Source organism: Candoia aspera, chromosome 2, assembly GCF_035149785.1.
Source record: "Candoia aspera isolate rCanAsp1 chromosome 2, rCanAsp1.hap2, whole genome shotgun sequence".
NCBI classification, from domain to species: Eukaryota; Metazoa; Chordata; class Lepidosauria; order Squamata; family Boidae; genus Candoia; species Candoia aspera.
The window spans coordinates 209193257-209337435 of record NC_086154.1 but is presented as its reverse complement, the minus strand read 5'-3'; the positions used below and the strand labels follow the sequence as shown (position 1 = coordinate 209337435).

Genomic DNA, 144179 nt, shown 5'->3' with positions numbered 1-144179 from the left:
TTTTAAAAAGGAAATGAAAATATAATTTATATAAATATACTTATCTTGTATTAATCAATGAAAACAGAAACCAATGATTTGTATTGTATTAATATTAATAAAGTTTTATAGAATTTCATTTATGTCTACAATATATAGGTATGCGAAATATTTTTTTATTTTTTTTAATCAACCAACAAACAGATATTGTTCTCAAATAGCCGAGATGATCTAACTATGCTTTTACTACAAGAGTTTTTGTTATATTCTTTTCAGCCTAGAGCTATTTAACTAGATAACATTGAATCTGAATGTTTTTGTAAAGCATTTATCCTGGTGGGATAGATGGGATAGATCAATATATAGAAGAAAAAGTAATATTTTAGGCCAGGTTTCTCATATTCTAATTTTATTTATAATTTGAGGTTGCTGTTAATAATTAGTTTTATAAAATAATGAATTTGTTACATTCTTTGGTAATACAATGGCCAAGAAAATAAGGCTGCAGCTGACAGAAGACTATTACAAACAGCAGATGGCTCTATTTTCAAATAAATTTCTGCATGAACTCAGAACAGTGCAATCTTGAGTATACCTATTCAAGAATGAGTCTCAATGAATTCTCATTTAATTCATTTTATGTCAATTTCAGTGTCTTTATAGTTTGGCTGCTGAAAGATTTTTTGCAAAGCAATGAGCTTTCTTATTTGCAAAAAGATTGCTTTTTAGATGTACAGTTTAAGCAGATGTTAGTGATACACTGAAGACCCAGGTCTTCTTAATATAGAATACAGTCTCCACACAGTATCAAAGGGATACAATTTTGAGTATAGAAATATCCAATCCCAACCATGTTTATGGAAAAGAAAGGTGCAAACTTTTTATTTGACATAACATATATGGGACAGCCCTCACTGCTCTCACAGTTGTCTTCACAAGCATGATTATAGGTTGTGAACTTCTGCTATGTTCAGGAACTTCTGAAGAGGTTGAATGCATCTAGGTGTATTTCCTCCAGAACTGATTATGTGCCATCAAGTAGTTATTGACTACTTGCAGTTACATGGGCGTAACTACACAGTAACTTCTCCAGGATCATCTGTCTCCAACCAGGCCTTTCAGATTTCCTTACAAGGCATCCATCGCTACTAGGGTTCCAGAGGGAACCTGATGTTGCTCTTGAAGGTTTGGCACACAGTCTAGCCAAAGCCTTAGTCACTGCTTGGAATGACAGGGCTTGGATCACATCATGCCCATGTGGCCTCTCTCTTCCTGTAAATCCTGGGTCTCCCCTCAGTTTATGAAGGTGCTTAGGGCGATGAAGTAGAGGAGGAGATCTAAGAGCACCTGTAGAGTCAGGGAGATGACCTTGAGGGAAATAGGCAAGAGCCACTATATAAGCAAAGAGGGCTGAAGCATTCCTTAAGTCCTGGGAAACAAGATAATATTCAGAAGAGACACAGAGAAGCTCCTCCCTAATTCACTGGGGTGTAAGAGAGAAGAAAGGTAAAGCACAATCAGGTTTGCAAGATTATGATATTATAATCTAGTTCCAGACTTCTTGTGGAGTCTGCTTCCTGATCTTGTCTACTATGAACAGCTGACAACTCTACTGGAGAGTGAATCCGACTGAACACAATCTAGAGTCCATATTAAGGCCTACCTTGTAGTGATAAAGGCAACAAAATGTCATTACTTTCTCATTGTTTCCACAGGTGACCAGGTCTCTTCCTGGGAAGTTCGGGTTGGAGCTCCACTTGCAAAAACATAATGAGGAATATACTAGGCATCTTGTGGATAAAGTCACTCCAATTCAAATTGGACTCTGGCCTTGGTTCAAGTCCCATGGAATTGTCTAGAGTGCATCTTAGCTTGGTTATCTGGGCTGCACCTAGACCTTATCATATGTCATCTCCCAGGTAGCCTTAGCCAGCCAGGAGGGATATGGATCTAAAACCAAGGTGTCTGAGTTTACAGTCCTGAGAATGCATTCCTAGACCTGACCATTTGGAACAACTTTTGTTGTTGCTGAAGGCGGTTGCCTTGCAGCTTCAGAGTGTTTTGGATGAAGCAGACTATCTGGACCCCTTCCAGCCAGGTTTCAGTTCTGGGTATGGGACTGAAGTGGCATTGGTTGTACTTCTGAATGACCTTTGGAGGGAGCAGGATAGGGGTAGTGTGCCCTTAATCTCTCAATGGCCTTCTATGACCTTGATCATGATATACTTTCTGGACCAGCTCTGGGGATTAGGATTTGGGCACAGTATTATGCTGGTTGTCCTCCTTTTCCAGGGTCAGTTCCAGTCAATGATGATGGAGGGGAGAGGCCTATGGCCGCTCTTATGTGCGGTGCCTCAGGGCTTGTCTCTTTCCCCACTTCCGTTTAACATTTACATGAAGCTGGTTGGTAAGGTCTTTTGACAGTTCAAGGTGAGTTATCAATATGCTGATGATACTTAACGGTATATCCCATACAGCCAGCCAAGTGATGCTGTGGAAGCTCTGTCTCAATGCCTGGATGCTGTCGGAGTATGAATGGGGAAGAAGAAGCATCAGCTCAGCCCTAGCAAGACGGAATGGCTTTGGGGGTTAGGGCTTCCTGGATCGGATGATTTTCCATCCTCAGCTCTAGATGGTGTTGCACTACCCCATACAGAACTGGTGTACAGTTTGGAGGTCCTCCTGGACTCCCAGCCCCTGGTTGGGAGGCCTTTGCACAGCTTTGTGTTGTCCCCAACTGCACCCCTACCTGGATCAGAAAGCACTGTGCATGGTCACTCATGCTTTGGTAACCCCCCAAGTGGATTACTGCAATGCACTCTACATGGGGCTGTCCATTTGGAAACTTTGGTTGGCCCAGAATGAAACGATGTGTGCAATTATGGGTCTGTCTCACTATACCCATGTTATACCATTGCTCTATAAACTGACTGGCTCCAAAATTCCTTCTGGGTGCAGTTCAAGGTGCTGGTTACTACCTATAAACCTCTACATGGCATGAGGCCAGGGTATTTGAGGGACCACTTCATACCTATAGTTTCCTGTTCCATTAGATGGGGCAATCTCTGGGTCCCGTCAATCAGGGATTGTCATCTAGCAGGACTCAGTGCCTTCCATAGCTGCACCTTCCCTGTGGAACAAATGCCATAATGCTTGTACTTGTGTCTGTGAAAGAAGAGTCACACCCTTTACTGTAAAATACATTGTTCCTTTTTTTTTTTGCTATACATAAATAATGCCAACAGGCATGTATCTATAAGTGGGAAGGGGGATGGTTGAACTGCTAATTTTTATACAGGGTGGCTTTTTTTTTTTTTTGTGCGCAGTGAGCTCCTAGCTGCTGAGGAGCCCCCGAGGAGTTTCTTGCAGAACGGAATCCTCTTCGCACCCCGTTCCTGCGCGCGTCTCTGCGCGCAAGCTTAACGGGCTGTCCTTGGATTGGGAGGACAATGAAATGTCCCTTTGCTTCACGACCTTGGACCGCGGGCACCTGTTTGCTAGGCAGGACAGGGAATCTGCAGGCGTGGAGTCACTTCCCACAAGCTCATCTTTGTGTTGCCTGGGCAGGAGCTTCGCCGCTCCAGGTCTGCCGAGGGCAGCTGCTGCCAACCACCTTCGCGCGTTGCTGGCCGGGCCGCCTGGGTGGCTGAACGGCGCTTGCAGCGAACGCCCGGGAAGGAGCGATTCTGAGGCACAAAGGCAGCAGGAGGCGCTGCTTGGCGTTTCTTCGGCAACCCCCCACCTCCTCCGCCCCCTGTCCCGAAAAGCGGGAGGCAGAAGAACTCGGTGGGACGGAGCAGCTCAGCAGTCTTGTCTTCGGAGCTTCCGCGGCATTTCGACTAGGGCAAACTTGAGGCACTTCGCGGTCGTTCGCGCAGGCGGACCAGAACGAGCCAGGGTGCCTTCCAAGCAAATGCGGTAGGAAAGAGGGAAAATAAGTCCGCGGGGACGGTGGAAGATCCTCCAGGAGAGACCCCATTCGCCGCACCAGCAGCTCAGCTTAGAAGGTGAGGAACGTCGGAGGCGGGAAAGACAGGTGCCTTTCGAGGATGCCATTTGTCGATGACTTTTTCGGGCGGGGAGAGAGGCTGAGGCGCTGAGGACTTCGCAGTGGGGAGGTGGCGATTTAGTTTGCCCCATTAAGAGTTCGTAAAGTCATTGGATGCGGGGAAAAAAAAGATAACTCAGAGAGAGAGCACTTCAGAAACGAAGGATTTACCCACCACCTTGATGCGTGGCCAAACGGGTACTTGCGCACGTTACAGAGCTTAAAACTGTTCAGGCGACTGCGGAACACTCCGGGTATGTGTGGCGGTCGGGACGGTGGCGCAGGCTGCACACGCGAAGGCTCTGTAAGATGAATGGGCGGAGGGAAGGGTTCAGAAAAGACTTTCGATGACTAACCTTCCCCTCCCCGCGTTCATGTTTTCTGAATAAGACTGATTTGCTGTGTGTTGCATGGTGTGTTGATGGGGAGTCACACCTGTGCCTTTGTTGTGTAAAGTTGCAATTTTCCAACTGGAAAACTGAAATTGTTGTCTTTTGGCATTACGTTTTTGTAGGCAAGATGGAGCAGTGGAGGACACCTTTGCAAGTCCAAAGTGCCCATATGTTTCATCTACTGAAGCAGGTTTTGCCTAAAAAAGTTGGTCCCATAAATAAGCCCAAATAATAGTGTGACACCCGTTCAGCTACCCTTGGTTAACTTGCCCACATTTTAGCAATTCATCTATGCGTTTCCAGTTTTCACTATCTCCTTAAGAGAGTTCTCTGTTCTTAATATAACTTTGTTTTGAGAGAAAAAAAGTAGTACCTTTCCTTCTATCCCCCCCTTCAGAAGTTCATTCAAGTTTTTCTTCCATTCAGTAAGAATTTTACCTTCCAGAAAAGGTGGACAGCACCCCTTGTTTTGTTAATAATATGGCACTTGACTAGTTTATGCAGTGTTTTTTCATCATTTGACCATGAAATTTAAGCTAAAGTGTGCCATGCTCACCAATCTGATTTATGATCATGTTTTAAGTATCTCTTTCACTGCTTAGAACATGTGAAGTAACTCTAAAAGACAATGTTCTGAACATGCAAAGAGTGTAATTTCTTACTGGGTGATAATACACGGTCTTGTATACAAAGCTGCCTCTTTGTGATCAGTATGGGCAATAGAAATATCAACAGGGATACACTGACTGACAGAATGTCTTGTTTTAGAAATTAAATTCTGGCTGTCTGTAATTTGATTCTCCCAACAAGGGCTTGGCATGAGCTTGGCATGCTCACTAGTCTTTAAACACTTGACCATTATCAATAAACCAGTTAATTAGAATTGATGGTTTGACATTCCACAGCACTTTCCCATCCTGCCCTAAAACAGAATCTTTTGTAGGTCTCTGATTTACACAGTTATCAAAAGCCTCTGACGTTGTTTACTTGTCTCAGACACGATTAAGCCCTCCAGTATTTATTAGAGTTGTAATGCCTTCTACTCTGCACCATTCAGGTACAAGGAATATTGGCAGAAGTGTAACAACAAAATGTTTAGAGAAATCTCTGTAGTGATTGAAACAGGCAGGTAAAATCTGAGTGATCTCAAAAGGTTCAGAATATTGACTAACTGTTGGTTGGGTGGGAGAAATGGCAGAGACAGAATACAAAAAACCTTGGCTAGAAATTCAGTTCACAGTGTAACATTTTGTTGCAGCTCTGATAGCTATAGCTAATACCATGTACAGGATAAGTAAATAACAGTTCTCAAGAATTGTATTCAAAATGGATATAATGAAATACTCTCTGATTCACCTTTATGACTGGTGCATGTACAAAAAGACTGGCAAAGCAGAGAGGATGCATCTTGCTTTCTTTAATTGTGATGTTAGGATGACATCAGTTACGAATTACAGTGGACTACTGCAAGATAGTTTCTTGACTTTTTTAGAGAGGAGGAGGACCAATGATCCCACCAGAGTGATGGCAGGATTGTTTTTGCCCTAGCAAGTGAATGAGATGATAATGAGGCCTTCATGAGCATACAGGAATTCACAGAAAGAAAAAATAATAAAACAGAAGCAATCCTTTTATTTTCTTTGATATGGTAATTCATGCTAATGATATGCAACATTGTTTTCATATTTCATTGATTAAATGTTTCATTCATTTATCTGAACAAAAGTCCTTTGTTGAAGCTCAGAGTATTTTACAAGTTAAACACAGGTAGTAAACTTTGAAGTCAATGAAACTGTCTTCCAAATATCAAGGTTTAGGGTAGCAGACATATCCATAAACTTAAGCTATGAGATTTTATTAGTGGTTGATTAGTTTGGGATGACTCTATCATATAATGGAATTCTTAAAAGGGATACCAAAAAGACATATTCATTGACTTGTCTGATCCTGACTGTCAGTTTTATTCCTTTTTTCTGAGACCCTTTAAGAAGTATTACTTGGCTCTGCTATGACCTGTGATAGTCTTGATTTTACTGCTGCTGTTTAATTGTTAATGGATTTGATGTATGCTGTGTTTTGATTTTTTCTTATGGTTGAGCTTATTTTTTGGCATATTTTTAACTTTTATTGCACTTGTCAGATGAACAAACAGGATATAGAAATTTTAAACTGTATCAATTGTGTTCAGGTATATAAAATTGTCTCTAGTTGGATATCCTTTAAGCAGACATGATTTATCAATTTTCCAACTCACTTTCCTTCTATGTTTGAATTGTATGGTTGCTGGTTTTATCTGTTTTCATATTTGTAATTTTTCCATCATTTACTTACTCCTTTGTGTTCTGTATTTTTAACATATACAGTGTTCAGAGAATCAAGATATTGGGAGGTTAACAAATATATGAAATAGATAAAATACAATTTCATCCTATCAGAATTACCAAGGTTGCTTATTTCATCAATATCAGTTAAGCTAGACACAAGGCTAAGGTAGCACTTTGAGAGTAAGCATTTAGCAGTTGGGAAGCTTAATAACAAATCTGTAAAAGTGGAAGTGTAAAGTTTTCTAACTAGCTAAGCCACTGTTTTCTACTTCAAAAAATGTACCCCATTGACTGAGCTCTGTATGTAATGCAAGACTGAAACTGAAAGCTGGCTTCAGACTTCATTTTTCTTTGTAAACATTCCTGAATGCCCAGTAACACTATTCAAAATGAGAGCATACATAATTAACAATGTGTGTTCTTCAGATGTGCATGCAGTATGGGATGTAAGGAAATGGGTTTAGCAAAACAGTAAAATGAGTAACTAGCATGCTGCTGAACAGTTTATTTACATTTTTCAGGGCCAAGTTAAGAATGCCAGTCAACTCCACTGCAGAACCTTAATAACTGAGTGATGAATATATTATGGGGCATATTTTCTCATTGTGCAAATTTAAAACTATGTGCACTTTTCAGCATGTATTCCAGCTTGTTCATGTAAATTAATATTTGATTTTGCATTTTTATTACATGCTAAATATTAGCATTACTTGATATCGTGGGATGCTCTTTAAATGGAAAAGGCAATTTAGCTAACAAAACTATCTTCTTATTTGGTAATCTCATTTGTAGAATGAAGATTAATCAGACTGGCATTAAATTTAGTCTCCAATTTACTGAATTATATCTGTGTTGGAAATGAGCACTCTTAGTTATTCACTGCTTTGTAATTAGGCTATGAATGAATGAATGAATGAATGAATGAATGAATGAATGAATGAATTGTGGTGCTCTTTGTTTCAACATGTTAGATAAGAAAAAGAAAATACCCCTATGTACAATGGAACAGGCAATAAAACTTATAGGAAGAATAAACGTTCATTACATTTTTCTATTTCAGTGCATATAATGTTATAGGAAAAAAGCTACTTCATGTTGATCAACATTAGAAATGACTTTAAACCCCTTAATATGAAAAAGGTTGTTGTAGGATTATTTTATGGGTAGATGAACATTTAATGTGCCAGCTATATGACTTTCTCAGTTTCATTAAAATAGTTTGAACTTAAATAGGAGACCTGTAGTATATTATTTAAAAAAAAAACACCAGTAAGACTATATAAATTGGTTAAAATTATTTCACAGGATAGCAAGAACAACATAGCAAACTAAGATGTGGTGGAACAGTTTCGAGAAAAATAAAAGAAATCTTCTAACAACTCCAGAAATCTATAAGGCTTGACACCAAGTGTAAATGAATTGTCCTGTCCTGAAATTATTCAGACAGGGAATTGTAGTCAACTAGACCAAGGTCGGTATATTTATACCAAGAGTAGTCAAAGTCTAATACAGTATTTCTCAACCTTGGCAACTTTAAGCTGTATGGACTTCAACTCCCAGAATTCCCTAGCCAGCAAGACAAGGCTGGCTGGGAAATTCTGGGTGTTGAAGTCCATACAGCTTAAAGTTGCCAAGGTTGAGAAACACTGGTCTAATGCATGCTTCAGATATACTGTATGCATATACACAAGGCCAGTAATCTAGAGGTTCAAATTCTAAGTAAGCAAACCAAGTCAGAGTTTGAAGCATTAGGACATGATGTCAAGCAGATATTGTTTTTAACAGCTTGTTCTTTTATGTAGGAAATAGGATTAACTCATCTTTATTAATTGATAACGATGCTCAAGTATCATTGGTTGTAATTAACTGCCAGGATAGTATGATTCCAAAGTAGTCTGGTGCTCCTGCACAGTCCTGTTATTTGGTCTTCGATGTGAGGGGGATATCATTCACACAAGCTTGGATCTACAAACTGGGTTACAGGATATAAAGACCAGAAGGATAAGCACTGTCCTCCAGACTACCTTTTAGGGCCTAATTCCTTAAGTGAAAGGAATGATATCCTTACTCAGATGATGCAGAGAAATTGAGTTGGTATATCAGTTTTACTGATAGCACACCACTCCAAATGTCCTAAAGAGCATCCTAGTCTCTCTTCCTCCAACCCTTACCAGATACAATAAAATGTATTTATTACTTGCATGGTACCAGAAGTTAATCCTGAGTATCTTAATTTGTAATTTTATCTTAATTCTTTATGAGTGAGTGCATTTATAAGGAACTTAATGCTTCATTAAACTGAACTAGATTTTTTTTTCATTTTTCACAAAATGAATATATTGAATGATATAAGCTATTTCTGAAGGGAAGATCACAAAAATTATCTTTAATGTGGTTTATAGCTCCTATAGTTAAAATACCAACAATACCAAGCAATGGGTAATTCAAGTGAAGTTCTGCAGGCCTTGGACAAATCCACTCCTGAATTTAACCTGAGTTACAAAATATGCTGATAAACATGTTGTATGCATAATACAACAGAAGTAATAGACTTTGAGCTCATAAGAGCACATAGTACTTAATAACTTCCTACATAATAGTAACTTGATTTTAATATATCATCTAGATGTCAAGGTTCAAATTCCTATCTTTTAGCTGTTATGAAATATTTTGAGTATTTTGGGCAAGACCAGCCATACTATTAGGTAAAAGGAGTGGTCGTCTTAGGCAGCAGATGCTGGGAAACACTAAGTGCTCTTCCTGTGTCTCAGTGTTGCCTTCAGATGTGTGCAAGGAAGGAAAGATTGTCAATGGGGAAAAGAGTTTCAACTAGCTTTAGTACATGGAATTTGTTTATTTGTTTCACTGCAATTATATTCTACCCAACCAGTATAGGCTCTGGACAGTTCATCTTGTTAATTCCCCTGAAATGTACGTCTTTGTTTTGCTTCAGACAGCAAAATATAATGGGATGCTTCTGTATATAGTTATAAATATTCTAAATCTAACCTATTCCAGGTATTTTATACACATGCCAGTGTGCACACACACCCATCCTTAAGAAACCTGTCTTTCCCTCCTCAAAATCCACATCTATAAGCAATTTACACAAAGACACACAAACATATTGCAATCTTTTCACAAACTATATGCTCAGCTGCAAGCATATCTCAACAATCTATTGGTTGAAAGGCAGTACAAAATATTTTACCTAAATAAAGATTGCCCCCTTTTGCTTTTATTTTTTTCAACAATATCCTGTAAGGAAGATCACAGGATGAAGTCAGTTCCAGTTTGCTTATTTATTTTTATTCTTATTTGGTCTTCTAATACGATGGGGTTCACATATGTTGAGCTCTTCCATTCAGCAGCCAGGACAACTGGTTATTCTGAGCAACACTGAAGAAAGTATGAATTCAGTAATCTTTAGGGAGAACTGCTCTGTGGGAAACCCTTAGATACATCACATTGGAATTGCTACTCTTGTATTTTAAAATGTATTTAGTTTCTATTGTATTTGAAATAGATTTCATTATATTAAACTATAGTGCGATATTAATTCCTTGGAAATAATCCTGAACTAAAAAAATAGTATAATAAGACTGTTACATAACTAAAAATAAGTAACACACAACTTTTGATTCTGATATAATAGACAGTATAAGAAACTGTTTTACTTCTTAATCAGTTTAATAGTTCTGCAACTCTGGAAAGCTGGTAGTTTAAATGAAAAAATCTTTTCCATTTTAAACCTTACGTAACAATAATGATAACAACACTGTTCATGTGACAGCTAGACAAAGAAGCCATTGTGCATGTCTAACTGGAGTTTCAGTCTGCTTAAATTCAAGGAAAACTTGGCAGAATCAAGGTTAGAAAATATCTGGGATTATTCTCTTTTCCTTCCAAACAGCTACAACTTTCAACTAGAAGCTACTTGGCTTTAAGTTCTTACAGTTCTTTGTAATAATTGCTTTGTTTTACGAATATACAAGTAGAGCATTTTGGAAATTAGAATCAAAGAACATTCTAAAATTGACAACGTATTTCTAGAGAACAACTTGTGTGATCATTGGCCTCCCTTAAAGCTACACCTCCAATCCCAGTTAGAAACTTTTGCTTCTCTCATTTCCACTTCTATTTCATACTCCAAAATGATTTTTTCCCCACATACACACCTGCCAAACCACAATTTTTTCCATTTTTCCTTGCATTCAAATAGCCCATTTAAGGGACGATCTATGGCCATTAAAAAAGACATCAGTTGCAGATAAAACCAGGTAATTGTAGGTCAGCTTTAATTAGATCACTTATTCTAAGATAACAGATGAAGATCATATGTCATAAGTAGAGGCAATAAATTATATTTTAATGTTATGACTTTCATTTGAATGTTTTAATTTGATACTGTCTTCACTGGCTAATATTTTAAACCAGGCAACAAAGATTTATTAATCTGGAAGCAAAAATACTACACTGTAAGGCATTATTGAATAGTACTTTCTTTATCCTATCAGAGCATCTAGTCTTAGAGTAATTTAGTTAAATCACCCTCCTTTTTAATTTTGCATTTTATATAATGACTTCAATAGAGCCTTGGACAGTATCCTTGAGACTATTTCTCCAAGTTCTGAGACAGGAAGGAAGTTAACCAATATCAGATTCTCCTCATTTCTTCTTAGGAGTATCTCCTCTATTCTGGGTACTAAATCTGCAGCCTTGCCATTGAACATGGATGACAATAAAATGGCATACTGTACTATACCTGAGCACAACATAGACACCTAGAAGGTATAGAAAAGGGTTAGTGGTAATACTTGGCCCTTTAATACCGCACTGTTTATCTCAAAACATCTTCCATTTGAGGCAGATTCTTTGTATCAGAAACAGGATGCTCTGCTATCTTCTTATGGTCTCATATAAAAGGAATGTTTGCTAACAGACATGCCTAGAATTGCCTTCTTTTTGAATATTAGATGTTGCAACAGTTGTTAAAGTGGAAAAACAAAAGGGGTAGGTTTTCTTTTCACACATGTCAATGTAATTGTTTTAAATTATTTATCTTGTTTCTTTAGTTAGCTCTCATTAAAATGCTTTATCAACTGATTGATCCAATAACCTGCTTGGAATCTGATGATAGCATGGTATATACATTTTGTAATAAAGAAGCAAAATTTACTTATACAAGAAACTTGACCTCATCAAAATATTATAGAGAAATTTAAGAATTTATTTTGCATATTATTTATATCAGGAAACAATATACAATGTGCATTTAGAAATATATTGATTAGATGCATTGATTTTATGAGTATATATAAGAATAGAAATGTATGTCTGAGTCTTATGGTTAGAATTTATGTGATTTCTATTACTATGCTGACTAAAAGATATACCAGTAAAATTGTGAGTAAATTTATTGCTTGCAGTTTTCTCATAATAGTAATAATAATAAAAATAACACAACTCAAGAAACTTAAAGCAAAGCAAAGGTGGCTCCAGGCTGGTTAGAATGCTCTCTGGAACAATTCAGCATCTTCCTAAATTCAGCTAGGGGTAGTGCCAGCCTGATCTACACAGGGAAAGTTTTCCATAGAGAAATGTATACATTTTTGTACAAAATGTATATTTAGATAGATAGATAGATAGATAGATAGATAGATAAAATTATTAGCAAGTTTTAACCCTATTCTGCTTCTGCATTAATCTGTGAATTAAAAACATGAAATAAAAATACAATTTATTTTGAATAAACATTTTACTATCTGCGGGTTAAACCGCTGAGCTGCCGATCGGAAGGTCGGCGGTTCGAAACCGCGCGGCGGGGTGAGCTCCCGTTGCTCGTCCCAGCTCCTGCTCACCAAGCAGTTCGAAAACATGCAAATGTGAGTAGATTAATTGGTACCGCTTCGGCGGGAAGGTAACGGCGTTCCGTGAGTCATGCTGGCCACATGACCCGGAAGTGTCCTATGGACAACGCCGGCTCCAAGGCTTTGAAACGGAGATGAGCACCGCCCCCTAGAGTCGGACACGACTGGACTTTACGTCAAGGGAAACCTTTACCTTTACCTATCATTCTTAAGGCTTCTCCTAGCCTGTTAACTGTGTTAACAGTTTGGCTAACTTCACTTTTCATTACAATTGCCATAAAATATAATAACAATTCTATAACAAATAAACTATCATAACATATAATTATGAAATATTATAATTTTAATATTTCGATCTAGAAATAATGTATCATCCCAATAATAAGAAACTATTTTAGGCTAACAACATACTTAAAAACATACTTAAAAAAAAAGATCTCCAATAATTCAATAGAACCCATAGGAATTTTTCTTCTTCAAGAAATAATCACTGTAAAACATGACGTTCTGATTATGTTTAGCACTGGTTAAGGAACAAGCTGAAGAAATAGTTAACAGTTCGACGCCTAGTCCAGAAATGGAGTCTGTCTACGCTAAGAGTACAATACATTCTTTCCACCAACTAGATCAGGAAAAGTGACAACACAGCTGAATAGGTTAGGTGAATAAAGGCTAGACAGACTGTTACTATTTGTAGGAAGCAATTTTGACAAGAAGCAGCTTTATTTAAATACAAAAATAATTCTTTGGGATTTTCAGTCATACCAGACATGGTGGGTGGGAAAGGGAGTAAAAGACCATATGCTGTACAAAAATACTTTGTAAATTATGCTTGGAAGTTTTGCTTGAACTCTTAGTGAAGAACATCTTAAACTGCAGTGCAATATTTTAGCAGATTTTAGTTATCTTTTTTTTCTCTCCAAAGAAGGTATCTTCATCAAATAATCAATATTAGTATATTTTAAAATAATATTGAAACAAAATTTAGGATTTTGTAAAGTAGCACAGAGTAGCTAAAGAAATATGATTCAAACATAAACAAGACAGTTATTTTCCAGTTTTACTAATGCTGTTTCCCGAATAAAGCACTTTAATATATGACATTTGTACCATACATCATAAAACTATTATTGGATCAGAAAATTCATCTATACCTGCTATTTTGATTTTGTGCATTGATACACACACAGTTGTTCAAAAAGAGAGGTTGGCATTGTTTTTCCTTCTACGATGTGTATCTGGTGTCCTACCAACACCTTGCAAATATAGCTACATCTAGCTCTGAATCTGAGTGCTGACTTCATTCATTTTCTCCTTCCATATATTTAATAGTAAGAGTGAGACCACAATTCATACAAAGGTTCTAATCACAACTATATAAGCAATTAGTATCTGTGTACAATTCTTGTGATAAAAAATTAATCTATTATCCGGACCTCCCCACCCCCTTGATTCTACTTTCACCACCAAACTCTTTAATAATTGCAACCCCGTTCTGTTCTCCCCAAGGTTGAAAGCAAAACTATTTGACAAGGGGGTGAAGCTAATTGCTTGTAGAGGGGTTTGATGATGATAGACAGTTATAGTTAGTCTCTCCTTCAGGCAAAGGATGCTGGCAAGATCTTTTATCATCAGGAATCATGGATGGACCAAAGCCCCTTGTCAAGCATCCTGTTTCCTAGGATGCTTCTGGTAAGGCCACATGTAGGACAAGATGGCAGGAGTTCTCAACTCTACCTGTAGGGTATAAGAACAACTGTGAGGGCTACTGTGAGAAAATGTGTCCCAAATGAATTTATGTATATTTTAGAAATCAAAATGTAGTTGGTGCATTGCCATGTATTTTTATGGATGAATATGAACTGGTGAATTGTTGATAGGAAGTTATTTTGAATTGTGCATTCCTATAGAAATTTTAAGGAAAAGGCAGGTGAAAAAATGGACAGTTAGAAGTAATAGAAGAATGTTAGTGATTTCAAATAAGGAGAAGAAAGAGTAATCACTGAGATTCAGATAGAAAGGGAGAAATGCTTATTTTTAACTAGCTGTATAAATTTTCAAAGCTTTTATTTCCTAAGAATTGTTTATTGCTTCTGTATTTTGTTTTCTTGATGATTATTTGTTTCATTTAACATTATCATTCTAATGTTGTAATTTTTCAAATAGTTGTACACTATTTAACTAAACTAAATAAAGTTTCTTAAATTTTTATTTGCCTTTATTTAAAAACTATTTTAAAAAAAAGAAAGGAATTTGATTATTTTTATGGCTTCTAGTGGTTATTAAGTATGTATTAAATAAAGAAAGTAAGGAATCATGTGACTTTGCAGGAAGACTTTCTGTTTTGTGATTTCATTTTCAGACTTGCAGAATAAATCTGCAGTAATGACAGGAAACATGCAAGCAGCTATGGCCAGCCTAGAGATTAGTGAATTTAATCTTTTACCTGGAGCTTATTTTGGCTAAATTGGAAGTAACTAGCGGAGGGCTGCTGGCTATATAAACTCACAAGTCACTTGCTTGCTCTTAATGCAGTGCTTAAGGACAGATTCATGCATATATTTTTTTATATGATAGATTTGGATTAAAATGAATCAAAATTGATTTTCCAGTTCAGTATGATAAGTCTGGTTCAAACTGGTTAGTGTTCTGTCTAGATAGCTAAGCATGCCCTGTGGTTCAAATCTGAAATTGAAATACTTGGTCAATCCATAGCTGCCCAGTGATGGAAGAGGTTTACTATGTAACTAAACTTGTCTGCATTGTTTTCAACTGATTTCTATCATATCAAAAATAATGTTTGTATCAGCCCTAACCTCTGTCAGAGAGATCCTATTCAATTTGTTCGGGAGCTGTTTCACTGAATGCTGCTGGATAAAGTATTTCCTTTCTTCCTGCATATGCCCATACACTCTAGACTTAGAGAAGCCTGTTTGGGTGCCAGGGAGAGAAGTAGAAAAAAAATCTGTTTGTGCAGCAGTGAATGTAGTTTTTGCTCTTAAAGATATTCACACTGAAGTTCTTAGGGATTTATTCTGTCGTAAGCATACTTAGGATTCTTTTCCAAAGGAGAGGAACGAGTACAAAGCACACTGATAGTTCAGTCCTCTACGTCTATTTACTAATAAGCTCCACTAAGTTGTAGCCATTACTGACTTAGCTCCTGGAAAATGCTTCTGTTTGTATAATTTGGATAGCTTACTTTGTAAAAATGGAAAAAAAATATTTATTTATTCTAGTATTTCTATAACATAACTCAGTAAGAATTTTCCCTACAATTCTGAAAGAGCATTTTCATAATTTGGTATCATGGATGGGTATGTTTGTTTTAACTCATACCTTATTTTTAAAGTAATGAAATAGTTCAGCTGATTTTTATCAGCAAAATTCTGATACCCAGTTCTTAAGGTAGAGAATGAAAGAGTGTTAACCAGAGAGATACCGTGTTCAGATAATTTTTTATATAAGGAACTCATTCAGTGCAAGCAAGGAAATTGTTCCTGTTGAAAATGTACATTTGTTTGACCCTTTGGGGGATTTTCCCCCCACATATTATTTTCTATTCTCCTTTGCCTTCTTTACATGCAGCTTAAAAATACATTGGATGAATCACCATTTTTAATTGTTTCAATAATGTTGAAAAAATATACGTTCATACAGTTTTGCTGTGTGAATTTAATTCCCCTGAAAAACATATCAGCAGGCAGAATTTACCAGCGTCTAAGGAGTTTGGTATGTAATCTCACTGTTTAGCCCAGTTTTATAAGAAAGCTTTATGGCTACTTTAATCCATGCCACATGCAGATGACCTGAGCAAACCCAACAGCAAGACAGAAGCCTTGTTGTATATACAGTGAACAGTTGCTCAAAATCTGATGCACCAGCTGTGGTTTGACCAGTTTGGAAGTTATGGGAAACTTGATCTTTTAATCTTTATTTCAGCAGACAGATTATAAATAACAACTGTTTCCAAAATGTACCTGTCAGTTAGACTGAACACAAAATTTGAATAAAGGACTTCATTTGAATGTGAATATTTTAAAAGATATTTAGGAAAAGTTCATAAAGTAGAGGCATGTTTTCCCCATCATTTTATTTGTCCTCTTCTTTATCGGTTTGCATACCATAAATAATAACAAAACTAAAAACGAACATGACTTGGTTGAAATTATGGCATATTTTCCCCACTGATTTCTCTGGATTCTATCTGATATAGCTGAGCTGTAATGTACTTAGATAAAACATTGATGTTGGCTTCTGAAAATAAAAGATTAGGATAATCAGCAACAAAAAGTACCAGTTAACCAGTGTATATAAGTATTTCATAAGAGACAAATTTTAAAAACTAACAGAAGATACTGTGAGAGAAAAACTATTAATATCAGTTGGATATACAGTCTACTTATGTAGTATTCCCCTAATTTTTTGGCACAGAGTTTAACACTCCAGTAAATCACTATAAAGTCCTTCATAATTCATGTTGCAATTGAGGTGTAGAACTTTCTCTCTGAATTTTTACTGTGGACAGCACGTAAGTTTAATAAAGTGCCTCATTAAGTTAATATATTACTAAAATTTTGTTTATTCAATGCAGTATCTCAGTAGTTCATTAAGTAGTATTAGAAATAATAATCATTTTTGTAAAAATAAATAAAAACTCTTGGTGTAGAAGGCCCTTACCATCTACTTTCAAAAGGAGAATATAGTCAGATTTAACATATACGACAAATATTCTGTAAGGACCACTGTCTGAAGATTGAAATCTCTTTTTGCTTATGGTTAAAAAAAATACACTCATCATTACTGCTCACAGCAAGAAATTAACTTCTGAATGCCCTGTCAGAAGGTTTCAGGTAATCTAAAACTAGAATCAATTAGCATATTTTAATAGGAGCAATTATCTTGGAACTATATTAATTACCAAAAAAAAAGAGAGAGAGATTTTTGATTGTTACATTTTCTAAGGCAGTTCCTTTAATAATGTTCCAGGTTCTTTCCAAAGCAGATTTTGTTCTGCTTTAAAGAAAATAATTTTGCTGATTTAATGACATTGGATTTTGTATTTATAAAAAGGGCATAAAGAAGAAGTACAGTGATATGAATAACAACTGAATTCTTTTATGAAAAATCAGCTTTTCATTATCAACGTGTTTATATGCCTAATATAAAGGATTGCTTATTACCAGTAAACTAGTGCATATAGTTGATGTGCAACCATTCAAAGTGCTGGTTTTAATCTATAAAGCCCTTCATGATTTGGCAACTAGTTATTTGCAGGACTGCATCACTCCATGGGAGTTTGCCTGACCAATATGAACCTGCTGGGAAAAGATGCTGGTTGCACCTCATTTTTGGGAGGACAAGGGGGCCGAAGCTTGGAAGTGTCTTCTGTTGCAGGGCCAGCTCTCTGGAATGGCCTCCCATTGCACACTGACACTGTTTGCCTTCGGGAAGAAGTTGATGATGGAACTGTGCTGGAGAATATTTGGATATGATGCCACTTAAATGTTGCTAGTGGGTTGAGATTTTGGGGGTATTTTGTATTATTATATGTCTTGTTTTTATTTTTTTGCAAGCTGCCAAGAATCAGTATAGGTAGAAATTTGATAAATGAATAAATAGTGTTTCCTATTTCTACCACTTAATGTAAAGTCTATGTTATGAGCACTGATGGTGAGCAGGAGGGGGCCGCTATCCAGGGGGGAAAACACATGCGTAGTAGCGAGGATTTGAGCTGTCATTCAAAGAGACACAGAACAGACCCGCCTTGACTTTTGGGGTTTATCTGTATGGGTTTTCTCACACTTCTTCAGTTTGTTAGGATTTTCTGTCTAATGTAGCAGTAATAAAACACTAGAGACTTATTCCTCATCTCAGCGTGGTTCCTGCTTGTTAGGACAGTCTATTACATAAGATAAAGTTGGCGGTGTTGCTGCTGTACCAGCCTCCCTGCTGCGTAGCAACCTCCCTGCCCGAGCTGCTGGAGGCCATCTTGGGGTTGGCAGTGGAGTTCCCCAGGCTTATGGTTCTGGGGGACTTCAATCTGCCATCCCTGGGACATGCCTCGGAGATGGCCCGGGAGTTCATGGCTACCATGGCAGCCATGGGCCTGTCCCAGATTATCCGGGACCCGACTCGAGACAGTGGTCACACCCCGGACTTAGTTTTCTTGTCAGAGCAGTGGCAATGTGATCTGAGGGGAGAGTTAGATCTGTCCCCATTGTCATGGTCAGACCACACCCTTGTGACCCTGAGATTTTATTGTGCCACCCCGCTCCGCAGGGAGGCTGGACCCATTCGATTGGTCCACCCCTGGCGACTGATGGACCCAGTAGGGTTTCAGAGGGAGCTGGGGGTTATTCCTGAGGGCCTGCTGCACGGTCCAGTGGAGGTCCTGGCCACGGCCTGGAATAGGGCCGCGGCCGGGGCCTTGGACAGGATCGCGCCTGTGCGTCCTCTCTTGCCTTGCTTGACCCATCACTCCCCGTGGTTTACGGAGGAGTTGAGGGTTTTGAAGAGGGTTAAGAGACGTCTGGAGCGTCGCTGGAGGAAGATGAAGACTGAATCTGACCGAACACAAGCTAGAGCCGCTATTAAGGCCTACCTTGTGGCGGTAAGAGTGGTAAAACATGAATATTTCTCTGCTCTTATTGCATCCGCAGAATGCCATCTGATGGCCTTGTTTAAGATGGCTTGATCTCTTCTGGGTCAGGTAGATCCAGGGACCCACCTACAAGGCCGTTCGGAAGAGTTTTCACAGCATCTGAAGGATAAAATCACTCAGATTCATTCTAAGTTGGACTCTAAGTGTGAAGCGGAGTCTGGGGAGATGCCAGGGGAATGTACTTACCCTGTTATCTGGGAACAGTTTGATCCTTTTGGGCCTGAGGAAGTGGACAGGATTCTCCAGACTGTGAATGCAACCACATGTCAGCTTGACTCATGCCCTTCCTGGCTGATAAAATCAGCCCGGGAAGTGACTTGTGGTTGGGTCCAGGCGATGGTTAATGCATCCTTGAGGGAGGGGGTGTTTCTGGCTGCCTTTAAGGAGGCGCTGGTATACCCCCTCCTCAAGAAGCCATCCTTGGACCCTACTATACTGGGCAATTTTTGCCCTGTCTCCCACCTTCCCTTTTTGGGAAAGATGGTTGAGAAAGTGGTTGCGTTGCAGCTCCAGAGAATTCTGGAGGAAACGGACTATCTGGACCCCTTTCAGTCAGGTTTCAGGCCAGGATATGGGACGGAGACTGCATTCGTAGCACTTATGGATGATCTCTGGCTGGAGCAGGATGGAGGGAGTGCATCCATCCTGGCTCTCTTGGACCTCTCAGTGGCTTTTGATACCGTTGACCATGGTATCCTTCTGGGGTGGCTCAGGGGGTTGGGGGTGGGTGGGGTAGTTTTGCGCTGGTTCACCTCCTTCCTCCAGGGCCATTCCCAATTGGTGGTGATAGGAGAGGAGAGATCCTCCTTTGTGGGGTGCCGCAGGGTTTGGTACTCTCTCCTCTCCTATTTAACATCTACATGAAACTGCTGGATGAGATCATCCGTCACCATGGGATGAGATATCATCAATATGCTGATAATACCCAGTTATATATCTCCATCCCGGGTGAAGTAAGTGATGTGGTCTCCACCCTTTCCAGGTGCCTGGGGGCTGTGGGGGCCTGGATGGGGAACAACAGGCTTCAACTGAACCCTGGTAAGACAGAGTGGCTATGGATTGATGGCTCCTCGGGTTCCAGGAAGTTGTCATCTTTGGTTCTGGATGGGGTGGCACTGCCCCATTCAGAACCAGTGCAGAACCTGGGGGTCCTCCTGGACTTGCAACTCCTGCTCAAAGAACAGGTGGCAGTCATGGCCAGGAGGGCCTTTGGACATCTTCGGGTGGCGCGCCAGCTACATCCATTCCTGGACTGAGATGCCCTCCGAACAGTCACTCATGCCCTTGTCATCTCCCATATAGACTACTGCAATGCGCTTTACATTGGGCTACCCTTGAGAAGTATTCGAAAGCTTCAGCTGGTCCAGAATGTGGCTGCGTGGATGGTTATTGGGGCTGTAAAATCAGCCCATGTGACACCACTGTTACGTGAGCTGCATTGGGTACCAGTTTGCTTCCGGGTCCAATTCAAGGTGTTGGTTATCACCTTTAAAGCCCTACATGGCATGGGACCAGGGTACCTGAGGGACCGTCTCGTCCCCATAACATCGACCCATCCCACCCGGTCAGGCAGGGAGGGCATGCTACGGACCCCATCAGCAAAGGAATTTCATCTAGTGGGGTCCAGGAGGCGAGCCTTCCCTGCAGTGGCGCATCATCTTTGGAACATCTTTCCCCCGGAGTTGAGACAGATTTCCTCACTCTCGGACTTCCAGAAGAAACTTAAGACCTGGTTCTGCCACCTTGCTTGGGAGGGGAAGAGAGATAGCTCCACCTGGGGATGGCTGGCACCATAGTACCCCTTAGTGATCCATCTCCACTTGGATTTCATGTTTGCTTTTATGTATATTTTAATGTAATTTTTATCTGGCTATGTTTTAATGCTAATTATTGTAAACTGCCCAGAGTCCCCCATTGGGGGGGAGAGGTGGTGATATTAAATAAATAAATAAATAAATAAATAAATAAATAAATAAAGTCTGCTACCTAATGTCTCCTTCAAAAATCAATTCCTGATGAGTTCATGGACATGTCCATATAGGGATTTTTTTTTTTTTGGCAGCAGTACAGAAGTGGTTGTCATGTCTTCTTCAGAGGTGTGTGTTTTTTTCATTCCCACTCAAGCCTACTGTGGCAGAGTGCTGGAAAGCATTTGGCCCAAGAGATCAGAAAAAACACACACCAGGCATTTCTATAAAAATAAATGTATTTACAGAAAGCACAAAAACATATTTACAAGCTTGTGCATTCACATGCGCTCAGAGAGGACTGGGAGGAAGGCAGATAGAAAGGAAACTGAAACTAGTAACAAGCCCAGGCAAGCTGCCCTCCAGGCAAATCAGGAGCTTTACCTTATATGGTCATGCCTTTTCACACCCAAAACTAAGGATACTTAAGTTTGACCTGTTCACCCTGCCAGAGTGATTTGTTACCATAGTAACCTTAATGGCTTGGTCCTTGCAAAAACAAAGAAATACCAAGTCATGTCTTCTTCAGAATTCTTTCAGATTCCCACTCAAGCCTACAGCTGTAGTATTTCCTGGTAGTGTCCCATCCAAGCATTAATTAGTTTAGTATTATATTTAGTTTTACAAAATAGCCACAATTAAATAAGTACTGCCAACTAGCTGAGCTAAACTAGTGTAGCATTTTTTAAAAAAATGATTGCCTTTTGAGCCCTTCTGTATATTTCTAACGTGCAGTGAATTATACAGAAGTGTTAAGTCAAGTAAGAGAATAAGAAACTTGCCCAAATAATGAAACTTGGTATGATCTTGTAAATCTAGAAGCAAAAAATATATAATGTATAATAGATACATAATTGAGAATGGTATCATTCAAGATTGCCTCTGTGTGATTGCTGTGGAGGGCATCCAGAGTCCTCCATTGTGTGGAATGCCCCAGGACTCACTACTCCCTGGAGTCATGAAAAGTCAGGAGGTCCTGGGGGAGTTCATCTGCCACCATGAGGTCTGGTATATCAGTATGATCATAGTCAGGTATACATCTGAGCTCCGGGCCAAATCGGTGATGGCCTGGAAGTGTTGGCCTGGAAGTGTTGGCCTACTATCTGGAGGCTCTAGGGTCTGGATGGGGTAGAACACATTCAGACTGTCTATAAAACAAAGGGGGTTTGGGTTGGTGAGTCAAATTATTCCAGGGAAATTTAATTTAATTTTTATTTTTATCCCACCTTTATTATTTTTATAAATAACTCAAGGTGGTGAACATACCTAATACTCCTTCCTCCTCCTGTTTTCCCCACAACAACAACCCTGTGAGGTTAGTTGGGCTGAGAGAGGGGGACTGGCCCAAAGTCACCCAGCCAGCTTTCATGCCTAAAGTGGGACTAGAACTCACGGCCCCCTGGTTTCTAGCCCGTTGCCTCGACCACTAGACCAAACTGGCTCTATCTTGACTCTGAATAGGGTTGTACTTCCCTATTCAGAGGTTATCTGTAATTTGGGCATGTTCTTGTTCTCCCAGCACTTACTTGATCAGCAGGGAGCAGTAGGACCTTTGTATATTTATCTCTTAACTGCCAGTTATGGCCATTCCTAGATTGGGAGGAATCCTGCTCATAGTCATGTATTAGTCACTTTACTCTGGGATTCCTTTAATGCCCCCTATATGTGGGGCTGTTCTTAGAAAGCTACAGCTGGTAAAAAAAATTGGCAGCATGGGTAGTGATAGATATATCCTGATATACATGAGTAAATCCATTGCTTTGGGAGCTTTATTGGTTGCAATTTGGCTTCTGGGTATAATTCAAGATGTTGCTTGTCATCTTTAAGGCCCTATGTGGCTTTGAACTTTTATTTTATTTTTTTAGGAACTGTGTTCTTCCATTTTCATTTGCCCGCACTATCCTATCTACTAGGGTCAACTCTGTCCAGGTCTTGTCTATATGAGATTGTCATCTGATAGGACCTTGAGAGCAACAATTTTGATGACTGCTCCAATACTTTACAATTCCCTTTCCATGGAGATCTGGTCTGCTGCTTCTCTCCTGGGCTTCAGGAGAGCAGTTAAGACCTGGTTGTTCCATCGTGTACAGGAGGTGGGTTTATGTTCCATTTTAAGGGGGTTATTTTTATTTTATGCTGATCTTGATAGTTAGTTGCCAAGAACCTTTGGGAATAATCATTGGGGACTGTTAGCAGCCCAGAGCCTTTGGGTAGCTGTCAACTTAAAATTGAGAAATATCATTTCTGAAATGGCCATGAAGGCTTGATTCGTACATTGGAGCACTGACATAAAAAAGGGTTAATACTGTAAATGTAGAATGGGAAAAATTATGGTAGAAGGCTGAAAATGCAGTAGTTCAGACATGCTTGTGATTATTCTATTTCTGCTTTGTCCCCAGCAACAGTAAGCTTGAAGCAGGACCTTTCAAGTGTGAAGATACTTTCAGTGAATGCCTAGATTGGTCTAATGTATTATTTGTATTTTCTCTGACCTAATTACGGCAAACAGACTGACCTGTGGTTGAACATTTTTCAAATATGAGCTTCTGGTTGCTATGTATAGTGCCATGGTCAGTTTAATGAGAGCAAGAATTGAGCCTTACTAATAAGAATTCTTTCTTCTGCATCATGTAAGTTTTCCAACAACAGACAGGTTTTTTAATCACCATACCTGGAGTTTAGAGACTGTGACCATTTTTTTTTACTTTGTCGTTGTATCATCCAATCATTATCTGATCAAGCTGGACCAAGATAATACCTCTAATTCTGCAGACATGGAAAACCAACTGCAACAAACTAACCTAACCATATTCTGATAGCCACATTTGCCTACCTGTAAGGCTGGCAGGCACGAAAAATAGGATACCCCGTATAGTAATGTTTTGCTGATTATACATTGCTAAAGATAACTTTTGGGACAAATAGGTCTATGTGTAGGATATTTTAAATTATTAGTATGGATCATGCTTTTCTTTATTTTATCATATTCTGAGTCTTTAAATTTTTGCTCTGGCACTATCTGTCTTAACAATTGGGGTATCTTTCACATTTTATATAATTCAAGAATTCTGCAGATAATTTACACTTTCTTTTGATGGTTATGTTACAGACTTTTGATTCATGTGGTTGACTGATGGACTGGATAATAAATCCCTGAATGAATCAGATTAAAGAGAAGGTGCCAATCTGGAATCATTGAATGTTAAATGGGCAATATTCCTAAACATTGCTGTTTTCTTGTTTCTCATGCAGGGAAGTACCTCCTCAATTCAAACTTATTGTATCTTCATGAAACTAGCAAATTTTGATTTTTTAAAAAAAGGTTGCTCATCCAATTCACCTGTTTCTTTTATATCCTTCCTGTCATAATTAATGTCAGTACAGGTTGCCCTCGCTTAACAATCACTCATTCAGCGACCATTTGAAATTACAATGGCACTGAATGAGGACACTTACAACCGGTCCTCATAATTGTGTCCATAGCAGTGTCCCCATGGTCACGTGATTGCAATTTGGGTGCGTGGCAATTACGAAGGTAACAGCATTCCGTGGTCATGTGATCACCATCTGCGACCTTCACTGCCAGCTTCTAACAAGCAAAGTCAGTGGGGAAGCTAGCAGAGGTCACAAATGGTGATCACATGCTGTTGCACCTAATGACCTTGTGGGATTCGCTTAATGATGGCAACTTGAACTGCCACAACTGCCATTGTAAGTCGGTGCAGCCATGTGACATCACAGGTTATGACCTGCTGCTTAGCGACAGAGTTGCTGGTCCCAATTACTGTCGTTAAGCAAGGACTACCTGTATTTCTTGATTGTTCTGAAGTGTCTTCATTACATTAATTTAATATTGAGTTATTCTACCATTCAACAGTAAACTGGCTAGGGCCTGAACAGTAGTCACTAGGTGTCTTTATTATATAATATCACCAGCATATTAAATGCATGTCTTCTTTATAGAGTATATTCTCAATGCTGTATTTTTGAAATATATAAAATATTTGATGCATTTATCAAACAGTCTTTATTTTCTTAATATATGATTTTCTCTTTATTCTCTTAATATATGATTTTAAAATGGGTGCCTAAATAGTAAGAGTTAAATATAACTTCTATATTTTATTGCTGATATGACCACTTTAGCAGTGCTAATCAGTTGTACTGATTTTCTGTTTTGATTTTTCTCAATAATTAAGCAAAAGAACGAGGATGCAATCAAGCTTTACACTAGGGGGTTCATGCAAATAGGTCAAACTTTTTTACATTGATTTTTTTTGTTGTTAAATATATTCAGAAGGAAATCTATTGACATTTTAAAAAAGGAAATACAATTACCTTCTTAATAAGGGAAATCACTGCTTGTTGGAAATCAAAATGCATAGACTTTTTGACATAACTGACTCGCTATCACAAAATTATATACTTTTAATATTTTGATGCTGATCAGGGGAATCTACAAAATCTAGACATGCTTAAAGATAAAAGCATGCATGGCTGAGGAATATATCCCTTCCCTTGTTACCTTTGTTCTATACCATTAAGTTGTTGTTTTCATGAGATGGCTTTTAATACTGGAAGTGAGTATTTTTCTGCAGGCAAGAATAATTCCTTTTGCTCCCTTAAATTAAATCACCAAGGTTTGCATTCTGGTCATTAAAATAATTCTGCTATGAACACATACATGTACATATCATTATATTTAGATTGGTTTTCAGATACTGCCACATTCAGACATAATTTCAGACCATGGTTTGTTGTCATATGTGAATTTACACAGTGAATAAATAATGTTTTGTGAGAAACTGCAAAATCAGGCAGTCAATATCAAGGACAATTTATGTCTGAATTCACAAATTACAGTTATGATATTTACTTTAAATTTCTGCACATCTGGATGGGAATAAATTCATGAAATTTAAGTACTAAGAAATTGAAAACAATTTTTCGGAAGTGGTTTGCCATTGCCTCCTTCCTAGGGCTGACAGAAAGTGACTGGGCCAAGGTCACCCATCTGGCTTTGTGCCTAAGGCAGGACTGGAACTCATGGTCTCTGGCCTGATGCCTTAACTGATGGAGTTTTTAAAGGTTAATAAAAGAACTCCAAGCAGCAAACAGCCATCTTGCAGAGTAGAATTGTGAACCAAAAAAGGAACTTGCACATTAAGCTTAATTACATTCAGAAATAAATTCAGTCTTTACACTGTAGTTAGATGAAGAAAAAATAGAGATAGCTTACTTTTATTCAGTAGATCTGGATACAAGTAGATTCATAGTAGAAATACTTAATCATCACTGGTTCTTTGTAGACACTTTCTATGTGGAATTGAAAAGGTGAGGAGCTGCATTCTGCAGCCCCCCTGCTTGCATGTCTGCCTATGAGGTAATGGAGATTGTTAATCCCCAAGCCCAAGAAGAAGGAGGAAGTGGAAATCAGGTGACCCACGTGACATCCCACAAGCACAATAGAGATGTGATTTGCTAGAGCAACCCCCTTATGCTTATATGATGATGCTGAGTTGATCCCTGATAATTCCAACATTAACCACTACACCAAACGGGTTCTCTATCTGACCTTAGCACTAGGCTGTTTAACTATATTATATTTAACTATAACTCTGAAGCCAGCAGATCTGGGATGAGCTGACTATCACTTCCCAAAATTTCTGGAATTTAGCTAAAGGGTGAAATTTTGATTAGGAAAAGCAGATTAAGGACTATGCAGTTGATATAGTTTGTTCCTGTAAATAAAAAATGTTATATGTAATCTCAGTAAAAGTAGTTTTAGCTTTTCTGTGGAGTTGATTTCTGGTCTGGTCTGACCTATTGGGGTTGACAATATGTCACATTGAAATTGCTAGGTCATTTCATAAAGTGCAGACAGGCAGTAAAAGATATAATGTTAAGTTTTGAACTCTTACATGTCACTAAAACAGGTGTCCTTGCCAAACCAACATACACTTTAGGTAGAAGATGGGGCTAAAATTTAATGCATCTGTTTGATACCTGAGCATGGGAGGTTGTGCTACACCATTCACAATCACTTTTTGCTTTCTATTCTTTCTATTCTTTCCTTAAGATGCTGTGTGAGGGCTGGCGTTAGTTGTTTACCCCAACGTTTATGCCTTTATAATAGCTTGTATAGTACATGGCCATAATATTAACAATCCTTTTTTCTCTGTTTCTCTTTACAGGCATTTGCGTTGAAAAGATGGTTCTTTATTTGGACACCTTTGTTCATTTCACACTCATGCTTTTGAACCATTGGATAGTTTCAAGTATCTCTCTAAATCTTGAGGATCCAAATGTGTGTAGCCACTGGGAAAGGTAATATTACTATTAATAAATAGTCATGACATTCTGTTAGTATGGTTATTTTAATTATTTTTATAGAAAATGTGTGATACATGCATAATAGCAAGCCATGGGTCATATTATGAAATGACTTTATTGAAAAAAATATAAAACCAAGCCACGTGTGAGTATATATGTGTATGTATTTATATGAATGACATATAATGAAACTACTAAAACAAGATATAAATGTATAAAGTATGCAAACACTTATATAGTAAAAATTATAAATAACATAAAGCATAATCTATTTTAATCTATTTAAATTGCTGGGGGATGTATATTCAGTATATAAGCCTTATTAGAAGCCCCTGAGTCGCTATTGTGAAGCTTTTAAAATCTACTGAAACTTTGCTTAAATACCAGAAATCATCTCCCTAATTCACTGAAGTATAAGAAGGAGAAAAAAAAGATTCTGCTTTTATAACCAATCTCAATAAAAGTAGTTTTAGCTTTCCTGTGGAGTTGATTTCTGGTCTGGTCTGACCTATTGGGGCTGACAATATGTCACATGGACAACGTTTTCTTGTTCCATATTTATTTTTTAAGCATATTTGCTTTTTAGAGCAGTAACTAGTACATTTTGATTTTGCAATTGGCTTGTCCTGGGAGACTTGGAGTGAGTTCTGACAGTGATCCAGCTTTGAATATGCAAACCATAAAATGTGCCCCACAAGCAGGAGCTGTCGGGACTCACTCAAAACTTTGCTTGATCAAGCCAGGAAGTTATGACCCAATAGTTTAAGTACCTAACATAAGTACTTTACCTCACATGCCTTAGTGATTATTTAGAAGAATACCAGCCTTGCAAAATAACAACAACAGTAACAAAGATCAATGGCACAATGGAAGATACAGTTGTTGGTCAATGTTGATAGACTGGGAGAGGCTAACATCAAGAGAGGAATCTTTCAAGGAGACTCACTGTCATCATTACTGTTTGTCATTGCATTGATTCCTCTGTCAACAATACTGAACAAGTCAGGCCATAGCTATCAAACATCAAAAACATCTGCCAGGTTATCCCACCTGCTTTACATGGACTATCTGAAGCTGTATGAAAAAACACCATCTGAATTGAAATTGCTGCTCAATACTGTCCCAATACAGCCAAGATATAGCATTGGAGCTTGGACTGGACAAATGTGCCACCCTTACCATGAACAGGGGAAAAATAGTGAAAACTCAAGATGCCCTATGGAAATAACATCAAGAGTCTGGATGAAGAAGATCACTACAAATACCTGGGGATCCTTCAGGCTGACAACATCAAGCACACTGAAATCAAGAGGAAGGTTAGTAGTGAATACATCAGAAGAGTGAAGAAGATCTTAAAGTCCAAACTCAGTCGTGGAAATACCATCAAGGCAATTAACACCTGGACAATTCCAGTCATTAGGTATAGAGCTGGAATAGTGGACTAGACTCAAGCTGAACTAGAAGCCCTGGATAGGAAGACCAGAAAAACAATTACAGTGAATCATGCCCTTCATCCATGCAGCGACATTGACAGACTCTACTTACCAAGGTGCATACGTGGGCTTGGAATGTTGCAAGTACAGCAGACAGTTGAAGAAGAAAAAAGGGCATTGGAAGAATATCTGAAGGACAGTGAAGAAAATGCACTGAAGCTAGTACGCCATGAAGGCTTACTGAATACCAAAGAGACCAAACTGGCTATAAGAAAGACCAAATGACAAATAGAAAAGAGACATGGCAAGGCAAAGTATTTGTCAGGGTATACTCCATATAGTATATTTCTGTCTGTGTGCATGGAGCACAGCTAGGCTGCTTGTCATATCAGCTCAGCGCCTACACCTGTAGGGTGTGGCATGACACAGCACAATGCATGTATAAAGAACAGCGCACCATGGATGTTGGTTGCTGGGGTGTTGGAGTGCTGGGGTGTTGGAGTAGTGGTTGTAAGGTCTGTAGATTGATTGTAATATATCGCACAGTAAAGTCTGTATAGTGTTTTTTCTACGACAGACTGTGGACTGTTTATTTGTTTGTGCATCGCTCACGGAATGCCACGACGCGTTGTATGCGCAAACCCCTACAGTATTACATGGCCATTACATAAAAAAAAATAGCAGGCAAAGCAGATAAGAACAAGACCTGGCTAAAAGCAGGAAAGTTGAAGAAAGAGGCAGAGGGCCTAATTCTGGCTGCACAAGACCAAGCCTTAAGAACAAATGCATATAAAGCCAGAATTGAGAAGACAGCAACAGAGAGCAAATGCCATCTCTGCAGAGAAGCTGAAAAAACTGTGGACCACCTAGTTAGCTGCTGCAAGAAGATCACACAGACTGATTACAAACAACGGCATGACAAAGTATCAACAAAGGTACACTGGAATATCTGCAAGAGGTACCACTTGCCTACAAACAAAAACTGGTGGAACCACAAAATAGACAAAATAATAGAAAATGAAGAAGCTAAAGTGCTCTGGGACTTTAGAATTCAAACAGACAAGCACCTGCCATACAACACCCCAGAGTTAACAATTGTTGATAAGAAAGACAGAAAAGTCTGGATAGTGGACATTGCAATACCTGGAGACAGCAAAAGAGAAGAGAAAGAACTGGAGAAAATCACAAAATACAAAGACCTACAAATAGAAGTAGAACGACTGTGGCAAAAGAAAGCAAAGACAGTACCAACAGTAATAGGTGCCTTGGGTGCAATTCCAAAACATCTGGAGCAACACTTGAACACCATCAGCATTGACAAAATCACCATCAGTCAATTGCAAAAGGCAATTGGAACAGCTTAACATTCCGTGACGATATCTTTAATATTATTAAACAACATCTGACTATCCCAAGTCCTAGGGAAGGAATGATAGGTGGACAAAAATGTCAAATCCAGTCTAAACATCTGGCTGACTGTGTGACCAACCATAATAATAATAGCCACCATTTCACTCTATGTCTATAAAGTAATAAATAATATTATTTAATAGTATTCAATAATGTAAAATTAAACCAAACATTCCCTATAATAATGAATAATATTTGTTGTTTGTACTTTTGATCTGATCTATAACTTTTAAATTCTCTGAGGATGTCCTTGAGCTCATAAATGGGAGAAGCAGAATCAGCAGAATGTGTCATCTTCTTTTTCTTTTATAAACCATTCTAACACAATCTGCTTGAAAGAAAAGAAATAAAAAACTGAAACTGCCTAGTGGTTATTTCTAAATATAGTAACCTTACATCTGACTTCCCATATTCAAGGGTGGAATAATGTAAAAAACCACAGTGGAATTGGAATACATAGTTGGCAACACAAGTAAATTATTTTATATGAACTTCATTGCTGCTTGTATCTTCAGCAGTCTCATTAAATACTTATCATTATATTATGTGTATAGAAATAATTTTGTATCTGAATAAAACAAGCAGAATTCCAAGCTAAAAGCTGCAATCTGAATCCTATTCAAGTGTCTGAGACCTTCATTTGTCTCTTTGACATGGAATGGGCTGCACTTTCTTGGATTGTCTTTATACTGTTGCGATATATAGTGAGTAGGCTCTTGTTAGATTTGTAAGAAATCCTATTGTGTATTTTAAAAAAATCTTTTAAAGACTAAATTGTTTAGATAAGCTTGAAAAGATAAAGACGCACTTGCATTAAGCTTGCCTCATGTTGACAATATGCAGTTTCTTGGCAGCAACATGGAAGCGGTTTGCCAGTGCCTTCTTCTGGGCTGGGTTTTCAATTTTCCAGTCTAATATATAGCACTGGAATTTCCTGGCAGTCTTTCATCCAAGTACTAACAGGGTATGACACTGCTCCAATTTGCAGGAATCAGCAAGGTTGGCAACTTTGGCATAAAATGCCAAAGTTTTGGAAAGTAGAAGTATAAGTTTATTTCTTAAATTTTACACTCTACATATCGAACTTACCCTTTAGTTACATGAATTTTTTGTTTTCATAATAACTGTATAGGTACCTGTCATCCAACTACAGCTTTACATATTCCATATTCATACATTTTAAGTCACATTGTTAGTTGTACAAAGTGACCTAATGATTGATCACATTTCTAAGGTATGCGGAAGATGCCAGCCACTGGGTGAAGCTATTAGGAAAATTCTGGATGCAAATGACAGGTAGGATAGGAAACCTTACCTAACAGTAATGTTTTTGTGACTAAAATTAGATGCTTTGTTTCTACCAGGGCCTTCTGACATACCAAAATACTTTTTATAGAAAAACTCAGATCAGAAAGAACAACAAAAAAGTGTACCATTCATTCATAGCTTATGGAACCTACACTGTAATTATGAAAAAAAGAGGAACTGATTAAAAATACCCTTGGATTAAGAATATGAAAAGACCTCTGCTGAATTAGATAAAAAGCCTACATGGCCCAACTTTCTGTTCCCAAATGGCTAAACAGTTGACACTTGGAAGCCCAGAAGTAATACACATTCACAAAAGATACTCATGTTACTGAGCATCTAGTGTCCATTTGTATTTTTAAAAAGTGTAATTATTTTGCTTTTCAGCACTAATGTCTCGAAACCTTTATTTCCGTCCTATTGAACTTTCTTCAGTTAGTCACTCTAACAAAGTGCATGTTTAATAATGTTATTATTTTTTCTATGCAGTTATTCTGTTACAGTGCAAGAATCCTATCCCCATCCTTTTGATCAGATTTACTACACCAGCTGTACAGACATACTGAACTGGTTTAAGTGTACACGACACAGGTGATTTTTTAGTAACTCTGTTTTGATTACCCTTTTAATGTGATGTTTTGTAAGTACTTGATAGTTGCTACATATTAACAACAGTAACACCTTACTAGAATTTGCAAAATCAGATGATATGGATGCCACTGATATTTACATATAGGTATATTCTCTTGAATTTTAAAATGTATTACTAGATTAAAGAAGACTGTATTATTTGTGAAGGTCTTCTTTTCCTATAAAAAGATAATTACAGTAGAATGGATATAATATTACTATTTGAGAATAGAAATTATCAAGTCGTTCTGTAGTATAACTACCCTGTATTTAATGGCCCTCCTTGTATGGGGCAGAACTGAAAATATGGCTTCAGCTATGCATGCATTTATTTATCAATCCTTTTTGAACAAGACAGAATTTGTTTTTATTGTTGAATCATTTTGAGTTTTAAAAAGTTTGGAGTCCGTAAATTTTGTGACACATTGGAGAGGTGTACTTTGTTTCTGCTATCCTTTCCTTGTCTGACAATGGTTTTCCGCACCTAAAAATTAAGCATTGGTTTGAATGTGTACCAATTCATTAGTTAAAGTATTTAGTAACAGATGCAGATCATAAATCCATATAGAGTAAGATGCAGTTCTTCAGTATTTGTGACGGATCTTGACAAAGTATCTCCATTTGCAGGTAATGGAGTTTGCAGGTAATGTTTATCTTTGTAAGGGATGTGCCTGATTTATAGAACAATCCACATTATCCTTAAATAACTATAGCTGGGTCTTTTGAAACAGTCGTTCACAAATTTTATATATCCATGTTTTGACAGAATCAGCTACCGAACTGCCTATAGGCATGGAGAAAAGACTATGTACAGACGGAAATCTCAGTGCTGCCCCGGGTTTTATGAAAGCAGGGAAATGTGCATTCGTAAGTAAAGTTATTTGCACAAGAATATGCAGCTCTTGATAGTATCTTAATGAGAATGCTAATGAGCATTCTCTGAGAAACGAAGTGTCCCTTAGAAAAGCAGTGGAACTAGCATGGTGGTTACAGGTATGGGATGTTTCTGTGCCACGAACTGATGTGGGGTCTTAGTGAACACGGTAGTTACCAGTCTGCTCTGTACTTTCTCACTGTTTCACAGCCTGCATTAAAACAACCCTGCTGGTCAATCAGCAACATACATTTGCATGATGCTAAAATGTCCTTTGTCTCTGCCATTGCTTCCCTTTTTAAAAGAATGGCTTTTCCTGTTTTATCGTCCCATAGTTGCAGCTGGCAACTCCAGTTGGAAAACTATCCAAACAGCTCTTGTTAAAAAGAGTTTAAAAAAGAAGGTTCAAACTGAGGTTAGAATTATTTACATTAACATACAGCCTAGACATTGAGAAATGGCTTGTTAGCAATTGTAGATTAACATATAATTAATTAAAAGGATATTGATATATACAGAAACACCCCAGCAGCTCTTTCACATGCCTTCGAGTTTTGGTGCACACAGTTAAATTGTGCCTCTATAGAACTTGGTTATTTGTTGCATGTACAGATTTGTCTCTAACCTGGAAGAGAAAATTAATGTGTAAATTTTCAGAGACCTTTGAAATGGGCAAGTCATACTTTTTAAAAAAGAGATAAATTCTTTGCTGTCAAAAATACTTATATTTCCTATCCCATGTATCTGGCCTGGGATAAAGTATGGAATTGCAGTGATACCCTTCTACAGTTCAAAATATATATTATACATGTATTCAGTTACCTCTGTTATTTTTACTTGTCTGCAACATTTTAAAGCACCCATGAAATTTGGTTGCTTTAAGGTGTTGCACACAGCTGTCACATTCGTGGTCCTGCACACACTGAATCACTTTCTGAGATCAAATCCAAAACACTGCATTGCCCTATATTTTTCACATTATTCTGGAAAATTATAGCTATTAATTCTTTTCACTTCCCCCAAGTAGGTAGTTAAAACTTTCAACATTCTTGTTTTTCATTGTCACCACAGAAGGGGGCTCTGCAGTTGCTCGAAGAGCAGGTGGCAGTTGTGGCCAGAAGGGCCTTTGCACAACTTCGTGTTGTGTGCCAGTTGCGCCCTTTCCTGGATCAAGATGCCCTCCGAACAGTCACTCATGCCCTGGTCATCTCCCATATAGACTACTGCAATGCACTCTACATGGGGCTACCCTTGAAGAGTATCCAGAAGCTTCAGCTGGTCCAGAATGTGGCCATGCGGGCAGTTATGGGTGCCCCAAGATGGGCACACGTGACACCACTGCTGTGCGAGCTGCACTGGATGCCAGTTTGCTTCTGGGTCCAATTCAAGCTGTTGGTTATGACCTTTAAAACCCTACATGGCATGGGGCCAGGCTACCTGAGGGACCATCTCATCCCCATAGCATCAACCCGTCCCACTCGGTCATGCAGAGAGGGCATGCTACGGACCTCATTGGTAAGGGAATTCCACTTGGCGGGGTCCAGAAGGCCTTCTCTGCAGTGGTGCCCACCCTTTGGAACATTCTGCCCCCCGAGGTGAGGCAGGCCCCTTCGCTCCCGGCATTCTGGAAGGATTTGAAGACCTGGTTCTGCAGCTTCGCCTGGGATGGGAAGGGCAATAGCTCTTCCTGGGGGTGGCTGGTGTCGTAGAGTCCTCCTTACTGAATGAAATCTGTGCCACTTGGATTTTATATTTATTTTATTTTTATTATGTTGGTTGTTTGCACTGTAATTTATGTGTTTGATGGTTTTAAATTGTCAATTTTCTTGTAAACCACCCAGAGTCCCCCTTTTGGGGGAGATGGGCAGTGATGGAAATTTGAACAATAAATGAATGAATGAATGAATGAATGTAGGCCAGAGGCTGTTTTACCATATCACACTATTACCTGGTTTACACTGGACATTGCTTCCTTCCAAATTATTCAAACGTCTTCCACTATTAATGTTTGTGTCAAGGACAGAGTATGTTTCATTTTGATTTTTCCAGCTATGGATTGGACCAAGATACTCATTTTCCCTTTCAGAAAGGAAGGAAAGGTGATTTTCAGTTGTTTTCCTCTCTTCTGCAGCCCCCAGGGCTAATTCTCCCATTGTTCTATTCTTGTTCTACTGAATTGCTCAATTCGTGCAGATTTTGGGATTTGAAACAGATTTCAGAAGAGAGAATTGGCAAGAATGACTGTTCATGTAGTAGAAAAAAATGCATTGCCTTAGAAAATTCCTGAGGTAAGCAGGCAGATTCTGGCACAAACCCAACATAATGTATATTTCTTTTGATGTTGATGTTTTACTGTAAAAATGTTTTGATTTGTTTTTAACATGAACAGGAGTGCATTGTTTTCATCTTGCTCCACAGCATTACTTTAAGTGTACTTATATGGAAAAGCTAAATAAATAAATTAAAAAAAAAGACTATGACTGCTACTCCTGTTAGAGTTTGGAAGTAGCCAATGTGGAAGTACAGAATTTGATTTATGTTTAATTTGGAACACTTCTAAAAGAACAGACAGTTTCCTAAGACTTGTACCTAAAATTACACATATATTGATATTTTTAAATGGAGACAGAAAATGAACTAAGGTTTAAGCCTTTTCTTCAATATTACAATTCCAGCAAATATTCATTCACTTTTAGGATCCTTATTTTTACCTTATACTAGAGAACACTGTACTGTATCTTGAAGAAATAGACCTGGATTGCTTTTGCCCAACTAGACCTTCTTATGAGGTGTTTTGACAACTTGCACTCCATTTGTCCTGACTTCAGCATTTCAGAAGTTTATTTCACCTTTTGTGGCTTAAATCGCTTCTCTGCATTTTTTCCCCTTCAAAGCAAAGTACCAATGCTAATGTGTGCATAATTCTGACTGACAGCTCCAGTTGGCAGTTTTGACTTCTTGTCTAGCATCTCTGGTGCCAGAATTAGAAGAGCCACTGATTATTTCTTCAGCTGTCAGTCAGTCAAGGGGATACTACTATAAGATTAAAAATGGACAGTGTCTTTCTTAAGCAACTGAGAACAAAATGAATGAATGAATGAATAAATGTTCTTTATTTTAGTCATAGATCAGCATAGCAACTGAGGACAAAACTGTGCTCTCTTCTTATACAGGAAAAATTACTTAGATTCCACAAACATTAGCTGTGAAAAGGGTATGATAGAAAATTATTATTCTCAGAGACCAATTTCTATAACGGTCCCATCTGCTTGTATTTTTGAAATAATAATTAAAAAATCACTTTATTTCCTGGGTACACATGGGATTTTTATTGCTGGCCTCTTGCTTTTCCACTGTTTCACATGGCCTGAAGTGACTCCACAGTTCAACCTTTTTTAACCTACTATCCTTCAGATATGTTGGGATTTTGTAGGATCACAGCTTTTGAGGAATTCTGGAGTCTAATACATTGGGAGAACACCATAGTTTGTTACTCGACATTTGATATTATAGGGAAGGAGTTATGAATAATGAATGTATGAATAATACATTTTCCAAGGAAATTAAAATTCTTTTCCTGTTCCTATCCTTCTTCATGGACACATATTATTGAGGGTAAGGGAGATGCACAGGCAGTACCGAAGTATCTGAAAATTCCTAGAGTGAAAATGGAGATGATTATAATGATTCTATCCTTTTCCTTCCAATGCATGTCTCCTTTGATTCACATAAATTTTGAACTCAAATAGGAATGAGGAACTTCTGCATTGTGGGCCTCATTCCCTCCCCCACTCCTAAAACACCCCTACCCCTTTTTCTTAGTTTCCTTCCTGTTCCCTGCAACATTTCTAATGCTTCCCAGGCTCCATACTTCATCCAATTTTATATTTGCACATTGTTTTATTTATTTATTTTAAAATGAGAATCTAGTATGAGAAAAAAAATTAGCTTCAAGCAAAATCTTTCTTTTTTATATATAATTTTTATTAAGAATTGTGATTATAATAGTAAAATCTAATAGAAACTAAAAGAAAGAAAAAGAATAGAAAGGAGTAAAAAGTGCAAGAAAAGGAAAAGAAAAAGACAAGACAAAGAAAAATAAGGATATAATAAAGAAAAAAGAAATATATAAAGAAGTGACTTCCAACCTTCATCACAAGTATAAACAAATTTAGTGACTCTTCACCCCCTGTAAGGTTACAAACATTTATCTCTTCATCCCATATCCCATCTCTTATCTATAAACAACTTGGTAAAACATCTTCTTTTCAGTCCTGGTGTCAGCAGAAAGTCCATAAAGGGATTTCAGAAGTAACAACATATCTTGCTTTAATATTGATCAAATAAGCCAATTTTATATTCCTTCCTTTTACTTCTAACAGTCTTAATCTTTAGTTCATTCAAATATTGGCATAGGATTTGATTTCTCTTCATTTCTTCTTTGTCCCATCACACAGAGTTCTTCAAGGCTTTAACATGTGTCTTTTGTAAATTCAGTAGGAAAAACATTATTCAGGTCACTCTCTTGGTTTGTCATTTGTATTTCCCTTTTAAATTTTAAAACCTCAGCTAGTTTCTTTTGTAGATCAAGTGAAACATCTTTTTCTAAATCATTTTCTTGGCCTGCCAGTTGTAAATCCACTTTTGATACCATCTCTATCTTGTCAGATAAAATTTGTTCTACATCTGTCATTTCTTCAATAACATCTTTTGGACATAGTCTATCCATAGAAGCAGACACCGTTACTGACATAGTTGATATTGTAGCTATTACTTTCTGATTCCATTTTTCAAAAGTCTCCTTCAGTATTTTTAATATTATAACATTTTGCATCATTTTATTGGCTTGCATATCTTTCCTCTACCTAAAATCTTTAGTCCCCTCTAGTATCCAGTTTTTGAAATCATGAAATTGCTTATCTGTGTTGTGTCTTGTAAAAACCAAAACAGAATCTATTTCCCACAAGAAGCTGTTTGTTCTTTATAATTAAGTCCAAAATCATATTGTAAAAGTTTCAATATTCCAGTTTTATCTGGACCCTTAGTCCATTTTATAACTTTCTAAAATCAAAATCTTTTTTAGCTTTTTGCTGTTTATTTCAAATTCTTTAAATTCTTAAGCTTATGATTAAAATTTTCTTTCATTCAGGATTGAAGGCAGACACCTGGCATTTTCAAACTTGTCATTCTGAAGATCTCTAACAGCTTAGAAGTAGTCAACAAGCAATTTCCAAAAGTGAGGTTGGCCAACTTAGTGTCCTTTAAAAGTCTCTGCTGCAGTTGCGAGCAAGATGCTGATCCTGTTGTCTCCTGGTGCTCAAACACACAGAAAACCACTATCCTGTGGCCTCCTTGCGAGAAGTAGCCATCTGGAGTACATGTGGGCGATCTCCCATCCTCTCCTATCTGGAGAGATTCCAAGGAGCCAATCTACTCACTGGTTCCTTGGTCTTTGCCACAGTCATTGGCTCTGCCCCCCCCCCCCCCCCAGAAGCCAAGCAAAATCTTTATTTCCAAAAAATGCTTTTGGGTCCTGCATATATTCTATCCTGTTCTTAGAAAGTAAATATGGCAATGTGTTGCAGTGCAGTCCTATTTTGAAAGCACAGAAAACTGTAATAATGGAAAGAATCTTGGGACGTTAGACAGTAAATCAGTGAGCAATCTTATGGATATTTTCATTTAGCCGTGTCTTACATGGCAGCCATTTTATGCGTGTCCTTGCTTCCAAAATACCACTGTACCACTGATCCCCCTCAAATTATGGAACTTGTTCTAGAATAGTTTATCTTATAATAGGAAAGAACCACAAATGCTGATTTTTTTTACTCTGCACATTGTCAGATATTATTAACCTATGGAGATTAGGCATCTGTCTGAAACAAGAGAGACAAATATGTATTATTGAACAATACCGGCTAGTTAGAAGTTGTTGTTTTTTTTTACTATAATTTCAAATTTAGCAAATAGGTTAGTGGCCTCATGCTATATTTTCTTAAGACTCTAGACATGACTCTTTAAAGAAGACTAGCATCTTCCTAACATATTTTACATTTAGTCTCAAAATGTGTTGGCAGCTTATGATAAAAACACATCCTTTTATCTTCATAAAATTTTCTTTGCAATCCAACCTCAACATAAATATCCTTAGGGTTGCTTCTGATCTGTGACTTATCCCTTAGCAGCTGTGCTGTTTTTAAATGCTTCCTAGGGCATGCAGACCTAAATTTAACTTAATTTACTTAAGTTATTACAACTACAATCTCAGACTCCCATGGTGTTAGAAACATTATTAATTTATATGTGCATTATTTCACAAAAATGATCAAATGAAAGAGGTGATAATAAAAATAGAAAAGAGGAGGCAAGAAGCTGTTTGCATTGGCTCTTTGCAGACATTGACCTAACATTATCTGAAACACAACCATTTTCGTAAGTTCCTATTCAAGACTATTTACCAGGGAATTGTCTTTTGTATACAGTATATATTTTACATGAATTTAGCAGGACATAAAATATGGAAAAGATGGAAGGAGACGTTTCTAACCTTTGGATGCGTTTTTATCTTAGGAATGGTAATCTTTAAAGTAATGATTATGAATTCAGTACTAGGCAATGGTTAAAAAGATCTGTACTAATGATGTTTAGTAAATATGAATTTTAGATTTTAAAGAAATCTTCCCATAGGAAATGGTAATATTAGTTAATACCACTGTTCCTTATTTATTCATCACTGGAATCATTACTGGGTTAAAATATTTCGTTCCTTGTCTGTTTTTGTTTTGTTACCTCAAAATCCAACATAGAATTGGTTATCATGTTTGTCTTCCTGACAGCTGAATTTGAAGGAAAAAAAAGCAAACTGATAAAGACTAGAACAATTAGTAAATAAATGTGTACAGATGGGTGATAGAATAATGAATTTTTTTTCTCATATAATTTTTATTAAGAATTTTTAAAAGAAGATTTAAAAACTAGCAAGAACTAATATAAAAGAAAGGAAAGAAAGAAAGAAAGATAGATAGATAGAAAGGAAATAAGAAAACAGAAAAAGTCAAAAGTGCAAAAAGAAAGAATGAAAAGAAATAGGAAGAAGTAGCTTTCAATTTTGTTTACAGCAATTATAAGTACAAAATATAATGAAATATAGAAGACAATTCCCCCAAAATGAATAAGCTAGTCTCTTATTTTTAAGAGGAAACTGGAAATGGCTAGGTTGCTACTTGTCCCTGCACCTTCAATGTTTTTATTATTTCTGATTTTATATTATCTGTTTCACTCACCCTGTTTCTTTGACAGCTCACTGTGCTGATAAATGCATTCATGGCCGTTGCATTGCTCCAAACACCTGTCAGTGTGAGCCTGGTTGGGGTGGGCCCAACTGTTCAAGTGGTAAGTCTGCATCTGCTACTGTCAGTCTTCTACTCCGTCTGTTCTGTTGCTCTTCTTTGCAAGGAGATTGAAACCCTGCCGGGCTACAATTCTTCAGTATTTGAGATATCACTCCAAAGGTATAGAACTCTTCATATGTGATTCAGTCTTTCTTGTTTTCAATTTATTAAATACCAAAATTGCTTTTTTATATAGTATATTTTTTAGCAAATTAAATGGAGAGAGTATCTGAATCACAGAAAAAAAAAGTTTGAAAAAATAAATTCTTAAATAATTTGAAGTCTTCCATTTTGGAAATATCTCCTATCAAAAATCTAACAGAATATCAGCAAGCAATGAACGTAAATCTAATTTCCTGGCTTTTGAGAAACACGCCCAGGTTTCAGACTTTTTGCTAGAAGCTATTTTTGTATAGCTAGACCCCAATGTAAAGGTTGTCAGATTAATATGGCAATAAATTGTCCAGTTGTTTTATTTTACTTTGTAAGTTTTAAGGAATCAGCAGGTTTGAAGAGAAGGGGGCTACTGGTTATTAATTCAGGCCTTATCAAGGTGTACCAGTTGTTAACACAGTCCTTACTAAGGTGGAATTTGCCACATGACTAATATTTTCTTATCCTTAAAGGAAGACCAGCCTGGTGAGGTGTAAAAGGTGTTGTTTGGTGTAGTGGTTAAAGGCACCAGGTTAGAAACCAGGAGACTGTGAGTTCAAGTCTCACCTTAGGCACAAAGCCAGCTGGGTGACCTATGGCCAGTCACTCTCAGCCCTAGGAAGAAGGCAATGGCAAGCTACTTCCAAAATCTTGCCAAGAAAACTGCAGGGACTTATCAAGGCAATTGCCAAGAGTCAACACTGTCTTGAAGGCACATACATAAAAGGTGCTGAAACTAGGAGCAGGGAGTTCAAGTTTTCTCTTAGGCATGAAAACCAGCTGGGTGACTTTGGGCCAGCCATTCTCTCTCAGCCCTAGGAAGAAGGCAATGGCAAGCTACTTCCAAAATCTTGCCAAGAAAACTGCAGGGACTTATCAAGGCAATCGCCAAGAGTCAACACTGTCTTGAAGGCACATACACAAAAGGTGCTGGAACTAGGAGCAGGGAGTTCAAGTTTTCTCTTAGGCATGAAAACCAGCTGGGTGACTTTGGGCCAGCCATTCTTTCTCAGCCCTAGCAAGAAAGTACTGGCAAACTTCCAAAATGTTGCCAATGTGGTCAAGAAATCTTCATGGACCTGTCCATATAGTCATCAGGAGTCAAGATTGTCTCAAAGGATAGTAACAATAACAACATCCTTAAAGGAAGTAACCCTAAGACACCAGAAAACATTACCTCAATTAAACAATGTGCTAGATTGTCCTGTTCAGACTATGAGGCGACCAGACAGGATTAATGTCAAAACAATTCTTTATTGAGACAACTATTTACAAATATAAGTCCTTGTGATTAATGTGGTAGGCTGCTTCTGATCAAGACCATCCAGGTAACAATGGAAGACTAGGCAAGGTTGCAGGATCACAGTGTGGCAGAACCGCAGGGCAGGATTCGCTGACTGGAACTGTAGAACTAGATGAATCTAGGGCATGTGGTAAAACTGGAACTGCAGAAGAGTGTCCATGATCTGAAACACCACCTGAACTGGAACAACATGTGGAGGCTAGGCGAGACTGAACTGGAGCCACTGGGCAAGGCTTGGCTCTGGAGGCAAGGCTGGATGGAACTGAATATTCCCAGATAGACTGGGTACTGGGAGCAAGACCACACTGGGCTGGAGACTTGAAACAAGGCTGAGAACTAAAAACAGGACTGGACTGAAGATCCTGGGCTAGGTTGGAAGCTTGGTGCATGACTGGGCTGGACTGGAGACTCTGGACTAGATTGAGAGCTTGAAACACAACTGGACTGGGGTGGAGACTCTTGACTAGGCTGGGAGCTTGAAAAATGCCTAGGTTTCAGACTTAGACTGGACTGCAGATCCTGAACAAGGTTGAGAACCCAGAGCACAACAAGATATGTCTGAAGTTCCTGAACAATGCTGATCAATCGAAGCACGACTAGACTGGCTGGAAGCATGATGCATGACTGGGCTGGACTGGAGACTCTGGACTAGACTGAGAGCTTGGAACACAACTAGTCTGGACTGGAGGCTTTTGACTAGGCTGGGAGCTTGAAACATGACTGGACTGGACTGGAGACTCTTGACTAGGCTGGGAGCTTGAAACACAACTAGACTGGACTGCAGATCCTGAACAAGGTTGAGAACCCAGAGCACAACAAGATATGTCTGAACTTCCTGAACAATCAAAGCACGACTAGACTGGACTGGAGATTCTGGACAAGGTGGGAAGCTGGAAGCATGATAAAACTGGACTGGAGATCTTGGGCAAGGCTGGGAGCTTGGAGCATGATGAAACTGGGCTGGAGATCCTGGGCAAGGCTGGAAGCTGGGAGTGCGCCTGGAACATGCAGAATGGCAGTGACGAGGTCCAAAACTGGACTTGAGGCCGAGGTTGCTGGATTCGTCAGGGAGAAGATCCTCTGTGGTAGTGTGTGCAGGATACAGGTCCTCTACGATAGGAAACGCAGGTGCTGATTCCCCTTCCGCTACAGACGAGGTTTTCAACGCAGGTAAGGACTCTTCTGCTGGGGCTGTGAGCATGAAGGATTGGTTGTCTCCAGCAGCTTGCTCTTCGCGTGTCTGCCTTTTATGCTGATCTCTTGCGTGCCTATTCCCTTCTGCAGCCAATCGGGCTGCCTTCTCCTTCACACGCTTTTCTGCATGCCTTTCGTGCGCACTGATGGGAGGATTCAAATCCTCCGAAGACTGGCCAATCAGCGTCTGCAACTTCTCCCGCGCTGCTGAGTCACTTCTGGGTTTTGCTTTCCCAGTTTCTGCCTGGTAAATTTCTGTTTCCCCTTCCGACTCAGAAAGAGTTTTGTTTTCTGAGTCAGAAGCTGGCTGAAACCTCATATAGATAAAGTAGAACAAATTGAGATTAAACCCAGATAAGTCAGTGATATTATTGGTCAGTTGAAAGAGACTCTGTGATTAAAATAGTTCTGAAAGTAATTGTACTCCTCTTGGAAAATCAGGTTTGAAACTTGAAAGTATGCTTGATTGTCCATGAATTTGCATATATCAAAATATATTAAAGAGTGTTTAGTATGTTGATTGCAACTATTCCTCAGCCAATCTCACCTGCTAACAGTTACCCATGCTTTGGTTCATCAAGACCAGACTACTTCAAAATGTTCTGTATGGGGCAATTTTTCGAAGATAATCCTGAAAAGTTTATTTGATGCAGCTTGTGGTGTAATGAGCTGCTAACTGATAGATAGTGATAGAACAATATAATTTTTACACTAAAAGATCTGCCTAATTGTCTTCTCTGCTCAATTTTCTTTATGTTTAAAGCTGTAAATGTCTTAGGACAGCCTTTCCTAATATGTATGCCCTTCAGCTATGTGGATTTCCAGTCCCAGAATAACCATGCTGGCTGGGGATTCTGGGAGTGGAAGTCCTTTCATCAGAAGCACACCCAAGACTAGGAATGGCTGATTCAAGCCTGGCTTTAAGAAACTGTCTCATTATGAAACTCGTAGGCCCCTTTAAAGATGTCCTTGCCCACTGCTGTTCATTTGTTAGGCACATAAAAAGGCTATCTTTCCTGTATCACTCTTGTTTTAAGAGTATTTTTATCATTGGGTTATTGTTATTGTTATTGTAGTTTGTTTCCATTGTGTTTTTAATAAATTCATCTTGTATTTATTTTTCAGTGTTATTGATTGTTAATGCTATTAACAACTAAAACCCTAATGACAAAAAGCATGATATATTGCAGTTGGCTCTAAAGAGTTGTATATGTCAGTAAGAATGATGTGGAAGCCATGTAACTATTTGAATGGTACATTTTTATTTCCCATGCAAAAAACCTTATGTTTGCAGCTTTTTCCTCTTATAATGCATTATAATTGAGGTATATCTTTTGGAAAATGAAATCATATTTTTGTTGTTTGCATGTTTCCTTATGGTTAATACTGTATATGAGAGCTAAAATGCTCCGGATGAACTTGCCTCTGTTGACAAATTGGTTAGTAGATTAGTAATTCTTTTGCTATTTTATCCTTTACCATATGTGGGACTCAGGCTACTGGTGATCAGTTTAATACTGTATAAGGTTTCTCCCTTAAACTATATATAATGAGTAATGCGACTTTGGGTTAATTTCAGCCATATTACGTATTAGGAGACAATTCTAGACACTTTTGAGTCATAAAAATTATCCCCAGGGGCACAGTCCTAAAGTATGCTTTTAGGATAGAGTGTAATGGGTGTTATTTCAACAATGCTGTTAAAGTAAATACTATACAACAGTGTTAAACTTTGAGGTAGTGATTATTTTATCTGTATTGGCTGCAAAAAGTTTCAAGCAGAAAATAAAAGCAGTTTCTGATTATCATTTCATTGTATACCTTTCCTGGGGACATTGTACAATTCTTTTCAGTATTTTTATTAGTGAAGTCATGGCTTAATTACTGAATTCAGCAGAAATTCAGCAAATAAGCATATGTAGTCTAAAACTAAAAATGCATTATCCTCTGACTCTGTCTGGAGACTGATTTTTTATATACTTCCTCTGTCCTTCATTTATGCTGTATTTAAAGCTCATTTTTTCTGCTCCTACCTTTCCTTTCCATTTCCCCTTGATGCCAGTTTCATCAGGTTCAGCAGTGCAAACGTTGTCTATTTGTACAACAGATGTTATGTGAAAGACCCCTTGTTGCTGATTCCTAAGCTGAGAAACCCCCGGGATGTTAGTGATCCCTTATAAAAGTTTTTGCATACTAATTGCAACTGACTTGAAGTGCTAAAAATTATTTTTTCAAAAATTATTCTTGCAGGGCACATCAGGATAGAAAAGAGTGCTTTGTTCTGATGTTGTTAAAGCAGGATTTTGCAAGCAAGAGGCCTAGGGTGTCTGGCATACATCCATTTAACACAGCAGACAAAAGGAGAAATGAGAGGTTGCTTTTATTGCATTGTATTGCTGCAAATTTTATTTTCTATAGTCATTCCAAAATGAAAGGACATATTTAGCTTGCATAATTTTATAACACTTCAGTTTGTTACTGCCCACGTTATAAGATATGTATGATTTCCTTTATCACACAGTTTTTCTTGCAAAGTAGTACAGGATATCTCACTCAAAAAACAAATGAGAGATAATGAGAGGAAGTGCTGGGAGCTCTCTCTGAATATCTGGAATTTATTCTTATTGTAGACAGAATGTGCAAACTATTCTGCTGATTAAAAAATAAGAAAAAGATATGTCAAAATCTGCAAACAAAGCAGGACTGAACTTAATCACACTACTTGTTCTAACACATAAGTAACATAACCTAATTTGAAATGAAATTATTTCCTTCCTTGCTGTTACACTTTTTCATCAATAGTTTTCTTTGTTTATAAATTCAGATATATTCCTATCATTAAAATGATTCAAAACCAGCTGGTGTCATAGCTTTTTTCAAATTGAATCTATCTACCTACCTACCTACCTACCTACCTACCTACCTACCTACTTACCTATCATAAAATACCATTATTATTCAATATCAAATCACTACAACTAAATGTTATATCCACTGATATTATTCCAGAGAGGAATCTACCAATGGAATGAAGTATCTGTGTTGTCCACATAACAGGACTTTTTACTCCTGCAGGTAGGACGTATACAGGCTGGTAGAAGGAAACAATAAACAAAATATGATTTTAAAATATCCCTTTTGTTTTCTTTACATCCTCTTTCTGTTATGCATAGCTCATCCATTTTATAAATTGATTTTAACTAAGAATACATTTTTCTGAGTAAGAGTATTAAGTCAGTTTTTAATTCTGTTACCTTTTTGTAAGTCAGAGTTAGAGTCAAAATCATGAAATGTAATCATGCCTCTTAATACTTTCAATTTTACTAAAAAGGTCATCAGTACTATAGGATTCCTTTCCTTGAACCACTTTCTTGATCTAACACTGCAATTCTATGCAATTAATCAGACAAGAATCTCACTGAATTCAGCGGATCTTGCTCAGAAAAAAATTCTAGCTAAATCATCCTTTCATTTCATATTAAGTGTGTACGGATAAAAGTGTCTGTACAAAGTGGCAGATGTACTCAATTCATTGAAAGAATTTTGGAGACAGTGGAGTCACAGTAGCAACTGAAAGGAGCATTACTTTGTCCTCTTAGAAAGAGGCTGTGAATGTTCCAACATAACAGAAAGAAGTGAGTAAAGGGCAGACGAGGGGGCAAGGGTTAGAAACTTGTGTCTGGTGTGTAATTTAATATGTAATGGTAGGATGACTTAACTTTGAACTTAGTATTGTGAGACTGATTAGATTGGGGTCAATCCCTTATTGGGTTTTCAAACTAAAAAAAATGCAGCTGCAATAAACTGCTGGTTTGTTGTAAATAGCAGCAGTCTTTTTCCCCTTGTAGGGCAAATGACAACTGCTGGAGTTTGTTGCTATTTAAGTTTGCTAAAAAATTTGGACTGATCCAAAATTTATTTATTAGTTTCCTATCCTATCATAAAATATTTTATTCAGCAGCCCAAGGTGGTATATGTAGGGACTTATTTCTTTTATTATCAAATGTAAAAGTATGAAAATGTGACATGAACAATATAAAATTTATATTTCAACATGAATTCCTGGGTTGAGTAGAGGAAATAATGTGATAGATTGCATTTAGTTTGTACACTTCCTCTATATCCACTGTCCTCCATGTCCAAGAGATATTTAAAAAATTCTCCTTAATGTCAAAGCTAGGTTTAGTGTTGCACATTAACTTGGGAAACGTAGATACATTGTAGTTTACAAATTACAGTCCCTTTCAATGTTTTGATTATTAATGGACAAATATTTATTTTATAACGAGTAAAATGTAAGTCCAAAAAAAGACTCTGATGATTCCTTTGCATGATGTCTTACAAATTTTACTTACTTGCTAAGGTAATGGAGATAAAAATGTTCAGGGCTCCTTAGAAATTAGCAAATAATGTTGTAATAGTTAAAGCTCAGCAGTTAGATTACAGTTGCATAGGAAGCCAAAGCAAGATGGAATACTCCTTACCATACTCCTTACCATACAACTCCCTGGATTTTTGCATGAAATCTATTTCATTGCACATACTGTTGCTCCTTTCTGTCCTCTTGAAGTTCCCCATGCCATCCTGAAATTATCCTGTGGAAAATGCAATAAATTGTTGCATTATTATCATTATTGTTATCACTTTACAGGAAAACTAATGTACCATAGTTTAAAAATGTATTCAGTTATTAATAAATACTTATACTAAGGCCTAAGAGAAATACAAAAAAAATCAGATTGCAGTAAAAATATTATGTCTTCTCCCAGGCCCACAGCTCATCCATTCCAACAGATGCAACTTTAACATTCCGAAGAGTTTTAGGTACTTTTGCCAGCAAGAACAGTCTTTTTTACCTGGAGTCAGAGACTTACGTCCCAGACCAGGTAAAGATTAGCCAGCAGCATTACATGAATAGATCTTACACAACTAGGCTACTCCAGAGCTTGCTCCAGCTGCTTTCTATTGCATGTACAGTAACAGATGATACCGAACACTGAATTTTTCATCAATGCTGCTGATGGGGTACCTTCAGGACAGCTAAAGGCACATAGATTTTTTTCTCCAAATACCTTGCTGATGCTTCCCAGGATCTGCCATCAGAGTGAACTACTTCACTCCACTGAATGGTGGGGATAGCACTGGTAGTGTCATTCTTCCTTTCATAATGGCTTCAGGCCTACTCTAATGTAACACTAACGTTTTGTTTTTGTTTCCAAAAGACCAAGTGATGTGTCATACTTTCCTAACTTCTCAAGTAACTTTTGATTTTTTTTTCCTTGTCCCTCCTTTTCTGCTCTTTCTAAGATCAGCCACTATTTCACTGTATTTTGCCTTTCATGTTGTTTCTAAACAGAGCTCTTTTATACCCTACCCTGGGGGTACGCTCCAACTGGCCCCAAACATTCAGTGTGTCACATTGCTTTGTTTTGTAATAATTAGTCATAGAATCAGTGAACATTTGTTTTAATGATTTTGGTAGGCTCATATTGCAAGTTTGAACATTCTTTCAAACAAATAATTAAGAAAAAAATCAGAATGTATCTTGCCCCAAAAAGTAGCATGGTAAAAATAGGTTATTTTATGCTTCTTAAGAACTTTCTGCTTTTCTTTGGCCCATCAAAAAATAAAAGATGTTTCTAATGCCTGAAACGTTTTTTTATGAAAATCTGTTTATGAAAACAGATAAAAGGGATGCTCTGCTACTGAAAACAAATATTAATATAAAAGAATATACATCTGCATATTCAGCAAAGCAGCTGACATTCATATTCTGACATGGAATCAAGTTATTAAAACTTTATTACCTGTATATAATAGATGAATATCATTTGAGCTGAGCAGAAATCAAGTAGAAGCCATCCCTTGGAATTTGGATGTCATCTTACAACTTACATTAAAAGAAAGATTCCTAAAGTAGTTGGAACATTGACTGATGTGTCAATATCAGAATTTATGGGGAAAAATAGCCACAATGAAAGCGATTGTGTGATAATGATAATCTTAATAAATGTGATTAGAAATTCTCTGTCCAACAGCAGAATTAGTATAGGATTATTATTCTTTATTGAAAGAGAGGCAGTCCATCCAGACTTCAGGGTGCTAAAGCATACTAGTTTTCACATGTCTGACAGCTAAGGTCAGACTATTGTAGTTAAAAGCTTAAGTTAACTGCGTGTTAACTTTATGATGAAGTCATCGTTTACACTTAGCAATAAGTCTGATCCTTTTTATGTAAGACCATAAGAAGAATCTGGCTATCTCAGGCCCACAGCTCATCCATTCCAACATTCTGAGTTACATTCTGAGTTTGTGTTCCTAAACACAAACAAGACAGCAACAAAATGGAAGCAGCTTTTAAAAGGGAAGGGTCATTAAGACTAGTAGTGACTGATAACTAGATCTTTATGCATTTAATTTGTCCAGTCTCCTCTTAAAAAAATTTAATGGCCATCACCATATATGATGCAGAGCATTCTACATTTCAATTGTGATTTTTTTCTGATTCTCCCTGTATTTTGATTTCAGTGAATAGTCTGAATTTTAACTCTGGGAAAGGAAAAATACTTCTCTCCACATTTTTTTATATCATGATTTTTTTGCATCTTTGTTGTGCTTTTCCTTTCCACTTTAAGCTAACATTTTATTTATTTGTTTTACGGTTTTTTAATACTACCTTCTCTGTTTCTGGACAATCTACCTGATAAAACATAAAACTTAAAACCATTCCAACATAATCAATCCCCAACCCAGTAAACCTAGTTAGCGTTGACTTTCCATGTGGCAGAGCTGCTCTATTCCTTAATCATTTGGGTTTCTTTCTTTTTTTTGCATGTTTTTTAGCTGTACAATATCCTTTTTTAGGCATGGTAATCAGAACTGTACACAAAACTTCAAGGGCAATTTCACCATAGATTTATACAGACTATAAATACCATTATATTGCCTTTTTAATTTTTCATTTCCTTCCTAATAATTCTAAGCATGGAAAGATGGTGGATGGTGTCACTGGGAGTGCTTTATCTTCCACTGCCCTCTGATTCACACTGTTTATGCAACCTTTCCTTATATACTTTAGCACCCTCTATTCTCCCACTGATTCTCTAGTTAGATGGGCAGGTACCTTTAACAGTATTTTTAAGGTCTTGAAAAGTTTATCTTAAAAATAAAACAAAAGCATACTAGTAGACACTAGTAGTCTGACCACCTCCTCTCTTCTCTTTTTGAAGGCAGATGCTACAAAAAGCAGAAGCAAACCATTATTTTTCTCAGTAGGCTATGCTGGCTTCATTCTTCTTAAAAATTCAAGTGGCAGTACCTATATAGATGAATTCCTTGCTTTAAATTTTCATCCTGTTCAGTTATAGTTGTCTATCCAGAACTATGGCTGTTGGAGATATATGCATGTAATGTCTAGTCTGAACATTGATTTCATTTTTAATTTCAGTTAACATCAATTATAATAAATCAGTATTAAAACATTGATTATGCCTTTCTTAATGCAACTTACATCTAAAGAACTTTGAACACTTGTGCTTCTGAAATCCTTGGCATCTTAAGAGATAAAAAAAATTAAAAACTGTAGGTGAAAATCTTTAAACTAGTTTCATTGAATAAGGGGAAACTAGAACTACTGGGGGGGGGAACTATATGGCATTGTTTTACGTTTCAGACTTGATAATTCAGGCTAACAGTTCATTCAGTATAGTGAAGTCCACAGAAAGCTTGTATGTGTGTATATTTAGCTAAAGAGAGAATATGTTCCTTCTTTTTTTTATTTGGCAACGGGCTAGAAACCAGGAGACTGAGGGTTCTAGTCCCACCTTAGGCATGAAAGCCGGCTGGGTGACCTTGGGCCAGTCGCTCACTCTCAGCCCCACTCACCTCACAGGGTTGTTGTTGTGGGGAAAATAGGAGGAGGAAGGAGCATTAGGTATGTTTGCCGCCCTGAGTTATTTATAAAAATAATAAAAGGCAAGATAGAAAATAAAAATAAATAAAATAAAAATAAATAAAAATAAATAAAAATAATAATGCAATTATCAGTGAATTAACAATTTAATTCAAGCACTAGACATCCTAATATGCAGACTGTCAGCACAGACATGAAATCTAAAAAAATGTTATGAAAATTAACTTTTAAGGAAATTGATGCACAATGGGGAAACAACATGTTTCTTTTAGGGAACAAGTGTATGAATAGTGAGGAAGGAAAAAGAGAGGCAAAATTAAAAGTATTAGGTTGCTGGTTTTGATAAAGAATCTGTGGAATGAATTGAATGGAGAATAAATCATATGGATGGACAAAGAGAGAAAATGAGGCACAGATAGGGGAACTAATGCATAGAAGGAAGAGTTTTGGGTGAGCCTGACCCTCCTAGGAGGTAGTAGGTGTGGGGTTCACTTACAGGGTGGTTGTGAGGAATATGCTAGTCATCTGATGGATAAAACTGCTAGGATTTACTCTGCATTGGACTTCAGCCATGAAGCAGGGCCAGTGGCAGCTATAGGGGCTAGGTCTTACATGATCGTCTGGAAAGAGTTTGATCCTGTTGGGCCTGAGGAAGTAGACAGGGTTCTTGCAGCTGTTAGTTCAACCACCTCTGTATTAGATCCATGTTCCTCCTGGATGGTTAAGGCTGCCCAGGAGGGACGTGTGATTGGGTTTGGGTGGTGGTTATTTCCTCTTTGAGGAAGGGGGTAGTCCGGCCGGCTCTTAGGAGACAGTGGTGTGCCTGCCCTCTGGAATATTCTCCAGGGCTTTTGCAAGGCCCTAAAGACCTGGTTCAGTGCCCGGGCCTGGGACCCAAGTGTGTGAAGGGTCCCTTCACCTGGCCATGTTAATGATTAATGATAGTTGTGTTTTTCTCAGCTGCTATTTGTTTTAATTTTTGCAATTGTCATTATCATTGTTTTATTTTTATTTTAATACTGTTCACTGCCTAGAGTCAATAATCCATCTCAATAAATATGGATGGCTATATAAATTAATTAAATAAATAAATTGTCACGGTTTTCTCAGTTACATATTTTCATGGCCCTTTCAAAGGAGGAGGAGGAGTTGGAAGAGGAGTTGGTGATCAGTCAGAACAAAAAGTCTGGCAAGACCAATTCTGAGATATTGGTTGATACTTCTTCTGATCCTATAGTCTTAAAATGGAAGCAGGAATACGGTCACCAAGTGTGCAAAAGCACCACCACCTCTGAGCTGAACATTGGCAAGCAGAGAGAGACATGCAAAATTGCTTGCCAGAACATCTTGCAAATAGTGGTTTGTTACTCCTGAGTAGGCTGGTGCTCTTAAGTAAATCAGCAGCGATACCCCATCTGAGCAGAACGAGCTACTATGCTGGGGTAGAAGACAAACCTTCTGAATTAAAAGTCCTTATCTAGCTTTATTTATATACTAGAATGCCTATTAACAGCCTGTGAATCCTGAATTTTGCTCTTAGAATTTGGATACTTTGACCTTAACTAGACCTATAACAGCCCCTTGCTGATGATTCTTTAAACCTTTCTACAAATACTGTAATCATTTGTCTCAAGCCCCAGGCTGGACTATGACCTTGTCTTTGTCTGTTAAATTTTGGTGTTAATGCCATGTGTGAAACCATAAACTTGTACTATTCCTTAATCCCAGAAATGGTAGATACTCTCTCAGCTTCTCAGCCTTCCTTCCTCTCAAATACATAATATAAGAATATATCATAAAAAAGAGTTAAGTCAGGACACATGTGAGTCTGTTGCCAGCAACAGTGTTAAAAATAGTGCACATTAATCTCCTTTAAAAGAGAATATCTTGCTTTTACTGAATTCAGGCAAATGAACAAACTTTATTGTATTAGGACTACCACATTTTAAAAATCTGGATAATAGCAGCAAGGAATGAGGGTTACCCTGTATCTCTTTGCTGCCATCAAATGAACAAACAGATTTTTGCAGATCAGATTTGTTAGCTCTACACTGGATTCTAAAACTTGAAGAATTTCAAAAGGTGTTTAAAGATCCAGGCTCCTGATAATAGCACAACTCTAATTTCCTGGTATATAGTATTAGTGAAGATGTTTGATAAAGATAAAATGTAAGAATATAGGAAACTGCTTTATGAAAAGTAAAGTCATTGTCTGTAGCAGGAGTCAGCAGTCCATTTTTGACATCCTGATACCATTACGCAATTTTACATTAAACGTCTGAAAACTTGCAAGATCACACTTGAAATCATTGAAATCTTGCAAGTTCTGATATAAAATGATTGAATCTCACAAGATCCTATAAAATCTCAGTATATTTTCACGTGAGTCTTGATTTTAGATTTTTTTTTAAAAAAAACTCCAGTTGGATCCCTAGTTCCCACATATATTGAACAGTTTATCTGTAGTCTATATTGACTGATGTAGCTTTCTAGGATGTCAAATACACTCTTTCCTAACACTATGCCCAGGATTGAATGTGGGATCTTCTGAATGCAAAGCATGTACTCAGGAACTGAGCTGATATTTCTTGTTAAGTCTCCAGGCGTGACAGATAACAAAACAGAAACAAAACAAAACTCCATGTCTTTTTACTTTTAGAGCACATGTTTATTATGGAAATTTTCAGACACAATCTTCATGCTTCCCTGCAGTGTCATTTACCATCAAGAATGTTTGTAAAGGTCTTGTAAAGTTCCATACTGCCAATTATTTTTCTCACAGGATCTGGCAGATGCAGAAGAGAGTAGAAACAGTACTTTTTGGCACAATTTCTGTGGGATATTCACACGAGGTACAAACTCTGCCAGATTCTCAGAGAAGCATTTCGTTTTTAATCAACCACTGAAAGACTGAACTCAACCAAAGCAGACAATTGCATTTTCTCAACCCAAGAGAAGAATAATCAGGGAATCAAAGACAAAAATAAACTGGCAGTTGGCTCATTTTTGTTACTGAAGTCATATCAAAACATCAGCTGAATATTAGGCCATTTTTTGGACCTATCCTGGGTTTGAGAAATATGCCCCATGAATTCTGAAATTGGTGTTTCATGCCATGTTACAGTAGACATTATTCTGGAATAATTCTTTACCTTTCTTGAGGAAGGTAAAACAATAATTCATTTGGTTATTGTTGACTGGTCTTCCTCAGGGTTTAATCTTCATGTTCTTTTATATTTACATGGAATTAGAAGGATAGACTGTCTAATGAGACAGATATGCTTCTTGTGTGGGAATATTTAGGCCATGGTTTCTCAACCAGGGTTCCGCGAGAGGTCACTAGGGTTCCCTATATACATATAGTGTTGTGGCCTATATGTGCCTAAATGTGCAGGGGTTCCCTGAGGCCTGAAAAATATCATAAGGGTTCCTCCAGGGTCAAAAGGTTGAAAAAGGCTGATTTAGCCTGTTTTAGATGGCATAGTATTTGTCCTGTATTTGGGGACATTTCTGGATTTAACCATGCACCTGGATACTCAATAATTGTTGAATTCCTTTAGTATTTTATTCATTTAAGAATTTATATGCCACTTTTTAAAACAAAAGTTTTCCCACAGTTGCTTGTATATTTTAATTATATCTATGTTGGATATGGTACAGTATGCTTTCTATATGAAGCTAGACTTATTTCAAGAGTTCTTGTAAGAATTATTTACAAGAATTCTTGTAAAATGCAAATGGCCCAAAATGAGGCAGGATTTCAGATTTGCTTCCAGATCTAGCCATAAAATCACAGAATCAAGCCCTGTTCAGTGCAAAAATCTAAATGAATATTTCCCTAATATATATCTCCACTTGAATATATTGATTGAAGGGAACTGAAATAGGAATCAGCCCATTCCTTTAACATCATTTTTTATTTTCTTTTTGACTTCTAAAGTATGAGCTATTCCACCCAATTTTGTGTCAAAATTTGCAAATTTGATAATCATTCCCTCCATATTCTCATTCAAGTTATTAATTTAAAAAATGAAGAATACAGCATCCTTGTGGTATAGTACTAGGTTGGTTCCTCCAGCTTGATGAAGAACTCTTAATGAATACCCTTTGAGTAGAATTTTCTATCCAGCTGTGTTTTCACTTAGTTGTCATGCCATCCAGCCAGCACTTAACTAGCTTGTTAATCAGATTGCCATGGCTAGTTTGTCAAATGCTTTACTGAAATTCCATCTACAGCATTCCCACAATCTGCTAAGAAAATCATCCAATCAAAAACTGAGATGAGATGAGTCTGGCAAGACTTATTGTTGCCTAATCCATGCCTAATTACTGCATTGCTTTCAAGGTGCTTACTGCTCAGTCTCTTTATGAATTATTCTAGAAACTGTTCTGTTCTGATGTCTGTTTGACTGTTTCTCTATTCCCCTGCTTTAGAAGATAATATTTTTCTGCCTTCGGCATTTCATCCTTAAAGATCATACATTGAGATTTGGCTAGACCATCTTTTGTATATTAGAATGTGATTAATCGAGCTCTGGAGATTTCAATTTCTTTAAAGAGTTATTTCTGTTTGAAGTTGCACATGACTGTTTCTGAGAGCAGGATACTGTCCTGAGCAATGATTGGGGAATCCGGTTTTACAACTGTAACTAAAAGGAGATGTATACAGGAAATACATTATAGAGACAGGTAAAGTTTAATACCTAGATACTGTAGCTAGAGTCCACTTTTTATTGAACTAGAATACTTCTCATTGGGAGAAAATGGCAGATTAACTCATTAAGAACCCTTCGAGGGGTGATGAGAGTTGTGGATCAGTGCATGATGAAGGGATTTGGGGGTCCAAATCCAATGGCATTGATTCTTTAACGTCTCATTACCTACTGACCATAAGAGGACAATAGGTGTATCTAGAGAGTTAAGAGCTTATTCTGTCCCCTCTTTGTTTAGCACTGAGCCAGTTTTTTGTTTGCTAATCTGAGGTCAGTTCCTTCTGCCTTTCTCCCCAGGTACCCACTCTATGCAAGGCTTTGCCTCTGCCTATAATGTATTTCCTATAATTGTAAAATCTGCCTCACTAGTCCTTGCTCAGGTCGGATTCTCATTCTCAAGAATGCTTACACATACACACAGAATGTTTCAGCTCCAATGATTCTGCAACATGTTGAATTTCAGTCTTGTCCTTTCATCCTACTCTTCACAGCTGCCTGGTAGAACTGATTCCACCTAGAGTCAAAATAGGAATTGAGTAGTTCTGCCTTTTCTTTGTTTCTTTTCTGTAAAGAATGAATGTCATCTTCACTGAAAAGTTGATATGCTGGTTTCCTTTTCTTATAAGAAGCCCTTTGCCAACCAGCCTCAGCTCATTCTGAGCTTTAACTTTTCCAAACCATGTAATTAATTCCAGGCTACCTATAGTCCACATCGTTCCCCAGATTCTCAATAAGTTTTTTGTACAGCACATTGGCTTCTTCCACTGTCTTCTATTTTTACTCTTCTTTGAAATATTTTGCAAATTTGCTTTTAGGATTTTCTTTTTAAAGAACTCCCAACATGTGTCTTCCTTCCATTCTCTGAAGGAGAAAAGTCAGGAATTTCCTGAAAGGACTATGCTTGGCAGAGTTTATATTCCAACATATGTTGGGGTAATTAAAATCTGCCATTACTGTACTTCATGCTTCTTTCACAGACCTGGCCCTGAACCTGATTTGAATAATGGAGATGACTGTAAAATCGTGAATAGAAACATCATGGAATGTTTAGAAAGTGAAATGAATGAACTTGGCTGTTCATGCTTATCACTTAAGCTATTAATCTCACCCATTGGCCCTGCCAAGTTTCTCTGTTGGGCATGATGTTACTTTTTAATTGAACGACTGAAATCACTTTGTGGCAGCCACCCACCATGGTAGCCAAATTACATTAAATTATACGTTAGGTTGTGCATTAAATTCTGGTAATCTAACATGGTGGCTATCTGGTAGAAAGGAATAAGTGTTGTCTCTGCTGTCATTCAAAAATGCCACAACTGCCCAAAAATGAGTACCTATTTTGGAAAATCATGTAGAAAAAAATAATTACATTAGGAGTATTGAAAAAGCATACTTTTAAAAAGTATGTGATAAGGAAAGTATGTATGAACCCATATTACAAGAAAAGCTGTGAATAGAGTAATTCATAAAATCTTGCAACACTACCATGGAGCACATCTCTTCATTTTGGCTACTGTTTATGTGATGAACTAGTTCGTCCCATCAGTGCTTTGAAATAAGCTACGTTCGAGATATTGTGAATGATGCAAATGTAATTTTTTTAAAAATGTTGTGACCAAACCTGGCTCACCTAAAGCAACCCAATCACTCTGAAGGTACAACATAATTTTATTTGCTTGCAATCAATAATACAGTATTTACTGGACCCCCAGAAAAGCATTGATTCTTTGCTGAGCAGCCATGACGAAAAGCAGAACCAGAGCCTATATACCTTTGGCCCACTACACTGAAAAGACAAGACAAAGAAAAAAACAGAAACAGTAGAAATTACAGTGTATCGTTGGAATATTTTAGATAAGCCCATCTGTTTTATCTAAAATATTCCAATGTTACACTGTAGTTTATCCCTTCCCACTAGGTCAGCATGCTAGCCATACTATCTTTGAGATAGGGTCAGTGATACAAACAATCTGGTTTACTGGGCCACAGGAGTCTTCTCCCTGTCAACACTCAGGGTCAATTCAGCTTGCTGTGAATGTTTCTTACAAGGGCACTTTAAGCAGTTTATATGTATGGGGGCATGCATAGAGGGTACCTTTTACCACCACAAAAAGCATTAGAAGAAGAGAAAAGACAGTGCTATTTTCATTGCAATTCATGAGTCCCATCTCTGAAAAGCTTTGGAATACTTTCCTCTCTTCCTGGCATAATTTAATAAACTTGTCTGCTCAGTATTGATATTCACAAATACAATGAGACATTTCAAGAGATATTTTGTGTGCACAACTCTAGTTTCATTTAAATATTATTCAGCAGTAAGAGGTATAAAATAATTTCCCAAATAATGCCATTGGGAAAATAGCAACTAAAGTTCTGCATATCTTCAAAAGAGAAAAATCTTTTAAAACACATATTAACAAATAGATGCACATTACCCTTTTATATTTTACTATAACTTTGAGCTAAACTATCTGTCCTTCTAGGAAAATAAGGCATATCTTTTAATATGACTATGTTGGTTAATCCCATTTCATTTATGGATACAGTTTTACATTTCATTTACATCATAAAGCAGAAGGTAAACATGTTAATTAAAGTTTAAATGAAATGATATTGACATCTTATACATCAATGAATTGAGATGGACTGGGATTGGACACTTTCAGTAAGAAGATCACTTTACTACTCAGGACATGAAAAACAAAGAAGAAATGGAGTTGCTTTCATAGTTACCACATCTGTAAAGACATTGAAGATGGAAACAGACATGAAAAAACAAGGAAAGTCTTTAAAAAGATCTCTGTGCTCAGCAGGAGGTTCCAAACTTGAATTGGTATGCTAAAGGACACCAATGGACAGACGGTAACAGATTCAAAGAAGTTAAAAGAAAGATGGAAGGAGTGAAATATTGTACAATAGAGATGTCAGCATCCAAGATACCTTAGAATAGATTTCCTATTTACAAGAAGACCCTCCCCCAGCCTCTCCCAACTCACACACAGCCTGCACCAGCCCTCCCAGGCCCTTCCCCAGCCTTCTGCAACTCGTACATGGGAGTGAAATACTGTACAGTAGAGATGTAAACATCCAAGATACATTAGAAGTTATTCCCTACTTATAAGAACCTCTAGTACTAGAAGATATGCACACCAGCGATACCCAATTGGGAACTTGAACTTGGAGAATATGCAACTATGGCAAAACTAACAGCATATATATACATAACAAAATTTTAATCAAATTGAAGCGAGAATGGTTTCCATATACACAATACATCACACAGCAAGTCAAATATAAAAGCAGAATGGTTTCTAATGGGGATAAATGTTTATAAATATTGCAGATTGGTTAGAGTATAAAGATCGGAGAAGTTAGAAATCAAATACTCCCCTCTCCTCTCTTTCCCTCTCCCCTCACCTTGTTTCTTTTCTTTTCTTTTTGATTTTCTTTTCTTTTAATTTTATAAACAATAATAAATAATAAAACAGTAGAGACCTAGTATTAAACATTAATCTCAAAGATATAAAACTTCTTTATATTATAAAATAATTTGATGCATTTTGCAATTGTCTATCAATACCATACTTAGCTCTAATTGTACAATTCAGACAACCTTACGTTTATTAACATTTTAGAAATTATATTTAACATTGGTATAAACTTTTTTCTTTTTATCTTTAAAGGTTTAACTTATCTAAACCCTCATAGTGTTAACAATTTCTAGTTTATATTGCATAAATACCAGTGTACCAGCTAATATCTGTATTTTATAATATATTATTCACATACTTGGAGGAAAAAAAAATTCCTGTGAACCTACAGTGGGGAAATCACAAGATATGTAGGTGCTGTGGTCTGAGGGAGTAACACATACTGCTTCAGCTCACCTTCCCATATGTACTAATAATTTCTAAGTGTGAAAAAAGTACTTTAATGATACAAAGAAATCCAAATTAGCCCACAAATCTAATTACAGCTAGTCCTCAGCTTATAACCATTCATTCAGCAACCATTCAGTTATGGCGGCACTGAAAAAATGAATGTACAACTGGTCTTTGCAGTTCTGGCCACTGCAGAGCCCTCATAGTCACGTGATCACAATCCAGGTCCTTGGGTGCCCGGCTTGCGATTATGACATCACAGGGAGCCATGGTCACATGATCACCATTTGCGACCTGCTCTGCCAGCTTCCCACAAGAAAAGTCAATTGGGAAGCTGGTAGAAAAGGTCTCAAGTTGCTCTGGTAAGTCACTCCCACTTTTTCTCCCACCTGCCTGCACACAGCCTGCACTGGCCCTCCCAGGCCCTTCCTGAAGCACCCTCGTGCTCCTTACCTGGGACTCCTGTGGCTTCCAGCTTAATGACCCACGAGTCTTGGAGTTACAACAGCAACTGGGACTGCCCAGGGTTGCCATCGCTAAGCAATGTAGTCACGTGATGTTGTTGCACTGTATGACTGCATTGCTTAGCAATGACAATCCCAGTCCCAACTGCCATGGTAACCCAAGGACTACCTGTATAAGTATATATTTATTGAAGAAGATAAAAAGAGGCTATGAGTAAAAGAAAGTGATGTACACAATAAAAACCTATACCAGAAAGTTATCTGGCTAAACTGGAGATAAGTTACCAACTCATTCACTGGTTTAAAATGGTACAGAGACTTAAGGAAAGTCTTCAGGAACAAACAGGGTCACTCAGGAATAACGAACAATTCTCGGAAAAAGAGTAATGGCTAGGAATGAGGATCAAGGTGCTTTGGTGAGGTATTATACTGTGTAAATGGGGTGACTCAGATTGACTGCTGTCCTGTTTACATAGGCAGAAGGGTAGGATGGTTCTTGTTTGAATTTATCTAAGCAAGCAATAATCAACAAAAAGGCAGTAACTTGCCTTCAGGGAATTTGTGTATTTGCAAAGGGATGCTGAAAGGAGTAGAAGGAGGTAAGAAATGAAGCAGCTATCTGAGCATAGAAGAGATTTTAAACATGGCAAGCCAACCAGAATCAGATTTCATCACACTATTAAAAATCATCATTGATGCTAATACAATTCCATATCCATGGTCAGTGTTACGTGTGAATCACATCAGATGACATTAGCATTCACAATGAAATAAATACAAAATTTCAGTTGGGAAAAAGTCACTACAAATTGTAGCTCAGTGGTGAACCACACTCATATTTGTGTTTTCTAAGTTTGCTTCCGTCATGATTCTCTTTCCCACACCATATTTCCTGTTTTTCAGAACATGATTAAAAACCTTGCTGTCTTCCCAAATGTTCTTCAGTATTGCATACTACAATTTATTTAAGAATATTGTGAAAATATGAAAATACAATTCTAAAAATGTAATGTATCTGAATAACATTTTTTTTCATTTTTCTTTGCCTTCATGGATCAAAAATAGTAAAAAAAAATTACTTAGATTTTTTTCATGCACAGCAATAAATTAGAATGATGAATATGTTAAATGGCAAAAAACCTACAATATAACAAAATAAACGAAATAGGAACAAAAGATTCTAGATGTGAAAGGAATTATACTATACAAAAATGTGATTACATATTGCTTGAATACATATAAAAATAAATTGAGATCTATTCCTTTTAAATAAAACATCAACAATGATTAAATACTCTTACAGCATCAAAGAGTAGCCAATTTATTATGGCATAAGTTTCAGTCAACCATTCTGGTGCTTTTTTTACAAGCCTATGTTACCATGGTACATGATACATCCAAATTATCAGACATCTGTACCTTTCAATAATATTGTGGCATTCATTTCTCTATGTTCTTTCCACTGTGTGTGGGGAATGCCTACGTATTTAGTTGACTATACCAAGTAAGTAATGATGGTCCTTGCTGCCATTGTTGTTTTTCTGCCCATTTACAGATTTCTTCCCATTGAATCTAAACCTGCATGAATTCTGAGACTGAACAACAGCTAAACCCACACCGACACCCCCAGAGAATCAAACCACTTGTCTCTTCCATAGAGAAAAATATATAACTATTTGCTTCTTCTGTACAGCCCACAATCCATGTATATTTCTTTGGTAAACACAACACAAGCCCTTTGAAACTATTTGGGACACTGAATAAGGAACTAAGGAAAAAGAAATTGATTTGACTAAGAATGCTTCCAGATTGGTAGAAAGTGAAAAGCATGATGCAACTGTTCCATCTTTTTCTCCTTAATGGATATTTTGTTAATGAAAAAGATGTAAGAAAGGGTAGATAAACTCAGGATACCTACTTTGAAATGGACCCACAACAATATAGATGACATTAATTCATATTTTATGACAAACATTTTGGCCTTTAATTAACCAACACTTGGCCCTTAATTAACCAACACTTCAACTTTCCTGAAGGTATTTATTCACTCCACTAGATCATGTCACCTTCATTCAGATTTACTATGTCATTTCCTTTTCTCTTAGTTTCATAGATCCACAACATAGCTATTTTTCCATACATTTCATTTGTTAATTCATGCTCTTATCTATTTTCTTCTCTTACATTCTAAGTGGTATGCTATAGTCATCATAGGCCCTCTGTTGCTCATCATGCCCTTGGTCAATTAAGGCTTTCATATAATAATTTTAGTCATATTGAGAAATTGTAGACTATATTATTAGTCTTTGCAAATGATAAGGATAGTACCAGTCAATTTGGGGAGATTTTGTCAATCAAAGCCCACATTTGCCTTATCCAAAATTTGCTCACACTATTCCATGCAATCTAGAAAAGAACTTGCAAGCCACTTACTGTTCTCTCAATTTGGTTGTATATGTAGTGTATTGATATAAATTCAGAATTCTATACAGAATTTAATATTTGAAATATGTTTATAGGTTAGGAGGGAGGAGGCAGGACAGTAGTTTTCCTGAATAATAGAATAGTAGCTTCATGAAAAATTGCTTCTGAAATCAATATGATCTTAAATGCAGTTTCTATATAGTATTGTAAAAAAAATAACATTTTATTTGACATGGCTAAATAACAATATGATCCCAGCTATTGTTTTTGAGTTTAACCAGGGTTACTTCAGGATGTATTAGTCATCCTTTTCCCACTGAAATTAATAGCTCAAGTTAGTCATGACAAGTTTAACTTACAAAGACTTACTCTGGAACCAACCCAATATCTGGATGAAATTCACAAATGAGCTTTGTAACAGAGTAGGGATTTGAAGTCAGGTCACTCAATTTAAAGGAACACTAGGCATGTTGTTTTCCAGTTATTTAATCACTTCTGTCTCTTTGTGACTTGCTGGACTGTGTATCAGTAACTGTTTCTCCGAGTTCTTGTAAACTCTCATGCTTGTGACATCAGTAATAGTATCTAGCCACATTGTCTTTGCCATTTTTTCATTGCCCTCAATTTTTCTAGGCATCAGGATCTTCTCCAATAACTCTTGCCTTTGAGCTATGTGCCCAACATTTGTAATATTTAGCTTCATTATTAGTAATTTCAGTGAGCAATCTGCTTTTACTTCATCAAGCATGGAATGATTTGTTCTACTCTGATTCAAGGTATTAACAAATTTTCTTCAGCATCTCAATTCAAAGGCATCAGATTTGTCTTTGCTCAGCTCTTCAGATGGTACAGCTTTCATAGCCATATGTTACAACTGGGAAAACCATGGGCTTTGTTAACAGTGTCTGACGTCTCTACATATTAATTCAGGCATAAAATACTATTATTTACTTGGTATATAAAATGGACTGTAAGGTGGAAAGAACACGCAGAAGGAAAGATTAGAATTGCAAACACGTAAGTTTATCTTCATCTTCAGAAAACATCTGAAATGATCAGTCACAAATCGTAAGTTGATGAAAAATCATATGGTAGCTCCAAATATATAGTTTTGACCAGTTTTTTTGTTGAATTGTTCTTTGCACCCATCAGATATTCTATTATTATTAAACGCTATTCTGAAGAAGCAAATAGAACTGCATGCAATTATGCTGAAATCAGCAGGAATAGGCTAGAACAGTTTGAATTTAAAGGAGACTGTAACCTGAATATTCTAAAAGATACTAAACAAAATTAGTCTTGTAGTCTGATAAGTCTTTGGAAAAGCTCAGTCTGTCCGACAAACCTAATACAAGCATATATATTTTCAAAACATTGTTTTCTGTGATTAGGGGGGGGGAAGGTAATTACTGTTGTGAATGATAAGCTGAAAACCCAAGCTCAGACAAGAATACATATCTTCTCATCTCAGACAATGTCAGCCCTTCGAGGTAGTTTAGGCAAGAAGCACACCCAGGAGTACTAGCTCTATCTTTATTGTAAGGTTGCATTAACAGAATCTTGCAAATCTGAAAGTACATCTCTCTCCTTTTGCCTTTATAGTCCAATAACTAGGGAGGGTCCCTTCTGAGATGTCTGCCATGCCCCCATTCCTTCTGCCAGCTCAGGTACCTCTTATCTGACCATTGTGTAGGTTACAGCTCTTCCTTCTGTCTCCCAAGGTCATTCCCACATACCATTACAGACATGGAACCCACATTTTTGAAACCATTAGTGGACAGCTAGGACCACTGAATGGAGCAGAGCTTAACACAGTGGAGAAGCTGCATTCAGAAAAAAAAATATTATCTTAAAGAGCATGTTAGAGAAATACAGGTTATTGATCTTACACACTCAGCCCTCCCAAGCATAAAGAATCACATGCTTAGACAAAATAGGTTTAAAAGTAAAAAGAGTCTTACTGATTTTAATTCTTGGTTCCGTTACATCCATCTTCGGTGGAAAAATGAAGATTCTGTGTTTCTTCTGTTCCCTAAACTTAATGAACTCTCAGCCCTCATTGCTGCCAAGAGCTGCGTGCAGATAGGGGCAGAATCCTTCTGATTCATAGGCCCACTGCATGGGGCCAAGATGGAGGGAGAGCAGCAAAAGCATGCTGCCTCCTCAGATGGTGGAAGGAGGAAGAGAGGGAGAGGAAGTGGGAGTGGCAACAAACAGCTTCCTCACACATAGAGAATTGCATCATGGGATCAACTCATCTATATGCTAATGAGGCATGCTGATTTGTTAACATCTCCAACAATTTTCACATGGGAGTGATGGTCTCATGTAGACAGAGAGATAGACCCAGCTCTTCCGCCATTGCTGCAGAGCGGAAAATTAAGAGTCCTTTAAAATCAAGCAGAAGTTGCTGAATGGAAGCTGGAAAACAAATGGAATATACCATCTGCCCAAACAGTCTCTTATAAATAGCTGGACAATCCAGGAAATTGAAAAGGCCAGGTAACTTGGAACAGCAGGAAAATATGTTTAAAAAATCTTCTACTTTTGTAGGAATGGTAAAAATTAACAAGAATTCTGTGCTAGATTGTTTGTTTGCTTTTCCTGTACAGTGCTAATTGCCTTTATTTCTCTGTATGAATTACAGGATTTATTTTCAAGTTGTATGCATTACATTGTAATACTTACATAGAATTCTTGTCTAACAATAATTTGACATATTTTCTGAGATTCTGGCTGGAAATGAGTCATTTGCAACAGGACGACATAGTCTTGTGGACTGCCAGAAACATTGTCTTTACTTTTGTAATTCTCTCTTAAGTTGCTTTCCCTGACTGGAACAGCTGTCATGTATCTTTACCAATCTGAAGTACTTGAAAGTTAATGTTTATAGTTTGAAAGCGGTTTTATGTTTTATGTCTTCTTTTTAAAATAAAGTTTGGTTTATTTGAAAGGCAACATAAGGCAACATAAGATGTGAGAACCCTATTTCTTTCACACACTGGCAATTAGAGGAAGGATGTCAGATAAGATTGTTGGATGGCAACAGGAATTACTTAAGAGCTATCCCAGAGCAGGGCCAGGGTATGAAGGCTTCTGGTAGGAGGTTCAGTATCTCCAGGTTTCTATCCTGTAGACTTGGATGTCCCACTACAATTATACTGTACATAAGCACAACATTTTCTAGTCTACCAGATGCATTTAAAATTATTTACATTTTAATGTTAAATGTGTGTGTATGTATGTATGTATGTATTTATTTATTTCACAATTTGAGGGAGCATATGTTGTACCATATAGGCAGGATGTCTTAGTAAAGAAGTACAATGTACAAATGAATGAAGAGTAATAAAAAAATTACATGTTGTGTTGAACAGTTTTTTTTTTCTCATTGTGTGTCTAGACACAGTCATGTTTTTATTGTGTATTACAAATCATAACATCATTAGACAATTGTATCCAAGACAAAGCTGTCATATCTAAGTAACGTATAAAGACATATTAATGGAAAAAAATCTTTGTTAAGAACCTACCACTGTTATTTGTGTAGTCTGAAGAACTTAGCTTTATACTAGAGTAATGATCAGTCTGAGGAGATGCCATGAGTTCTTTTTGTCTCCTCTAAAAAAAATAGGTCTGTTTTGCCTCAGGAGAACACTGTGGGAATAATAGTCACTAAAGTGGCTCAGCAACAATTATTAGCAAGAATTTTGCCATTTTATTTTCAGTTCAGCATGAAAATAAAAGCAGATGCTCTAAGCGTATGTTTAGTAAATTCCTGGTGAATTTCATATGACCCTTTTATAGGTTATTTATAGTTTTGTCATTTAAAAAAAATCCTTCACAACATTTTCTCATGAAAGACAGCAATGATGAAACTTGGAAAAGAATGTGTTTACAACGATTTGTCTCATTCAACTTTACAGTTGGCAGCTCTTAATCCCTTTTTCAAGGTCTACATATAATAAATGCCCACAGTAGTACTAGATACTTAATAATTCTGTATATGTGTATACATAATAAAGCGCCAGGAAGTATACAGCTGACTATATTAGGTGCTTCAAAAACTGTTTGGATTGCTAATGCGTAGTAGCACAACTATGTTTTTAATTTTTAAAAACTTAATTTTCTTACATTCAGATTCTGCCTGTAATTTTTATCATCACTACAACCATAGAGGCAGGTTAGGCTGAGAAAGAGTGACTAGCTCTAGTTTTCAGAGAGGAAATGGAGCATTGTTGATCCACATCAGATAGCAAAAAAATCCATAAAGAAAGTAAGCAAGGAAATAGATTTCAAGATGTGTGTGTATATTTCCTGCTTAAAACTTCACTTTATATTTGCTTAAAAATGGCCTTTTAACATTTCCTATCATCTGCTTTGTTGCAATAAAACTTGTAAGACTGCTTTTGCATTTTTTTTAAAAGTCCATTTTCAATTATAATAATTGATACAAAATATTTTTTCTCTCCCTCAATTTTAAGATGAAAGTTGAGCAATACACTTTGCCACTGAATCATAATAAATTAACTACTATAGAGAATATGTTGTCAAACAAGCCCCCATAACCTTGCTTTCTGTTTTCTGCACAGCATGTGATAGTTACCACTGGGGACCCCACTGCAGTAGTCGCTGCCAGTGTAAAAATGGAGCTTTGTGTAATCCCATCACTGGAGCCTGCCATTGTACTGCAGGATTCAAGGGATGGCGCTGTGAGGAACATTGTGACCAAGACACATATGGAAATGATTGCCACCAAAAATGCCAGTGTCAGCATGGAGCCACCTGTGATCATGTCACTGGAGAATGCAGATGTCCCCCTGGATACACTGGAGCTTTGTATGCTGTTGATATATTGGTTATTGTTGAGTATTAGTGGATTTCACAATTATTTTTCTTTTTACAAGGAAGCACTTAAGGAAGATGGCAATATTGCCCTCATGCTATGATTGTTACTCTAGTGATGACAGAAAAATAATTTACACTCTGTGAATAGTTTTGTTGGGATTTGATATGGTCTCTCAGATCCAGATCGAATATGCTAACTCCTGGATAACTAATAAGCAACAGAGATATGACAAATTTGGAACTATATTTTAATATTCTGAAGAGTATTATATATATATATATATAATGTATTATTTTTAATGTTGCTTTTATTAATGCTTGATGTCTTTTATTATATGCAAGCCATGTTGGAAGGATTTTTGTCCTTAGGCAGTCTAGAAATAGTTTAAATAGAATCCAGTTGAACCTTCAAGCCTAACCAATATATTGAAGCTTAATAGTTCATCGTCGAGAGCCCATTGAATGAGATGTGGGAAGAAACCATTTCATGCATCTGACACAGTGAACTCTGTTTACAAAAGCTCCTGTCACAATGAATGTTCTCAGGATATTTTTCACAACAGTGGAAATATTATGACAGTAGATATGAGAAATACAGTAGTCAGTACACTCTAGTGTGTACTTGCACTAGGGAAATGCAAATTCAAATCCCTGCTTTGTTATGAGCTAGAATCAATCACAATCACAATTATTTTCATCTTACCATCCTATCACAACTAAATAGATGTGAGTGGAGAATTGCTTGGAGTTGCCTTGAGAAAAGGTGAGATAAAAGTATAATGAATTCCTCTGCTGCCACCCAGTATGCCTGTTCATGCCAAAAGTTCCTTTAGAATTGTCTAGTAGCTCTCAGAGCAGAATATAGCAGAATCCTTTTGGGAGAGATGGGTAGAGATAAAAATTTGGGATATATATATATATACATACATACATACATAGATATATACATACACACACACACACACACATATACACATACATGCATACACACATACATACACATACACACATACATATATACATACATGGAAGCCAACATCTTTTCCCAAAGCAATCCAAAGAATGAACATTTTAGCAACTCATAAGAACAAAACATTTCAAAAAGCATACCAAAAAGGCAAAAACGGGGGCAGTGATCAGATTTTTTTTTTAAAAAAGGGAAAAGTTAATTTTAAATAGAGAAAGTGGGACCATAAGCTGTTTTTGTACGTAACTAGGTAATTGTGCACCACACATAGCAACAATATGTTAAAACTATAATACTCTCTAACCCTAACCTACCCAGAGTTACTCTCTGAGTGAGATGGATGGGGTATAAATTTGATGGATGGATGGATGAATGAATAAATAAATAAATAAAAATATGCAATCTTTATGTCAAGTGTGGTATTTTGCCACAAAATAGAGCAGAATTCAGGATAGAATTGGGAAAATATTTAATCAGAACTAGACAAAGGATTTTTTAAAAATAGCAAGTACATTGAAACTTTGAATAGTAAAACTTCATTGACTGAGTTAAAAATTCCTGTAAAGAAGTGAAGGATTTTTGCAGTTTTTAAATTGACAAGATAGGAATAATCTGTTAGCCTTTGTAAATATGGAAACTTGCTGAAGTATAGAAATTATCTGCATAATTTCCCTTTGGTTTTACAGATTAATAACCCTAAGCCTATTAAAAACAAAAATATTTTATTATTTCTCTTACAGTTAACCACTCTGGGTGTGTGCTTTATTTTTAGCTGTGAGGATCTTTGTCCACCTGGCAAGCATGGACCACAGTGTGAAGAAAGATGCCCATGCCAGAATGGAGGAGTATGTCATCATGTAACCGGAGAGTGTGCCTGCCCTCCTGGATGGATGGTAGCTATAATTTCTTTAAATTTCCATCACTTTAGACTCTGATGAAAATTTATTTTGATTTATAACCTAAGACCAGGCATGAAGAGAGGGAATTTCTTAGTATAAAATGTCACCACAAGGGATTAAAACCAAGCCATTAAAAACCTATACATCCAACAGTCTAATCTGTAACAGGCTAGCTGATCCTTTCTTGATTTAAAAAGCCAGAGTGATATAGTGGTGAAAGGAAACCAAGGTTGAGTTTACCTTCAGTTGTGGAAGTTCCCTGGGTGATTCTGGGAGAGTTATTCATGCTAATGTGAAATTGCTTCCCAGTATTGTTCTGGGAAAAATTAGGTCTCAGACTGCACTCACAAATAAGCACATACCAAATAAAAATATCAAATACCGAAGTACTAGTGAGTAGGCAACAAAAGTACATAGTATCTGTTCTACGTAGGATGCCTGTATAGGATAATCCGTAGAAACCCCCGCAAGCTGCATGTATTCAACTTTCTGTTCTGTTTTTCTAGTCATATGTTGTTTTACAAGAATACTAGGCCTTATTCTGCACTCCTAGTCCTAATCTGACATTTGCAGAAAAATCAAGGAGGAGCATGAAAAAAAAAGAATAAGTAGAATTTTACAAACTATTATCTACAGTCCATTGCAATAAGCATAATTTTATGGTAATTGTATTGGGTAGGAAGCTGTACTTCCTTAAAGATAGCTTTGATTGATTGATTGATTGATTGATTGATTATGTGCCATCAAGTTGTTTTCAACTCATAGCAGCCACATAGATAGATTTTCTCCATGATGCTCTATCTCTAACCTGTTCTTTCAAGTCTCCCAATGATGCACTCATTGCCACTGTAAGTTAGTCCATCCATCTTGCTGCTGTTCATCCTTTTCTTCTTTCTTTCCATCTTTCCCAGCATTAGAGCCTTTTCCAGAGACCTGGGTCTTCACAACAACTATTTAATCTCAAAAAGCTACTGACTAGGAACAACAGATATAGGAACCACATCCTACAGCAAATCCAGATGCCAAATCGATCTACTATATTTACTCTGACAACATTATTGCTGGACCTAATACAATATCTACACCATTAAGGAACTTAATACTTGCCTAATATTCAGTATGTCATCATTAGTCAGCAATGCCTAATGATCAGTAAGTCCACTAGACTTACAGTGGACCAACTGGCTAATCTGTATGCATCCTGATGCTAACCTCAAGTTTAACTTTCTTGAGAAAATTAGAGACCAACTTTAATGTGGAAAAGTGAAATTAAAATTCATCAGAATCATTTTTTCCATATTACATAATGACCAGGATTTTATATCACACAAATCAAATACTTGTTCAGGGCAAAAATGTCTGTGTCACATCAAACTGCTTTATTTATGCTAACAAGAGTATAGTAATGTTCATTAATCTTTTATACCGCATCACTGCCCACCCTGCTTCCTTTTCTCCCTTCCAACAACATATATGTGAATTATAATACACCTGTCTCTTTTTATAATCTGTGATCTATGAAAGCATACACAGTGTTATATTTATTAGTGATCAAATGTGACAAGATTCTTTGCCATTTTTGAAAGTTAGGAGTCATTTTACCACTATGTATCTCTTTTTTCTTTGTATTTTGCATTTGATGTGCATTTGATGTGTGAAAGGCGAAAGAAAGAGAAAAAAACCCCCAAAGAACCTAAATTAGAAATAATCTCACATACAAACTAAATTCCCCCATCTATGATCCTTAATTGATCTCAGCTATTTGTCCCCAGTGCTAAGATTGTGGTCTAAGTTTCATAGCTGCCATTCCATGAAGCCAATGTTCTTTACTAAATACCATATTATACAACCAGCCAAAGCAGTATCTGTTTTAAACTCTGTCAGGAAGGATATAAATGTACATTTAGAACAAAAATAATTTAAGTTAACAAGCTTTTCATGGGTGTGTTTTAGGTGTTTTAGTTCTAGGTTATATGAAGGAAAAAAGGGAAATTATATGTTTGAATCTGTTACTGTTGCTTAGGAATGAAATCATGAATTAGTTTTCTTTTACAGCATAAATATTCTGACAAATTAACAGCCTAACACTCATGTGAAAACAAATATAGTATTACAAAGCTAAAAAATATCTTGCCTGTTTTACATGGTGTGCAAGCTGTCTCATACAAGAATATTTTAATCTTGTTGCTTTCTTCAAAATCAGTTCACCTTTCTCCCTCATAGCCACACTCCCATGCAAAAAACTGAAGTTCTGTTTTCACACAGGGCACAGTCTGTGGTCAGCCCTGCCCAGAAGGGCGTTATGGAAAGAACTGCTCCCAAGAATGTCAGTGCCACAATGGAGGAACATGTGATTTAGCAACTGGACAATGTCGTTGCAGTCCAGGGTACACAGGAGAACGGTAAGAAGAAAAAATGCCAGAACACTCTATCATCATTATTGTGGAAAAGAGGAAAGCTGGATGAATTTACAGTATTACACAGACTAGATTACTGTTCCAGTCAAAATTAAGCAAAACCTGAGCTGGTTCAATTTTAGTCAAGAACGTTACTGGAATTCAATTATATAGCTAAGTGATTTTCTTTAGCTATGCATCCATTGGTAACGATCAATTTATTATCTTATTTTTAAAAACTCTTTGCAATTTTTTTGTCCCCCCCCCCACTCATTCTGAATAGTCTGGCCACTTCACTGCAAACCATAATATGAAAACGTTAAAAAGCACTGCCCCATTTCATCTTTTACATTTATTCCTATTTTATTGTTTTTTAATCAGTTACAGCTTTATGTGAGGACATAAGTCATGAAAACTCCCATGGTTGTGAATTAAGCTGTTTGCACATTTTCTTCTGCCCGTTATTTTCCCAGTATCATCACTTCACTCCCTTCTCCCCAGTTACTATGAACTCTTTCCTTGTAAATGTTAGGGGCTTAATGTCTTCTTTTTTTCTTATATTTTACCTTCTTGTTGATATGATACCAAGAATCATTTTAAGAAGGGAAGAAGAGAAAATTCTGTCCCACAAGTATTTAAGTGAGCTTTATGCTAGAAATTAAATTCTTATCCTACTACTTCTTATGTATGTGGGATTTGTGCAGAATAACTTTCCAGTGGATTCTTTTTTAGCTATTGAGTTATAAGAACTCGCTATATTTTATAGAATCTTGCATACTCTCTTTGTTGTTTCAAAGGAATGTGTAGCAGCTGGCCATAACTCTGGCCTCTTTTCCAAACCTTCAATTATCTTTGCATAACATTATTTTATGTTATTAAGAGCAACATCCAATGGCACACAGATGCCTGGGGTGTTCCTCTTTCAACTCTCACAGGAAATATCATGTTATGTAGTTTGTCCTAGTGGATTTGATTCAGAGATGGACACTTAAGTGAATAAATCCTCACATAATAAATCAAATGGTGCTTTGTGGAATAAGCATTTGATTAAATATTATAGCAAAATTCTGCTTCACAGATCAAAATTCTGTTATAATTTTCAGAGGTCTAATATAGAAAATTGACAAAAAATGTCCTTCTTCAGAGCAATCAGGAACTGCCTGCCTTAAGTTTAAATATGGAATTAAAAAAAGAGTTGTTCTTACATCTATTCAGACTATTTTTCTGTGTAGCTCAGTAACTGTCTAGCTCAGCCTTTCTCAACTTTTTGACCCTGGAGGAACCCTTGAAATATTTTCCAGGCCTTGGGGAACCCCTGCACATTCAGGCTCAAATATAGGCCAGAAGGTACAAAATTGTTAAATCCATTTCATGTGTAGGCCTGTATGTATGCATTAACGGTGTTCTTAAACTAAAAATAAAAAGTGAAACGTACTTCTTTAATGTGAAGTTGCCTGAATTTGAAATAATTTTTTAAATAAATAGTTATCCCCCAGGGAACCCCTAGTGACCTCTCGCAGAACCCTAGGGTTCCACGGAACCTTGGTTGGGAGACCTTGGTCTAGCTCAACATTAGCAGCAGCAGCATTCATTGCATTTTATATGGAAATGAGGATGTTCAGAATTACTACATTGGTGCCCTTCATAATGGGCAATCAGGAGGAGCAACCCCTTGAAAGGAAAGAAATAGTATTCTAATTACCTTTTATGTTTAAGAGATACTCATTGTCTCCATTGCCTGACTCCTGTCAGTCACTCTAGGCCAGTGTTTCTTAAACTTTTTTCTCTCAGGACCCCTTCCCACTTTTAAAAATTATGGAGGATCCCAAAAGAGCTTTTGTTTCTTTGGGTTTTATGTATTGATATTTACTGTATTACAAATTAAAATAGACACATTTGCTGCCCCTACTGCTTCTCACAATTGTTTGATGGGATTTTAATAATGTCTTATTTTTCAACATAGGCTGGCAAATAATTTTGATTTTGCAGACCCCTGAGAGGATCTTGGGAGACCCCCAGGGGTCCTCAGACCATACTTTGAGAAACACTGCTCTAGGCTACATCAGAGTGTCCTGTTGTATGTGATTTTTTACCATATATTCATTACTGTGACATATTGATGGTGTACAGAAGCTACAATACCAAAAAGATTTTATCAGTTAGATGATTAGGCCAAGATCAAACCTGGTCTATACACTAAGTATATTTCCTATACTTGCAAAGCATGTGTTCTACCTCTCATCTAGGATGGCTTCTTAACAGCAAAGATAAATTAAAGGGGATTTGCTCATGAATTGTTTGCTGGACCTGACTGATAGACACCTATGGAGCCAACTTTTATTGTTTTGAGCCAACCTCAGTTATGTTTGTTACCCCTCTAACCTGGTTCCATTGTCTGAAGTTATCTACTTGTTTTTGTTTTTGTTTTGCTTTACTATCTTTTAGTAAACAGATGTGGTTTCCATCTGTATGAAATATTACAAACAGAAAAAATGGACTTAAGATAACATTTAAAATAATATTAGAATGTAACCACAGTTCTTAAGGGCTTTATGGGTATTTGAGTTATGGCTTTGCTGCCAAGTTTTGAGAATCATGTGAACACCCACACTTATGTCTTGTAATTGATTGACAATGATTGTTTAGATTATTTTTTTATATTTACATCATTTTTTTTTACTAAATGTCCCTTTTCTTAAACTGAAATGAATGATTATGGAAGGCTGGAAAAATACAGTTTAGCTAGTGTTTGAGCTACAAAGATTTTACAGTAGTGGGATAACTTCATGCAGATGGACTTTAAATGCTTAAGAGTTGTTTTAGATTTAAACGTTCTCTTAGCATTTATATTAGTTATTATTAAGCAGTCCTATTAAAGAGATCTATTTTCCTTCCTTCTGACTTTATGTTTACTAAATAGCTCTTTATATCTCTCAGTTGATGAAGTAAGATTTTTGTATTCCTTCTTTGTATGCATATTATTTCAGCATATCACATAATGATATTACATTTCTGCTAAATTACACACTTTTGCCCATTATATAATGCTACTAGCAAACCAATGGCAATGCACTATGCACTGCAAAAACTCCAGTTCCTTGCCATCCTTCAAAGACCTCCTTTTTCCCCTCCCACTTCAAGATTTCATGGAGCTCAAATACCGCCATGTTTCCTTCTTCACTGGAAACAGTCCTTGCTACACTACCACCTCCCTGCATGCTTTTCATCCATTTTCTGTTTAACACTGACATGAAACCATTGAGTGAGGCCACTGGTTGGTTCAGGATCAGGAATCATCAGTATGATACCCAATTATACATCTTGGTCCCAGGCTGACCAAGTGATGCTGTTGAGGTCCTATCCCAGTGTATGGAGGCTGTGTGGGTCTGGATGGGGAGGAAAAGACTCAGGTTCAATCCTGATATGACTGAATGACTGCAGGTATTTAGGCTCCTGATTCTGGGATTTAGGTCCTGGGTTGGGTTGCACTTCTCCATTCAAGACTGGTGTGCAATGTGGGGTTGTCTTGGGCTAATTTCTTGCAGCCTAGATCTGGCTGTCCTACCTTTAACTAATCACAGTATACTACATACAGCTGTCTAAATGCCGGGCATAAGACATATTTCATCAATACATGTCCTAACAGCCAGGAAACACGCTGAGACAAGGAACTGGTCCCTAATGTTTATTGATAGTACATAACAGGAATCCTAACAAACTGAAGAAGCGTGGGAAAAACCCAGACATATAAACCCCAAAGGTTAAGGCGGTCCCGATCTGTGTCTCTTTGAATGGCTGACCAATTCCTCAGTGCTACGCATGCGCTTAACAGTCTGGATGGGAGCTCCCTGCTCGCCATCCTTACTCATGACAATACATGATCTTCTTGCAGCTTCTTTGCTGACTTCTCCTATTTAGAGGTGTCCACTCTGAATATTATAGCTATTGCTACTTTGCTAAACAACTATTTTTTCTGCCATCCTTATAGAACATGTGTAGATCTTACAGAATTCTGGGATGATGTCATTATATTATTAAGTAGGTATAAAGCCTAGGTTCACTGTGCATGGGAATCATTTGATATGGTAATCCTGCTGGAGGAGTCACTTCCAAAGGCATTATATGTGTATGCATGTCTTCTATCTGTAATATCTATGTAATATCTCTGCTAGGAGGTACATATGATCTTGCTTAAGACATAAGAGCACAATTATTTGTATTGCGTGAAATTGTGTTTATATGCATTATTGTGTTTGTATCTACTATGTGTATAGTGCTGTTACCTGACAAATGAAGAATTAAACATATACTTCAAAAAAAATTTTAGAAAGTGAAAGTATCTTTTTCTCCCTGATTTTCTCACCAGGTGTCAGGATGAATGTCCAGTTGGAACTTTTGGAATGCAGTGTGCAGATATCTGCCAATGCATGAATGGTGGAAAATGCTATCATATTAGTGGCGAATGTCTTTGTGAGCCAGGACATACAGGAGAACACTGTGAAACAAGGCTATGTGCTGAAGTAGTCTATGGTCTTAAATGTGACAAAAGATGTCCCTGTCATTTGCCAAATACTCACAGGTACTTTAGATAGACATTTTTGTTGTATCTGATTGGAATAAACTTTTGCCAACTAGTCTTGGACAATATTTTTCATTAGTTATTTATAGTGGTCTTATAATGTTGCTCAACTATTGCTGTGGTGACAAATCACTAACACAGGCAAACTTCATATTGCCACAGCAATAACTGTATAACACCATGAATCCCTAGTGAGGATATGAGGGTGATATAAGAATACGAGAAAACATGTTTTTCCAGATATCCTGAAATGGCAGTTGTAGTAACAATTGTTCACAAGGATGAAGAACCTTAGGTTCCATTCTATAAATACTAATACCTAAAAAAAGGTTGATTTTTGCTATGTCTTCTTGGAGGAAAAAAAAAATTGCTAAGAATGTAGGTTTCATGTTCATGATCTACTGATGAAAACAAAGCCTCAGTTTACTTGTTTTCCCTGGCAGAGCTTTGGAAGCTTTTACTCAAATTAGGACAATAGAAGACATTAGGTAAATAGATGTATTAGGCCACAATTTGAAATAAATGGAAGAGTTTTATCTTATATCTTCCAACTGAGTGAAAGCTGGATCTGGTTCTAAAGAATCAAAGAGTACCACTTTGGACACAGAAGCTTACACAAACATAGAGCTAGGTTGTCTTTGGCTGAAGCCAACATATAAGATGCAATGTATAGTTGTTTTGGGCTTGATATGACAGCAGTTTAGCTAGGTTATTTATTTTTAAATTGAATCATGCATGGTTTGCTTAATTAGAGATCTTTAGCTGAACATTTGGCAGAGAAACTTCTAAAGAAATGCCTCCTTCATTCTCTGGCATTATTGTTCATGAGGAATATATATTTAAAAATCCCAAGTGCTTGTTGTGTTCGGTACTAGAGTTGGAAGCCAGCAACTTTTCCATTAACTTGACTATCACTATCCTCTCTAGTGATTCACTGTGTTATACAGCTATTGCTGTATAAAGTTTGCCTGATTTAGTGAATTGTCACAACAGCAATAGCTGAGTGACATTATAAGACCACTATAAATAACTAATGAAAAAAATTGCCCAAGTTGTATGTTCACTCTTTTTCCGTTTCTTGTTCTTGAATAACAATGTTCAGTAAGTAGTAGCTGGGCTGGAATGTTTATCAAGTCCTCGCACACTATATATAGAAATTAGGATTAGTTAATATTTTAGAAAATTAAGTAAATTTGTAGTAGATGTGTTAAATTGGCATTTTAGATTTACAAGAATGGCACAACATTATATAGCATTTCTGATATTTCAAGGATTGGTTTGATTCATGTTCAACACAGCTGTTCATTTATACCACTGAAAGAAAGCTTGTGCTCAAGCCAGACTAAAAATGTTCTGATTCAAATAGAAGCACATGATTATTTTTGAATGTGTTTTTAACATTTCTTCCTTTCTGTAACAAATTGAATGGATTTAGCAGTGATATGGGTATAGCAGCATTATATTGTTCATTTTAGAGTTCAGAAGAGCAAGTTGTTTGATTGGCATTATGGATAATATAGTAATAATATAATATGCTTATAATGTAGGTGAAAAATTGTGTGTGTGTGTGAGCACAAACAGCAAAAAATGTCAGAGACAATGGCAAAAATTAATTAATACTGCAAATATGTTAAGGTTTAAGTTGATCAAATTCTGACTTTTCAGTTATAGTCAAGAAGGCTTTTCTTATTGTACACATATCATCAAAGTAAACATGCCCATGTATACACCCACACACCCACAAACATTAGGCCTACGATGTGAAGCTAAGCGAAAATTTTTCAAAAATGTGCTCACCATGAAAGTGTTGTAGGTATACCTGGAGAAATGTAAACACGAACAGTTTGAATGCCTTGACCTTCTTTAGATTTCACATTTCTGTATGGACAATTGTTGCTTAAATATAGATGTCAGTTTGATCATTATGCAAACTAATTTCCTAAGATTTATTTTAAGAAGACTTAGGTATGTATATCATTCTTCAAACTCTGTGCAACCTAAGCACTGCCAATTAAAGTAACTACACCAAAGGCACTGAAGCATTTTAATTTCCTAAATCATGGATTATGATATATAATTTTGAAATCAATCAGTATATATGTGTATCATATATACTGATATAATTATCATACTTTTTGTTGTTTGTTTATTGGCTTTTTTACTATAATGTTGCCCATCGTTGGCAGACCTAAAATATCTTCCTGAGGTACACTCATTGATTATTATTTATTTCCAAACTACTGTCAGGTGTTACCATATCATTTCTCATTGCTCTAAAATAACATAGAAGATGTTTTCCTTATTTTTAAAGGCAAAATAAAAAGTGTTTAAGAATAAAAAGCATGATTCTGAAGCCCATGTGAGCTGCCCTTGAAAGCTGTTCAGGTAGAGCACTTCCAAGCATCCTCTGCTTTACCTTCAGGGGGAGAAGGTAAAGAGTGCCTGAAACAAGCTTCCTAGGAGCCAGCTCTGAATAGTTCTCCCTGCTAAAAGCACCTTTAAGTGCTGGCTCCAGGGAAGAGCCCTTCAAAGCATTTCTGCCTGGGAGTGAGATCACATCTGCATAAGTGAGACATAGGCTTTAGTCCTGGGTCAGTGACATCATCTCTTGTGCTGAAGTGGTGCTTGGGAAAGATCTGGCCTTGACCCAGTTGAGTTCTTCTGGGTTAGAAAATAACTAAAAACAGAGAAATAAATTGCAAAATCCTATTCCATTAGGTGAAGCATTATTGTCCCAGCTAGTAGAGAGATTTTGATTTGGAAACTAAAATCCACTTTGCCAATGCAATATAATTCAGTATGTTCCTAATTGCTAGAGCTGTATCTTCTCTAGAAAATATGAATGAGAGCAACATTCCCCAACTGAGATAAAATGAAGATTTTTGGAGCTGGATTATTTCATTGGGTTTGCATAATGTGTGTTGAATTTACTGCTTGTGCCACAATGAAAGTTGAGACAAAAATATTTTAAATATAAATAAATTATAATTTGCCCTTTCTTTCTCAAATATTTCAAACATATAAGAATAAGAGAAACCATTGCCCTTTTGATTTTCCATATTCTTTACACACACACACATTTCTTTCATAAGAAAAATGAAATCTTGGGGACATTTTGACTGCAGTTTAATAATAGGGATAAAGAACAGCCAACTGAAAGGAATTACATTGGCAAAAATGAGTAAGGGGCATTGAACAGAGGTCTTTTTTTAAAACATAGAAAGGATGCACTCTTCTGTCATCGTTCATTTAATATGTCTTGACTTGAGTACATTTCCCCCTTTCAGAATGCCTTAGGGAATATTACTTCAATCAGTGATCAGTCATCTTTAAACAGCCTGCCTATTGTAAACATAATTGATCTGGATATTAAGGCTTCCCTTTGGTGAGAGTTAAGCTAAGTGCTTTTCCTGCCAGAGGACCACAGAATGCTCCTTGTGTTCACTGTCTTGGCACATATATTTTAGCACAGCTGATAGTTCCATTTGTTGCAAGATAACAGCTGTGTGGTTGCCCATTGAATAAAACTGCTGTTTTCAGGTAGGAGCAGATGGTCTGACACCAGGTATGGAAACTAAGCTATCCACATTCTCGAAGGCTGTAAGAGTGCCCTTGACCTTTCCCCTGTAAAGCAACTTGGCACTACTTCTAAGTTTAAAACAAAAAAACAAAAACAGTTGCATACTAAACACCTACCAGAATTTAAGATGAAAGCTCATAGGTTCATGCAGGGTCAAATTATGTATCTGTTAAATAGACTTTGGTTTAAAGTTTTTGGAAAATGAATAAATACTGGGGACTGATAGTTACAGGCTTGCAGCTGGTATAAAGGGGGTGATTTAACCTTGTTTGTTGCAGTCCTGAGAAGAATCCCTTTCTCGAAGCTAGTATTTTCTCATTAAGTATATGGTATAGTCACTAAAGTATTGGCCCAGGCTTAGGACACCAAGGTTGAAATCCATTCTTAACCTTGGAAGCACCCCAAGAGACTTCAGGCTAGTGCCACTCTCAGCCCAATCTACTTCATGGATTTGTGTGGGAAAGAAATGGACAAGGGAGTTCTGTGTAAGCTGCCTTAAGGAAATACCTACCTACCTACATACATACATACATATTTAACCTTAAATACTAATGTTCCTGAGTATTGTGTGAGATCACATCATACTGTATTTCCATAGGGTTTGAAAAAATTATTATTTTAAACAATCAGAATACAAATTATGTTCCTGATCTTCATGGTAGCCTATTTTCTTTGTTTCTGCTGTTCCAAGGTAATGAAGTACTGAAACAATTAGGTTTTCATTTGGTTTTATAGGATATAACTGCATATTTGAATAATACCTGTCATATTTCATCCCAAAACTTAATTATAAATGTATAAATGTATTCATAATTATGCCTAAGTGATAGTTCTCCTCGGCACAGATTTTATTTTAAAGCATAAAATAAGTAGATGCTATTTTTCAACAACAACAATTATTATTAGTGGTAGAGTATTATTACTGCAGTAGTTTAATAGTAGACTGTATGGTCCTCTATTTCCCCTCCCGCGCCCCTAGTTGGGTGTATTTTTCTAAAGAACTCCTTTGTGTGAAATCCTTTGTATAATGCGTCCATTTTTCTTCATTGGGCTGTTGGTGTCATATTCTCTCCAAATGTTTTATCCATCCATTCCTTTTTGGCAGCTGCCACCCAATGTCTGGAGAGTGCTCTTGCAAGGCTGGCTGGACTGGGCTCTCTTGTAACGAGACCTGTTCCCCAGGATTCTATGGTGAATCTTGTCAACAGATCTGCAGTTGCCAAAATGGTGCTGACTGTGACAGCGCAACTGGAAAATGCATTTGTGCCCCAGGATTTAAGGTAAATTCTGATTGTTATTTCATTGGTTTTCTGCCTTTGAATAAGAAGCAGCTTCCTGTAATGATAGCTAATAGGACTATGGCATTCCTTCAGAAGAGCTGCTTCACAACACACAGGAGTGCATACAAGACACCTTTATTTCAGTAGAATATAATATACGTAGCTCTAACTGTGGAGTTCTTGGTGCTCTCTGAGCTTGGTGGTTGCTTGCTGACATTTCAATACCCAGCTAAGTAACATCATCTTGCCGACGTTTCATTACCTAACTAGTTAACATCGTTACATTGATAAGGTTATCTTTTCATTTAAAGATCTAATTAAATCCTTTTCCTTAACATTGCATTTTTGCTTATCTTTTGTAAAATGCATTCTAGGGTTCTGATTGTTCTATTCCTTGTCCTGTTGGAACATATGGAATAAAATGTTCATCTATGTGCAATTGCAAAAATGAGGCTGTTTGTTCCCCAGTGGATGGTTCTTGTGTCTGCAAAGCTGGTAAGAGAAATAATTAACCTGAACAAAATTCATACTAAACATTTAAATAAAAAATGGGATGGACCATTAAAAGAATGAGGATCATAAACAACAGAGTGCTGCTAGTTCCAGCATTCTCACACTTCACTTTCATCCCAAATATTTGAATCCCATTCACTCCACTGCAGGCTCCTTGTTTAATCCTCTTGATCAGTTCCAAAACTTTAAAAAAATTGTTTTGTCAAAATCCCTCTGAGTCTTCTCTGCCTCTTACGTATTCCTTACTCTCTTTGACTACATACTTTGCAATTCTCTTTCTCTCCATGTAGTCTATACCATATACATCATCCTCATATTTGCAGCAATCATTTTCTTCTATGCATTTTTCTCATCCACAACAGTCATCCTGTTTCCATTTTAGTTTCTTTCACATCTGTCTTTTTCTTTGATGTCTGCGTTTTCCCCAAGATCCATTCTTGGCACCGCCAAATAATGCTACATCTCACATTTAGAACATCTCATCACTCCTATAGGCTTCACTAATTATTTCAATCTTTCATAATAAACAGATCACTTATGCTATTGATCCATCTCCTATTTACGTAAATGTATGAGCCAGTTTGGTCTAGTGGTTAAGGCGCTAGGTTAGAAACCAGGAGACTGTGAGTTCTAGTCCCACCTTAGGCATGAAAGCCGGCTGGGTGACCTTGGGCCAGTCTCTCTCTCTCTCAGCCCAACTCACCTCACAGGGTTGTTGTTGGGAAAACAGGAGGAGGAAGGCGTATTAGGTATGTTCGCTGCCTTGAGTTATTTATAAAAAATAATAAAGGTGGGATAGAAAATAAATAAAATAAAATAAATTGAGTTAAGCTTAAACTACATAACTGAAACAAGCAGACTGTTCTAAGCAGATACTAACCAGTCAGCATTTTTACTCATCTCTGAATGGCCCAATCCCTTTTTCATTATTCTCCATTTTGTTCATTTGTTCCTACTCATACATTCATGTCTAACAGAATTTTATTTATTTACTGAATTTATATGGCTACCCATCTAAACACTGTGACTCTAGGCATTTCACAATACAAAAAGCATAAAATGTATAGTATTATAAAAGAACATTACAACATAGCCATCTGGATGTCAACGGAGGCTACATGATGGGGCAGGCTCTGCAATGGAGAAAGTGCACTTCCTGGGTTCCACTAGATGGTACTGTTTCACAGAAGAGACTCAGACCATGACCACCCTGGTCACTCTGAATTTATCCCCTTGATCACAAGATGTACAATTTTTCTCAAACTTATCCCTGTTTTTTCAGATAGGTATGTTTAATACCTATCACTGGAGCAGTGATAGGTATTACTCACCTATGGATTCCTACTTTTATATGCCCTCATAACAACCTAGATGATACCAATCTATACTTTCTGACATATGTGTCATCTATTTTGCTCATAACTAAACCTACACCTTCACTTTCCTGCATGGAATTCATCAACTCTACAAGATCAGAACTTTATTCAGAACTATTACATCATTCCTCTTTCTCTCAGTTGTACATGCACACACACAATATTTCCATTTACTCTTGTTTCTTTCATTTCATTCATTAATTCACTTTCTTTACCATTTTTCTCTTACATTACAGGGTGCAATCTTCACAATGCTATGGTTATCACCCGATGGGTGCATAGATGCTGACCATCATGGCTGTAGTTGATTGGAGCCCTTGTATAACTCTTTTCAGTAAACTAGAGAAGACTAAACAAGGTTACCAGTTGTAATCACATGCATGCCACAGGCAGTATTCCCTGTTAATGATTAGGATAACACCATTCAATGTTGGCACATTTTGGCTACTCTGCCACAAGTGCAACTAAAGCCCAGTTTTACCTAAAAGACTCATACTACACTAGGCCACTTAAAATCCCTAATCTAGAATCTGCTTTTTTGCTCATATACTATTGCCTACATCCCACCTAGTAGGAGGAATATGTGGTGTACTGCCATATACTCAGGATGCCAGGTGGAAGGCATTTAATTCAATCTGGCAATTCAGTTAGGCTTTCAATTCAGGTTTCAGTTTGGAGAAGAGGGGTGATTCCCTTGATTGGAACTTTACTCAGCTGTACAAATTATCAGACCCCAGTTCCAGAAAAATTGGAAGGAGTGAAAAGGAAACAAATAATTCCTTCCAGCATTTGTATTCTATCCCCCTTCCAGAAGTACCACTGCCTTTATTCTTCTAAAAATGTTCATATTCTTAGTTTTAGCCATTTCTTTGACTTTCCTTTGTACAGCCATTGCTCAACAACAACATACAAATATTTTTACAACTCCTCACCCCAAATTGCTTGATCGCATTTGTAGATCTAAAGACTTCCTATCTAGAAGTGCATGTTATGAAGTCAGCCACAACTTAGGAAGTGAGTCTCAGCTCACAAAAGCTTATGTCTTGTAATAAAAATGGTTAGTCAGAAAAGATGCTACTAGTCTCCTGATATTTTGTTACCATTTTGCTATCCTCCTACAATTCTGCCAAGAGTAATTCTGAGAATGATATATGTCCAGAATAGCTTCCTATTCAAAAAAACGATAAAAGTGCTTATCAGCTCTTATTAGCTGCTTTTATCAAGGAAGAACTTCAAAATTAGAACTCTGCACTGAAAAGAGGCATTTTCTTTTTACTGTGTCAGGTTGGCATGGAGTGGACTGCTCTATAAATTGTCCTAGTGGGACATGGGGTCTTGGCTGTAATTTAACATGTCAGTGCCTTAATGGAGGAGCATGCAATATTCTGGATGGAACCTGTACCTGTGCTCCAGGTTGGAGAGGAGAAAAATGTGAATATTCTTGTCAGGTAACAAAACAGAATCCACTGAAAGCTTGATTTGGGGATTGCAACAATATAAGCTATTGATAAATGTGTTGAATATTACAATATTATATGCTATATTTTAAAATAAAGCCTGGCCACATTATTATCACAGGTATTACTGTACGTAAAGTAACAGCTCATCCATATATCCCATTAACTGCAGCACAAGAGTGTTCCCCCATCCCTTTTAGAGGACACATCTTCAAGATGCAGCCTTTGATTCATCCTTAGCCCATCATCATATAGACAGTCTAACTTTGTTCTTTGCTGTATTTTTTTCCATCTTCTTCCTACACACACCTTGGTGTATAAACAATGTACAACACCTCATTCATGATCTTGATGATAGTGCAGGGAAGGAAGGAAGGAAGGAAGGAAGGAGCTAGACTCATTTACAGATCAAATCCATAATTTGATTATATCAATAGTACAAAGCTTGCATGTTAACTGCACCAAAAATAAATTTAATATCCTTTCATTTTCTTCTTGGCAGGATGGCACATATGGCCTAGATTGTTCAGAGCGCTGTGACTGCAGCCATGCAGATGGATGCCATCCTGTAACTGGTTATTGTCGTTGCCTCCCAGGATGGTCAGGTAAACTTGAAATTGTTGTGACAATAAGAGAGCACCATCCAAATTTTGATTTGGCTTAGCCACCCTTGTGTAAATTAATAGCATTTTAATCAATTTATGAAAGATTCAGAGTAGATTATGTATTAATGAGTCCAAACTATATGTGGTGCAGTTCAGGTCAATTGCATAAGCCTTTCTCAGAAAATTGACATCTGGGGAGATAGTGGTTCTCTGGAAAGGAGTGATTTTATCTAATTAGTTGTGGGCCTTTAACTTACCATGACATAAACCCGTTGACTGATTATGTGCCATCTCATCATTTTCGACTCCTAGCGACCACACGGATAGATTTTCGCCATAACATAACCCATGGACAAAATCTATTTCCTTTGCAACTGTGTAATATTTAAAAGGCATATACAACATGCTGTAAATTGCTTCATGTGCTTCTGAATAGAAGACACTTGAGAGTATCTATTAATAGAGAGGCTACTGCATTCTGCATGGGACGCGGTGGCGCTGCGGGTTAAACCGCTGAGCTGTCGATCGGAAGGTCGGCGGTTCGAAACCGCGCGGCGGGGTGAGCTCCCGTTGCTAGTCCCAGCTCCTGCCAACCTAGCAGTTCGAAAACATGCAAATGTGAGTAGATCAATAGGTACCGCTTCTGCGGGAAGGTAACGGCGTTCCGTGAGTCATGCTGGCCACATGAACCGGAAGTGTCTATGACAACGCCGGCTCCAAGGCTTAGAAACGGAGATGAGCACCGCCCCCTAGAGTCGGATTCGACTGGACTTTACGTCAAGGGAAACCTTTACCTTTACCTTTTACTGCATTCTGCACTGGCTGAAGTTTTGAAATTTCACTGCTTCCATTCTTGTAAGAGTCCAAAATACTGAAGATTCACTGTTAGGATATTGTTTGTGTTTTGAGGACATCGATCATAGTATAACCTGGAAGCCCTAATTAAAAATGTTATTATATTCTCCAGGCATTCTCCAATGCTCTATTGTATTCTGGTGATTATGCTTCTGGTACCTACTGCCAAACTAGAAAGGTATGGCAATTTGATCAGAAGAAACTCAGATTAATCAGGCAGTTTCTAAAAAACATAGTGGTCTCATATGGTCAAATATTATATTATAGCTATTTTGATAGGGCCGCTTCCAAATTGTGTTAGATCTGTCATAATCTTGTTCACTCCAGATTTTAAAGTTTCATGGTACACTGTGTACTAAAGCTGAACCTTTCTATTTATTTAGCAAATATTTAAAAATATACTTCTACCACCACCTTAACAGAGAAAATTACATAATTACAAACTTACATATATAGACTTCATGGTATGGTCAGAATATTTAACAAGATACAAGAAAGGTACACACTGAATTGTATTACAACTGCAACTCTGATGCTAGCAGAAGAAAATATCATTATTATATCTACAGAGTTAATCTTGGCAACTCTTCTATAATCTGACAGTACCCTAAAGAGCTGTTTCTGAAAATAAGCTTTCCATTTACAGGTAGTCTTTGACTTACAACCACAACTGGGACCGGAATTTCCATTGCTAAGTGATGAGGTCATAAAGTGAGATGTCACATGACCACATCGCTTAGCGACGGCAATCCCAGCACTTCCCATTGCTGTCGTTAAGTGAATTCCACTGGTCATTAGCCAAGGATCCACCCCAATCCAAGCCATTCTGGGTCTGGTCCCTCCCAGCCCTGAGCCTTAGTAAGGTACTTTAAGAGGACTGCTTCCAGCTCCCCCACCTGCCTGTCTCTCCCGCATCTCTGCCCTTTTGGCTGCCCTGAACCTTGCCTTGTGGGGCGGCAAGCAGCCTGAGAACTAACTGCTGTGGCTCGGGCTTCTTGGCATGCTGCAGCTCTGAGGCTGCAAGAAGCCCTTGAGCTGCAGCGCAGCAGAAAGCCACCCCTGGAAGCCTCAGCTGCCCCAGCCGAGTTCCAGCCACAGTCACCCTTGCCACCTTGCACTCCAAGACCCCTGCAGCCCTGCACTTCAGGGCACTTCCGGTGCATGGTCTGCAGCTCATGTTGGAAGCTGCTGGCCATATGTGAGGCTTTCTCCTTCCTCCTGCAAAGCTCCAGTGTCAGATCCTGGTACTGGGACCGTCCTGGTACTGGGACCATCATACCCAGTGCCACAGTGCAGTGTGAAGCCCAGCCCCAGCCCAGCCCAGCAGTGTGACACAAAGTGCTTCTTGGTGTGAAGGGCCAGACTGGGCATGCCTCATCAGCAGCAGCAGCAGCAAGAAGAGGGAGAAGGTCAGCTGGGGAAGCAGAGCTCAGGGCAGCAGGGCTCTTGGAGTTCAGGATGGCGAAGGCAACTGTGGCTGTTAGCTGAGGCAGCTGAGGCTTCCAGGGGTGGCTTCACACTGCACTGTGGCTCAGGGGCTTCTTGCAGCCCCAGAGCCACATGCCCAGCAGCCATGCTCTGGGCTGCTTGTAGCCCCACTGGACAGGGTGCAGTGCAGCCAAAAGGGCAGAGATAGACAGGAGATAGGCGGGTGGGGGGAGTTCAAGCGCTCTTGAGGTCGTAAGTGCAGGTGGGCTGCCCAGCGCCTGGATTTTGATCACATGACTGCAGAGGCACTGTAACAGTCATAAGTCCATTTTTTCAACGCTGTTGTAACTTCAAATGGTTGCTCAACAAATGGTCATAAATCGAGGATTACCTTCTGGTTTTCTTAATTAATGTGAAAGCTGCATTTCATTATTTTGTTTACATGAAGAGATGTTTTTTCTGTTTTTCTTTTCTAATTTAATGATTAAAAAAAGCTTCTTATTGTGTTCTAAATATCACACCAAATGACAAATCTGGGATATAGCTATTTTAAACCCTATCTTCATATTTCATAGTTCAAATTCACAAATGCCAGAATGTGTGTTATGTTTGACAATACTGCCACTTGTCTTTGGGCAAGAGTGTTTTTGAAACACCCAATACCAGGAAAGTTATCTTGCTTGTATCATGTTACATTTCTAGAAATTACTGACATGTTTCTCTGTTTTAATATTGAATTCAAATAGGCTGGAATTTATTTACTTAGAGCATAAACATATTATACTTAAGAAATAAAACTATACAGCAATAAAACCAGCTGTTCATGATTAAAGATAGCAGAGCATAAAAAATGTATAGGGATTTCTTAGTAGGATTTTTGCATTTGTCACAATACAATCTGATAATCCAATGATAGGCCAAAAAATAAGGATTGGAGGCCTTTTTAACACTTGAGATCCATGACGGGTATACTTCAGATTTTGTTGAGTCTCCATCACCAAGCAAACTGACCTGATTCAGTTTTCTAAGGATAATGAGTCACCAAGAGGCATTTAATTAATTTAATTTAATTTAATTTATTTATTTTCTCTCTCACCTTTATTATTTTTACAAATAACACAAGGTGGCCAACATACCTAATACTCCTTCCTTCCTCCTCCTATTTTCTCCTATTTCCTATTTTAAAACACATATAGTATGTCAGATTTTGCTTATTGTCAATTCTTGTCCCCTTCTGGTCATTAGTATTTGAACCAATTTACCAAACACACGTAAATTAACAATTTTAAATTAATTCCTCAGGAGTTTTTTTTCATTCATTCTTGCTACATTTAACTTTTTATAACAGAACAACGAAAGCGTTCTTAAAATTGTCAAGCACAGATGTAGTCTTCATGAACATGTTAAATTGCAAAGTGAGATCCATATTTTAACATTTCTTCAGTTATTCCACCTACAGACTTATCATTGTTCAACCTAATCACAGCACTGATTACTTTCTTTTTATCCATTTTTTTCTTGGACCCTAACATTTATAGTATTTCTTTCAATTCTGTTATTCAACATATTATTATCATTCCCGTGCAAATCTCTGATTTACTCCTTCCCAGCCTTTCGTCTCTTCAGTTTCATCCAAACCAATTTTATTGCTTTTACTTTTAATTCCATTCACTCTGCTGAAGGCTGTTTGTTTAGCCCTCTCCACCCATTTCCAGAACAGGTTTTTATTTAAATAAAAACCATTCTACATTTTCTTTGTCTCTTTTAATCTTAACTGTTCCTTAATCACATTAATTGCACTCTTTGCAAAAATCTTTTTCTCTGTATACACACTATCTTTCCCTTAATCTAATTCTAGCAATCATTGTCTTATATGTACTGTTGCTCATCCACAGCCACTTTCACTTCACCATTCCACCAAGCAACTGTTTTCATACTTCTCATTACTGTAACTTCACCCACTTTGGTGGTACTCTATGATGTAGCTCTCTTCAATATGTTCCACATCACAGCAGCTTCCACATCTTTCTGTATTCTCATGTTCCATTAATACTGTTGGGAAATTAGTCTACTATATCTTCTAAAAAAAATTTTATACAGGGGTCATGTTCTACTTTCATTCTACTTTCTTTTATGTCTTCCCTTTTGTTTCATGTTCATTTGTTTCCTAAGTTCCTTTCTTGACACTATCAAAATATAGTCTGTTCCATATTCAGATACTCTTATCACTCATGTATATTTCAGTAATTCTCAATTTTTCATCAACAACAATAAAATCAAACATGCTTTTAGGTTTACATTCATTTCTATCATATATGAATATAACTCATGTAAATGAAACAAACATACATTTTTCTAAGCAGACACTCACCAAACAGCATTCCCATTTATTCTTTGGTCTTCCCAAGGCCCTATCACTTTTTCTGCTCACTCTCTTCTTGTTCCCATCCATCCATTCCTGTCACCTAGCAGAATCCATTTCCCCCTAGATAACATTTATTCAGAATGTTGCACAATTTTCCCCCAAACTCATCCCTGGTACTTCCATTATCATCTTTCAGTGGAACACAACATGCAATTATAATGAGCCATGGATTCTTACTTTCATATGCATCCTAAACAACACTAAACAACACTATTTCATATTTTCTGTTATATACTCTTTCCCTTCATTCATGATTTAACCTATACCATTATTTCTCTGCATGTATTCATCAATTCCACTACACAATATCAGCTCGCAATATCCTTTGCCTTTCTGTTACTTTCACAGACTCACAACATAGCTATTTTTATTTCATTTCACTAATAAATTCATGCTCTTTACCATTTATCCGTCTTACATCCCAAGGCATAATCTTTTATATACTGTGATCATAATAAGAAGGGCCCGTAGATATTGATCTCTGTTGCCAGTCATGGCTTTGTTCAGTCAAGACATTTTAGCAATGAAGCTAAAGTAATAACTAGGTTTCCAGCTACATGCAGAATTCCCTGCTCCGAGAAAAGACATACAAGTCAGTTTTGGCCATTATGCCAAAAGTACAGTCAAAATCCAACTATACTCAAAGCATTCTCATGTGGTTCAATGCAAGCCATGTTTTCTAATCTAGAACTACCTTTCCAGCCAACAAACCATTGATCCCATCCCACAAACTTGCAGTGTACTAACACAAACGCAAGATACATATTAAATATTTATTTATTTATGTATTGCTTTCTGTCCATCATCTCTCTCTCTTTCTCACTGGTAAAGTAGCTGAGAGATAATGACTGTCCCAAAGTTATCCAAAGGTTCCATGGCTGAGTGTGGACCAGCACTATGTCTCTCCTGTCCTTGTACACACCCAAACTATATTGGGCTGTAGTTTTAGGATAAAAATGCATTTAGATTTATGATTCATTTACAGCTTCAAGTTGTGAGAAAAGAAGTAAAGAACATTTCCATATGAATTCTCATGCTCTTTTTCTTAATGTATAGATTAATAGCACTCTATCTGTGAGTAGTCATATGTAAAATTAACGTGCACATTTTACATGTACACTTTAAAATGTCTTTGGCAATTGATAACTTCATTTTGTAATTTGAATAGCACAGATAAATAGGACAGGATGGAAGTCTCAGCATTTCAGTGTAACAGCCCTAGTCTGTCTTTTTTCCTTTGCTGGGATTAACAATCCTTGGTAGGGATGGGTTAATTCACCAAACTCAATATGGCTCAGGTTTTCATTTTTCTAATCTAAAAACTTCTACTCCCTTTCCACATAGCAATTATTTCCACAGTTTGCATTTAAAAAAACAGATATTGGTCCATATTGTTTTAATGCAGATTCTGCCTTGCAATCCTGGGAAAGAATGTGCGTGGTTCAAGGAACTGCAGACAGGTGCCACATTTGCAGTCCTGCACACTGCAAAGCATATTTTTGCTTTTGAATCCAAAGTCTTGCACAACCCCAGTATTTACTGCTTGTGAAGAGGGCCTTCCTTTGACCTGTTTATACCTTTGAAACATGAGCAAATATATAAAATATCAGTTAATATGCACTCCAGCAGCTGTCAGCATGGATCATTTACTAGATCCCAACAACAGAGTATAGAGATGAGGTTTTCCACATGTCAGTGTTACCACAGTGTTTCATAGTAGTATCATGGTTAAAATATCAAAAGTTTTTTTTTAATGTAGACTACATAACTTTATAGCAGAATAGATAATATCACCCAAGTAATCATTCCCTTCATTCACACCATTGTATGTGCTATAGGAATGCTAATTTAGAAGTGAAGCTCTTGGCATAGTTCTCGGAGTTTGAGGATTTCTTCAGAGCTGCTTAGCTGAAGTTTATCATGACCATTTTGCTATTGCCTAGCAACTTGTAAAGGCCGTAAAAGAGTTCTTTGTCCATTTTCCTGGCAAAACATTTCCTGACTGATCTGTTCATCAGGACTGAAATTAATGGACTTATTTGCTAATAATTCTTTTGTTTCATAAAATGCATTTTAAATATTCAGAGTTTGCCCCCAAAAAGCATTATCTGTGTGATTTTAGTGTAAAAGCTTTCTGTGCAAAGCACTTGTGCAATACAGTCATCTATGGGCTGAAATATCTACACATTAAGGAAAAGCTGTTTGCTGACATGTGTTCTTCAGAACATGAATGTATACAAGTATGTTCCTGTTCCTAATTCTTTTAACAACGTTTAGTTAAATAGATCTATTAATAAAGACATACAGTATGTAAGAAAACAAATTCATCAGGGAAATTTTCTCTGAATGTGTACAAAAACAGTACAGTTTCATTACCAGTTGGATATATTGTACAGTTTAGCATGTAACACTGCATTGAGCTTCCCCTTTACTTCTGAGCTGCAAGGAAGATTAGGGAACTTTTTGCATCCATTTATGCAGTTTTGTAACTTCCAGCCATAGAATTAAGTAGTTTTTATTTTAAAGAAATCAAATTAAAAACAAGCTGATTTATTTTTAACAAATCATAGTTAATACTAACCACAGTTTAGGTTTCAGGCATAATAAAAGTAGAATTAGAGGTTCTCAGTCTCATCCTCACTGTTGTGCCACAGAAGGAGAAAGGAAGAACACACAATTTAAGGCTATCTGTAGATAATCCTCATTTTGCTGAACTGTAATGGGTTTGGGATTGTATACAAGTGTAGCCATAAATGCCATTTTAGCTTAATTTCTCTATGCAGGTACATTATTAAATTTCATTAAGATATAAGTATGTGTAATGAACTCATATGCATCTAAAATCTATTAAAATATATGTACTTGAAATACTGCTTTACTTTTCAAAATAATACATTTGCTTTTGATTTTTTAACTTTAATTAAATTATATATTTCTAATGTATTAATATTATATTATTGTGTATTAACAAAAAGAATAAATTATTTATTTGTTAACAGAACAGTCCTACATGTATACTCAAAAATAAATTCTCTTCAGTTTAGTGGTAGTTTATCTGGAGATGGGAAAGAACAGTAAAAAGGGAAAAAACACCATCTTTTAAATAAACCCTGTTTTGTCCTTGTTTAGCCCCAAAAGAAGCAAAAATATTCTCAGGAAATCTCTTAAAATGTTTATTTCAATCCTATGTACATGAATCTCTATATCTAAGCTTAATATTTTTAAAATGTAGCAGCACAGTCACATTTTTAAGGTGTGATGTTTGCACAGCTTTCAGTGGATCTAATGAAACTCAGTGTAGATGCACCATGGAATTTAATTCAGAAGCAAATTTAGGTGGCTCAGTTTAAAATTCTAGTTGAAAATGACCGTTCTAAACTATTGAGAAATAAGTTACTTTGTGACCTGATTCAGAAAACTGAGCTATGCAGACAAGTATCAGCTTGTGAGATGTTGATGGTATAACTTCTTTTGTGTCTTGATGGTCAGTTCAAATTCCATTGAAATTTTCATTCCGTCAGGGAAAGTAGCCCCTTTATACTTGTTCAGTATCCTGTGTAAAATTAGTTTCTGAGTTCTTGTCAAATTTCAATGTGATGCATTTTCCACTACAGTTAACTCTGCAGTTATTTCTCTAGCAGATTTGATAAAAAGACCTGAGATGTACTGTAAAAGATTTAACCTACATTCCCTTTCATTCTAACCAAGAAAGATATTTTCCAAACAGGATTCTGTTCCCAACCCCCATAGAGTTATTATATGGATAAACTGTAAGTAGGTTTTTTCTTAGTTTTACTCTCCTTTATTAAAGTGAAAAGGAAAGAGAATAGAAAAATACAAATATCTGTATTAGTAGCTTTCAAATATAGATGTAAATTAGCAAGGTAACAAAATAATTCCAGACATAATATACAATATATGATTTTTTTAAAAAAGGGAAGAAAGATTAGTTTTACCAATCACATGAAATAATGTTATGAAATTACTTTTATTAACTGTAAAAGAAAGAGAGACTATAGTTCCAATGGATTGTTTTGTGCAATCAAGTAAATTTGGCTTCCATTACTTTTATTCAGTTAATTTTTTTTGTCCCAATGTATATATTTTTAAATAAATAATATTTAAAATTATTATTTAATATTTGCCCTACTAATAGATTAAACTGGGATATTTAAGCTATTTAAAAGATGATAGAATCACAAAATATATTTCAATTATATAATGCTGCAAGGCAACACATTCATAAATTGCAGATAAAGGCAATTTCAACTGCCTGGGAAAATAAGTAGGTCTTGATCTGAAACCCAAAAGGTTCCATTATTGGAATCACCTGAATAGCGTATCACTATCTAATGAGACCTATTCTAGTTACCCAATCATTTTGATTTCTTATTTCTTACAGCATTTCCCCCTTTCCCCCCTAGTTTGAACTCATTCTCTCTCTGCTTTAATAAGAGGCTTTGTTTAATCACAGTGTCCCAAAACTTATAGTACTTAGTGTGGCTTCAAATATAGTAAATAATCAGATATACATAAATAATCTCTACATTGGTCAGCTGGGCATAATTTTAATTTAGCTTTTGTGTGCTTCTAAATAGATGACTGTCATTTTGCTTTCAAAGAGTTCCTCTACGTGCACAGCCCAGAAGTATTCTTGGAAATATGTACTTGAACTACCATGTTGCTTTACAAATTGCTAGCTTTTCATTTAAAAGATAGAAATAGTCAGATGGGGTATAGAGTCTAGCAGACATCACTTGATGTGTTAATAGGTATATAGAAGCCTACAGGAATCATACTGAGACTCCAGGCTTACATTACGCTTCCTTCACTATTTTATTTCTGGTAGTTTTGTTGATCTTCTAGTATTGTTAATGATAACTGTACATATTAATTGTTTGCAGGTATGCATTGCGATAGTATATGCGCTGAAGGGCATTGGGGTCCAAACTGTTCATTATCCTGTTACTGTAAAAATGGAGCATCATGTTCTCCAGATGAAGGAATCTGTGAGTGTGCACCTGGCTACAGGGGTACTACTTGTCAAAGAAGTAAGTTTCCTGTTCCTTGTTTACTATGACTATAATACTAATATATAAGCAAAGTACTTTATTTTCGGGGAAAAAATCTTACAAAATATGTCGAGATAGTAATTTTACCACTTTTTCATTTGTAAATTTGCCATATATTGTGTGTATATAAATATTCATATTGGCCCCATCATCCAATGTTAAAAAGAACTATCGTCATATATTTTTAAAAATTATATAGTTGAAGGAAGCACCACTAACTGTCTCTGCTAAATTGGACAAGATAAATTAATCAAGATGGATCCAATACCCACAGGGAAGCTGATAAAAATAAATAGTCTGTTCTGTTTGGTAGCATCATCCTGGGTATTTATGACAATTCTGAGCTATTTACCCCCTGGTAAACTGCATATTCCTTGTAGCTACTAGCATTGACACAGAGAGCTTCTAAACCACTTGGCCAATTCAAAGCATGGTTAAGGGTATGCTATCAGTGAAACTATTGTATGCCACTTATATTTTAGTGCAAGACCAGTAAGAAAATGATATTTATTTTTAAAAAATAATACTAAAGTAGAATCCACCTAGAAGAGGTAAGTAGGAGAAATTCTTTCCCATTGATGGCTTGCATTTATAATTAATTTGTTGACTTATTAAAAATCAGCTGAAGCAAAAGGTTTGAAGAGTATTCTTTAAACATATGACAAAAAAACTAAAATAGGAAAAAAGTAATGATTTTATACATAAGAAGAATCACAATAATGAAAGAGGAAGAGGGTAATGATTAAGGAGGACCAACTGAAACAAAACAATGGCAATAAATGACCTAATTGTGTGGTATAGGAGCCAAATCCTGTTTTAAAACCACACCTTTGGGAAATATTTCTTAATATAATTTGGTTATATTGCTTTATATTTCCATTCTCTACTTCCCACTCTATTTAATTACTAGCTGTTCTCTGCTCTAATTCTCATGACTCTGTCTACTCTTCCTCCTAGCCTGATCACTTTTTTTCCCAGTTGTGCTTCTTTTCTATCCCGCCTTTATTATTTTTACAAATAACTCAAGGCAGCGAACTTACCTCATACTCCTTCCTCCTCCTATTTTCCCCACAACAACAACCCTGTGAAGTGAGTTGGGCTGAGAGAGAGTGACTGGCCCAAGGTCACCCAGCCGGCTTTCATGCCTAATTTAATTCTTCTAAGCATTTCATGTTAGCTATTATAAATTGGAATCTGACTCATGACTTGAGAATTTATGTGGTAGTCTAGGATATAGAAACTGGTGCATCTTAATTAACAAAATACTCATGCATCTTAATTAACAAAGTAACCTGAGTGGTTGATGTTAAACCATCCCTTTATTCTATAGAATATTTATTCCATCAAATTTACTCCCACATAAACCCCATTGAATTGAAGTGAAGCTACACAGCAGCCACCCTTGATGGATAGTTTGCAAGACTAGCAACAATTGTTACCATCTCTGTTGACTTTCAGAGTTACTCATTCAGTTGATGCAGAAGCACTGTAAATTAAATGATGTAATGGCATTATATCATAGGCATAGCCCAGGGACTTGCTCTATTATAAGACAGTGTAACATTTCAGTATATTCAGGACAATGTAGCATTTTAAAAGGATAGTTGCACTAATTACGTTTATACAACTACAGCTAACTTGGATGAAGGGAGGAGGAAGAAATTATGGATGTGCCATACTTTTACTGAAAAGCTGATGCAACTGGAATGCTTCCCCCCTCCCCGGGAACTTGTTTCAAGCTTGTCAGGCCAGATGACTTCTAAGCAATTCTAAAAATCTAAAGGCAAAAGTTAGCTTTGTAAATATGAATTACTGCTTAACAACAGGCACTGTCAAAGTCAAGCCTGCCTCTGACTCAGAAAGCGAAACTCCTTCTGAGTGAGAGGAGGAAATAGAAACCAGGAAAATGAAACTTGAAGATGAGCTGGCAGTGAGGGAAGATTCCAAGGCACTGATTGGCCAAGATTCGTGGGAGGATTCGAATCCTCCAATCAGCGTGTGCCAATGATGGGCAGAAAAGCACGTGAAGGAGAAGGCAGCCTGATTGGCTGCAGAAGGGTCTAGGCGTGCGAAGGATTGGGATAAAAGGCAGATGTGTGAAGAGCAAGCTGCTGGAGACAACTGATCCTTTAAGCCTGCAGCTTCAGCAGAAGAGTCCCTATCTGCATCGGAGACAGTGTCTGTTGCCAAAGAGGAATCAGTGCCATTGCTCCGCTCTGAAGAGGACTTGAACCCTGCCTCTGCTGCCATCGAGGATTCTGTATTCACCGTGCCCAGCAAACTCAGCCTTGCATCCAGCCTTGAAGCTCCGCAGTCTTCTGCGCAGTTTCCTTGTGCCTTTGACTCTCAGTTCCGCAGCATGCCTTTGGTGCAGTCCAACCATGCTACGGGTGCTCAGCCTTGCTCTGAAGTTTTGCACTTACCTTGTTGTGGAACCGCATCCCAGCCTAGTCTTGCTTCAAGTTTCCAGCCTTGCTTCTAGCCTCTAGTCGAGAGAATCCAGCCCTGTCCCGGGCTTCCAGCTGAGTCCAGCCTTGCTCCGGGTACCACGCCTTGCTTCAAGTCTTCAGTTCAGAGAATCCAGCCCAGTCCCGGGCTTCCAGACAAGTCCAGCCTTGCTTCGAGTCCCCAGCCTTGTTCCAAGTCTCCAGTCCAGAGAATCCAGCCCAGTCCAGGGCTTCCAGCTGAGTCTAGCCTTGCTCTGAGTTCCAAGCCTTGTTCCAAGTCTCCAGTCCAGAGAGTCCAGTCTAGTCCAGGGGTTTCAGTCGAGTCTAGCCTTGCTCCAAGTTCCAGTCGTTCTCCAAGTCTCCAATGTTGTCCAGAGTTTCTAGTTGAGTCCAGCCTCATTTCCAGTTTGTAGTCTTGCATCGAGACTCCAGTTACTGGCTTCCAGTGTGATGTGGGTCACCAGCCCCACCAGTGTTCCAGTACCAGAGCAACTCAAGTACTGTTCCAATTTGAGACCTGTGTCCTCAGCTTCAGCAACACCTTGTGTTCCAGTCTCTTCCAGCCTCCAGTTCTGTTAAGAAGTTCTTTTCAGCTGCCTTGTTGTGGCTCAGCTGAGCTTGTTGAACCCAGCTCTTTGTACTTCAAGGACTTACTTATTGTAAATAGCTATTTAATAAATAATATTTTTGATATTACTCTGCCTGGTTGCATAGTCTGAAAAGGACAGGTACTTAACTTGATGCATTGCTTATTATACTGGTTGGTTGTGAAAAGAATGCCAGAATATTAGAGATATAAAGAAATAAATTCTACCCAACAGCTTATTTCTTCCTTGGTCAATCCAAATGGTGATATATCTCTGAAGAAAGGATTGGTGTATTGTCATAAGAGCGAACTGGATTTTTTTTAAGTCATGAGTTGAAAAACAAGCAGCAGTGTGCAGCTCTCTGCTCTTGCCCTTATATTGAGAAAAATCTTTAAGGGGCCCAATTGCAGTGATTTCAGTCTGCTCTAGTTAGAGAAAAAACAATACAGGTAATCCTTGACTTATGATCATTATTGGGACTGGAACTTGCTAAGTGAGGTGGTTGTTAAGTGAGTCATGCCCAATTTTATGACCTTTTTTGCTATGGTTGTTAAGTGAATCACCACAATCATTAAGTGAATCTGGCTTACTCCATTGACTCTGCTTGCTGGGAAGGCTGCAAATGGTGATCATGTGACCCCAGAATGCTGCAACCATCATAAGTGCAAGCTGGTTGCCAAGCACTTGAATTTTGATCACATGATCACAGGGACTCTGCGATGGTCGTAAGTGCGAGGGCTGGTCATGAGTCACCTTTTTCCAGGGCTGTCGTAACTTTGAATGGTTGCTAAATGAATGGACGTAAGTCAAGGACTACCTGTATTATGCTATTGACAATTATGACAAGAAAAAGTATAATTATGAGAATAATGATTTTATATACAGTGACACTATAATAAAAACAATAACAGCAATTTTAGATTAACTTCACTGTGTATCAAGCTGTTTTTAAATCTCAAGTAGTTGTTATTTTGGAGGTAAAACTCTGGAAGTTGAAAAAAATACTGGAAGAAGCAATAGTATATTATTTTCATAATGTTGCCAAGAAAACAATACGAATGTGTCCATAATGTCAGTAGTTGTTCAACTGGACCTGGAGACCAGCTTGATTTGAAGAAGACTTAATGCTTTTAACTATATGAAACAATCTGCATAAATGAGAACTTCTCAAGTATTTCCAAGTCTCTCCAATGGATCCAGATCAGCTCTGTTAGATTTGATAAGGATGTGTGGAAGGTGAATATGATGCCATCTTCATTCTTCCAGTTTGTTCTCCAGGATTTTATGGTCATCGCTGTAACCAGGCGTGCCCCCAGTGTGTTCACAGCAGTGGCCCATGCCATCATGTGACAGGATTATGTGACTGTTTACCTGGTTTTACTGGAGCTCTCTGTAATGAAGGTAGGAATCATAAAATAATTATAACATATTTGCAAGGCTTGTAGAAATCATTGGATGAGTTGCTGTACTGTGAGGAGCACAGCATCATCCAGTAAATGAGATATACAGGCCTATTATTTATGGTCAAACAATTAAATTCAAATGGTGGCTCTGCATTTTCAAACATCTTTTTCCTTGCTATAGATAAATTTTATTTTATATTTAAATACCTACAGTATAGGTATTCTTTAAAAATCACTGTTCACCTTGTGGCAAAAAAATTGGGTGGAGTCTGGTACACCTTTCCCACCTAATGTATCTTTGCCTCCTCTGATGGAGTGAACTGCAGCTCATGGAAGCTGATGGCTTTGTTAATCAGAAAAGATACTTCCACACTCCTCCTAATTTTTTTGTTACGTTGTGCTGACAAGAAAATATGTCAGGGTAATGGTTTTCCATGTATGATATTTTTACTTACTGAAATAATATTGAGTACTAAGTGAGAACAAGGACTGAAGAGAAGGGGGATGGTGAATGCACCACACAGGAGGAAGCAAGGATAAAGAAAGAAGGAGGAACAGAAGGCAGTAGTGAGTCCAGGACCATGGGAGGATGTGAGAAATCTGCAAAGACAAAGAGAAGGAAACCAAAGAATGGGGTGGGAGGAACAAAGGTTATAAGAAAAAATGGCAACTCCTACTTAGCAATCCACTCAGCTACTCACATCTGACTATTAGTATAAAACTATCTAAAAAATAAAAATAAATACAGATAAAGTGCACAGGTATAAGAACGTAAGAATTCATGACCTCTGTAACTCCTTTCTATAGTTTGTCCAAGTGGCAGATTTGGAAAGAACTGTGCAGGCATTTGCACGTGCACTAACAATGGAACTTGTAATCCAATTGACAAGTCCTGCCAATGTTATCCTGGCTGGATCGGTAGTGATTGTTCCCAGCGTAAGTACTAGCATTTCCTTCTTTGGGGGGTTTCTGTTTGGGGTGTATTTCATTACAGTTTAGTTCAGTTTAATATTCCTCTAGTCATTAAGAACATATTTTTAATGCAAATAAAATGATTAGAGAAGCGTGACTAATATATCTCAATAAATTTGCATTTCTAATAGTGCATTATATATATGCCATGCGGATTTTTCACTTTTGAAAAATTCAAACTTTATGATATAGCCATCGATATAAATTCTATAAATAATTCAGTAGACCCTTAAACATATGCTGTACAAATAAAGAAAAACTTTCCTGTATTTTATCCATGGAAAGATATTCACATAGAAGAGGCTGGAAAATATGGAGCCCTCCTATATGTGTGTAAAAAGACAAGCACAGCTCTAACAGACTAAAAGTGCAGGCTTTTTTCCCCCATGCCTAGTGTTTTGGAGAGAAGTCAAGCTTCTCAAAGATGCAAGTTCTTTCCTGTACTGTAGATTCACAACTTTTCTAGAAGAAATATGTAGCTTTGTAGGTTCCCCACCTACTTGCCAGCTGCTAACAGATAAATAGAACTCAGAAAAAGGCCAGGATGGCTGGAGGGCAAGATTGTTGCCCATTACAGTGCTGAACTGCTGACTGGCTGATGGCACTGGAGTCTGGTCTGTAATGGAGAAGGACCTGGCATACTTGAGCTTAGAGCATGTCAGTTCCTCTAAAGAAAACATAAGGCATAATCTGGTAAAAGTACAGCATGGCAGAGCTAAAAGGAGAACTGAGTTGTCATGGGACCATCAAAAGGAAAAAGTCAGCAAGAGAGCAAAGCTAGAGAGAAACAATCCACAATCTGAGATAGAAGATGAAGCTTGGTTCCAAGTGACTCTTCCTCCAAGAGACAAACAGCTACAATAAGAGCTAGTAGGATAGGAAAACACTGTGTAGAGCAGTGTTTTTGAACCTTGGTAACTTTCAGATGTGTGGACTTCAGCTCCCAGAATTCCCCAGCCAGCTTGCTGGGAGTTGAAGTCTAGACATCTTAAAGCTGCCAAGGTTCAAAAACACTGCTCTACACAGTGTTTTCCTATCCTACTAGCTCTTATTGTAGCTGTTTGTCTAACTAATAGGAAGCATGTTCTGTAGTGGCAGGTAAAATAAGTCTACACAAGGAAATTTTCAGGGAAAAAACCCAATCTTCTTATCAAATATGATATTGTAAAATATAATGACCAGATTTTAACTTAGAAGTATGATTTTTTTATGGCACAGTTTTATTTTAGTTTATATGATAAAGGTTCACAAATACTTGTAGTGAAAGGGACACGACACTGGGCTTCATTTATTTGTCATTAATTAGTTTTAATTAATCAAATAAGACTATGGTGTGTTTCATTTCAGCTTGCCCTCCTTCTCATTGGGGCCCAAACTGTATTCACACATGCAATTGCCACAATGGCGCTCACTGTAGCACTTATGATGGAGAGTGTAAATGTACACCAGGATGGACTGGTCTCTACTGCACACAAAGTAAGTTATGCATCTTTACCCTGATAATTTATTCTGGATGTCAGAAACAGCCAGTAATATCAAAACCAAAATTTGGGAGCTCCTGCTGGGTGACAAAAAATCAGTTTGCAGTTTGTATTGCTTTCCATTTTCTTAGAAGGGGTTTCTAATGCCTTGAAGTAGTAGTATTCATAAATCAGCAAGTGGTACTGAACCAGAATGAGGTATTAAAACTTTACAGCTAAGCATGTTTCAAAAATGATTAGAAGTGCATCAGACGTGCATGAATATAGCACCCTTGTGTTCATTTAAGCAGCCTGACCTTTTAAGACTTCTGCATGAACCTCCCCAAAAGTGCCAATGCTCTAAGAGTCACAGTTGACTTGCATGAATGGATTACACAGAAGCCTGAAGAAAGTCAGGCTGCTTTAAAGAATTATGGGGAAGTTCTGCAGTCATACTTTCAGATGTTCACATAACATATTTTTCATAATCATTTTTAAAGAGTATGTAGGCCTCCTAATATTTTTATTAGTAATGGAAATTACTTCTGAAACAATTACTGATTTGGAGGTATGAGAAGGGGGCTTGTCTTTTGAATATCCATCTCCTTCAGTTATAATAATGATATGACTTTTACATTTCACCAGAATTACATAATATTAGGAAGAAGTGCAGAGTCATACTGTTACTCTGTGTTACTAGAATCATTAGTATTCAAGCTTCTTTTCTGCTCTGATGTTATTTTATTGTTTTATAACTCTGGATTCTCTATGCTGAGAACAAATGCAAAAACGTTTTCTCTCTTGAAAATGTATTGGATTTCTTTCAAAGTAATGAAATAGTGAGATTTAGAACATAGGCTATGCAATTATTTAGGACTATACCCTTTAAACATAATGGGCCCTTCTAAGTCAGTCAGTCACCATTTTTATTAGACAAATGTTTTTTCAATTATAAACACTTTTAAAGAATATAATATTTTATCTCTTCTTTAGATTATGAATTATGTATTTTCAGACATAGGTTATTTGCTTCAGAGTCTCAGTTGTTGAATATATGCTGCTTTATTTTATTTTCTTAATTTCTTCTTCTAGGATGTCCACTGGGGTTTTATGGGAAGGACTGTGCATTAATCTGCCAGTGTGAGAATGGAGCTGACTGTGATCACATCTCAGGCCAATGTACATGTCGCACAGGATTCATGGGAAGACACTGTGAACAGAGTGAGTTGGAAACTCTTCTTACACATTGTTAAGATGAGATGTGTGTATAATTAAAACTTACTAAGCTCTTTTTCTTACTAAGACAATGCTGACTATATTAAAATTTCATATTGATAACTAATGGATAAGACAAAGACAATGGTACTTCATACATTGTAAACTGTATTGTACACATCCTGAATTCAGTCTGTAATGAAGTTGTTTAAAGTTTTATCTTAAATCATGATTTTTACTGAATTCAGTGGAATTAAGAGTACATAGTTAGCTCCTTAAAATGCAATTCTAGGCAGTCACTGGCATACAAATTCCATTGAAATCAATAGAATTATATGTAAATGGGGTGATTAGGTTTCAATTCTAGTTGAACTTACTTTCAATAACATTTCATCATTTTTTTAAAAAAAATCTTCTACAATGAAGCTACCAATAAAAGTTAATTTATTTTCTTTTTCTTTTCCTTTAAGAACTGATATATGTTCTGAATACTATAGCTGGCTTTGGCATATTATTAGGAACATTTTACCAGTATTTTTTCCCTTAAACTTTGTATTTTCAAAAGAAAACTGTTTACAATTAATGCCCAGGAAACTGCATTTCAGCTTTAGTTAATGCATTTATTAACATGACTTTTTATAATGTATGTAAAATATCACAAGAGAGATGGAAGAAATTATTTTATTCCGCAACCTGATCTTCTGTGGAGCCTTTTAAGAAACCTGGGGACAGCATTATCTTTTATTGAATGACTGTTACATTGTACAAGCACTTATCTTAAATTGTATTTGATCTGCATTTATAAGCATCTTTCAGCACATCAGGCTATGCCCAATGTCTTAGATATAATTTCTTATGATGAAACTTTGCCATCTGGTGGTGACTGATAACATCTACAAGTTTTCTGACAATAAGAATTTATTCATAGGGTTTGATTCAGAAAAGCTTATATATTAATCTGTAAACAAATGGGACCTTGTTACACAGAAAGACTTCCTGTCATGAAACAGGACTTCCCTTTCTCATTCTTCCTCCTGCATGCACTCGATTCTTCTAAGATCTGCTTTTCAGAGAAGGTGGGGAGGGACATGCTGTATGGGAAATGAAGTCTTTTCTGCCACCAATGCCTGCCTTGCTGATCAATGGATACCCATAATGTAGTATATCTTCATGCTCCATTACTATGAATTTGGAAGTCCCAGTTGTACTCTGAGCTGCTTATAGTCACTAGTATTTGAGAAGGGTCTATGAATCTGACTGCAAACTTGAATAAGGTAAAAACATAAAAACGCCATGTGCTATTTCTTGCTTTCTAAAGAGTGTCCCCCAGGGACCTATGGCTATGGTTGTCGGCAAATATGTGACTGTCTGAACAACTCAACTTGTGACCATATCACTGGAACCTGTTATTGTAGCCCTGGCTGGAAAGGAGCAAGATGTGACCAAGGTAATATTTCCTAAAAATTGCTCATTAAAAATGCTGACAGAACTGCCTCCCAAAGCTTATTTGTGTGGGCGCTGTTGCTATTTCAGTTTTCTGATTAGAAGGCGGATCATACTAGATTGTAGCAAAATGTGATGTGTCTCAGCAGTGCAGTCCTGGCCATTGGTGAAGAACACTGAGAGTTTTAGTTTCACAATGTGCAGAGCTTACAGGATCCCACCCCCAGTCCTATATATGCATAGACAGACACAATTCATTATCTTTTCATGACACTGATTTCTTCACAAGCATGATTAGGATCAGACTTAACACACAGACTAATGCAATGTTTCCCAACCCTGGCAACTTGAAGATGTGTGGACTTGAATATGCTGGCAGGGGAATTCTGGGAATTGAAGTCCACACATCTTCAAGTTGCCAAGGCTGAGAAACACTGTCTAATGTATGTTTAATCAAAAGTAAACGCTTTTACATTAAGAGAGGTTGATCTGAATTAAGTATGTTCAGGACTGAAAATTAAACATCTTCCTATTTGTTCCCAGTAACATTTCCTAAACAGTCCCCAAGCTGTATTAGATACTATTTAGCATTCTGCATAGAAAGTGGAATGGCAGTTGGATTCCCAGGGGCCTTAATTTAGACGAAGAGATATACCATGAAAATTTCTTATTCCCATCTAGCACTTTATATTTTACAGTACCTGACCTCTCCTGTAACATTTATAATCTGTAAAGTTGTTTGGAAATTACCTCTATTTATTCTATTGTGACTAACTTTTATACAGATTATAAAATGTTTCATAATTTTTAAAGGATTAAATTATTATTAATCTATAGTAATCTATCATGTGTGTCATTTATTTATTTTTATATCTTCCCTTTTTGTTCTAGCCAGTAGTCAGGACAGCTGACAATAATTAAATTATTGATGATGAAATATAATTAAATTTAAATTAAATACATATATTAAAATTACAAAAGTATTATTAATTAATAATTAAAACTTGCCAAAAGGAAGGCTAAACATAATATATTCAATAATAATTCTTACATAGCAACATAATAATTCTTATGTGAAAGCATAGTTTCAAAAAAAAATCTGAGTACCAGGAATTTGGTATGTTTTCAAGCATATTTAAACCATTTATAAATTAACATATACTAGACGTTTTCAAAACATTTTGCGGCTGAAATGTTAGGATCCCCAAATGCCTTGTTTAAACCTTAGAACGGCCATTCTGAACTTTGTTCCAACCTTACAAGAACAGTATCCATTTCAAAATGATCTGTTCTAACTCAAAAGAGAGATATGGGAAAAAAGGTTGGAACAGTCTCAGAACTCTGCCAGTGTCAGGGTAGCCTTACTTCGAATAAGACACGGACTCACTTAGAGGGTCTAAGGATTTCCGGGTTTATTGAAGCAGAATGCATACGGAGAAAAAGACGGGAATGCGGGCGTGGTAGCAGGGTACCCCGTTTATACCCTGGTGGCGGACCTTGTCCTCCTCCACCCCCCATTGTTCCCCAAGCCGGGTCCGGATGGGTGATTTGAATTGGTATGGGTCTGACGATGGGTGATTCGGGTGATCTCCGATGGTTTCCTTTGTCTCTTTGCCTTCGTCCAGTGCAGGTGCGTCCCCCGGGGTAATGTGTGGGAGTTCCCCTGACCTGTTAATGGTTTCCATGTCCTGTCCGAGGTGCGCTTCTATTGTCCTGGTGATTGTTTTAGGAGTTTGGGTGCTTAAGGGATGATGTGTGTGTTTAAAGGGTAATGGTTATCCCTTCCTCTTTCCTGATGGGCATGTTCCCCGTTGTGATGCACTTATGCCTTGCAACGGGGAACATGACAGCCAGTAGGTTAGAACTGAGTTTGGAATGGACAATATTTTCACCCTGAAACACGTCACGTGCTTCTAATATGTATTGTTCAGCTTAGACAATCAAAAGAAAAGTATGTCTTCTGTATACATAGGATCTCTTCTATATGTTTATGACTGTCTTTTCATTTCTTTTGTTTTTTGCAGCAGGAGTTATCATTGTAGGAAACTTGAACAGTTTAAGCCGTACTAGTGCTGCCATCCCAGCTGATTCTTACCAGATTGGAGCCATTGCTGGAATCATAATTCTTGTCCTTGTTGTCCTTTTCCTGCTTGCATTGTTCATTATTTATAGACAAAAGCAGAAAGGGAAAGAAACAAATATGCCAGCAGTTACCTATACACCTGCCATGAGAGTTATCAATACAGATTATACAATTTCAGGTAGGGCTACAGTACTGCAAGTGTTAATTCTATTCTGTTAGATATAATTTTAGCGAAGGAGATTTTAAAAATTCTCTCTGTGGTTAAGGGCTTTGTACAGTATTAGAAAATTCTATAGGAACAGAGGGCTTTGCTATGATTGATTGACTGATTATGTGCCATCAAGTTGTTTTTGATTCCTCACAACCACATAGATATACGACAATGCTATGAATAAAGATGAAGATCTAGAAACTTTTCTGTTTCCCTCAATACAACATTTTATAGTTGAAATTCTTCAGCATCTTCTACCTGTTAACCACTAACTTTCTGTACAGTGCTTGGCTGTAGTAATTGCAGTCTACCCAAGTAATGTCTTTAACACAGCAACGAATAATATTTGATCCTCCAGATGTTGTTGAATTCCAGTTCTCATCTGCCATAGCAAGAATGGCTAGTACTGAACAAGGATGGGAGTCCAATAACATTTGGAAAAGTTCAGTTACCCTGTCTTGCCTTATCAGGATGATTTAGAGACAGCCATTTCAGTAGTTTATGGGGAACCAAATAGATTAGCCTTAAGCATTGTTAGAGTGCCTGCCAATGAAATTATCTGTTATTTAAAAAAGAAATTTATATGTGGGAGGAGCTGTGGGAAAGGAATGGATATTTCTAAGATTGTTCACAATGTGTTACACTGCAAATTATATGGATAAAGCTTGGAAGCCAGTATTGTATCTGCTTTGACCTTTTTAGAGATTGAGAAACAATTGTATTTTATTTTGGTAATAAGATGCATTTGAAACATCCACACAAAAATTTATGAAAGGCCAGCAGTAATCTGGAGTACGAAATAAATAGATTTTAGAATGCAGAGAGATGCATGCATTTTATTTTCATAAAGATCTGAAATATTAATTGATCATTTAGTGTATTTAAAAAAAAATCATTATCACTGAGGAAAAGACCAAACTAAGTTCAGAAGATGCATTTAGGAATGAAAAAGGATTGCAAAGCAATTATATAAATCATTCCTAATCTATGCTTTAATTCTAGGAGAGCTATTAGCTAGTTCTTAAGAGCTGTGATATAAAGCTGAGGATGGGCAATGATGAAGCATCTCCTTTTTTTCTTTTCAGAAACCATTTCTCACAGTAATGGTGGAAACACTAATAGTCACTACTTCTCCAACCCCAGCTATCACACTCTAACACAGTGCTCAAATACAGCAAATGCCAACAACGTAGATAGGATGACTCTGTCAAAGGTAAGAAAATAAAAAAGGCTGCATACTACTATGCTAATATGCTATCTCAAAAAAGACTACACTTGTAAAACACCACACTTCCAATTGCATTCTATTACGTACTATCTAGCCTTAGGGCTGTAATAAACTTGATTCGATTATCATTATGTACTATTTTTTTTTATTTGAAACAGTCAAACAAGAACCAACTGTTTGTGAATCTTAAAAATGTGGATTCTCAGAAGCGAGGCCCTGTCATGGATTACACAGGGACATTGCCTGCTGATTGGAAGCATGGAGGCTACCACAATGAACTAGGTATAAAAATAAGAACAGCCAGTTCTGAGCATCATGCTATAGATTTTAGAAATTAGGAACAATTAGTGCAATAAATGTAACTATTACCAGCAGAGAAAACTACTAGTTTATTTAGGTTTTCTTCTTCTTCATTATTTACAGGGGCTTTTGGAACTGACAGGGGTTGTATGGGGAAATCTTTGAAAGGTGAGTATGAAATTTCCCCAAAGGAAAGTACATCGGCATATAGTAGATTTGTTGAAGCTAAGCAACCCTGGACCTGATCCCTTTTCTGGATGAGAGCCATAAAAAATATATTAGAATTATAAATTAATACTGAGAATATGTTAATTCATGAACCAGAAAAATATGTTTTAGCACTATGTAATTTTTCTTACATGTTGCATTATTCCTGAACCTATAGAAAAAGAATGCAAAAATTGGTTTTAATCTTTGTTCTTTTTTCCACTTTGAATTCTTTATATGTAAGCACATTGGTACTCCAATAATGCTACTGGTTGTTTCAAAGACAAAGAAATCAGGTTATTTCCAAAAACACAGATGAAAACAATAATATATATATATAGACACACACACACACACACATACATACACACACACAAACTATATATATAAAAATATATATTTGAGATATTACTACAAGGCTAAAACTTTTTTTGTTGTTGTTTATTCATTTAGTCACTTCCGACTCTTCGTGACTTCATGGACCAGCCCACGCCAGAGCTTCCTGTCGGTCGTCAACACCCCCAGCTCCCCCAGGGACGAGTCCGTCACCTCTAGAATATCATCCACCCACCTTGCCCTTGGTCGGCCCCTCTTCCTTTTGCCCTCCACTCTCCCTAGCATCAGCATCTTCTCCAGGGTGTCCTGTCTTCTCATTATGTGGCCAAAGTATTTCAGTTTTGCCTTTAATATCGTTCCCTCAAGTGAGCAGTCTGGCTTAATTTCCTGGAGGATGGACTGGTTTGATCTTCTTGCAGTCCAAGGCACTCTCAGAATTTTCCTCCAACACAACAGTTCAAAAGCATCTCTCTTCCTTCTCTCAGCCTTCCTTATGGTCCAGCTCTCACAGCCATATGTTACTACGGGGAACACCATTGCTTTAACTATGCGGACCTTTGTTGTCAGTGTGATGTCTCTGCTCTTAACTATTTTATCGAGATTGGTCATTGCTCTTCTCCCAAGGATTAAGCGTCTTCTGATTTCCTGACTGCAGTCAGCATCTGCAGTAATCTTCGCACCTAGAAATACAAAGTCTTTCACTGCTTCTACATTTTCTCCTTCTATTTGCCAGTTATCAATCAAGCTGGTTGCCATCATCTTGGTTTTTTTGAGGTTTAGCTGCAAGCCAGCTTTTGCACTTTCTTCTTTCACCTTTATCATAAGGCTCCTCAGTTCCTCTTCGCTTTCAGCCATCAAAGTGGTATCATCTGAATATCTGAGATTGTTAATGTTTCTTCCAGCGATTTTAACTCCAGCCTTGGATTCCTCAAGCCCAGCATGTTGCATGATGTGTTCTGCGTACAAGTTGAATAGGTAGGGTGAGCGTATACAGCCCTGCCGTACTCCTTTCCCAATCTTAAACCAGTCCGTTGTTCCGTGGTCTGTTCTTACTGTTGCTACTTGGTCGTTATGCAGATTCCTCAGGAGGCAGACAAGAGGACTTGGTATCCCATACCGCTAAGAACTTGCCACAATTCGTTATGGTCCACACAGTCAAAGGCTTTAGAATAGTCAATAAAACAGAAATAGATGTTTTTCTGAAACTCCCTGGCCTTTTCCATTATCCATTGGATATTGGCAATTTGGTCCCTAGTTCCTCTGCCTTTTCTAAACCCAGTTTGTACATCTGGCAATTCTCGCTCCATGAATTGCTGAAGTCTACCTTGCAGGTTCTTGAGCATTACCTTACTACTGAAAAATGAGGAGCAAAAGCTACCATACAGTGACAAATACTGACAAAAATGTATTAATTCCTTATTTTAATGTATGTTGTTCTTGAGGATCTTGCTGAAAGTGTCAGGACTTTATGTAATACATGCATTAATGAAGAAGGAATAAGAGATTCTGTACAAAAGTCTTTGCTTCAACTTCCCTAATATTTTCTTCCCTTGGCACATACATTTATGTTTTTATCTAATTTTATTTATCAGAGTTGGAAAAGATTTTTTTGGCTGTTAGGCCCATCCCCTGCTCAGTCAAGCAATCCATATTAAAATATTCCCATAGATGGCTGTACCACCTTTGTTCCCAGTAAATATTAGCCTACCACCTCTCTGGTTACATTTTTTGGTTCTGCTGGCAAAAAACTATGGATCTTCATTATTCTGTGTCCTACACTGAGGCTAAATGTTCTGAATTCCTTCAGTCTCTCTTCATAAGGTTTAATTTTTCTTCCTTATTCTCTGAACCTCTTCCATTTTATATGAATGCTAGAATTGTGTCCAGAACTTTTTATAATACTGAAGTGGAAATATTACTCCCCATGACTCAGAAACTATATTTCTGTGGATGCAGCCTAAAATTATGTTGGCTTTTTCTACACACTCATCATGGGACTGATTTATATCAAGTTTATAATCAGCTACTATTCCAAGGACTTTGATTTTCATCAAATTCACTGTGAATAGTTGAAACAATGCAGAAGAAATCTTTGGCTTAGCATGAATTAGTTTGTTGATTTGTTTCACTGTATATTGTTGTACAAGGTGTGCTAAAATAGAAACTTGACAAATAACCAAAACATTTTTAAAGAATAATACTAATTTGTTGTTCATTGTCATTCTACAGTACCATTAAATTATAATTTTTGTGTTTTCACAGATCTAATAAAAAATTCTGAATATAATTTAAGTAACTGCTCCTTAAGTAGCTCTGAAAATCCATATGCTACTATTAAAGATCCACCAGCACTTATGCCAAAAAATTCAGAATGTGGATATGTTGAAATGAAGTCACCAGTACACAGGGATTCAGCCTATGCAGAAATTAGTAACTCTGTTTCGTCTAACAGAAATGTATATGAAGTTGGTAAGTCCCAATTTTAGTAATTTTACCATTTATGCCTTTGTTCTGTTTTTGTTTCGTTTAGCTTTTGCTTCTGCATCAACAGTCTTGTCAGTTTCTACAACTCCACCACATATTTAAAGGTACTCTATAAATAAGGGTAATGAACAACATAATTTAAAAAATCCTGAATTAGAAGGCATTAGTGATTATCATTATGATCTTCTACTCTGTATAATTGTGTAGCTATCTTGAATTTTCATAATTAAATACTGTTTTAAGATGACTGCAAATTGTTTAATGCCATTATCGAAAGGGCCTGGGAATAGGGGAAATACATTATTTTACAACAGAAATCATTTTGAGGGCCACATGAGGACTTTTTACACCTCCAACAAAGAAAGCTGATGTCTATCCTTTCAAGCACATTCTTTGGGAAGTCCAGTATACTCTAAATACAATTTTTTGATGAATCAACTTTAATCTCAAATCTATTGATACCATTTTAACATTTGTAAGGACATGATAATGCCCCTTGATGAGGCATTATCAAAGATTCTAGTTCTTTAGTCTGTGTTTTGAATATCTCACAAGTGTCCATTTTAAAAATATTCTTGAGCTTTTGATAGAGATATGTTATGGGTTTTACTTCTTTCGTGGATTCCTTCAAATAATTGAGTGTCTCAGGTGCCTTTGAAGCAGCCAAAGCATCTGGTCCATATTGGTCCATTAGAACATGCTTAAGTTGAAGATACCACCACTGTTATGAACTGGGAAGACCAAATTCAATTTGAACTGAGGAGAAATCCTTAAAACATCCATTACATAACAATTGGTTTAAAGTCATAATCCCAGCTTCTGCCCAAACTTTCCAGTAGAACATTTATCACCTATTTTTAAAGTAGATTTTTTCCCAAAGAGCTAGGTATTCATGAGTTTCATTATCAAAACCCAATATACACTCCAATATGGCCCAAAGATTTCTCACCACACTCACTCCTGGAAATAAAACACCTTTTCTATGATTGATTGATTAGATTTTTATCCCACCTTTATTTGGGGGGGCAATTCAAGATGGCATATATACCCCCACCTGCCCCTCTTTCCTGAACTGGCTATTGCCTTGCACTCTGACTAAGAACTGTGGAGCACAAGAAGGCCCTGAGTGACATTGGCCTCATATCTACCTGCTACTGATTGAGACAATTGAGGGAAGTTGCTCCAAAGGAGTTTAAAAGCTATGGGTGGCAGGCAAGTGGGGATGTCTGCTTTCCTGGCAAAGCTCATTGCTAGCAGCAGCTTCCTCTCTTTGAGAGCCCTGCTTTAAAGCATGGAGACTCTTAAAGGAATGATTTCATTAATTTTCATTAAATCTTATGATTCTTTCCCATTTACAATATCAAAGTAACAATACATGCATTTTTTTTAAATTGCAGAACCAACAGTTAGTGTTGTCCAAGGCATTTTAAGTAATAATGGACCTATCAGCCAAGTTCTTTATGATTTACCAAAAAACAGCCACATCCCTTGCCACTATGACCTGCTGCCTCCTCGGGATAGTCCTGCATCTTCAGACAAAGATGAAAATAGTGAATGACCCTTGATGAACATAATCAAGTTATTTTGGAAAAGTGGAATCTAGTTATTCTCCTTCTTCTGTTTGCCTACCTACATCCAGTAAAAATTTGCTGTACATAAAGGAGGAGAATCAAACTATGGTTTGTATACGCGCATTGCTGATGGATAGATGTCAAGTTTGGAAGATCATGTCAGATTTTCAACACACTTTAAAAAAGAAACAAATGCCAAACATTTACACTGTGATGCATTGGCTCAGTATCCAAGCTTGCAGAGCACTGCTTGTGCCAACCCTACTGCTGTTCCTCAGAAGGAACAGCCATCTTTCACTATCTCAACTTATATATGTTGACATACAATCAAGACAGCATAATCTGCCAAATATTCACTTAGCCAAGTCACCAGAATTACAAATTATGGAGTGGGGGTTGTAAAAAGAAACCAATATCACTTTTTCTATGGCAAAGATGATATAAAGAGAGAAACTCAGAGTATACTTACCACAATGCTGGACTGATTTGAAAACCCCCCAAGATACTTATCACATTGCTGGTAATGGAAATACAATACAGGAATAATTTTGAATGGGAGTGAATCAGTGAAACTTGAATGAATATGCCTGGAGACCTGTGTCATGAAATGGGATTTGGTGACAAGTCATGCCAGTCGTCAGTTCAACTAGACAACAAGTGGCTAACTACCGTATTTGTTATATGTGAGTAATATATAACAAATACATATATCCATAAGCCTTTTATAAAGATATAAGTTAAAGGTTTTATTTGTACCAAAATGTGTTCAATAACTGGATAAGAGAACCCAAATATAACAAATGTACATTTTGATTGCGAAAGGGTTTAAGTTTATCAACAAGGAACAGTATTTTCACCTGAAATCAGTTGACCCCATCTTTGTATATTTGTTGAAAAGGTACCTTTTTATGATTGGTTTAGAAAAAATATGCTTAAGCTGGACTTTTGCATTGCTGATAACTTGGCATGTATAACTTACATTTCATTAACTTGTATCTGTATTTTAAAATAATATAGCTGTGTTTTCTAGTGGTTTAGAACAACAGTGGTGAAATATTATATTTTATACCCTTGTCAACTCTTCTCATTTCCAGCTTCATCTGATTTAGAAGTTCTGTTTTTATGAAGAAAAGTATTATTTGAGTACATCAGTTTCCCAACAAAGATAGACTTGAAAGTTGTATTTAACCGGTGTGTAAACTGTGGCAATCGTCAGATTTTTAAAAGACAGGTTTAATATTAGTGCAAGGGTTGATTTATAAGGAAAATATTAAATTGAAGAGAACTTAGACTTGATTAATTTTTTTATTCAATAACTTTAACATCTCTGTTTCAAAGGCATTTTTATTATGCTCTAATATGCCAATAGCTGAATTTTCACATAAAAGGTAAAAATTGGTGAATAATCAGCTCCCAATATAGAATTGTTCAATGTAGCTATCCATTACTATATCATTTTTAGCCCTCACAGTAACAGATTATTCCTTAATATATGTATTAAATGTAATTGTTGTTTTTTCAGTTTACAGTTTCCCATTTTCTATTACTTTCCATTTAATTCCTAAAATTGGTAAGTCATACTGTATATCATAGGGCTATTAAATTAAAAGAAAATGTGTGTGATTCAGATTGAACATAATTGCAAGCAGATAATGGTAGTGCTGGCAAAGAAAATCTTTTCTAGGTACTCCAGATATTCTTAGACTGAAACTGAAACGTGTTTTATTCTGAAGGCATTCTCCAGCAAAAAGTGCTGCCATAACTTGATTTAGACTTGGTATGCAATGTCTTTGTATACTAAAACACATAATATGCTTGGAAGATGCAAACCTGAAGGACAAAAGAACAGTTTTTAGAACTTAAACCATACAAATACCTTGCTGAAGGATGAGATTGGAATAGTGTTTGAAATAGCTCTACAGGCTTTTGTATCATGGTATAAAAAGCTTGCAAATAAAGACTATCTTTTTTTGAACCTGACTTCAGTCTTAATTTCCCAGCAATTTAAGAGTCAAAAGAATTGGCTTGGAGATAAATCCTATTATCACTGAAGACTTCCCAAATTTCATTTTATATCATATAAAGTATATAATGGAAAATACCAGTAAAGGAAAAGACATATAATGTACATAAAATCTGGGCCATTAAGTCTAGCAGGGTGCTCAGCAGGGTGCACAGTGTCTCAGCAGTGTCTCTGTTGATGCTGGCCAGGCTCCCTATCCCAAAATTCCTGTCTTTGTGCCAATTCTTAAAGAATTGTAAATGTTTATTTGAATAATAGAACACTAGGAGGAGCCTACCTAATATTGTAAAATCATTGCTTTGTTTAGCTCTGTCTCATCAACAATGGTTATTCTTTTCCCAACCCTTTCCACTTTTTAAAATTAGATACGGTAAATGCTGAACTTGATCGAGCACTTCAGATAATAATAACAACAACAACAACACATGGTGGATAGTATATGAGCAAGGAAGTTCTGTAATTAGACATGAAAAATGGCTATCATGTCCTATGTCTAGTACAAGATAATCTGTGAATAAAAAAGCTGAATATACCAAGTACTATCTAACCATTGCAACATGGTTGACTGAGTATGTTTTTAGGACTTGAGTGATGGTTTACATTAACTGTTTAATATGTGTGTATAGGTAGATAAAGTTTTGACATTTCCTTGACTTAGGATATTTGGCTTAGCCCCAGGCATGAATATATGTTGAAGAATTGTAGGCACTGCATATAATTTAACTCCTTCTATTCTTACAATAGGCTAGACTAGCATTACACAGCATCTAGTGTTAATTTCTTCCATGTTTTTTGAAAAAGTCTTGGCAGATTATCAGTTAAATCAGATGGACAGGAAGGAGTGATTTATATCCTTCCAATTTGCCTTCTCATAGGAAAACCAGCATAGTACACTTATGGCCCTTAGACCCAGGTAAATCAAAACAATCATAGGCTCATTAGGAGAACATAATTTGAGTAGGAAGTCATAGACTTTCAGTTATTGTTGGAGTACAATTCTACCATTCCTGAACATTGTCCTTACAAGTTTAGATGACACCAACATCAAACAATATCTGGGGGATATCAGGTTTTCCCTATCCTCTGTTAAAGAAGCCAATAAAAAAAAGATAAATCTAAATCCACCTGTGGGCTGCTCTCATTCCATGGAAGTATTATTAATTCAATAATATCAGGATTTAATGATTTAATATTTACCTGCAAATCTATCTACAACAGCTAAAGTATACACTGATAGCACATAGAAATGTGTAATAGACAAGTACTGACAAAACAGTGTCATAACGTTATTGCACAGAATATTTTGATGGAACACATCTATTCTTAAATTTAATATTTTGTTTTCCAGAGCACTCTCTGATTTGTTGATTATCTTGATTTTGAAGTCTGTATTAGGAATTATGAGCTATGAGGCCTCAGGTGTAAGATAGCAATATCCTTCTTTCTGTGCTTTGTGAAAAAGTTTAGCAGATTATAAACCTTTACTTTTATTTAGTAAAAACACTTCTTGCATTTTCTATTTCTGAGAAGCATTAGTCCCAGAAAAGTTTGATTAAACTTCAAGGCCAGAATTACTTTTCATGGGAATGCTAACAGGTTCTTTTCCTGTTAGAGCTAGACACAGATTTCCTTACATGCTTACAGATATTAATAGTAGCATGCAAATGTTCTCAATATGCTTCTCCAAAATATCTGAATTAGTCTGTTCTGCATGTCAGAACACACTGTAGCAATGCATGAGGGACAATAAACTGAAATTGGAAATTGGGGAGTATAATGTTTAATATCTAGTATGTGGATGTTATCTACAGAAGGAATGCAAGACATTACAATTGATGGGCTGAGTACTGAGTACTTTGCATCCACCCAAACAATTTTGCAACCCAACGTTCTTTAGGGAAAGCATTTTTGATTGCAGCAGCTGCAGGGCTAGCAAAATAAATACCGTCAGCCAGCAAAATCATTGCCAGCCATCCAAGCACAAGATTCATGGAAACAGCAGAAGACTGGTAACCATAATAGCGCCCACACCCAGAATTACAATCATATTACTTTGAGACACCATTAGGGAATAGAAAATGCCATAATAGAAATTATCTAAGGGGGAATCAAAGAACTCTAACTGTGGTAGAAACAGATTTTAAATCTCACAATCCATAATTGATAGCTTTCTGTTATATTGTTACCATAATTTTATTAGGTTTTAGTACATTATTGTGTGGAGGAGTAACTATTGTCTTTTTATGTTTTAAATTGAAGGGGAAGTTGTGATATGTTATTGCCACTTTAAGAACAACTTCTATATAAAATAGGCTTCAGGTTTAGTGTTCGTCATTCCTCTTTGAAATATATTAAGTGGTAATAAAGACTCTCCTGATACCAACTATGAGGGTGTTACCTACAGAAATGCAAGACATTACATTAGATCAGAAGTGGCTGCAGATTCCTGAGCCTTACAGAATAATTCAGGAGGGAGAGAATAATACTTTTTAAAAAGCTGACCTGAAGCACATGGTGAAAATAATTTCATAGCTTATCTGTAATTGAGGGTTGTGTTCCACCACCCTTTACCTCTTGTCAGGAAACTTAGCAGAGGATTGGAGAAGATGGGAACAGTAGTTACAGCTGTACAGGACTGTATCAAGAGCAGATAAAGTCAGATTTTTTTTCCAAGTTTCTTTCCTGTTACCTCTGGTAGCAGAAGCAGCCCTGGAAATATGTAACATGAGATTATGGTAAGTAGAAGAAATGAAATTCCTACTTTGGAAGGGGACCTGTTTTTTATTTAAATCTTATTGCAATAAAAAAAAATCTGGATACTATCAATGCTGCGTTCATGCACCAATGGATACTGAACAAATAGATTTATATGCTACTAGCAGCAGAGAAGGCAAGGAACTGTGAATTCAGAAATATGGATGCAAGATAAACTTGTTGATTGATGCAAGACTGACTGATGCAAGGTAAACTTCTGATGCAAGATAAATTTCTATTTAATGTTAATGTGCTGAAAGAGATTGCTAAAAGGGGCTGACCTAGAGTTGCAAAAAGCAATGCCAGAAGCAGCATTTACGAAATGTGTTTGTTCTGTGACACAGGAGAAAGAACAGAAGACCTCTAAAGGGGATTTATTACCTTAAAGAGAAAGTAAAATAGGACTAAGAAGACCTGTGAAAAGGAAAGTATGTGCTTGCTGTAATAAATCTCACCCTTCACACATTTGTTGAGTATTTGGAATGAACTACTACAAACATGGGAAATTGAATCACTCTTCCTTTGAATGTAGGATAACAGAAGTCAAAGAAAGAAAAGCTTGATTTTTCTTGGTTTTTGCCAGTAGGATCTTTCACAGAACTTCTAACATTGATTCAAGACCATAGTACTCTTAAATTTTAAAGGGACACCTTCTACAGTTAGAGTAGAGTACTGTGGTCTCAAGTTGGACATTGGAGCTGAAGCAAGTGTTCTTCCAGTTCATTATTTGAACGAGTTAGCAACTTTTGAAGAGTTATTTCATTGTGATGTCAAATTGGTTGATACTGTGGTTTTAGAATTGTGTGAGAGAACTCTATGGATGAGCACAGCACAACATTTTGGTTTTACATTACCAGCTCATTGACTGCTCCATTGCTAAGGAGGGAAACTTGTGTTAAATTGCAGTTCATATGTTGAACTGGTATGTTGGAAACTAAGCCATCTGGGACTAAAGAATTAGTTACATAGCACCCTAGGGTTTTTAAAAGGTTAGGTCACTTTGTGGAATATATCACATATATACAAATGCCCCAAGGGGTCATATCTACAGAGATATGCCCTTTGCAGTGTGGGATAAGTTGAATACATTGGACTGGTTAAAAAAATATGAGATTGTGGTTAAGGTGAATAGACTCTCTTCATGGCTTCATAGTTTAGTTTTCATTGGAAAGCAATTGTGGTCTTAAGAGTCTGTTTTGATACTAGAGATCTGAATAAAGCCATACAAAGGAAACATTTTTCAGTTCAATTGGCAGGGAAAAACACATTTTAAATGAAAAGGGTAGATACTGATAAGTTGGATGAAGAATCTTCTGAATTATATAAATTTAACACATCATAAGGAAGATTTCTTTGCCTTCTTTTTGGTATAAAACTTGCCCATGAAGTATTCCAACAAAAAATGTTTGGGGAAATTGCTGGCATTCATATTGTAGCAGATGATATGATTATTTTAACTACATCCACAAAAAAGCAACAACTTATCACTGGGAGTTTCTCTGTTTTGAAGGGAGTTGCATGGTTGGAATTCAATTTTCCATACACCAACTTTCTGCCACCTATGAGTTTTTTGGTGACTGGGTCCATAAATGTAGAGATAGTTAGCAGAGGGATTCTGCACATTTATGTCCTTAAGTAGAAGACCTATTTTACCTGCCACTACAGAACATGCTTCCTATTAGACCAGTGTTTCCCCAGCTTGCTGGCTGGGGATTTCTGGGAGTTGAAGTCCAGCTATCTTAAAGTTGCCAAGATTGAGAAACATTGAGTGAGACTGATATTCTCAGGGCTTTCATTCCTTCCTCTCACATTCAGCTCTTTTTCTTTTGACTCCAGCTCTTACCTGCACTGTACCTGAACATTTTCCACAATGGAGAAGGGCATGCTATGGACTTAACATAGCTTCCACATTGTTACATTGTTTTGTAAACAGACTTTCTCTTTATTTTCTTGCACAAAAAGATATATTCCTAAATTTAATGTTCCCTGCTCCATACATTCTTTCTGCTGTATAAAGCTATCTGCTATCCAACAACACTCCCTCAGAAAGGACAGGTACATGGTTTGGGGAAACCATTTATGTTCTGTTGCCATGAAAAGGGCACAGATATGGCCACAAAAGTCACCAGGACTTGAATGTCCTATGTGTCCTTTCGTCTTTCCTTTTAAAGTGATTCATTATATCATTTTAATGCTGTTTTACACAGTTTTATCTGCTGGTTTACATTTTCTAACTGATTATGGACTATTCTGAGATTTGTAATAATGGGAAGAAGTGTACAAATATAATAACATATACATTTGGATATACATTTTTGTACTTTACCTAATTTGCAAATTGGTGTAACCTTCTCTAATGTGCACATATTTACACTCATACCTTATACATTTATACATAAATACATTAAACAGACCCCACATATCCTTATCTTGTTCTCTACTCTAAATGCTAAACTATTAACTAAACATCCCGTTTATTTTCCTGCATACTTTATGTACTTCCATCGTATACTGGCGCCTTAAAGACTAAGCAATTCCATTCCAACATAAGGTTTTGTGGCTCAAGCCCATTTCATTGGATGAATGGAGTAAATTCCTGTGAGATATTTTATAACCAGATATGGTTATAAAGGGTGGAAAAAGGAAGGACAGAAATAGAATGGTGAGAGGATGCATCATTTTGGCAGTCAGATATCAGATGATGAAATGGATGTGATCTGCAAAAAATTATATGATAAAATGGATTTGTCTTTAAGGTGCCATGATGTATGGCTTTTTAATTTTGTTTCAGTATGTTGTTTTCCTGCAAAAGACTAATAGCCATGTTTTTCCTGTTAAAATATCTTTATAGCAACGTCAATCTGGACAGAAATATTAAATTTGGATGTTTAAAATATTTATATTTCTCTTTAAGATCACACATGTATTCATGTAGGAGTATGTACTGTACATTTTCATATGCCCCCCCCTTTAGTAACTTCAGTTTCTGTCATTACTTCATTTTACTTTTTACTTTTGTATTTTTCTCATTTTTGTGTCTTTGTAAAATAAAAAATAGAGCAGCTGTTAAATATTTGAGGAGGTTCTCCCAGACTTTACAAAGTTAAAGAAAACTAAGTACTGTTGCTGTCTGGCTTTGATAAAAAGCCACATCTATTCTATTCTATTACTGCTGTGCACTTTTACTTTAACCAAAATAATGAGGGTAGAGGCACAGTAGATCCACTAAATGCAAACATGTCTGCTGATTAAAAAAAAATAGATATTTTCAAATCTTTGATTAGTAATAGAATTTGTTACTCATCACTGTGATTGTGTGGTCCACCTATGAGTCTTGAGGGAAACTGATTGAGATCTGATTTATATTATTTCAATTAATTATTTGAAACCCATACAAATGCAAGTCACACTTTTTTCCAGTTTTGAATTGTTCCTCATTTTTTCCTGGATGGGGAATCACCTGAGAATCCCAGGGTGGAAGGGTAGACTGGGAAGTCAGAAAAACTTCCAGGCAGAAAACCATGCCAAACTCCTTCCATCCTGTTGCCAAGAAAATCTCATGTAATCAAGTCACTCTACGTAATTATCAGGAGCTGAGCCTAGCTTGAGGGCATCTTTACCTTTTTATACCATATTAATCCTTTCATTAAGAAGGTCTTGAGACCTGAATTTAGGGATCACTAGATATCTTGTCAAAAGAAATACAGACAAATAAATCAAGCATTTATCCCTTTTATAACTTAATGTTCTCTTTTGAACATGATGAGCTTTCTCTTCCTTGGGAAACAAGAAAAGTAATTAAATATGTAGATAATAAATCGGTTTTACTCTTGGCAGCCCTTCAACTCTTCCCAAATTTAGATGTAATGAGTAAAATCCAGTGGGGTCTACAAGAAACCTATGCACTACCGATCGGGGCCCTTTGCACTCCTTGTGGCTCTCAAAAGCTGCTCTGGATCACCATGCTTCCTCTGGAACAAGTTTCTGCAAGGAAAGCTGCCCCAATCAGCTGAAATCTGCTTGTTCCGTGTGGGATATTGCATGTTTCTCCTCCTCCTCGCTTTCATCCCTAATTGATGCAGATTATTACTAGGAATTGGAAGCAGATTGTCAGCCCTTCCAGGTAAGCGAGGTCAGGAAACAGACTCCACAAGAAATACAGAAGTCTACTTTATTGATATAGACTATAATAACAATCTTGAAAGCCTGACAGCATTTTCCCTTCCCTCCCTCTTAAACCAAAGAGAATCAAGGCTTAATTCATTAATTCCCAGGCTTAATTCATATTTTGCTAGCTGCTGCATTCCTTCTCTGGTTCTCTGCACAGAAGTATATTTGGTCTAGTGGTTAAGGCAACAGGCTAGAAATCAGGAGACTGAGAGTTCCAGTCCCGCTTTGGGCATGAAAGCCAGCTGGGTGACCTTGGGCCAATCACACACACTCAGCCCAACTCACCTCACAGGGTTGTTGTTGTGGGGAAAATAGGAGGAGGAAGGAGTATTAGGTATGTTCGCTGCCTTGAGTTAGTTATAAAAAAAATAAAGGCGGGATAGAAAACAATAATTACTAGCAGAGCTATCCACAGGGGGATCAAAGTGGGGCAAAAGATGGCATGACATGGTTTTTCTTATTTTGACAGAAGCATTGGATCTTGCAGACTCCTTGGAGTAGGAGGTATCAACACAATATTTTTGACAATATTTGTTGCTGGCTAATTTAGAATTTTCAGGTTGGATATCGAAGAGGGTGTACACAGGAGAAGACATGAGTATAATTACAATTAATAATAGTTTATTAATGAAAATCCAGTACTTACAGCAGTGGATGGATAGATACTGTGGTGAGCCAAAGCAGTAGAGAGGAAATTCCATGGAATCAACTCACAAAGGTGTTGCTTTTGTTGGGCAAGTTTTATAGCCCTTCAATCTTTCTCCCCCCACTCACCCCAGCAGTTGCTTTCTTTAGGCATCAGCAAGAGAAGGTTACATATTAATGAGGATGAGCTACATTGCTAAGTGGCTGGAAGGTACTTAGGTGCCTAGCTAATGCAAAAGTGGGAAATAATGATCTAATTGGGGTTAGAGCAGGAAGTTTGTTATCCTACAACTTGCGAGAGTAAATAGGAATTGCGAGCTTGTCTTCAAAAATATGAGTCAATCGCAGAACAATATTGTTCAAAGTTTAATTTTTGAAAACATAAAAGAACAAATCCCAAGGAGCTTTAAGAAGGGAGACAGTTGTGTGGATACCAGGCTGAAACGTATAATGGGTGCTTAAACTAGTGAACTCACCTACATATAAAGAACAATTGGATTGCAACTTTATATATAAATATAGGGAGTAAGCCCTACTGAACTCAGGCAGATACACTAAGTACAGGTTGTCCTTGGGTTACGATTCATTCAGTGACCATTCAAAGTTACAGCAGCACTGAATAGATGGTATTTATGACGGGTCCTCATAGTTCTGGCTGCCATAGCATCCCCGAGTTCACGTGATTGTGATCCGGGCTTGTGATTATGTCACAGCGAGCCGCAGTCACATGATCACAATTTCCAACTTTCCTTGCTAGCTTCCCACAAGCAAAGTCAGTGAGGAAGCCAGCAGGAAGTTGGAAGTCACAGTTGTTGGCAGAGTGCTAGAAAGCATTTGGCCCAGGAGAGATCAGAAAAGTCACACACCAGGCATTTCTATAAAAATAAATTTATTTACAGAAAGCACAAAAACATATTTACAGGCTTTGTGCATTCGCACATGCTCAGAGAGGAGAGATTTCTCTCAGCTGCATACTCTCTGCAAGCCTAAAGAGAAGGAATTAAGTAACAAGCAAACTGCCCTCGCTTCAGGCTATGCAACTATTAACACCTAAAAAGAGGACAATTAAATTCAACCTCTTCACCCACCCAAAATGATTAGTTACCATAGTAACCTTAATCTGTAGCAGAAAACAATATACCAATAACAGTCACATGAGGTCCTCACTTAATGACCCACATGATCCTCACTTAATGACAGCAATGGGGACTTCCAGAGTTGCTGTTGCTAAGTGACAAGGTCACGTGACATAGTGCTTTACAATCATATCACTGAGCGACCGAAATTCTGGTTCCAATTGCTGTTGTAACCCAAGGACTTCGTTGTTTATTCGTTTAGTCACTTCCGACTCTTCATGACTTCATGGACGCCAGAGCTTCCTGTCGGTCGTCAACACCCCCAGCTCCCCCAGGGATGAGTCCGTCACCTCTAGAATATCATCCATCCACCTTGCCCTTGGTCGGCCCCTCTTCTTTTTGCCTTCCACTCTCCCTAGCATCAGCATCTTCTCCAGGGTGTCCTGTCTTCTCATTATGTGGCCAAAGTATTTCAGTTTTGCCTTTAATATCATTCCCTCAAGTGAGCAGTCTGGCTTTATTTCCTGGAGGATGGACTGGTTGGATCTTCTTGCAGTCCAAGGCACTCTCAGAATTTTCCTCCAACACCACAGTTCAAAAGCATCGATCTTCCTTCTCCCAGCCTTATGGTCCAGCTCTCACAGCCATATGTTACTACGGGGAACACCATTGCTTTAACTATGTGGACCTTTGTTGTCAGTGTGATGTCTCTGCTCTTAACTATTTTATCGAGATTGGTCATTGCTCTTCTCCCAAGGATTAAGCGTCTTCTGATTTCCTGACTGCAGTCAGCATCTGCAGTAATCTTTGCACCTAGGAATACAAAGTCTTTCACTGCTTCTACATTTTCTCCCTCTATTTGCCAGTTATCAATCAAGCTGGTTGCCATCATCTTGGTTTTTTTGAGGTTTAGCTGCAAGCCAGCTTTTGCACTTTCTTCTTTCACCTTCATCATAAGGCTCCTCAGTTCCTCTTCGCTTTCAGCCATCAAAGTGGTATCATCTGCATATCTGAGATTGTTAATGTTTCTTCCAGCAATTTTAACTCCAGCCTTGGATTCCTCAAGCCCAGCATGTCGCATGATGTGTTCTGTGTACAAGTTGAATAGGTAGGGTGAGCGTATACAGCCCTGCTGTACTCCTTTCCCAATCTTAAACCAGTCTGTTGTTCCGTGGTCTGTTCTTACTGTTGCTACTTGGTCGTTATACAGATTCTTCAGGAGGCATACAAGATGACTTGGTATCCCCATACCACTAAGAGCTTGCCACAATTTGTTATGGTCCACACAGTCAAAGGCTTTAGAATAGTTAATAAAACAGAAATAGATGTTTTTCTGAAACTGATTTTGGTGTTGTCCATCTGGGGAAGTCCATGTATAAAGCCATCTCTTAGGTTGTTGGAAGGGAGTGTTTGTTATGCAGAGTGAGTTGTCTTGGCAAAATTCTATCAGCCTATGTCCTGCTTCATTTTGTTCTCCCAGGCCATGGTTACCTGTAATTCCAGGTGTCATTTGACTTTCCACCTTAGCATTCCAGTCTCCCATGATGAAAATAACATCTATTTTAGGTGTGTTGTGCAGTAGGTGCTGCAGATCCTCACAGAATTGCTCTACCTCAGCTTCTTCAGCATCTGTGGTTGGGGCGTATATTTGGATCACTGTGATGTTAGATGGCTTGCCCTGAATTTGAATTGAGATCATTCTATCGTTTTTTGGATTGTATCCAAGCACTGCTTTAGCCACTTTACTATTAATTAGGAAAGCTACTCCATTTCTTCTGTGGTCCTCTTGTCCACAGTAGTAGTTCTGGTTGTCATGTGATGTGAAGTGGCCCATTCCAGTCCATTTCAGTTCACTGATGCCCAAAATGTCTATCTTCAATCTTGACATCTCACCAATAACCACATCCAATTTGCCTTGGCTCATAGATCTTACATTCCAGGTTCCAATGGTGTGTTGATCCTTAGAACATCGGATTCGCCGTTCACCACCAGCACCGTCGGCCGCTAGCCGTCCTTTCGGCTTTGAGCTAGCTGCGTCATCACGTCTGGGGCTAGTTGAGCTCATCCTCTGTTCCTCCCCAGTAGCATTTTGACCATCTTCCGACCTGGGGGTCTCACCTTCCGATGGTATACCGACATATCTCTGGTTGTACTGATCCATTTAGTTTTCACGGCAAGAATACTGGGGTGGGTTGCCATTACCTTCCCCAGGGATCGCATTTAGTCTGACCTCTCTGTCATGACCTTCCCGTCTTGGGTGGCCCTTCACAGTTTAGCTCATGGCATCATTGAGGTGCTCAAGCTCCAGCACCACGACAAGGTAACGATCCTTTGCTGAAGAACCCAAGGACTACCTATATGTAATTTATGGTATTAGTTCCTCTAAACCTGTGGAACAGGAGCAGCTCATGTGCCTAGGCTGATTCACAAGAATAGGAATGTAATGGTATTTTGCTTGCTATTCTGATTCTTTTATACAGAACAAGCATTTGTTATGCTAATTTTCCACAGAACTGTGTTCAAACACCTAAAATCTGTCAGATGTATAGTGAAAAATGTAATTATTTAAAACACCATATAAACAGTTGTAAAATATCAGTAAATGAAAGTCGTTAGTAGATAATATCAATCTCTGTATAACAAAAACTATAAAACTAAATTAACGATTGAATGCTACTGCTTAACCACTAGCCTACTGTGAATACAATCATTTTTTTAAAATAATCGAAATCTTTGGTGCAGACAATTCTATGCGGGTGCATCACAGGCAAATTCTTTCCATATGCCTATAATATTCCAAATAAAGAGGAACACATGGACATCGCTTCAAAAGCTGAATAAAGCGTCATATACCTTGTGATTAGGAAATTAAATTTCCTTTTAATGCAACATTTTTGAGCCTTGTATTTGTTTCTGTTATGACTCAGTACTTTTCTGCATTTCCAGCAGTTTATCAAACAACACTCTCAATATTGGGATCATTATCTCTGTCTTTCCTTATTTAAACAATGCAAAGTCATTCATGCTATAAACAGCCTACTCCAGTCTGGCAGGCCTGTAAATATATAGAGGGTTACAATCCCACCATTTTTGGAATTGTGTCAGTTTGAGAAATATTTTAGTAATACATTACTACATGCATAAAATGCATATTTTCATGTATAATACATGAAATAGCGAAACAAGCAATCTCTCTCTCCTTTTTTAAAAAAAACTTCGGAGCATCTGTATGACCTGAATCCGGATGGTGTTATGCTGTTAGATGTACTGCAAACAAAGTTTATTTTGATTAGCCTATCAGGTGGCGGTGGCGCTGCGGGTTAAACCGCTGACCTGCCGATCGGAAGGTCGGCGGTTCGAAACCGCGCGGCGGGGTGAGCTCCCGTTGCTCGTCCCAGCTCCTGCACACCAAGCAGTTCGAAAACATGCAAATGTGAGTAGATCAATAGGTACCGCTTCGGCGGGAAGGTAACGGCGTTCCGAGTCGTCATGCTGGCCACATGACCCGGAAGTGTCTATGACAACGCCGGCTCCAAGGCTTAGAAACGGAGATGAGCACCGCCCCCTAGAGTCGGACACGACTGGACTTTACGTCAAGGGAAACCTTTACCTTTACTATCAGGTGAATGTAAATTATGTATATCCACAATTCTCCCATCTTCTTTTTGTATCACGTCAATTATTTTTGGATCTTCAACTCTATTCTGGATACTTGGAAAAAAATAAATCTGCCTAAAGACATAGCACATGACAGAATGGCAAAGGTCTCCCTCAATTTATTTGCAACTCTGTTAATCGGACAAGAAGAGGATTCAGCCCTGCTGATGAATGCTCAGAAATGAGACTAGTTGACATCTCTGCAGTGTTCTGTCATTAAAAAGTGTTGCTGCATGCAAAGGGAAGGGAAAAGTCCAGGCTCGCTGGCATCTTAAGAACTTCCAACCAGTGTGGTTATAGAGCAGGGAAAACACAAGCTTCCTTCACAACACTGGCTGCTTTATGTAAATTCCCTGAACGCATGGAGGAGAGCTTGAAGAACATCAGAGTCTACAGCAGCCTTTCTGGGCTGGGGGATCCTGTGAGAGATCATGGCTGAAAAAAATAAAGATTGGTTTTTGAACTGAGAATGTTGGTAACCATTGCAGGGGAGGGGAAACCAAACAAAGACAGTAGGCTAACAAATTGGCTAAAATAAACAGATCCACAGAAATATATCATTCTGTACTCAACAGAGCATTGACAGTTATTGTGTGTGTGTGTGTGTGTATACACACACACATCTATATATACACACACACAACTTCCTGATCACACTAACATACCTTGAGCTATAAATACAATAACTCTTATGCAAGGGTTTCCTGAGACCTGAAAATTATTTCAAGGATTGCTGCTGGGTAAAAAGGTTGAGAAAGACTAGTTCAGGCAACTATTCTTATTTGTATAAATTGTTAGTATTTTACATAGCTTGCTCCTGATTTGTACGTTGTTTATAGAACTTAGTATATTGTGAACTTTTCACTTGTTATGAAATCTCCAGGATTTGCCAGCATAACCCTAAAGTGATGCCTTTGCATGTACAATTTTATGCATGTTGTCTTCCATGTGAACCAGGTTCATGGCAATACAAGGACTTCGCTTGGGTGGAACTCAATCTGTATATAGCTGAACACTGAAGTCTTCTCCCCTGCAGATCTTTCAGCTCAAAGCACAAATGTCTCCAGGTCTAACCTGTTCCCTCAACAAAGCTATGTTGGCACAGGGGAGATGCAAGTTCAGGTCTGCTCCAAGCCATGGAAACTCATTTGGTGATTTTGGCCAGTCGCTCTCTTTCAACCCAATCTACTTCACAAGGTTGTTTTGGTGGGGAAAAATGGGAGAATTGAGTGCTCTGTACACTCCCTGTAGAAAAAGCAAGATGTAAATCCAACAAATAAAGTAATCCAAAACTCAGAAGTAATCTGAGACAAATAAGATTTACTCCCAGGTTACTATGTATAGGACTGCATCCTAAATAAATATACTGTATACAATGAGTGCTATGCCTTGCCTGCAGGATTTCCTATATACTGTATTCCTACAGTATACATCCAACATCATACGCTGGTTCCTTCTAAACTATATTAATCACGGGCAACATCTGAGGGCTGGGGCAATTTAAAGCTTGACTGATTTGTTGTGCATAAGTTTTTGTGACTGATCATCCATTACATTAAATCTGAGAAGTGCTGTTCTGAGTTAAATATATACACATGGTTAATGGTCATGGTGTTGCTAATATTGTGATGTTCACAGTCTGAACCTTTGGTGTTTTGTTTCCCTCTGGGCTCATTGTTCATCATCTCCTTTTGTGCTTATCTACCTGTCACTCAGGTTACACATGATAGAACTGATGAAGTGGAACACAATCCATAAAACCTCATGCAATAATAAATGCAATAGATTTTGGTGGCTCAGGAGTCTTCAGGGTAAAAAAAAACCCCAATCTTTGTCTGGACTTCATAATTTTACATTCAAGTCTGAAAGTTTTAAAATTAACATTCCTTTGAAAATATTTTCCAGACCTCTAATGCTGGACTACAAAATGGACTAAAACTACATGAACATGTTAGTTTTAAAATGCTATTGTTATTCAACCTTATATAATGTTTTAATGCATATATTTTAAAAGTCAATTTTTCATTCTAAAAATCCAATATCCCATTTGGTTTCAAATTAAGTATAAAGGACTCAGAAATTTTAACCCTGCTCTAAAGCCCCACTCCTGAGACCCAAGCTATGAGTCTCACAAGGAAAGCAAAGAAATCTAGATGCTGTGTTAAGTAACAATATTACCCACTCGTTGTGACTCCATCCATCCATCCATCCATTTACAACTATATTTACTTTTCATGAAAAGAAAATACGTTGTTTAATCTATGAAAACTCCCGATGTTTTGTAGCCAGCAATTATCTTACAGCATTTACAAGTTACTTAAAATTAAGTTGTAATTGCTTTATAATTAAGAGAAATGTAGGAACAACTCTCTAAAGTCCAAAATTTTTTATTTGCCAACGTCGCATGCAAAGCAAATGCACTTGGCAGTTAAGCCCTTGCCACTTTCTCTAGGATCCAGAAGAGGGCGGTCTTTCCACAATTTTTCCCTTCGAACGTGAATATGCACTGAATCAGTCACCCCAATTCTGAACAGTTGAATATGAAAAACCAATATGCTATACCAATACGTTTCTGAATCAATTTACTCTATTTGTTTTGCTGATCTCAAACCTGCCACATGAACAATAACATCAACAGTGAAATTAATCACTTTGGAAGCTCTAAATGAGAAGGAATCCGATAGCACCTACATTTTGTTAAAAGTCAAAAAAACTACAGCTCATTTCATCAGATGATTGGAATGGCTAAAAGATGTAGGATTTTTGGCTACTATAGACTTCTACGGCTCTCCTACCACAATGTCTACCTTGGAAGCTTTAGAGTCTCTTGCATAAGTTTGCCATAATTGATTTATTTTCTGGTCTGGATGCGGAACAACAGGCTTCAGCTGATAAGACGGAGTGGCTGTGGGTTAATGGCTTTTTCATGTCTAGGCCTTTGTCATCTTTGGTTCTGGATGGGGTTGCACTGCCCCAGTCAGACCCAGTGCGTAATCTGGGGGTCCTCCTGGACTCATGGCTCCTGCTCGAAGAGCAGGTGGCAGCCGTGTCCAGGAGGGCCTTTGCGCTGCTTTGTGTTGTGCTCCAGTTATGCCCCTTCCTGGATTGGGAAGCCCTTCGAACAGTCACTCATGCCTTTGTTATCTCCCACATAGACTATTGCAATGTGCTCTACATGGGGCTACCCTTGAAGAGTATCCAGAAGCTTCAGCTGGTCCAGAACATTAGCCATGCAGGTTATTTTTGGTGCCCCTAGATTGGCACACATAACACCTCTACTATGTGAGCTGCGCTGGGTGCCAGTCTGCTTCCAGGTCCAATCCAAGGTGTTGGTTATCACCTTTAAAGGCCCTACATGGCATGGGGCCAGGTTACCTGAAGGACCGTCTCACCCCCATTACATCGACCTGTCCCACCCGATCATGCAGAGAGGGCATGTTGCGGATCCCATCAGTAAGAGAATTCCATCTGGCGGGGTCCAGGAGGCAGGCCTTCTCTGCAGTAGCTCCTGCACTCTGGAACGCGCTGCCCCTGGAGGTGAGGTTACCCCCATTGCTCCTGGCCTTCTGGAGGAACCTGAAGACCTGGCTCTGCCATCCTGCTTGGAGTGGAGAAGGGAGTATCTCTGTGTGGGGATTTCTTGGACCTTAGAGTGGACTCACATACATGGACTGAATTAGATCTTGCCCCTTGGATTTTACTCTTGTTATTTTTATATCTATTTATTAATGGTATTTATATTTTATATTTTATATATTGTATTTGTATTCTATATCTACTGTTTCAATTGACTACCTTTGTTGTAAACCGCCCAGAGTCCCTCTGGTGGGAGGAGATGGGTGGTGACAAATTTGATAAATAAATAAAAATAAATAAGTTTGCCATAATTGATTTATTTTCCCCCACATATGTGCATTCTTACAGACATATATAAGAAATCTGAACTGTTCCTTTCTTTTCCTGTGTGCTCCATTTTGTCATCTTTTTACATGGGGTATGAAAATGAAATATTATTGCCTACTGTTGCAGGGGAAACTATTTAGGAGGGGAATGAAGTTTTCCTTTGTTTTCCTCTGTTGTTTGGAGTTTGTTCAATAATCTTTGGAGTGAGGTTATCATAATGGGATGCCATCTATGTCCTGGAAAAAATGTGTTGGTGGGGGATCCTTTCAATAGGAGTTAATGTCTGTGCAAGACAAGCATACCACTGCTGTTTATCTTCCTTTAGACTGGCTTCTTCATGCCATCACACAGCAGACACCTCACTGGTTCTGCAGTGAAGTCTGACAAATGCCCTGACACTGTTGCCTGACAGTCTGGTAGGCAATTCCCTGTGGACCTGACATGAACTAAAACCCACAGTTTTCTATTTTAATGGTCTAGACAGATAGTGGTTTGAGGAAGGCTCCTGAGATGAGTCTTCCCCTTCATCCACTGTCTTTGGCTTTGGTAGGGTTACCAGATCTGGCCTGCAAAAATCCCCAGGTTACCAACAGAATTTTTTTGGCAGCTCAGATCCAGTAGCCCCAATTTTAGCCTTAGCTTTTTTGATTTTTTACCAAGCTACAGGTTCTCTCGCAGAGTGAACAAAAGCTATAACCTTTCTTTTTATTCCATTTTCCCTTCACCCTTTATATTTAGATTCTGAACCACATGCACATTCTGCTTTGCTTGCTCGCCCTGCTTTGTCCTCACTACTCACACCACTCTTACAAATCAGTGTGGAATTGTTCATCCAAAGGCTTCTTGTCTAGAGAAGAGGCTCAAGGAGAGTCCTCTGCCTCTTTTTCAGCCATCTGCTAGTTCTGATGCCGTGTTCTTCATCATTGTCATGGATCCTGATCTCCTAGGAGAAGCTTTGGCAAGGAATCTACACTCTGTGATACTTGATAATCTTAAAGCTGAGGTCAATGCTATCATCCTTTGACTGCAAAGGTCATCCAACTGAAGTTCCACAGTCTGAAGTCATGGCATTTCTGGCAAGCTGGGAGGCTTGGATGAGCTGCTTCTTCCCATTCCCCTCTCTAAAAGATTGCTAGGATTACATAATTATTTAAGAAGTTGTCAGCAAAAAGTCCTGAGGACTATGCTAAAGGATATTTCTTGGGGTGGGAGCTGGCAATTTGTGACAATCCAGAATAGCGCTGAATTTAGAAGTACCACCATCTCTGGGAAGCGTGGCTAATCTGTTAACCACAGGTTGCCTTGCCCTGTTACAGGGTTAGAGAAGAACAACTTTAGATGTGGGGCATTCCTGAATAAAATGAACATGAATAAATTGAAAATGAGTAACAATGCATTAATATTTTAGGTCGAAGCAGCTATAACCTTTCTTGGGACATAAATAACGCAAATATTAATTACTGCTCTCCTAATGAAGGAATAATATAATCAGGAGACAAATTAAATGCTATTGCCTCTAACTTTATTAAGGACTTTAACCAGCACAAGGGAACTGGTATTCAAATATCTGAAACTAAATTGATAATATCAGGATAATTAGGAAAGGTACATATTAACAAAAATTTTTGGCTAAAAGACAATATTAAATCAAATTATGGTAAGACGCTTGCTCAGGCTACACATGCATGACAAAAGAGAAAAGAGATTAAAATTAGCAGTCTGGGTAGTATAAACTTTGAAGTAGCAACATAAAATACAAATACAGGTAGTCCTTGGTTGATGATGGGTGGGGGAGGGTGTGCGAGGGGCTGATGTGGTGTGAGGCTTGGGGTGGCTGTTGTGAGAGGGCCCGCAGGGGCCTGCTGCGGTGTGGCACAGGTGCAGCGAAGGTTGGGGTGGCTGTTGCCGGGAGGCTTGCGATGAAAAGCAATACATTATGCAAACGGGCTTCTTATTTCAGAATGATGTTATGCTGCTTAAACCCAGCCACCACGACAGTAATTTTTTCTAGTTTAGGAATACATCAAGTGTGTTCCCAAATTGTGATTTCTAATTTTCCAAATCAGGAAAGTTATGAAATATATTATTTATTTATTTATTTTCTATCCTACCTTTATTATTTTCATAAATAACTCAAGGCGGCGGACATACCAAATACTCCTTCCTCCTCCTATTTTCCCCACAACAACCACCTTGTGAGGCGGGCTGAGAGAAAGTGACTGTCCCAAAGTCACCCAGCCAGCTTTCATGCCTAAAGTGGGACTGGAACTCTCAATCTCCTGGTTTCTAGCCTGTTGCCTTAACCATAGACCAAACTGGCTCTTATTTTATTTATTATTTTATTTATTTATTATTAGAGAATATTAACTATATTTAATTTTATTAGAATGGAATGAGATCAATCCATGGTTAAAATGAATAGGATATGAACACTCATCTTACTGTGAGGCAACACAGCCTTAAGTTTGGTTTTTACAGTCCATTTATGTTCACAAGCCCTTCAGGGTTGCCATCCATGAGAAATAGCCTGGGAGATTTAAAACCATTCTTTACTGATAAAGCAGAGATCAAGATTTCTTATTGCACTAGAAACATTAATCAGCTCTTCAGTGCCAAAACACCTGTATCTTCCCTGCTTTGCTAATGGTCAATAGCTAAAGATAATCTGCTCTCTCCCCTTTCTTTTCATCACTGTAACTTTCCTCCTTCTCAAGAAACAGCTCTGTTTTTATATATACGGTGTGTGTGTGTATATATTTCGTTTTGGGAGTATACTCCCATAGGCATCCAGTACTGGCCATGATGGTTTCATGCATAGCATGATGTCATTACATAATTTGTGTCATTTGCATGACATCATTATTGTTGTGATGTCATTTGTCCCTTGCCCCCCAATGTTCCTGTATAGTCCATGTATTGGAAGTGAAAAGTGATCCAAAAAAGCATGTAGAATAAAAAAATTATTTTATAAAATGCCACAGTACTCTGCTGATTTTGATGCAAAACATTCTGGAAGAAATATTAATTTTATCCATGTCTTTCCATGTTTCTTCCACCAACTCACACCAAATTCTAAGTCCCTCACAGCAGTGCAAAGCAGACCCAGGCAGTTGTGCTTGAAATCAGCATCTTCTGGTTTCATGATCTGAGACTAATATCCAAGCTAAATTATCTGGCACTTTTTATGTTCAAAAGTACAAGCAAATGCCATGGACCTGAAATGATAAGGCTATTCCTAGATCCAGCCTGTGAGCACCTGATCTAATCATAGCCTAGCACCATGTATAGCCATCCATCAGAGGCTTAGCAAGCCACCTATTTATTCTTCCTGCCTCAGCTTGTTAAAAAAATGATTGTTGAATGTGGCAAGGCTGGATATATACCTGGTGGTCTTCGCTTGGCCTGGACCTTTCAGTTTCAAGCAGCAGGTCCATAAGCTTTAAAGGAAGCTGAAGTAGAAAGTCAGTCTAAAAAGAGAGGACCAAAAAAAGATACAGGGAAATTGTGAGAACTCTGTAGAGGATCTACAACCCAATTCTTTTCAGCACTCTGTAATAGGAGGCACACAAGCTATCACTGAGCATTTGCAGCCTTCACTGTAATTGCTGGAAACCCTTGTTGGCTGTTAAGGGGACATCACTTTCCACATGGTTTAGTAATTAGCCTGACAAAAAAGTCCCAGTTCACTTCTCAGATTCTTAAAGAATCCTCTCCTACTCACCCTAGGAATTCTCTGGGCGGAGTGTCACTCTTCCCTAAACTAGGGCAAGGCCAATTAACTTATGTTGGAAGCTCACCTTCTGTACCATTCAAATATAACAATATTATGATTATCATAACAATATAATTAAAAGCTTGCGGCCCTTTCAGTAGTCCAAGCAACCGTCTCACATTTTTTAATGGTTATCATTTACAACAGCCAACAGTTTTATACTCTACGGTGGCCAATCCCCAGTAGTCAATTTGATTTGCAAACTACATTTCTGCTTCCCTTTCAGTGTATTGTAAACTTAACTGCTGTTCTTGAAACTTTTATACTTTCTCCTGGATCAGCAGTAGAATTTATCTTTGCTATTGATTGCTTGTGATTGCCAATAAATCCAACACAAAAATCCAAAAGAGGGGGAAAAAACATTGCCCACCCTACCATCTGGCAAAGTGAGGTGGGTGAATACACCCAGCAGTGATTTGATGTCTTTAAAATATAATGATGATGGCTTGACAGTCAGAATGAGAGAGAATTTACATTTGTGGGATTTTCTGACACAGGTGCAAGATCTTGTAGCTGATCCCAGATAGAATACAATTTGACATAGACAGTGAAGCACCATGCTTCAATACCTTGGATTTGTCTTGAATTTATGATGACAAATTAAATATGTTGTTTTTTTTCCTATGGAGGCTTTCCCAACGGGAGAGTGTTATTCTGGCTGGGAAGATAAAGTGAAAAAAGAGAGAGAACTAAAAGGAAGGGCCTCATGCTACCATGGTTGTCAAGAAGGATAAGATGCCAAGTGCCTGCAGTGGGTGGGAGTCCAGATATATAAGCAGGCTGAAAACAACATCAGCTTCTAGTGGAAGAGGTGGCACACAGGAGGAGGTCTGCTCCCCAAATGGCTCCTTGCATCAACCTATATAAAAGAAAGCTTTGGGATCATGAATTTAATAACATTTTGCCTAAGGTAGGCACTGTTCCTATTTCATATATATTAATAATATAATATATAATATAATATAATATAATATGCTGAAAGGGTTTTTTTCCTTCTTACTTTCTGAAGTATAGGGAATTGCAAACAACTGAACAGATCTTCTTTTTCATGCTTGCCATCCTTTTGAATATTATTCAATACAGAATTCTGTAAAGCATACTTTTCATTTTACTGTGTGCACTCTAATGAATGATGTAGCTAAGCCTTTGATGATGACTGGGCAAACTTGGATGATGACAGGGGATGTCCATAAATATCCAGTTGTTCAGAGCCGTCAGAATTCATGAAGTTCAGCTTCTATGAGAAAAAAGGAAAATTGGCTCTTTAGTACAGTAAGTACTATGACAGACTCAGAAAGACTGGAGAATATATAAACTGATAGAAAGGACCTGAGGAAGATAAGTCAGAAGAATACTGATGAAAAGAAGAGATGAGCCAGAAGTGGACAATGAAGAAACTTTAAGGTCAGAACATAAGAGTGGCTAAAAGAACTAGACCAAAAATAATAAGTGAGCTGAAATGCAGACCTGAATAATTGGATGGTAGAGGTATAGGCTTTGATTAAGTTACCAATTGAAGAGAATATTTGTAACTCAGGGTTGAACTGTGGAGTCCTTGGTGCTCTCTGAGCCTTGTTGTTTTCTTGCCGATGTTTCATTGCCAGACTAGGCAACATCTTGGCACTGAAGATGTTGCCTGGTCTGGCAATGAAACGTCGGCAAGAAAACAACAAGGCTCAGAGAGCACCAAGGACTCCAAAGATTAAGTTATGTGAGTTTAGTTCCCCCTGAAATCAATGGGACCGACTAATCTCATTAATGTCAGGAGGTCCTAACCTCACCTAGTTTATATTAGATACAAGCTATGATAGGGTTCCCACATTACACTTACTCATAAACCACAGCTAATTATCCCTAAACCATGGTTACAAACATAACGTCTTGGTTCCTATAGCATGCTAAATCAATACCAGCCAAAATCCCACTGTGGTTTATGTGCTATGTGAATTCAGTTTTACTGTTAAAGAAAGCTATTCTCTGGGTTTGAGAATAGAAACACAATGCATTGCTGGAAGTGGGGAAAGGAAGGAAGACAGATTTTTGCTTTGAAAATGGCAAGAAGCTGTGCCTATAGAACAGGACTCAGACGTTTTCCCATGCATTGAATGGCACAGCAGGAGCTACATTCCAAAATAAGGATAGGGCAGGACAAAGAAGTGGCTGTGATCAAGTGAAAAACTCTCTGATTTTGTTTAATTTGTACATAAAGTTAATTCAAATTAAATTGATTCAATATAGTTAAACGATTCCCCTATGTATTTAATAGTTTTTCCCTTCTACCACTGTGCTGACAACTTGACAAGGGCTTTATGAGTGACATCCAAGATTCCAAAGGCGGTGAATGTCCCTGGGACCTCAGGGTGTGTTTTCCAGGATTTTCTGGAAAAGGAATGCTGTCAACATATCACTTAAGAACTGTGTCAAACATTTGCCCTGTTGCTAGGTCTACTGAAAGCTCTGTAAGGTAAAGGTAAAGGTTTCCCTTGACGTAAAGTCCAGTCGAATCCGACTCTAGGGGGCGGTGCTCATCTCCGTTTCTAAGCCTTGGAGCCGGCGTTGTCATAGACACTTCCGGGTCATGTGGCCAGCATGACGACTCGGAACGCCGTTACCTTCCCGCCGAAGCGGTACCTATTGATCTACTCACATTTGCATGTTTTCGAACTGCTAGGTGAGCAGGAGCTGGGACGAACAACGGGAGCTCACCCCGCCGCGCGGTTTCGAACCGCCGACCTTCCGATCGACAGCTCAGCGGTTTAACCCACAGCGCCACCGCGTCCCTTGAAAGCTCTGTAGATCTGCTGAAATATATGCTAACCTAATTATTATTTAACTGAAAAATATCAAGAGGGAAATCTATTGATATTTCCTTTTAAAACTTCCATATTTCACCAAAAGAAATATCTGCATGAGTTGTTGTACTTCATGGCATCAGGCCAGTGAACTAGGGCCAGCAGATCCAGGCAATCAAAAACTAGACAAGCATGAGATACAAAGAAAGCATTTGTTGCCACCTAGGAGGTCATCCAGTATTTTGTTGCCCAGATCTGATATTCCTAAGTACAGTAAACGGACAGAATGTTTGCTGATCTGGAAAAATGGGTGGTGATTACAAGTGATCTGTTCAGGGTTTTTTTTTTTTTTTTTTGCTGTACTGTAAGAGGCTTGCTTGCTTTGTTCACATAATTTAAGTATGGTTTTATCAGCTAACCCAAATTTCTGGATTACCCAACACATTGAGCCAAGAATTGCACAACACTTTAGCTTAATATATGGTTGGCTAGCTATGACTCAGTCATGCAAACACACCCACAATCTTGACCTTCCTTATAGATTCCAGGAAAGGTTTTACAAACCATTTTTTTTACTGATCTACTAATTCAAACCAGGCCTAGGATTGGTAGTTCTGAATGACTTGATTAGTAAGAGCTTACAGAGGCCAAAGTAAAGTGGTAATTGGCTTTCTCGGTGTTTGCTTGGCTCACTGACTGGCTGGCCTTGGGCCTTCTTATATGTGCATATAAAAGCAACCTGAGATTGCCTCAGCTAAGGAAAACTTCTGGGGGGTGGGAGAAGCAACATGAACATTATAAAAAGTAGGAGAAAGTGCCACTTTGAGGATAATTGTTTAGAAAGAGGAAATGTGTGTGCTGGTGGAAGACTTGTTCTCTCAACTGCAAAAACCTGTGACTATGGTTCCAGCAATTCGTTCAGTTGGTAAAGCTGACATAAGAGCATAACAAGATTAAAATAATGTTCAAAGTAGCAAATAATCTTATATAGGATTTCAGTGAGTGGGCATTCTGCAATTGACAAACACTCAAAGAATTGGGTTTGCAGCCTTTAGTGATGGCTATCGTCATATGTGCATACAGGTAGTCCTTGTTTAACAATGACTTGTTAGCGACCGAAGTTTTGACGGTGCTGAACGAGTGGTACTTACGACCTGTTCTTGAAGTTCCAGCCGTCCCAGCACCCCTGCAGTCACGTAATCACGATCTAGGTGCTTGGCAACCAGCTTGCATTACAACGGTTGCTGCATCCCATAGTCACGTGATCGCCATTTGCAACCTTCCCTGCCAGCCTCCCACAAGCGAAGTCAATGGGGAAGCTGTCAGGGAAGGTTGCAAATCACTCTGGTAAATTGCTCACACTACCCCACCAGGCAGCAGCCACCCCCAGCCCCACTGAGCTTGTGCCACGCCTCAGCGGCCAACCGTGCACTCTCCTCCCCCCAGCAGCAGCGACTTACCTGCCTGCTGGCCTGCCTGCAAGCTGCCCAATGACTCGTGATCCTTGCTTAATAACGGCAATGGTGAGTCCCGAGAATACCATTACTAAGCAATTTGGTCACATGGCATTGCGTTTTATGACCACATTGCTTAGCAATGAAAATTCCGGTCCCAATTATCGTCATTAACTGAGAACTACCTGTACATACTAACCATTCTAGTCAGGGGATAAGAATGCATATCTGTATTTCCTGAGATTAATTATGTGCATATTAAATATATTTAAAAACTCCTATAATACCGAATTCAACCACTCCTCCTTTAGAAACCGAGTTCCATTTTAATGACCAGGTGTCATGATCACCGTTGCGATGCTTGTGACATCGCAACGGCTCGCATGACAATACAGGGAAATGGGTCCCTGGCGGATTAAGGCAAAAGGCAACCATGAAACAAAAAGAAAGCAACAGGTGCTGGAAACTAAGTAACAACCAAAGCTGGCGGCGTGGAAGACAAAGATACAAAGTTGCCAAAAGGTAATTGACAAGACAACAGGAGAGGCGCGCCTGAGCTGTCAAAGGGATTAAGAGCCTGATCGCCCGGCAATGAATCATTACCATTCAGGAAGGCGATCGAGTGACGCCCGGGGCACAGGGGGGCTGAACGACCTCTCACCTGACAGGGACGAAACTGGTGGGACTCGTGGGACGCACCTGGAATAAGGTGGGGTGGGGCTATTTAAATCCCGTTCCGGCGCACTCCCCTCACTCTGAGCTTTTTAAAGGCATGCACGCTGTTTTCTCAATAAAGCCAGAACCTAAGCCTACGCTAGCATCTGTGTCTTTACTGGTTAGCAGGCAGAGCTTGACACCAGGTCATTAAATGAAATGGTCTCTAAGTGAACACGTGACTGAGAAAGAGAGAGAGACAGAAGCTGGGAAGGGCACTGACTGCTGCTGTCTCATTCAGATAAAGTTCTTTCATACAGCTATGCTAGTGTTACTCTGGCATGCATTGTTGTCAGGTGCAGAAATTTGGTCATAAATGCACGCATTTGTCAGAAAATCATTTTTTTATTACCATTTATTACCACCATATTTGTGGATGGTTGCTAACCAAGGTAGTTGCTAAATGAGGAGTGGGCATAGTTTTACTAAGTTGGAGCCTCATCTACAGACAGCAGTGGCTTATGGCTTCTATTTCTGCAATCTCTCACCAGAGACTAAAAGTCCGTATATATACAGACCTAATACACCTGGACTGCATTTCTTCTCTCCATCTCTCTCTCCCTCTCTCTCTCTCTCACACACACACACCCACACACCATAAAAGTGGCTTTAGCTAGTTCTCCCATCTGACCTTTATCAGAGTATCATACCTATACATTTGGTTTTACCGTATGATGTTCAGGGCTTGCAAATCTTCAGTGGGGTGCTTTCCTTTAGCGAGGCCTAAATTAAAACACTGTTTCAAAGCAAAGAGCAATTCCCCCTTCTCTTGAAGTCAGCTGTGCTACTTCATTTCCCTTGCCAAGAGCGTTGCTACATATGCCCAGAAGACACTACTAGTGAAGCAGAGGGCCTGCTTGAGGCAATTGACCCAATCTCACCTCTGACTAGGCACGATGCTGTGCTTTCTTTTTTAATTACTAGTTTTCTTTGCCTGAGCTATACACTTTTTCCTGGGCTTCCCCCACCCCCTTCTTTCATTTTTAATAAGTTCATCAATGCACTTTTGAAATGCTGGAGCTTTCTCTTTCTTTTTCTACTGAGCCCACACAGCCCAAATGAATAAGTTCTGAAAAATCTTTTATCTCAAGTGAGGGAAAAACAGTGAAACAGTACACTGGTAAATTTGCTTTTTAAAAAAGCAGTACGTGGATTCAGGGAAGAAGTTCAGGGAAGAAAAATTAACTTAAAATAATATACTTTTCTACCAAGTTTTGAACCAGTGACATTCTATACATCAGGCAAATATATCTACTGCACTACTGAGAGATCCCAATAATAAACAGTCGCAGCAGCATTTTTTAGTCAAATTTATTTATTTATTTTCTATCCCACCTTTAATATTTTTATTAATAACTCAAGGTGGCAAACATACCTAATACTCCTTCCTCCTCCTATATTCCCCACAACAACAACCCTGTGAGGTGAGTTGGGCTGAGAGAGAGGGACTGGCCCAAGGTTGCCCAGTGGCTTTCATGCCTCAGATGGGACTAGAACTCACAGTCTCCTGGTTTCTAGCCCGTTGCCTTAACCATTAGACCAAATGCAAGAAAGGAATGGTTATTTTAAAGAAGTCCCTTAGTTTTGCTGCATCTACGTCCATTTTGAAGCTTTAACTTTATAAAGGTAACTTAATTTTGTATCTGCATATACACCCATGTGTACCCTCACATACAAGCACACTTTAAAGAAAGAGAAGGTGATTGGCAATTTCTTTTCTGGCACAGAAAGTTGGGAAGACACAGCAGCAGAGGAACTGTCCAGCTGGGGACAGCAGTAGCTGGTAGTCTGGGCTGAACACCTGTCAGGTTGATGCATTTCCAGCCCAGACAGAATTTTCTTAAGCAGCTTAGAGTCCAACTGGCACCAGCACAGGACAGGAGCAGCATAAGGGCACAGTGCAGATACATCCTAGATTTTGCTGGCTTATTAGCCTCCTCTAGTTTCTTCTTTTCAAGCCTGACTGAAAGTTCAGAGGCTCCCTGAACATCCATGCCAGTGGATTTAGTATGGGGCAAGCATGGAAAAAAACTGATTGACATCTTGGAAAGCATCTGCTTAGCAGAATAGAGTTTCCTTGGTATAAAATGGTTCCTTTCTGTTCTGCAGCTTCCCCCTCCCCCATTTTTCTTCTCTTAATGAAAACCATATTACAATTTTTCCACTATAAATTAGTTAAAGGCATTGCCCAAGGACTTGGCAGAAAATGTTTAGGGTGGGGAGTGGGGGGTGGGGTGTCAGACAGAGACTTACTTCATTTTTTTAAAGCTATATTTATTTGATTCAGAGTGATCTCTTATGATTACACATAAAATTGTTTTTTCTAAGAATAGAGTTACTGTACATACAGAGAAAAAGGAATGAAAGATGTTACAGGACTGAGAAAGTCAGCAAATGACATACATCTGAATTTGTTGTTTGAATAAATCTTTGCACAAAGACAACTGGATATTACTGCATTTTTAATAAAGGTTGATGTAATTCCATCCATTGTTTTGAAGGTCCTGTATATATATTTTAAGAATAAAAATCACAGAAGCATATTATAAATATTAAAGAAAACTGGATATTGTTTTTTGGATTTCTTTAGAGTCCAGGCAAGGTTTCCCTATCTCCCCTGAATTGGAAGGTAAAAGCAAATAATGTATAACACAGCAGCAATCTATTTCCCATAGAAGAAGCAGTACAGCAAAGTGACTGAGGCTTGTGCAAATCAGCCTTGATTTGAACTGGAGAATTGGAGAGGGTGTAACTGAATTTGAATTTCTGCTTCAAGATTCAAGGGCCAATCGATTTGATCCAAGTGGCTTTGAGATTTGATTTGAAAAAGGCTGTTATAGTAAGCAATAAAATGCCTGCAGTTCTTTTGGTTTTTGGCAGTGTAGCCAGTTTGGTGTAGTGATTAAGGCACCAGGCTACAAACCGGGAGACTGTAAATTCTAGTCCCGCCTTAGGCACAAAACAGCTGGGTGACCTTGGGCCAGTTGCTTTCTCTCAGCCCCAGAAAGCAGGCAAGGGCAAACCACTTCGGTAAATCTGCCAAGAAAACTGCTGGGACTAGTCCAAGCAGTTGCCAGGAGTCAACACTGACTTGAAGGCACATGCACACAAAAAAGCTGTAAATAGAAGGTAGAAGTCTTAGAGGATATTAGCCTTGCCATGTTTCAGCCAGGTGCCTTTAAGAATTGCACTGCTATACATTTACCACTTTTAAGATGAAGATAGTAGGAGTGAGGCTATGATAACTGGAGTAAGGACAAGAAACCCAAAGTGCCTATATTATGCCAGTTGAACCATGGAGTAGACCAACTCCCGATAGGTCTACTTAATTTAAAATTTTAAAAAAATCTCCAATACCTTCCCCCTCCTCCTCTTTTTTGCAGGCTGCGATATGCCAGGCATCGCATGACACTGCAGAATGCCCTTTGTCTTTGTAGGGTTTTAGGATTGTGGTTTGCTGGGAATAAGTTGATTATCAGAAAGAGCAGAAGCAGATAGATATATATTTGAGTGCTAGGCGGGCCACAGGGGAAAAGGCTAGCCAAAGAAAGTGGCAGCTACAGCCTTGCTGTCTCCCTGGCTGGAAGAACAGCACCCATTTGCTCATTGTCCAGAGACGTAAATGAGCCCCAGATGAGCAGATTTCATAGTGAGGTCTCTCCTAAGCCCATATTTAGCATGCTGATTGCTGAGCTGAATTCCCACTTGCCTTGGCTCAGCATGGATCTATAACCTTCCATCAGGACAAGAAAGAACAAAGTTAAAGCTAAGAGCTGAAAAAGTGAATGAAATCCATGCAGTGTTAGCTTTGCCACCCCAAAAGCTCTGTCAGGCAGAGAGCTTAATGATTAATCACACCAATCAACCCCACCCCCCTTTTTTTTTCTCTATGTAAGGTAACAAAACCATTGAGTCTGCAGCCTTGTGAAGGGCTTTGCAGTTACCTGATTCAATTTGCTGTGTTAATGTGGGTTTTGGTTTTCAGTTCATTAATCTGGTTTGAGGGGGGGATTTGATGGAAACTTTGTCAAATCAAAACCTGCCTTCAGAACTTGGCCCAGCCCTACTCTCTATCACAACAGGACAGCTGTTGCTTATGAGGGCTGTGCAATACATTCAGGTGGGGCTCTTCATGAAGCATGTTGTTGTGAGCAAGATGCCCACCGCCAAGTCCCTTAGAAGGCTCAGCCAGCTGCTAAACTTTCCCAACTTTCCGCATTTATGTGCAGTCATAGACACCTTGTTTTGCTGGCTTGTCCCTGCAGTAATGCTGCCTGTGCATGTTTTATTACTTTAATTGGAGAATGCTTTACTGTGCATTTTCAG

At 37.7% G+C, this 144179-nt stretch overlaps 1 protein-coding gene across 1 annotated transcript; it reads left to right on the top strand.

Annotated features, from left to right (window-relative positions):
- The first annotated feature begins 27445 nt into the window (after positions 1 to 27445).
- MEGF10 (multiple EGF like domains 10) lies at positions 27446 to 114025 on the top strand. The gene is made up of 24 exons (XM_063295277.1): positions 27446 to 27571; positions 32218 to 32319; positions 33125 to 33225; positions 40532 to 40624; positions 67259 to 67505; positions 69254 to 69374; positions 71646 to 71782; positions 76143 to 76355; positions 81041 to 81215; positions 81590 to 81710; positions 84389 to 84552; positions 85064 to 85166; positions 94779 to 94925; positions 99247 to 99381; positions 100191 to 100319; positions 101703 to 101831; positions 102908 to 103036; positions 104349 to 104477; positions 106498 to 106734; positions 107853 to 107980; positions 108154 to 108277; positions 108419 to 108463; positions 111101 to 111307; positions 112720 to 114025. The coding sequence occupies exons 1-24, from the start codon at positions 27456 to 27458 to the stop codon at positions 112878 to 112880; spliced, it is 3393 nt and encodes a 1130-aa protein (XP_063151347.1). The 5' UTR covers positions 27446 to 27455; the 3' UTR covers positions 112881 to 114025.
- Positions 114026 to 144179: the final 30154 nt, after the last annotated feature.

Excerpts from the sequence above, each read along its gene's own strand:
- MEGF10 (XM_063295277.1), top strand. The coding sequence starts at position 27,456 with ATGGTTCTTTATTTGGACACCTTTGTTCATTTCACACTCATGCTTTTG. Across the intron at positions 94,926-99,246 it reads GGGTACTACTTGTCAAAGAA|TTTGTTCTCCAGGATTTTAT; the intron begins GTAAGTTTCCTG and ends TCATTCTTCCAG. Across the intron at positions 106,735-107,852 it reads TACAGATTATACAATTTCAG|AAACCATTTCTCACAGTAAT; the intron begins GTAGGGCTACAG and ends TTTTCTTTTCAG.